The 136,950-nt window shown below is 48.5% G+C and overlaps 2 protein-coding genes across 2 annotated transcripts; both read right to left on the bottom strand.

Annotated features, from left to right (window-relative positions):
* Positions 1 to 35,621: 35,621 nt before the first annotated feature.
* On the bottom strand, positions 35,622 to 105,867 carry NUDCD3 (NudC domain containing 3). The gene is made up of 6 exons (XM_069588191.1): positions 105,305 to 105,867; positions 99,964 to 100,274; positions 59,668 to 59,800; positions 49,934 to 50,077; positions 40,277 to 40,465; positions 35,622 to 37,361 (listed from the first exon to the last, which is right to left on the bottom strand). Exons 1-6 carry the CDS (start codon positions 105,494 to 105,496, stop codon positions 37,251 to 37,253), a joined length of 1,080 nt encoding a protein of 359 aa, XP_069444292.1. The 5' UTR covers positions 105,497 to 105,867; the 3' UTR covers positions 35,622 to 37,250.
* Positions 105,868 to 107,315: 1,448 nt separating this feature from the next.
* NPC1L1 (NPC1 like intracellular cholesterol transporter 1) lies at positions 107,316 to 131,890 on the bottom strand. The gene is made up of 19 exons (XM_069588190.1): positions 131,733 to 131,890; positions 129,234 to 130,765; positions 126,634 to 126,734; positions 126,030 to 126,202; positions 125,659 to 125,787; positions 125,064 to 125,246; positions 123,859 to 123,973; positions 123,619 to 123,746; positions 123,020 to 123,157; positions 122,641 to 122,730; positions 116,442 to 116,632; positions 116,157 to 116,281; positions 115,440 to 115,566; positions 115,213 to 115,268; positions 114,138 to 114,288; positions 113,733 to 113,964; positions 113,476 to 113,589; positions 113,236 to 113,398; positions 107,316 to 111,032 (listed from the first exon to the last, which is right to left on the bottom strand). Exons 1-19 carry the CDS (start codon positions 131,784 to 131,786, stop codon positions 110,833 to 110,835), a joined length of 4,002 nt encoding a protein of 1,333 aa, XP_069444291.1. The 5' UTR covers positions 131,787 to 131,890; the 3' UTR covers positions 107,316 to 110,832.
* Positions 131,891 to 136,950: the final 5,060 nt, after the last annotated feature.

The following is a 136,950-nucleotide window of genomic DNA, read 5'->3' as shown; positions in this document are numbered from 1 at the left end:
GCCCGGCCCGCGTCTCTACCACTCTGCACACCACACGGTCCAGCCTCCCTGGCAGAGCCAGCCAGGAGCCTCCCAGACCAGGTGTACACACTGGGGACACAGGGAGTACTAGATGAAAGGGTAGAGGCTGCCTGCTCCACCGCAGCCTTAGCCCCTCCCTCTTCCTAGCACTTGGCATTGGGGGCTTGTGAGCAGAGGTCCCAGGAACAAACATTTCCTATTCAGAAAGAGGGCCCTGAATCGGGGAACAGTGCTTGGTCCATCAGCCTCTCGGGGTCCTGAGAGCTCACAGCCCCCTTGCCCAGGTAGAGGTACCGTCCTTCCTCTCCCAGGCATAGTCCACCTTCCTGCTCCCAGCTCTGGCCTGGAAGAAGACGGTCCATCTCGAGTGGCCCTGGAGAGGAGGACAATGAGCAGGAGGAGGCGCAGGAGAGGTTGGGCTGACCCCGTTTCCCACAGAAGAGCCTCTCCCAGGGCCACACCTAGGCGGCCTTCTAGAACCAGGACTCCAAATTCAGCAAAGACAATCTACTGGTCTCCACACCCCCACACTCCTCAGAGAGGAGAGGGCCAGAGTGAGTCTTGGGCAGGCCCAGAGGAAATGAAGCTTCCAGCCGCCAGCCCTGGATTTGGGTCGTTCTGCTGCCCTGCTAGGAGCCACTACTGCTCCCCAGGAGTAGGGTCTGGGCCTGTCCTGCTCATCTCTCTCAGCTTGGTGGCTAATCCAGGGCTGGCTCCAAAACCCACAATAAATGTCTCTTGGATAGAAGATCTAATGCAGGGATTAGAGGGCAGGGGTGGACCCCGGGCCTCCTTGACCAGGACGCCTTTGGCACACAGCTGTCAGGCAGGTGAGCACACCAGGTGGTGACTAGTCCCAGTCCCAGCTGGTTTTGCGGACCCAACTTGTACCCGAAAGAGGGCTGGAGGTTGAGGAACACTTAGGGGACAAGGTGAGATCCGGACTGGGGGCAGATAGGGCCCCATGGTGGGCGTGGCCTTGATCTCTGCAGGGCAGGGCAGAGGTGAGACCACCTCCAGGCCTCAGTGCTGGAACCAGAGTGCCCAGGTGCCTCCCGATGGGCAGCCGCCCACCTCTCCTGGGGCAGCCTGGGGAGGACTGGAGGCCCCTCATGGACTGACAGAGGCTTGCTCTTGGGGTTGTGTTCTGCCCACAGGGGCCTCTCCCCACGCATGCTGGGCCATCTGCACGGCTCTGAGCTCCGGAAGGAGAAGGAGGCAGTCCCACACAATAGAATACAATTAGCAAACAAACAAAACAAAATTGCACCCCTCAGTAAATCAGGCTCTCTCCAGGCTACAAGCAGACCTTGCACACTGCCAGGGTCACACACGCTCCTTCCAGTGCGAGTGCATGCCACGACACAGTGGCGTTGAAACATGATGGCAGCAGTGACTTACATACATGCACTCTACACGTATTATCTCATCGAATTCTCAACCAGTCCTAGGAAGCATATACTATTACGATTCCCATGCTGCTAGGTGGGACAGCAGAGCGACAGAGAGGTGAAGTAACTTGTCCAGTGTCATGCAGCCAAGAAGTGGCTGGGGCTCAAACCTTATTTCCCTATTAAGACGCTTTTCTCTTTTATTTTCACACACACACAATACATACCCAGCACACACTCACATACATGCACAATGTCCTGCCACACTGGGCAAGGACCCCACAACACTCTGGGTATCTGTTTTGAGGTCCTTTCCCCTGGGTGGGGAGGCTGCCCAGATCAAGTTTACATGAGAAGTCAGAGTCACTAAAAGGGTGTGATTTGAGGCCCCCATGTCACTCTTGTAAGCACTGGAGGTCAACAGGGCAGCCCCTCCTCTGGGCTGGGACATTAAAGGCATGACATCAAGTGACCCTGAGGGGGCAGGAATAGCAGGGTGATCAGAGCATCACAGCTGAGAAGGAGTGAGCTACCAAAGGGACCCAAATTGTCCCTGCCTATACAGCCCCACCCCTCAACCCCACTCTCCACCTCCAGACCCAGAAGGCTCCTCTCCAGCAGAGTGGAAAAGCTGGAAGGGAGAAGGCTGCCAACCAAGACACTTTCAGGAGTACCAGGCCCCAGAAGCCCTCTCATCTGGCTTCGGCCTCCCACCCCTCCTGCAGGAAGGGCCCTCTTCCACCCGTACCCCCACGTCATCTCTACCTCCCACCTTATCCTTTCTAGCTGGCTTTCGTCAGTAAGGAGGGCTCTCCCTCCCAGGTGGCAGCTGGGGCGGGTGTGGGGAAGATCAGTTCTGGGAGGTTATTGTTAGGACGGTCACCATGGCAACAAGCATCACATCTGCAGAGCCAAAAGTGCTGCACATGGGGCTCCTTCTCCCAGGAAAGCCACGGCCTTCCCTATCCCCCTTGCCTCGAGGGATTGCTGTCATGGGAGGGATGCCACTGCTGCCACTTCTCCCAGGCCCCGCCGTCTGCCTGGAAGAGCAGGAAGACCCTAGTTCATCAATCTCCAGTCAACTGGCCCTGACACAGCAGGCCGTGCAGGACATGGTGGCAGGCATGTGGGGAGAGGATGGTAGCGGTGGGGGATGGTGATGATGGTGATGGTGATGGTGATAATAATGATGACAAACAGTGGTAATGATGGTGATGGTAGTGATGATAGTGGTGATGACGACAATGATAGTGGTGAAGTTGGTGATGGTGATCATGGTTCTTGTTGTTAAATCGCTCAGTCATGTCCAACTCTGCCACCCTGTGAACTGCAGCACACCAGGCTTCCCTGTCCTTCACTATTTCCTGGAGTCTGCTCAAACTAATGTGCATTGAGTTGGTGATGCCATCTAACCATCTCATCCTCTGTTGCCCCCTTCTCCTCTTGCCCTCTATCTTTCCCAGCATCAGGGTCTTTTCCAATGAGTCGGCTCTGCACATCAGGTGGCCAAAGTATTGGAGCTTCAACTTTGGCATCAGTCTTTCCAATGAATATTCAGAGTTGATTTCCTTTAGGATTGACTGGTTTGATCTCTTTGCTGTCCAAGGGACTCTCAAGGGTCTTCTTCAGCACCAGAATGCAAAAGCATCAATTCTTCGACCCTCAGCCTTCTTTATGGTCCAGCTCTCACATCAGTACATGACTACTAGAAAAATCATAGCTTTGACTATATAGATCTTTGTTGGCAAAGTGATGTCTCTGCTTTTTAATATTCTGTCTAGGTTAGTCATATCTTTTCTTCCAAGGAGCAAGCATCTTTTAATTTTGTGGCTGCAGTCACTGTCTGCAGGGATTTTGGAGCCCAAGAAAATAAAATCTGTCACTGTTTCCACTTTTTCCCCATCTATTTGCTATGAAATGATGGGACCAGATGCCTTGACCTAATTTTTGAATGTTAAGTTTTAAAGATAGTGATAATGATGGTGGTGATAATGGTGATGATGGTGACCCTACCATCACATCCATGTTCCTAGTGTCCAGATAGCAAAAGGGAGGATGGTCTGAGGGCCCTCATCAGTTTTTGGTCACATGACCCTCTCCCTAACAGCCCATTGTCCAGAATCTATCCATGACTTCACTTAGCTGCAAAAGATCCTGGGGAAAAGGTCCTGACCCAGGTAAAATACGGAGAGCCATCACTGAAGTAGAGGGGAAAATGCATCCTGGGGACAAGCAGAATTCTCTGCCACCTGGCCTGTGACATGGCCCGCCAATTCTCTGGGTATCAGTCCTAAAGAGTCAATGTCTGCAGAGCCCACTGCTATCGAAAGAGACTGGGGCCTGAGTACACGCCAGCTCAGGGATCTAATTCTGATCCCAACGGAGAGTCTCTGCTTTGTGACAGGAGCTAATATCCAATAGCTGTTAGGATTTACTGTTTTTAACAGATGCAAAATACTCTAAAAGAAAATGTACAGAATTAGGGACAGCCACTTTCAATAGCTGTTTGGCAGTTTCTTATAAAGCTAACCAAATACCTTCCCTATGACCCTCTAATTCCTCTCTTAGGTATTTACCCAATAGAAAAAAAATGTATATCAAAAGAAAAAAAAAGACATTTGTACAGCAATATTTATAGCAGCTCTATTCATAGCAGCTGAAACTGGAAGCAATGTAAATGTCCATATACAGGAGAGCAGGTAAACAAATCGGTGTATGTAAATAAGAATCACTACTGATACACTTGACAACATGAGCAAATCTCTCAGAACTAAAGTTGAATAAAAGAAGCCAGACACCAGACACAAAGAACACATGCTGCAAGATACCATTTCCACAAAATTCTAGAACTAACCCATGGTTATAGAAATCATAAAAGCGGCTGCACAGCAGAGGCTCAGGGAATGCTGAGATCAGCTCCCGGCAGCCTGAGGGAAGATTCTGAGGTGGTAGAAATGGTCTCTATTTCTTTGTGATTACACAAGGGTAGGCTTCCCAGGTGGCGCTAGTGGTAAAGAATCCACCTGCCAATGCAGGAGACACAAGTTTGATTCCTGGGTCGGGTATATCTCCTGGAGAAGGAGATGGCAACGCACTCCTGTGTTCTTACTTGGGAAATCCCCTGGACAGAAGAGTCTGGCGAGTTACAGTCCATGGGGTCGCAAAAGAGTTGGACATGACTTAGTGACTAAACAACAACACAAGGGTATACATTTGTCAAAATCATATACTATACAAAAACCATACTCTTAAAATCAGTGCATTTTTATGTGAATGTAATTTACATGCCAGTGACATATCATTATGTATGTAAATTACCCCTAACTTTAAAATTACACAAAATGTTGGCATCAATTGTGGAGAATACATGTTCTTCTCAGTCACATGGAACAGTCTCAGTGCTTGGCCGAGGATCAGAAAACAGAGTGTGTCTCAAAAAATTTGACAAAAGCAGGCATCAGCGGCAACAGTGCAATAATATTAAAAAATAAATAACTAAAGGAAGCCAAATAAATCCACTCGGCAGTAAATGTAAATTATAAACTACAAAAACTACAAAAATGAAACATGAACGGACACAAGTGAAACCAGCGTGCCTCATAGGCTGTAGGGTGAGGCCAAGTGGTGTTCCTAGGAGATAAGCCAGTTTGATTTACCAGAAAACGAGTGAGATTGAGAATAAGCTGAGATTTACAGCTGAAGACGCTGACAAAGAAAAACAACCCCGAGAAAGGTAAAGGGAGGAGTGTGATAAAACCAAAGAGAAATTCGTGAAATAAAAAACAAGCTAAGTTCAACTAACCAGTAATACCAAAAATTTGAAAAAAATTTAATAGTAAAATAGACAAACTTTTGACAAGTTTGGCCAATAGCAAAAATATGTCCAAAAACAGTTGAAAAGGAAGACAAAAATGAAGCAAAGAGATAATGATCACAAAAGAACATTATGCACAGCATTTTACCAATAAATGGGAAAGCATAGTTGAAATGGAAAATTTTCTAGGAAAATATAAATGACTCATGGAGACTCAGAAAAAGAGTAAAATACCATAGAAGAAATGCAAAAACTATGGTGAACCTTGTACAAGAATATTTTCACATATTATATTTGTACTACAAAAAAGCCAATGAAAATATGACCAAAAAAAAGATAAGCAAACAGAAGTAACAGCCATGACTGGGGACTGACCAGGGCGCATCGCACCTGACCTCTATCCAGCTGCACAGAAGACTTCGTTGCAAATTTAAAGGAATAAAACATTAAGAAATACTGGGTGCTCCTCCTTTACTTTTTGTTTGGTTTGCTTATGCCCGTGAGCCTGGCAGAGGCTGCATTCCCGCCCCTTGTGCCCTTTTGTGCACTTGCCAGGCCAGCGCCCATAGCAAGGGTCTATGCAGCGCAGGTAGGATGCGCCAGAAAGCAAGGAGGGTTTGGAAGGATGTGCTCACTGGGCACCGGTGCCTCGTGGGGCTTAGTTATTCAGGGTTTCAGAGGAAAGAAGGATTTGTAATAAAGACATGCACAGCGGTGTTATTTATAAACCAGAAAACTGGAAACAGCCCAAATCGCCCCCCTCTGGGACTGGCCTGGCAGATCCGCGGAGGAAGGGATGGAGATACCAGGCCACGTGACACATGGGGAGGGAGAGCTCCGTGGAAACAAGAGCCTCGTGCGTGGGGGGAGCCAAATATAATGCAGTTTGCACACAGCCACCATAATTACGGGACACTGCAGACATGCGCACCCTTACAGGTGTCAGGCCACGGCCAGGCAGCAAACAGCCAGAGTAACTCAAGTGCTAGTCTAGCCGGAGCCTTCCATATGTGGGCACGTGGTCACCACTTTGCTAACGAGGACACACGGTTCTGAAGCATGGGGCTGATAGTGGTGGGGCCCAGTGGATTAGGGGTAGGAGAGTGGTGGGGGAAGCCCTCCCCAGGCCTGGGGGCAGGTGATCCAGTCGCTGTGCGATGCCACCTGAAAGCAGTCCAATGATGGAAACAGAGCTGTAAGATCACAGGTCTTGGCCCCAGGGATGCAACGCCTACCTCTGAGCTAGCCGGATCCTCCTTCGTAACTGCAGGAACAAAGCCTGGGTCTCAGGGAGCAGAGGGGAGGTAGCATTTTTAACTCTCCCTCTCGGACCACGTTCCCTTATCCTGCCAGGACTCCCCTGGGCCCTGCTCTGAGGTGCCTGGGTGCAGGGCCTCCCCCTCTTGCAGTCATCCCATGAGGGTCTCCCAGGTGTCTGGGCTCTCCTTCACCCAGAGGCCATGAGAGCAGTGGGTGGAAGCAAAGTTGTGGGTGGACCCTGAGGCCCACAGAATGGAGTAGCCTCACTCTTGCCCAGACCCCAGCCCAAGGTGCTTGGCCTCCGCCAGCTCCCGCCTGCATCTGGCCTTCCTAGTGGGTCAGGAGAAGCTTTACACCATGGATACAACCCTCCTGCCACTCTCCCCAGTCTCTGACCCCTCTGCACCACACCCGCAGGCTAGCAGGCCACAACAATTTGGGGGCTCTCATACAGGACATTCATGGGCTTCCCTTGTGGCTCAGATGGTAAAGAATTGGCCTGCAATGAGGCAGACAAGGTTCCATCCCTGGATCTTCCCGACCCCCTGGAGAAGGGAATGATTACTTACTCCAGTATTCTTGCCTGGAGAACCCCATGGACAGAGAAGCCTGAAGAGCTACAGTCCAGAGGGTTGCAAAGAGTCAGACATGACTGAGCGACTAACACAGACACATACAGGACAGTCACAGAAGGAGAAGATCCTTCTCCTTCAGGGAGGTGACTACAGAAGCCCTCTCCATACCCTTGGAGCTTCAGCAGACTGGCTGGCAGGCCTGCTGAACAGCAGCTTGGGTAGGCTCTAAGGCAGCCACCCAACAGCAGCCAGTCCCCAAGCAGGCTCCCTTCACACCTCAGCAGCTCCCTGCCACATGACTGGGTTTCTATCACAGTGACTGGTGTCCAGGTCTTCCTGCCTAGGGTTCTGCGAGGGGCCATGCAGATCCTTGTCCTCATCTAGGAACCAGGGTTTATTGAAACCTCCTCACCTTCCCCTCACCCCCCAAGAGAAACTGTGGAAGGCCACACCCTGGAAACTGCACATCTGACCTTCTTCATGATGTTAATATTAACAATACTAGTAATAGCTACTATCATTGGCAGGGAGCTAGAAGGTTCCCAGGTGACTCAGTGGGTAAAGAATCTGCCTGCCAATGCAGGAGATGCAGGTTCAGTCCCTGGGTCGGGAATATCCCTTGCAGGGAGCACAGCAATCCACTCCAGTGCTCTTGCCTGGAGAATCCCATGGACAGTGGAGCCTGGCAGGCTACAGTCCACTGGGTCGCAAAGAGTCAGACACGACTGAAGCAACCAAGCACAGAAGGTATCCGTTTGTAATTATGACTTGGTGACCCCTGCAATGGAGAAGTCGGGAGAGGGGAGAATGTTGCATGACCCTGCTGAGGGGGCAGCATGAGAGAGGAACGGGTTTGAAGTATAGGTAGTAAGTTCCACCTCTCGGTGTTGAGAAAGAGCCTCCTGGCACCACCACCTGCAGCGTCACGTGAAGATAGGCCCTCAGGCCAGAGCAAAGATGGGAACTAAAAATCCGGACCAGGGAATTATGTGATGGAGGCAGGCAGGAGCAATAGTGAATGCACCTGGAAAAGAGTAAAGGGCCATTTGTAGGTCTCCAGAGGAAGCCTGCAGGAAGGTGAGGAAGGGGTGCTCAAAGAGATCAGAGGGAGAAAGCCAGGAGTTCCCTGGTGGTCCAGTGGTTAGGACTCAGCTTGGTAAATGCTGAGACCTGGGTTCAATCTCTGGTCAGGAACCTAAGATCCCAGATCCCACAAGCCATATGTCGTAGCCAAAAAACTAAAAATAAGGAGCAAACTGAGGGTGAGAGAACCAGAGAGGAGACGTTCTGGAATCCAGGCCTGAGAAGTGTCCAGGCACAGAAGTATCACAGGTGGTGGGAGCAGGGGGTGGAGACAAGCGTCACCTTCTCCATCAAGAAGTATGCTTTCAGGATTTGCCTGGTGGGCCAGTGGTTAAGACTCCATGCTCCATGCAGGGGGCTTGTATTTGATCCTTGGTCAGGAAGCCAAGACCCCACAAACTGCAACTAAACACTCTCACCGCAACCACTGAGCCCATGAGCTCTAGAGCCCATGAGCAGTAACTTTAGAGAAGCCCGGATGTTGCAACAAAGACCCAGCAGAGACTAAATAAATAAATAAAAATTACAATTAAAATAATTTACAAAAAGAAGCTTACTTGTGACTTCCATGTCTAAATATTATGGACGAACTGGAACTAGAGTAACCTTTCCTCAGATAACCATAAAACTGGACAAAATGTATGAGATAACTGTTTTCAGGCTGTGGGTGACAGAACAGACTGGAATCTCAGAGAGGACAACTTATAATCTGCAAGGGTTTCCCACAGTGGTTTTTACCAAGTTACGTTCCTACCAACACTGTGAGTTTGGGCTGCTCCATAGTCTAGGGAGTATAAACTGGTAAAACTTTGGGCCATTCAGGTGGGTGTGTGTTACACTGTGATCCTAACTTTCATGTCCCTGACAACCTTTTCATATGTTTTAGGAACCTTTGGATATCTCTTTTTGTGAAGTGCAGTTCATATTTTCCCCCATTTTTATATTAGTTGTCTGTCTTTTTCTTATTGACTTGCAGAAATTCTTTGTATATTCTAGATCAAGATCCTTTGTCAGATTCATGCACTGGAAGTATCTTTTGTCACTCTGTGGCTTGCCTTTTCACCTTCTTGTACATTATTTTTTAATTAATTTATGTCTTTATTTATTTTTGGCCATGTTCAGTTTTCATTGCTGCACACAGGGTTTCTCTAGTTGCCATGCACGGGCTTCTCACTGTGGCAGCTTCTCTGGTGGACCGGCTGCTCTTGGGCACACAGGTGTCTGTAGTTACAGCTTGTGGGCTCCAGGGCGCAGGCTCAGTAGTTGTGGTGTACAAGTTAGTTGCCCCATGGCAAGTGGAACCTTCCCAGATGTGGGATCAAACTCATGTCCCCTGCATTGGCAGGCAGATTTTTATCCACTGGACAAGCAGGGAAGTCTGTGCACATCACTAATAGTGTGTTTTGACCAGTATAAGTTCTTAATTTCAATGTGATTAAATGTATCAATTTTTTCCTCAATGGCATTGTGCTTTTTACATCCTATTTAAGAGATTATTGCCTATTCCCAAGGTGATAAAGCTATTCTCCTATGTTGTTTTTCTTACAGCTTTATTGTTTATCCCTATGAATTAGTTCTACAATCCTTGTGAATTAGAGGTATGTGCATATCCACACATGTGTGTGTATAGTATAAAATAAGCATCAAAAGTACTTTTCCATATGTATATTCAATCCACCCAGCAGTAATTTTGGAAAAAACTCTCCTTCCCCTAATTTATAAGCAAGTAGTAATTTTGTCATACATGTGTGGGCCTGTTTCTGAACTCAGTTCAGTTCCATTGGCCTATTTGTCTATTCTTGATTGAGGCCACCCTGGATATTTACTGAAGCTTTGCAGTGAGTGATGCTGCTGCTGGTACAAGTCCTACAGCCTTGTGTCTGTTTTTTCTCTGTTCCTCCTCCTCCAGTGCATCTTACCTTTCTTAGTCCTTTGAAATTTCAGGTAGATTTTAGGGTCAGCTTGTCAATTTCACACACACACAAACACACAATTGCTGATATTTTGGGGGTGGGTAATGTGCATTAAATACATAGCTCAGATTGCAGAGAGTTGAAATTATTTCAGTATCATCTTCCAATCCACAAATGTGGCATAGGTCCTTCCATTTATTTAGGTGTACTTTAATAAAGCTCTTAATTTCCTATGGAAATGTCTTGCATGTCTTTTGTTAGTTTTATTACTAAGTATTTGGTGTTTTTTAATCCCATAAAAAGTGATAATTCTTAAAATATTTTAATTATTTTTGGTACATATAAATACAAATTTTAAAATATTGACATTATAGCCAGCAACCTTGCTAATTTCACATATTAATTCTAGTAAGTTGCCTGAAATTCTTTTGGACATTTTACTTGCACAATAATGTCATCTCTAAGTAATGATCATTTTATTTCTTCATTTTCAAACTTTGGGTCTTTATGAACTGGATAAACTCTTCAATACTTTGGCCACCGATGTGAAGAACTGGCTCATTGGAAAAGACCCTGATGCTGGGAAAGATTGAAGGCAGGAGGAGAAGGGGATAATAGATGAGATGGCTGGATGGCATCACCGACTCGATGGACATGAGTTTGAGTAAGCTCCAGGAGTTGCTGATGGACAGGGAAGCCTGGCGTCCTGCAGTCCATGGGACTGCAAAGAGTCGGACCCAACTGAGCAACTGAATTGACTGACTGAAGCTCTTCAATACAATGCTGAACAGTAGGGTGATTATAGATATCCTGTTTCATTCCCAATCTCAGGGGGACTGTTTTCAATATTTCATCACTAAGAATGTTTTTGCAGATAGTTTTTAACAGAATACAAGTTACCAGCCACTCCTAAGACGTGATCTGAATAACTTAAGTCTCTTAATATGTGTTGAAAATTATAGTTCAGCATATGATCAATTTTTGTAATGTTCCATATATATCAAAGATATCAAGTTTGTTAATCGTGTTATTCAGATCTTGTCCTTACTGAGATTTTTGTCCTCTTGTTCTCATAAATTGAGGGAGATGGGTTAAAGTCTTCACCCTGCCAATTTTGAAGTTTCTCCTTTTAGTATTGTCAATTTTTACTTTATATGTTTTGAGCTTACTAGATTTATACCAAATTTCTAATCTTCATGTATTTCTGGCAAATACAATTTTTAATTATTATGTCTATCTCCAGTTACCTTTATTTTCTAAGTGTTTTTTTTTAACCTAATGATAGTATAATTGCATTAGCTTTTTTTTGGTTAGTGACTGCATGGTATGGAATAAAGGGTTAACACATCAGACTTGGTTTGCCTGCACATTCCAAGAAAGGCCTGATCCTTGGCTGGCTTCTGTGAAATAACTTCTGAGCTCTTGGAATATCCTTGCTAAAAATTGTGTTTTGATATTCCTGAGATCTTGGGCCATGCTGTATCAGTTTGACCAGGGTTATGAATTTAATTGTGTCCGCTACAAATCCTGATGTTGAAACTCTGGTCCACAGTACTTCAGAATGTGTGTGTATTTGGAGAGAGGGTCTTTAAAGATAAATAAGCTAAAATGAGGTCATTTGGGTGGGCCCTAATACAATTTTGCTGATGTCATTATAAGGAGATGAGGACACACAGAGATACTACAGATGCAGAGAAAAAGTCATGGGCAGACACACGGAGAAGGTGGCCCTCTGCCAGCCATGGAGAGAGGTCTCAGAGAGGTCAACACTGACATCTCAATGTTCCAGTCTCCAGAGCTGTGAGAAAATAAATTTCTGTTGTTTAAGCTACCCAGTCTATGGAATTTTGTTATGGCAGCCCTAGCTGACCTATATAATCACACAGCTGTGTTAACGTGACTTGTGGTGAATATCTGTTTCGTAGCCTGAGGCCCTGGGCTACCCTGTATTGGCTTTATCTCTGGGCGCTGCAGACTGGGCAACTAAGCCTACTCATTAGACAGTGCAGCCAAGTCCCAGCATAAACCCTTGACATCAAGGCTTGGCTGAGCTCCTTAGTTGGCAATGCTTCATGTGTGTTACCAGGCTCCCCTGGTGGTTCAGATGGTAGAAAATCCTCCTGTAACGCAGGAGGCCTGGGTTCGATACTTGGGTTGGGAAGACCCCCTGGAGGAGGGCATGGCAACCCACTCCAGTTTTCTTGCCTGGAGAATCCCTGTGGACAGAGGAGCCTGGCAGGACTCTGCTCCATGGGGTTGCAGAGTCAGACATGACTAATCAACTAAGTACACACAGCACACGTGTGTATTATCACACTTTGTTATCAGGAAAATTAAGCAGCTTCATGGGGTGGTGGGAGGTGGTTTCCCAGGTTATGCCAGTAGTAAAGAATCCACCTGCCAATGCAGGAGACATAAGAGATGTGTGTTCAGTCTCTGGGTCAGAAAGATTTCCTGGAGGAGTGCATGGCAACCCATTCCAGTATTCTTGCCTGGAAAATTCTATGGACAGAGGAGCCTGGAGGGCTATGGTCCAGAGGGTTACAAAGAGTCAGACACAACTGAAGGAGCTTAGCGTGTGTGCGCGCGCGCGCGCGCACACACACACACACACACACACACACACACACACGTTGGGAGGGATACCCCTGGAAGCTTGTGCCTGGTTTCTCCTAGATTTCATTCATGCACCTTTCCCCTTTGCTGATTGTAATCTATTTCCTTCTGCTTAAAAAAAAAAAAAGTAATTGTGAATATAACAGCTCCTCTGAGTCCTGTCAGTCCTAGTGAACCACCAAGCCTGAGAGTAGTCTTAGGGACCTGCGACACACATGGTCTTTATTTTCCCATCCCTTTATTGTCAGACTTTCTACATCCTTATATTCAAGATATGCCTCTTGTAGCAACATATAGTTTGTTTTGATCCAGTCTATCTTAGTCTTTATCTTGGAATAATTCGTACCTTTACATCTAATGTGGGCTTCCCAGGTCGCACTAGTGGTAAAGAACTCACCTGCCAACGCAGGAGACATAAGAGACTCGGATTTGATCCCCGGATTGGGAAGATCCCCTGGAGCGGGGCATGGCAACCCACTCCAGTATTCTTGTTTGGAGAATCCCACGTACAGAGGAGCCTGGTGGGCTACAGTCTATGTGGTTGCACAGAGTGGAACATGACTGAAGCGACTTAGCATGCACACACAATGAAGATTTTCATTTTTAAATTTTTTCTATTTTTCCTGAGATGTCTTCATTTCACCCTCACTTCTGAAGAAGATTTTTGCTACCAACTTCTATGGTATTCTAGGTTGGTGTTTATTTTTGCCAGCACTTAAAAATGTTTTTTTATTGCCTTCTGATTATTCATTTGTGTTGAAAACTCTGCTATGTCTGATTGTCACTCCTTTGAAGTTATATCGTAGTTACTTATTTTTAGTCTGGCTCCTTTTAAGATCATCTTTGTATTTATCCTGCTTGTGGGTTCATTGAGTATCTTGAATCTGTGGGCTGATAGCATTCATTTATTTTTAAAATCATCTGCCATTATGTCCATTAATATTTCTTCACTCTTTCTCTTTCTAGGACTCCAGCGTTCACATTTTAGAACTTTTCAACATGTTCCATATTTTCCTTTTTTGCATCTTTGTGCATCAGCCTGGATATTTTCTACTGTCTTGGCTTCTACTAACCCTGTCAATCCACTTTCATTGGTTCTTTATTCTCTTGTGTTCCATCATAAACCCACTGGCTTATTCTAAATATCAATTATTATGTTTTCAGCTCTAGAATGTGTAATATATATTTCTCTAATGAAATGCTTTATCTCATCATCTATTTTCTTTAAAATATCAATAACAGTTATTATAAACCCTGTCCGATAACTCCAAAATCTGTGTCATCTAAGAGTTTCTTGGTGTGTCAATAATTTATCACTGAATGCTGGACACTGTCCATGACAATTGACTGAGGTTTCTAGATGCTTCTACATTTCTCCAGACAGGGTTCATCTTATCCTCTGGAGGCAGCTAGTGTTGGGGGCAGACTACTTTAGTTCAAAGTAACGGGAGGCAGGATTTCAGTCCTTCTGTCTCCTTCTGTCTTTGGTTCATGCCCCTTCCCAGGCCCCAACTCAGATCCTAAGTTCCGATTTTTGTCTTTTCATAACCATGAGATTATAGAAAATTCCACTCCTCGGTTCTTAGCCTTTCACCATGCATTTAATATAGAGGCAAATGCTTTAGGGGTCCCATCTGAGTTTGGAGCTTCCAGCCTCTTCAGTCCTGGCTAATCTGTTGGCACTGTAATTAAAAATGTCTCCTCTTCTCCATATACGCCTAGAAAATTATGCTGGCTTCTATGCCTTTTAGCAATAGTAGCCCTATGCTCAGATTCGTAGCCTTTCTAAGCCAAGAATTGGTTCACATCTGAAGATGTAAGTGGTGTGCAGAATGTCAGCTCACGTCTCTCCAGTTCTCTTTCCTTGGGAAACTTGGCTCCTCAATTCATGGTTGTCTGCAGCTCTCTGATGCCTTCAAACCAATTTTTTCGCCTGGATTTTCTAATTGTTCACAGTGGTCTAGCCAAGTCCTCCACCATAGCTGGAAGTAGAAACTCGAGGAAGGGATGATATCAAACTGGACAGGTCTCTCTCGCACACACTCAAACACACAGAGTAAATAATGATGGCTGCTCCTCTCCAAGGAGCCCTCACCGTGTGCCAGAACTGATGCTAAGTACTTACATGTATTACGCCATTTGATTTTTATAGCAGCCTCATAGAATAGATACTATGTCTGTCTTCATTTTACAAATGTGGAAGCTGAGACTTAGGAGGTAAATCAACTTGTCCAGGCAACCAGTCTCTCCCTTGGAACTGAATACACACACAAAATTTTAAGTTGTTTTTTATTATGGTAAAATATATATATTACAAAAGTTACCATCTCAACTATTTTAAGTGTACAGTTCAATGATATTTAAGTACATTGTTGTGCAATCATCACTACTATTGTGCCTTTCTAAATTTTTCATCACTCCAAACAGAAACTCTGTGGTCATTCAGTAATAACTCTCCATCCCACCATCCTCCAGAGACTGGTAACCTCTAATCTACTTTCCATCTCTATGCATTTGCCTTATCCTAGATATTTCAGATAAATGGGATCATACACAATTTGTCATTTTTTGCATCTGGCTTATTTCCCTTAGCATAATGTTTGCAAGGCTTGTCCACAATGTAGCCTGTACAGTAATCTCTCCTCATCCAAACATTCCAAGCTCCCCAGTTCAGTTTAGTTCAGTCACTCAGTCATGTCTGACTCTTTGCGACCCCATGAACTGCAGGACACCAGGCCTCTCTCTCCATCACCAACTCCCGGAGTCCACCCAAACCCCTGTCCATTGAGTCGGTGATGCCATCCAGCCATCTCATCCTCTGTCATCCCCTTCTCCTCCTGCCCTCAATCTTTCCCAGCATCAGGGTCTTTTCCAATGAGTCAGCTCTTTGCATCAGGTGGCCAAAGTATTGGAGTTTCAGCCTCAACATCAGTCCTTCCAATGAACACCCAAGACTGATCTCCTTTAGGATGGACTGGTTGGATCTCCTTGCAGTCCAAGGGACTCTCAAGAGTCTCCTCCAACACCACAGTTCAAAAGCATCAATTCTTGGGCGCTCAGCTTTCTTCACAGTCCAACTCTCACATCCATACATGACCACTAGAAAAACCATAGCCTTGACTAGATGGACCTTTGTTGGCAAAGTAATGTCTCTGCTTTTGAATATGCTGCCTAGGTTGGTCATAACTTTCCTTCCAAGGAGCAAGTATCTTTTAATTTCATGGCTGCAATTACCATCTGCAGTGATTTTGGAGCCCAGAAAAATAAAGTCAGGCACTGTGTCCACTGTTTCCCCATCTATTTGCCATGAAGTGATGGGACCAGATGCCATGATCTTAGTTTTCTGAATGTTGAGCTTTAAGCCAACTTTTTCACTCTCCTCTTTCACTTTCATCAAGAGGCTCTTTAGTTCTTCCTCACTTTCTGCCATAAGGGTGATGTCATCTGCATATCTGAGGTTATTGATATTTCTCCCGGCAATCTTGATTTCAGCTTGTGCTTCCTCCAGCCTAGAGTTTCTCATGATGTACTCTGCATACAAGTTAAATAAGCAGGGGGACAATATACAGCCTTGACGAAGCTCCCCAGTAGATGCCTCAAACTGCAGGTAGTACTAAGCACTATGTATATCGTGTTTTTTCTATACAGGCATAGCTGTGATTAAGTTTAATTTATAAATTAGGCATAATAAGAGATTAACTATCATAATAAAATAAATACAACCATGTATGCCACGTGTGCTCAGTTGTATCCAACTCTTTCTGACTCTGTGGACTGTAGCCCACCACACTCCTCTGTCAATAGGATCTTCCAGGCAAGAATACTGGAGTGGGTTGCCATTTCCTCCTCCAGGGGATCTGCCCTACTCAGGGATCAAACCCACATCTCCTGCATTGGCAGGCGAATTCTTTACCACTAAGCCACTGGGGGAGCCAATTATAACAATATACTGTATAAAAGAGTTATGTGAATGTGATCTCTTTCTCAAAATATATTATTGTACTATATTTACTTTTCTTGTGATGATGTGAAATGACAAAATGCGTACAAGATGAGATAAAGTACTGTGAATGAAGTAGGCATTGTGATGCAGCATCAGACTATCATTGGCCTTCTGCTGATGTGTCAGAAGGAGGATTACCTGCTTAGGGTGATCCTGGAACAGGGAGCCATGATGATGTCAGTGGCTGAATGTCATAAGCTAACAATGTCGATGACTAGGGCTCTTGGACAGAATGGCATTAGATTTCAACACGCTACTCAGAATGGTAGAAATTTAAGACTTAGAAATTGTCTATTTCTAAAATTTCCCATTTTGTATTTTTGAGTTACAGTTGACCAAGGTAACTGAAACCTTGGAAAGTGAAACTATGAATAGGGTGAACTACTATATCAGAAAGTCATTCATTTTTATGGATGAATTATATTTTTGCTACCTGGATATACTATTGACACATTTTACTTACCCATTCATCAGTGGATGGACACTTCAGTTGTTTCTGTGTGTGGTGTCACTTCAGTCGTGTCCGACTCTTGCCACTCTATGGGCTGCAGCCTGCCAGGCTCTTCTGTCCTTGGGATTCTCCAGGCAGGAACACTGGAGTGGGTTGCTGTGCCCTTCTCCAGCGGATCTTCAAGATCCAGGGACTGAACCCGAGTCTCTTGCGTCTCCTGCATTGGCAGGTGGTCAGTTGTTTCTACCTTTTGGCTATTGTGAATAATGAGGCAATCAACATGGATGCACAAGTATCTGTTTGAACCCGTTTGCAATTCATTTGGGCATTTATCTAGGAGTGGAATTGCTAGATCATATGGTACTTCTATGTTTATCTTTTTGAGGAACCACCAAACTGTTTGCTATAGCAACTTCACCATTTTTTATTCCCACCAGCAATATGCAAAAGTTCCAACTTCTCCACATCCTCACCAACACTAACTTGCCTTTCTAAAAAAAATTGTAACTGTCCTGCTGCTGGTGCTGCTAAGTCGCTTCAGTCGTGTCCAACTCTGTGTGACCCCATAGACGGCAGCCCACCAGGCTCCCTCGTCCCTGGGATTCTCCAGGCAAGACAACTGTCCTAGTACAGGTGAAATGTACCTCACTGTGGTTTTTGCATTTCTCTACTGACTAATGATATGGAGGATCTTTTCGTCTGCTTATTGGTTATTTGTCTATGCACTTTGAAGAAATGTCTATTGAGATCCTTTCCCCATATTTTAGTTGGTTTGTCTTTTTCTCGTTGAGTTGTAGTTCTTTCTACATTCTGGATATTAAACACTTATTTTCTTCTACTCTGTATGTTGTATTTTCACTTTCTTGATAATGTCTTTGATGCCCCCCAATTTTTAATTTTAATTAGGTCTACTTTATCTAGTTTTCTTTTGTTGCTTTTTGGTGTAATACTTAAGTAGCCAATATAAAATCTGAAGTTCAAAGATTTGTTTTCTTCTAAGAGTGCTATGCTTTTAGCTCTTATATTTGGGTGGTTTATCCATTTTGAGTTAATCTTTGTGTATGGTGTGAGGTAGGGCTCCAACATTATCTTATGATAATGGCAAGTTCATTGAGAACTTATGAGGCAGGCAAGTTCATACAGACAGATTAATGGGTGATGAGGCCTGGGGATGTGGGTGGGTGGGTGGAATAAGGAGTGACTGCTAATGGGTATGAGGTTTCTTTTGGGGGTGATTAAAATATTCTGCATTTAGATAGTGGTGATGGTTGCATAACTGTGAATACATTAACAACCACGAATTGTACACTTTAAAAGGGTGAATTTTATGCTATGTGAATTAGACCTCAATAAAGCTGTTATTAAAACAAACAAACAAAAAGAACAGCTGGTGGCCCGTAGGAGGGGGACAGGCCTGGCAGCCCCGCCTCCTGCTTCTAGGAGAGCAAGCATGCTGCCCTCCTGTGGCCTCTGATGGCCGCCAGCCAGGCTCCAGGACTGCCAGGGCTGTGTCCTATATCAAACTCGCAGCCCAGACCCAGGATTCATTCTCCTCTGCAGTGTCACAGTTTAGGAGGAAAGGGTCTTCTTTCATCAACTTTTCTTCACTTTGGTCCCAACCCCAAATGTGACTGCAGCGGGCTCTTAATCCTGGCAAATCACCAAGATGGAAAAAGCATGCAGACAGCAGCTCCTGTGCCGTCTGTCTCTTCCAGGGAGCGGAGGAAGCGCAGAGGAAAGGCAGGAGCACGGTGGTCCCAGTGGAGCCCATGGGCGAGGCCAAGATCGCGCTCTGCCCCGAGCCCCCTCTGTGCGGCGAGGAGCTGGGACTCAGCCTGTCCTCCGGCATGAACGAATCTGGCAAGGTGTCTGGGGGTCCTCCTGCTGCAGGGCCAGCCCGGGTTCCACCTGGGACTTGAGCGCTTGAATTCATGGACAGCCTCTCAGGAGGCCCGATTTGCACTGGCCCTTTGCACAAGGCTGCTTTGTGGGCCCTTTTGTGGATTGAGGGGATAGGAAGTTCTCTCGTGGCTCCTGGGCATGGGGGTCTCAGGAGACCCACTGCCTTCCTGCACTTGGAGGGGCAGGGGCTGGGGGCAGGGCTGTTAGCATTCTCCCAGGGACTTTGGAGGTGCAGCCTTGGCAGCCTTCCTAAGCAAAGGCTGTTGACAACCTGGGCTAGAAAGGAGAAGGTGGCAGGCAAGGGGTGAGGACTGTGGCTGAGCGACCGTGGATGGGTCCCTGGGCCGCTCCCAGCCCCCTCAGTATGACCAAGGCTCTAGGTTGGGAGCAGGGGGGCCGGAACCAGTCTGGTTGGTGCCATTGCTATGTGGCCCCCAGTGGGCCTCTGTCTGGGGAGCTTGGGGTCCCTCAAGCAGGGCTTGGGGACCCTGAGCCCTCTCTTGACTTTCCTGCCTCCCAACAAGGCCAGGGCCCAGGGGAAGCAGAGTGTAGGACTCTGGGTGCAAAAAACCAGGCTTGAGAAGGAGGTCCTCTGATTCTCCCTGTGAAGTCTGCAAGGCCGGGAAGGAGAAGGACCAGAGGGTACACTGCCAGGAGGGCACAGCCCTCCCCTCTCCTGGCCTGAAGGCCCGAGGGGCCTGGCTGGCCCGCTGCCCCTGGTGTCAGGCACTTGCGGCTCTTCAGCAGGATTCAGGAACCACCTGGCTGCTACAGAGCTGCCTTGGCATTTTAATTACAGTCATTAAGATGCCTCCTGCCACTGCGGCCCTGTCAGCAGTTCCAGGCCTTTCCGTGTGGAGCACCTCAGCCTCAACCCCTCCGCCTGGCTGCTAACGCTCTCCCCTGCCCTTCCAGGGCTCACAGTCCCCTGAGGCTTCTGGCCCCCCCCCCCCCAGGTCCCACCTCCTCAGCTGGACGGGCAGGGTTTTAGGCAGCATCTCCTGCCCCCCTACCACCCCCGCCCCATTCACACTGGCCATCAGGTCAGGCGCTGGGCAGAGGCCACGGTGACTGGGTGAGAGCGGAAGCACTTCCCACAGAAGGGTCCTCAACAGCGTCCAGACCGCTGTCTGCCTGTCCCTCTGGCGTTGGGAGCTCTGCCCAAAGGGGTTCACTCTGGTGTCCCTGCTCCCAGCCCAGCCAGCCAGCCCCTAGCCCTCCCTAGTGGGGCCCCTGGGCTCCAAGCGCTGCCTCTTCATGGAGTCTGTAGAGTGGGGACCTCTTCCACAAAGCCACCACACCACCACAGTTCGGGTGTGACAAGCACCTGGTTTGTCTGTCTGTCTGTCCCCTCAGAAGGCTACAAAAAGCACCTGTCTCCCTATGCCTCCTCTAAGACCTGGGCCTGAGTCTGAGAATCTTAATTCCCAGAAAAAGCTGTTCAGCCAAACTTAGCACAGAATGGCAATTCTGGGGTTGAACTCTACCTAGCAACAAGATTAGCAGCTGATTTTGCAAACTGGTATTTTTATCCCTGGGACTGGAACGGCTCAGAAAAGTGGCCTCCTCCTGCACCACCTGGGGACCCCGCCTCCCCAGACGCTCGTCCTGGCCCCATGCCTGGCTCTGCCTTCCCTTCTCGCTTGTAGGGGTCCCTGAGTTCTGGGAGGTGGGGGGAAGATCGTGACAGCCCCCAGAGAGGAATGTCAATCCCTCAGTCCGAGAGGAAATGCTGAATAGATGCTGAGGCTCCCAAAGTGACCTGTCCTCCCCTCCTCACTCACTATTTCCCTTTTTCTTTTCCCCATCCCTCTGTCTCCACATCCCAGATCACTGATACTTTCCATATTACGCTGCATTTTGTGCCCCACCAGCCGGGGGATCTGTGGGGCCAGCGTCACAGTGGGCTGGGCAGCTGTAGGATGCTTTGGACCATTTCCTTGCCTCCCGCTCCCAGCTCCTCTCTGCTTGCCTTCTCTCTGCCCCCCCACAATGATCGGAACCTTCCGGCAGCCTAAAGCCCTAGTGCTGTTTGTGTGGGCTGCCATCTGCCAAGCTGTCATCTAGGAGTCATCATGGCTCCGTGTTTTAGAGAAAAAATATTGTGATGGTAAAACCTCCCGGAACTGGACTTTCAGTTCCAGAACAGGATGGGTGGTGTGGACTCCCTTTTCCAGCTCCTCCTGCCTGGACATAATCCAACAGACAGCCATAAAAGGACCCTGAAAGCTGGAAAGGAGAAGGCAGGCAGCCTGGGGTCACAGGACTTGAGAACAACATGCTATGTGTCCCTGGGTTTCTTTTTATCCCTCATACATACCCAGGGTTGAGCACAGGGGCTTGCAATCTGGATTGACACCAGACATCAACAAAACAGACAAACAACAGGAAAAGCTACTCTCAGGCCAAAGGATGGGAGGGGAAGGCCCAACGGAGCTGGTGCTCTGTGCTCTTCCATCAGATGTCAAGGCAAGCAGCATCATGGATAGAGGCGTCTCCCCACCTTCATCCAGTGCCATGCAGAGCCCCAGCCCCAATAGAAGTGTGCCTGGCCTCACAGACTGTGCCACCATGCAAGAACTCTGAAAACTAAACACTGTTCAGTTCAGTTCAGTTCAGTTCAGTCACTCAGTCATGTCCGACTCTTTGTGACCCCATGGATTGCAGCACGCCAGGCTTCCCTGTCCATCACCAACTCCTGGAGTTTACTCAAACTCATGTCCATTGAGTCGGTGATGCCATCCAACCATCTCATCCTCTGTCGTCCCCTTCTCCTCCTGCCTTCAGTCTTTCCCAGCATCAGGGTCTTTCCCAGTGAGTCAGTTCTTCACATCAGGTGGCCAAAGTGTTGGAGTTTCACCTTTAGCATCAGTCCTTCCAATGAATATTCAGGGTGGATTTCCTTTAGGATTGACTGGTTTGATCTCCTTGCAGTTCAAGAGACTCTCAAGAGTTCTCTCCAATGACAGAGTTCAAAGGCAGCAGCGCTTTGGAGCTCAGCTTTCTTTATAGTCCAACTCTCACATCTGTACATGTGGTAAACACTGTTGCCACAATCTATAACAGTAAGCCTGAAAGTATACATTAAACCTGAGAAGGGTGACTACCTGCTAAATAGAGGAGTTACATAAGATCAAGACTCGACATAATAACCAAAATATCCAGGATATAAAAACAAACAAACAAAATCCTTCATCATACCAAGAACCAAGAAAACCACAATCTGAATGAGAAAAGACAATCAGCTAATGCCAATGCCAAGCTAACTTGGCAGTTAGAATTATCAGGCAAGAATTTTAGAGCAGCCATCATGAAAATGCTTCAATACGTGTAAGTTTTGTTAAGTTTTTTTATAAAATTTTTCTATAAAGAAAAGTATTTTCTACAAAGTAAAAATTATACCCACAATTGTTGAGTTTTTATCATAAACGGATGTTGAATCTTGTCAAATGTTTCTTTCTGAATCTATTGAGATGATCATAAGGTTTTTATCCTTCATTTTGTTCTTTCTCATGTGTTACAGTGACAGATTTGTAGATGTTGAACCATCCTTGCATCCCTGGAACAAACTCCACATGGCCATAGTGTAGGACTCTTCTAATGAATCGTTGAATTCAATTTGTTCATATTCTGTTCAGAATTTTTGCATCTATGTCCACCAGGGATATTGGCCTGTAATTTTCTTTTTTTGTGGCATCCCTGTCTGGTTCTGGTATCAGGATATTGCTAGCCCATGAGTTTGGGAGGGTTCTCTCTTATTCTGGTATTTGCAAGAGTTTTAGGAGGTTTGGTATCAATTCTTTGAATGTTTGGTAAAATTCACCAGTGAAGCCATCTGGTCTGGACTTTTGTTTGTTGGGAGATTTTTGATTTTGGATTCAATCTCCTTATTGGTAATCAGTCTGTTCAGATCTATTAATGTTTCATCATGACTAAGTCCTGGTATGGGCTTCCCTGGTGGTTCAGACAGTAAAGAATCTGCCTGCAATGTGGGATACCTGGGTTCGATCCCTGGGTTGGGAAAATCCCCTGGAGGAGGACATGGCAATCCACTCCAGTATTCTTGCCTGGAGAATCCCCATGGACAGAGGAGCCTGGCAGGCTACAGTCGGTGGGGTCACAAAAAGTTGGACATGACTGAGCGACTAAGCACAGCATAGCACAGGTCCTATGTTGTTAGGAATTTATCAATTTTTTCTAAGTTGTCCAATTTGTTGGTGTATAATTGTTCATAGCAGTCTCTTACGATCTTTTGTATTTCTGTGGTACCTCCTTTTTCATGAAATTCCGATCTTATTTATATATTCTCCCTGTTTTTCTTGGCAAGCCTAGCTAAATGTTGGTAAATTTTGTTTACCTTTCCAAAGATCCAGATCTTAGTTTCATTGATCTTTTCTATTGTCTTTTTAACCTCTATTTCACTTATTTCTACTTCTAAGCTTTGTTACTGCCTTCCATGAACTTTGGGCTTTCTTCTTCTTTTTGTTGTTCCTTGAGGTGTAAAGTTAGGTTGTTCAGGATGTTTTTTTCCCCTTGAGATAGACATTTATTGCTATAAACTTCCTTCCTAGTAATGCTCAGCTGGTCTCAGCACTACAAGTGTCAGCAGCCAGCACAGAGCAATTGAAGAGACCACAATGAGAATGACTGGCTCCGAACAAGCTCTGATGAGCTGGAACAGCAGTACAATGAGATAAACAGAGAGAAGGAGAAGAATGTCCAGCTGAAGAGAAGAGCTGAGGATCTGGAGTCCAAGAAAAAGAGATGAAGCTGAAAGGCCTCTGAAAACACAGTGAAATCATACCTCCACTCATGGCAGAGTGTGAACACATCTCTGAGAAGGTACAGGCAGCAGAGAGACAGTAGGAACCTGGAAGACTAGGTGTGTTCTCTGAAGACAGACATTGAGGAGAGCAAGTACCGACACCACCACCTGAAGGTGGAGCTGAAGAGCTTCTTGGAGGTGCTGGGTGGGAAGGTCTGTGCCCTGCAAGACTTCCACCAGGGCCTCTCCAAGCCACGTGCCAGCAACTAGGGCTGCCCCTGAGTCCCCAGTGTGTGTGAGAGAGGGGGTCTCTAGTAGTAGCAGTAGGGTGTCCTCTCATTTCTGTTGCTTCTGTAAATGCAGGTGCAGTGTGTCGTGATTCCAAACCAGAGGTGCTGTCCACTCTCCTCCTCAGAATAGAAATCTCCCTTAACTTCTCTGGCCTTACGAGGTTGTAGATAACTGAACGATTCTGACTCAGGAATCCAAAACTAGGTCTACCTTAAACATTTATGCTGTCAAGGCAGGGATGTTTATATCTTTCTTAAGGGCTGTTGCAACCACATGAACTGAAAAAAAAAAAGTCTCTTCTAATCCAAATATGAATACCTTCCTTTGCCACTTCCTTTTTCTGAGTAGTGTTCAGAATATTCGAATGTCCATCAGGCACCAGTGCGTGGGGATGTAGTGACAGCAACTTCCCTCTCAGTATACATGGAGATGTTTCAAAACAACCACTTAGTAGAGATTTGTCCCAGGAAAGAAAACAAGTTTCTGGTGGGTGTGTTTTTTTGGCACAGGAATCGCCTGCATTCACTCTGCCCACTTCCACCCGCCCCTAGTTGGTAGGGTTGTGACAATTTTCCTTATCTTGGTTTCATTTCTGAGCAGATTACAATGCTGCAGGGACACTGCACAGTGAGGGTGCCTAACACAGTGCCTGGCACACAGTAGGTGCTTAGTAAATATTTGTTCAATTAAACACATTAAAAGAAACACTTCTCTCTGAGAACTGCCTTTGCTCTGTCCCATTAATTTTGGTATGCTGATCAGACATTTTTATTTTTGTTTGTCTCAAGGTATTTTTAAAATTTCTTCTTCAATCCATCGGTTGTTCAGTAGCATGCTGTTTAATCTCCACATATTTATGAATTTTCCAGTTTTCTTCACGTAATTAATTTCTAGTTTCATACCATTGTGCTTAGAAAAGGTGCTTGATATGATTTCAATCCTCTTACATTGATTAGGTCTTATTTTATAGTCTAACATACAAGCTATCTTGGAAAATGTTCCATGTGCACTTAAGAAGAATGTGTATTCTGTTGCTTTTGGATGGATTGTTCTAAAAATATCTGTTAAGTCCATCTGCTGAACATGTTGCTTAAAACCAATGTTCCCTTCCTGATTTTCTGCGTGGAAGTAAGTGGGGTATTAAAATCCCCTAGTACTATTGTGTTGCTGTCTATCCCTCCTTTCAGGCCTGTTAATATTTACTTTACATATTCAGGTGCTCCCATGTTCAGTGCGTATACAATTGTTGTATCCTTTCGTCGGACTGACTCCTTGATCATTACATAACACCTCTGTCTGTCTCTCATGCAGCCTTTGCTTTAACGTCTCTCTTGTCTGACATAAGCACAGCTATTCCAGTTTTCTCTTGGTTTCCACTTGCATGGAAATATCCTTTTCACATCTCTTCACTTTCAGCCTGTGTGTCCTTACATTTAAAGGGAGTCTCTTGTAGGAAGCCGATAGACGGGTATCGGTTTTTGTTGTTGTTGCTCACTTGTGTTTTCAGTCACTCTGTGTCTTTGGAGAATTTAGCCCACTTATACTTTTTATTGAAAGACACGTGCTTATTGTCATTTTGTTGTTTTCTGGCTGTTTTTGTTGTTCCTCTGTTCTTCTCTTCGAGAGGACTCAAAAAAGTCCTCTTCTTTCGTGACTTTCTTTCTTAAGCAGCATGCTTATATTCCTTTCTCTTTATCTTGCGTATTTACTGTAAGCTTTTGCTCTCTGGTTACCATGTGGCTTACATATAACAACTTATATCCTTCACAGTCTGTTTCAAGTGGATTAACAGCTTATGCTTGAACCCATTCTAAAACTCAACATTTTTGCACTTTGTCACCCTTGGCTTAACGTTTCTGATGTCACATTTTACCTTGTGGCTCAGCTGGAAAAGAATCTGCCTGCAATGCGGGAGACCTGGGTTTGATCCCTGGATTGGGAAGATCCCCTGGAGAAGGAAAAGGTTACCCACTTCAGTATTCTGGCCTGGAGAATTCCATGAACTGTATAGTCCATGGGGTCGCAGAGTCAGACACAACTGCGTGACTGTCACTTTCGCTTTCCACGTATCCCTTAGCTAATTACCAAACTCAGTTTTACTACTTTTGTCTTTTTATCATCATACTAGCTTTACAAGTAATTAAACCACTACTATCTATTTATGCTTACCAATGAGATTTTTACTTTCATATGTGGCCTTTTACTACTTAGCAGCCTTTCTTTCAGCCTAAATAAGGTCCTCTAACATTTCTTGTTTAGTGGTAATGAACTCCTTTAGCTTTGTTTGTCCCTAAAACTCTTCGTTTCTCCTTCAATTCTGAATGATAACCTTGCTGGGTAAAGTATTCCTGGTTGGAGGTTTTCTTCATCACTTTGAATATATCATGCCGCTCCCTTCTGGCCTGCAAAGTATGTGCTGAAAAAATCTAATGATGGTCTTACAGGAGTTTCCTTGTCTATACTAAGCTGTTTTTCTCTTGTTGCTTTTAAATTTCTCTCTGTACCTTTAACTGTTGACACTTTAATTATCGTGTGCCTTGCTGTGGATCTCTTTCAAGTCCTCTTTTTTGGTAGTCTGTGGGCTTCTTGGACCTGGATGCTATTTCCTTCCCCAAGTTAGGGAAGTTTTCAGTCATCAGTTCTTCAAATAAGATTTCTGCCCTTTTCTCTCTCTCTCTCTTCACCTGCGGGACTCCTGTAATGTGAATGTTAGTCCATTTGATGTTGTCCCGTAATCCCCTTAAGTTACCTTCAGTCTTTCCATTCTTGTTTCTTTTTGCTACTCTGCATTATTCTCAAGTTTATTCTTTTTTTTTTTTCTGCTTCACATAGTCTGCTGTTGAACACTTCTGATGTACTTTTTCAGTTCAGTTATTGTACGCTTCAGCTCTGTTATTTCTATTTACTACTTTCTTATATTTTCCATCTCTTTGTTGAAGTTCTCACTGTGTCCATCTATTCTTCTCCCCAGCTCAGTGGTCATCTTTATGACAATTACTTTGAACTCTTTATCAGGTAAATAATTAAATACCATTTAATTATAGCTTTTTTTCTGAGGTTTTTGCTTTCTTCTTTCATTTGAAAACTATTTCTCTGTTGCTTCATTTTGCTTGACTCTATGTGTAAGCTTCTATCCAACAGATAAAACAACCACTTCTCCTAGTCTTGAAAAGAGCTACCTTGTACAGAAGAGAAATCTTGTTCAACCTTGCCCCAGCTTTTTGTTGTCTCTCAAATTTTGTGCTTGTCCAAACAGCCTATTACGTTTTTAATAGCTCCCAGTAGTTGAGAATGTGCCAAGACAAGTCAATGTCCCAAAGTACAGGATCTCTGTACTTAGGTTCATGCTGGCTGGAAGCCAGACCCTCAGGTAACAGCTTTTAAAATACACAAATATACACAGTCCTGTGGAACTGCAAGGGTAAGCTCCATTGGCCACCAGAGTTAGGTAATCTGGAGTTATCCACTGGGCCACAGCCACAAAAATCAGGGCTCCAGATGAGAGTAACTCTTTTCTGGGTGACTCCAGTGAGCTGAAGCAAGACAGATGGAGAGTGTCAAGCTGGCGGCAACAGCCTACATTCCTTGAGAGCAGCTCTATAAGCCACTAAATGTGCCAAACCTGAGGTCTGCCCCTCAAGCTGATGCTCTAAGAGAAGCAAAGACGCCTTTTTCACAGCAAGACTGGAGGATGCGCCTCAGTTCACAGTCTGTGCAGTGTCCTGGGAGCAGCAGCCGCACAAGAACCATCTCTCCAGCCGCCACAATCCTGTGGGACCCAGGAACGAAAGCCCTCCTGGTCGTCAGAACCGGGTGATCAAGAGGCACTTCCTGGGTGGGTCAGTCACAGAAAAACGGGCACCAAACAAGAAACAAGGGCACCAATGCAGGTAAAGACCCCCCACTCCCTGCCACCAGAAGACACAGCCGCTGTAGCAAGGGAGGGGGTAAGTAGAAGGGAAACATCCACCCTCCAACGTCTCTGGAAAAGATTACAGTTAGCCCCTAAACGCATATCTACTTGGAAACCTGCCCCTAGCCCCTAAACGCATATCTACTTGGAAACCTGCCCCTTAGGCCGCGGTCATGATGCTTATCTAACAGGTTTCCTTCTTGCTCTGCCTGAGGGTGGCTGTTTAAGAACTCTTTCTCCATTGCTTACAATCTTTGAAAAGATATATGTTCCCTCATGTTCACTGCATAATTATTTACAGTAGCCAGACATAAAAAGAACCTAAGTGTCTACTGATAGATGAATGGACAAAGAAATTGTGATATATACATCTGATGGAATATTATTCAGTTATAAAAAAGAATGAAATCCTGCCACTTGTTGACAACATGGATGGACCTCAAGAGCATTATACTAAGTGAAATAAGTCAGAGAGAGAAAGACAAATACCATATAATGTCTCTTATAAGTGGAACTTAAAAAAAAAGCTCAAGGATACAGAGAATAGATTGGTGGTTGACAGAGGTGGGGTTAGAGGTAGGAAAAAATTTTTTTATTTAAAAAAATTAATATTTTCTATAAAGTATAAATTATAGAACTGAAAAGTACACTAACCAAATTAAAAACTTTGCAGAATAAACTCTCCAGTATATTAGAGATGACAGAGGATAGTCAGTAAACTTAAAAGAAAGATCAATAGAATTTATTTATTCTGAACAACAGGCAGAAAATAGACTGAAAAATAAAATGAACAGATCTATGGAACAAGGACACAAAATCCAACATTCATATTGTATCATTCTTATTATCTTAGAAGGCAGGAAGAAAGAATAAGGGGCTGAAAAAGTAATTTAATATATGGTATCTTGTTAAAAATCCCGATTTTTACAAAAGAGATAAATATACAGATTTGTTAGGTAGGTAGAACAGGGAAAAGGAGTCCAAAATGGCGGTGGCTACAAGACAAGGAAGGGAAAAGCCCGTGAAAATGAAACAAAAGAAGGTCCGAGGACCGGAGTGAGGACCTCAGGTAAAACAACACTCCTGGCTGGCCCAGTTTGCATAGGACAGGCCCAGGGAGAGACAAACATAAACAGAGGAGCCAGAGCCAGCTCTCTCTCTCTCTCCCCCGCGCGTGCTGGGGCCTCTTCTTCTCGTGTCTTTAGATCGACGTGCCCTCACGCCTTGAAGATGGATTTTCCTGCTATCTTCTGAATAAAATAGAGCTGTAGCACTGAGCTGTAACACTGATTTGTCTAAGAGCTATAACACGGTCTATCCAAGACCTGAGAGCTGTGACACGCCGAGGGGGCTTTAACGTCCGTCACTGCAAATCTCTGTTGTGATGAGACAAAGAATCAAGGAACATACACTCGTGTGACAGATTCAAAAAGTTGAGCAAACCGCAAATAGGAAAAACCTAAAGAGATCCACACCAAGACATCACGACTAAACTGAAAACAAAGAAGAAGAAATCTTCAAAATCGTCAGAAACAATACATTTCTAATAGAGGAATATCATTCAAATGACAGCAGATGTCTCACCCGAAACCCTGGTGGCTCAGAAGTGAGTGGCACAATATCATATTATTTTTCATGTGCTGAAAAAAAGAGAACAGTCAATTGCAAAATCCAGTGAAATTACCCTTAGGGAATGCAGGGGAAATAAAAGTATTCCAAGATGAAGAAAAACTAAGAAAATATGTTGCTATCAGACCTAACGTTAAAGAATGGCTAAAGGAAGCTCTCCAGATGAAATGACAGAAGAAGGCAAGGACCTTTTTCAAGAAAAGAACAATGGAGAGGACAAATATAAAGAAAACAGGGAATCCCTGGTGACCCAGTGGTTGGGACTCTGCGTTTCCACTGCCGGGGGCTGGTTTTGATCCCTGGCTAGGGAGCTAAGATCCTACAAGCCATGTGAGGTGGCCAAAAAATAAATAAACACGACAGACTACTTCACTTCATGAATTTCTTTAATAACATGTCATGGCTTAAGTAAAAATCCTAATACCATCTGATGTGGTTTCTCAATGTAGAGGAAATCCTGAAGACAAATGTATTTTAAAACTTAGAAGAATAAAGACACATTAACAAAAGTAAAATGGCTAGACTCACTCAAAGTGAGAAAATGTCAACACCATTGGACCATGACCAGTTATATATGTGTATGAGATACTTAGGGCAATCACTAAATAAAATATACAAGGCAATATACCAAAAAATGTTACAAATAAATCAGAGTAGACTTATTAAAAAGGTTCATGAAAAGAAAGCCAATGAAAAAGAAACAGAGGAATGAAAAAAGGAAAAAAAACAGAAAAGAAATATTAAAATGACAAAAGTCTAATATACCAATAATTACTTTAAACATATATGGTCTAAATACACCAATTAAAAGACAGAGATTGGTAGAATGGATTTAAAAAAACATGACCCAACTATACACTGTCTACAAGGACCTTAGCTCAAAACAGAACGATACTGAAAGCATGAATTATAAAATAATTTTAATAAATTGGACCTTGCCAACATTAAAACCTTTAGCTCTGAGAAAGTCTGTGCTAAAAGATTAAAAAGATTTAATCACAGACAGGGAGAAAACATTTGCAAATCACATATCCAACAAAGGACTTTTGCCTAGAATATAGTTTAAAAATTTTAAACTTTTAAAAACAATTAGTCCAATTAAGAAATAAGCAAAACATCTGACAAACATTTCACCAAAAAAGATATATGGATGACAAAAGGCACATGAAAAGATGTTTACCACAGTCAGCCATTGGAAAAATACAAATTAAATCACAATGAGAAACTAGCACCCACCTATTAGACCAGTTAAAATATAAAATATTGACAGTGTCTATCACTCAGGCATCTTAATTTCCTACTGCTGCTTTTAACAAATTATCACAAATTTAGTAGGTTAAAAGAATACATTTGGGACTTCCCTGGTGGTCCAGTAGTTAAGAATTTGTTGCCAATGCAGGGTATATGGGTTCAATCCCTAGTCTAGGAACTAGGATCCCACACGTCACAGGGCAGCTGAGCCAGTGAGGCACGACTATTGAAGCCTGTGCACCCTAGATTCTGCGCTCCAAAATGAGAAGCCATCACAGGAAGCTTGCACACTGCAACTAGAGAAGCCCCTGCTCGCTGCAACTAGAGAAAGCCCACAGCAGCAACAAAGACAGTGCTGTCAAAAATAAATAACTTAAAAAAAAAAAGTTATTTTCTCAGAGTACTGGAAGTCAGAAGCCCCAGATGGGTCTCGTGGGGCAAGAAGCAATGTTGGCAGGGCTGTGTTCTTTTCGAGGCTCTGGGAGAGAATCCTTTTCCTGGCCTTTTCCAGCTTGGAGAGCCTGCCTGCATTTATTGGCCCGCAGGCCCCCACCACCTTCATGGGAAGCAATGGCTGGTCATGTCTTCCCATCATTGCAGCACTCTGACGTGAACTCTCCTGCCTCCACTTGCAATGCCTGAGGGAGCGTCAGTGGAGCGAAGGGGGTTGCAGAAGCTGGCTCCGCCCACCTGCTACGGCCACAGCTGCCTGGATGCCACCTGTCTGGGTCCCCAAGCTGTCAACAGAGCCCAGAAACGGGAACTTCTGTTAAATCTCACTTCCAATACCTGCCACGAATTTTTAAAAATTTTAACCGATATGGAATTTCGCTTTGGGAAGATAAGTTCTGGACGTGGACGGTGGTGATGACTGCAGACCCACGTGAACGCACTTAATGCCACTGAACTGCACGCTCCAACATGGATGAGATGCTAAATTCCGTCTCATGCATCTGGTACCACAATAAACATGTTAAAGGGTGTGGTCATCTTCCTGCCTTGGGGTCAGGAGAGGAAGGCCTGAGGAGGTGAGGAGGACAGCGGAGGGAGGAGGGAAAGGATGGGAACAGAGGGGAGATGAAAGCAGCGGGGAGAAGAGGGGAGAGAAAAGTGGAGGCGGGGAGTGGGAAGGGGAAGGGAGAGAAGTATGAAAGCAGAGGGGAGAGGGGACTGGAGCGGGGAGGCGAGCAGAGGCCAGGGACTGGTTGGGTGGACTCACAGGTGCACCCACCTCTCCAGGTGTGAAGGTGGTGGTGAGAGGGGGGCAAGCTTGGGGTCACGATGCCACTGGAGGGGTCAGTGGGTACCTTTTCAGGACCTGCCACCCTGCACACCTGGCACAGGCTTTCAAGACCTGGACTTGTTGAGCCCTCACTGCCGCATCCCTGGCCCCAGGCCCAGGGGCGTGTGGAGTGCCTGTCCACACCCTGGCCTGCCCCAGATCTCTGGGCTTCATGTGAGCCACTAACCCAGGGAGTTGGGGGTCCCAGAGACCTTGTCGCTTGTTACTGACCATAAACACGGGATGTGCTCTTGTGACTAGCACTGGGAGACGCTGATCTACAGAGTCCCAGGGGGTACCCAGGATGTCCCGATGGTGTCCAGTCCCGCGGAATGCGATACAATGTTCCAGAAACACCATCTGCTTCCCCCTAACCAAGGATTTGAACACAGGAGCCCTCTCCTGTCACTGGGTTGACGTACTCAGAGACAGAGCATGGCTGCACTGTAGCCCCCGGGGTAGTTGGGTTGGGCAGGAACCCCAGGGGAGGGGTCGCAGCAGGTGGAACAGGCCAGTGGAACCAGAGTTCCCACGGGGAGAGGTGAGCCCTGCTACCCTCTCCACTGGAGGAAGCCTCTGATGGTGTCCCGAGGAGCCCCGCATCCAACCTCTTGACAGGAACGTGGTCCAGAGATTAGGAGGGGGCACAAACTCCCCACCTGCCTGCTGCTTGCTCTCCTTTCTTCCTTCCTTCCTCGCTCTTGGACCCTGAGTGTCCTGAAATGAGGCAGAAGGAATCTGGAGCACAAGAACACATCCCCTCTCTCTAGCAAGCACTGCCAGCCCTCTGAAGGCGGGCGAGGGCCAACCTGTTGTCAGTGGGCCCCGAACGCACTGCTAACCCAATGGTTGGATTCAGGGTGCTCTGCCAGGGTGGGTGGACAGCACTGCTCAGACTCTGGGAAGCATCTGGATTCCCACCTAGTTTCTGGACCTGTAGGTCATATCTTAAGTCCTCCCAGGTGCTGGTACTGAGGCTGGTATGAAACACCGATGTGCGTGCTGACACCCCGGAAGGAGCTGGCGCAGACCCTGCACACTCAGGGTGGCTCCTGGGGATGCTTCGTGCTCAATGGATGGGGCTGTTTAAGAACACAGCTCGTGTGGGGCTTGGCAGGACCCTTCTCCTCCTTCCTGCCCCTGCCTCCACTTCCCTTTGCTGTCCTCTGCCCTCTGCTGGCACCTTGCACCTTGGACTGAGGTCTCCCACCCTGGGTCTTCTGCACCAGCCTGGCCCTGATGGGTGGTCATTGAGAGTGCTGGCACCTTCTCCACCAGAGGCCCCACTCTGCATCCCCTCCCTGGCCTCTGTTAACCCCAAACCCCCTGTGGGCACTCTGTAGGCCAGACACACCCTCTTTAGGGGCTGCTGACTCCCCAGGCCACACCTCTGCAGCCCTGGCCCATCAGGGGACACTCTAACCCTTACACGATGTTTCTGACCCTGGCCCCTGCAAGGTCATAACCTCAGTATCTTCCCAATGACCCTGTTCCTCAGACAGCAGGCTCACCATCCCTGCAGGAGGGACCTCTGCCAACCACCACCCCCCCCCCCCCGCCCCAATGCTCTGCTGTGGCCTCTGAAGTGCCCTCTGGGGCCTCTCTTGGAGTGTCTGGGCTGTCAAGAGTTTCAGTGGGTGAATGGTGCTGGGGGGTGCTTTGCACCCCTTCAGCATCTATATGCAGAGCCAGACCATCTCTGGGGCAATGCAAGAGCAGAGGCAGGGGGTTCCACTGGGAATGGGGGCACGAGTGAGGCCCAGCTCATGCCTCAGTGGTGACACTTCCCCTGTGGCCATTGTACACAGGGAGTTTGAGCCAAAGTCTCTAATGCCCCAGCCAGTGCTGGCCAAAAGCCTAGGATCCCTCCCAGGAGGAAACAGGACAGAGATGATGGAAGGTCTGGCCAGAGCTCCCTGGAGAAGCCCTGACTCACCCTCGGGTCCAGACACCTCTCTTGCAAAGGCCTCCTCCAGAAAGGACAGGCCTGGGCCTGCTCTGTGGGAGGATGGCCAGCTCAGGCCCACAGGTGCCCTATAAACAGGTGGTGTCACCCTGCTCCACCAGGTTGACCCCTCTCAGCACCACCAAGTCTGAGTCACAGTAGCCAGACTCTCCCAGCGGGGGCTGGAGGGTGTGATTCCAGACCTACCCTCCCCAAGCCAATGGCAGCAAATGTCAGATTCCGCAGAACAGGGCTGGGAGAGCAGGGAGTGGCATCCAGCTCAAGGTTCCAGGGGCAGGGAGATCTAAGGCCCCACCTGGCATCTGATGCTCTTTTTTTCCCTTTGAAAGCAGATCAGTGACCCAACCTTGAGTTATAAAGAATAAAACGAAGCAGGTAGATAAAACCAAGCTCGTGTGGACAAGCTAAAGGGTAAGCTGAGCCTGAAATCACAGATTATTACTTTTTCCTTGCCCCTGAAGTTGTGATAGGGACTGAAGGAGAGGCCTTGGGATCCCTCACCGTGTCCAGGGGGCATCAGCAAGCCGAGCGATAGCGTGCCAACCTCATGTCCAGGAGAGGTGTGCCTGGGACCAGCCAGGCTTGGACAACTTGATTCCCAGGCCACGGGGGACCAGTCCCATGTGTAAGCCACTGTTCAGGGCAGGAGCTCTGCTCTGGAGCCTGCCCTCTGTCCAAGAGGGAGAGAGAGTGCTTACCGAAGACTGCTTCCACGCCCACACTCCACTCTTTATTCACGGAAACAACTTGTCCGCCCTGGGTTGAGATTGCTGACAGCTGGCCGCCTGGGGAGCAGATTGGAGGTGGGTTTGGGTCTGTTCCCCAGACTGTGTTCTGAGTGGTCAGGTCTCTGTAAGGCAGCTGCCACCTCCTGGACACATTTGCACACAAAATACTCCTGACTTCTCCCTCCTGCACACTTTGGAGACAAACTGTTGAAGACAGCGCTGTCCTTCCTGGCAGATTATTTCTGCCCTGGGAGTTTGCTTGGTAATTTCACTGTTGGACTGTCTACATTCTTCATTCATTCAAGAAATACCCACCAGGTTCTGCCCATTAAGCTCGGCCCCTGGAATGGGGGTGATGGTAGGGGGGAGGCCACACTGGAGAGCCTGCAATGTGACTGAGGCACAGGACGTGCCAAAGCCTGTTATGCCTGGAGGGGTGCAGGCATGAGCACGAGGCCAGTACTCCGGGGCCACTGCAGGTAAATGGGCCACCAAGGACCCTCTGGCTGAAGTCTTCTGAATTCTGCTTGGAAATGGATGTGAGCTCTAGAGCTACAATCTTTTTTCCTGATCGAAAGCTTATTATGTTTCTGAAAGCTGTGTGAAGTCTTGCCAGGATGCAGGCTGGATAAGAAACAGCTTTGGGAGCTATTTAGGAATTCCCATTTTGGTGTTTGCTGTATACATGGGCCTGATGGCTAGAATTCGGGTAATGACCACATAGTGAAAACCGTCTTGGCAGAAAATATCACACACAGACCCAGAAGTGCTTAAATACAGATTTATTGCAAACCAACACCGGAGACAGGGTGATTTCGCAGGCGGGCACCCCATTTTCCTTGGACCTCAGCTGATGGAGCTCAGTGGCCAAACTGCTCCTGCCGTGTCTGAAGAGAGAAAACAGGCAGAGTGCACAGGTCCAGGGCCCAGGCCAGCAGCGAGGGGTGCAGGCAGCCCACAAGATGCCAAGCCCCCCAGCCTGCCACTCCCAGATGCCGGCAAGCTGCTAGTATCCCCAGTGGGGTGAGGAGAAATGCAAACATCTGAAAATAAAATTGGGCAAAAGGAAGACAACTGACCATGGAGTCCACAGCTCCCAACAGCCAAGGTGCAGGCCTCATACCCCACCCGTTGACGGCAGAGGACCCGCTGGGGGTGGCGGAGGGGAGGAGACAGGCACGGTGCCAGAATGGTTCTCACACAGACCAGTGAGACCTCTCACTACGTGGAACAGGTGAGATCCGGAGGACGCTGAAGGGGGGCCTCAGCAGCTCTGTGACCAGCCTTGGCGACGACAGCCAACAACAGTGCTCCATGCCCCCTTGGTGGTGCTCCCACCAGTCACCAGGTGTACACACCTCCCGTGATGGCATTGGAGCAAACAAGTGCTTCCCAGGAGTGTGTCTACAGGGCCCTGTGAGCCAGAAACCTGCCCCCACACACAGCAATCAACCAGCTCCCACCCACACAACTGAAGGTGGAAGTTTCTAGAAGGAACGTCCCCACCCCCATGGCTCCTCCTCCTGCAGTCCAGCACACAAAGCCCGAGGGCAGGTTCCAGGGTGCAGAGGCCTGCAAGGTAACAGACCAATAGGGCAGCCGCGCGGTCCTGGCGAAGGGCAAGGGCTCTGGGTCCTGGGAGAGCCGCGGGAGCAGGGCCCCAAGCTCTGGGTGGCACAGTCTGGCTTCAGCCAAGAAAGGACCTGGGGCTGCCGTGAGCAGTGACACACCATGAGGTCTCCTGAGGGCACCTGGCCCAGCTCCTCTGACAAGAACCAGGTCCCCCAGGGGAAAGTGCTAGGCCGGGTGGCAGCAGGACAGGCCAATCAGAAGACAGAGACCCTACTGTGCAAGGCCTGAGGCCACCAGAGACTCTTCCAGCACCCAGAACCAGAGACCAGCACGCTGGTTTCCATGGCTCTTCGACGAGGCTGAGGAAGGCGGTGGACGCGCACAAGCAGACAGGCAAGACGACACAAGAACACACCCAGCAAGAGGGCAAGGCGGCAGCTTCCCCAAACTGGCCCTGAGCCCAGCCCTCAGCCTGCACATCCCTGCCTGCGCTTCCACAGCCGAGGGGCACCCACGACCGCCCCGAGCACACGGAGGACAGCAAGCAGAGAGCACAGGAGCGGAGTCACGGGCGCAGGGAGGAGGGAGTGGCAAGCGGTGCCGGCAGGGCCCAGAGCTGTGCCCGCTGAGACAGCCCCTGCTCCCCGACACCCCCTCGCAAGGCGCACAGCCCCGCCCTGCTCTGAAACAGTCTGGAGACGCAGGGCAGGGTGGAGGCCGGGTTCACCCTTGAAACTAGACAGCGAGTCCCCGGCAGGAGGGAGCTGGGGGGCACGGCCGCGGCCCCGCTTCCCTGCCGGCGAGGGCGTCCTCTCCTCCGGTCATTAAAACTGCACAGCCCCTGGGGAGATGTTGAACATGGCCGGGTCGAATCGCTGGCCTCGGAAGGGAGAGCCTTCAGCATCCCACCCCTTCTTCAGCATCTCATGGACTTTCTACAAACAGAAAACAGAGAGGTTAACTGTAGTCACCAGGCCTGCACATCCCAGAGCAGAACTCTGCTCTGCTTCCTCCGGAAGAGGACCTGCCTGGGCTGACAGCAGACCCTCCGCAAGCCCCTGCTCCCCACATTCAGGTTCCAGCCCATCCTGTCCCCAGAGCAACACCGGCCATCTTCCTGGTTTGGATGCTGTCCCTGCTCACCAGGAGTATCTGTCCAAGCTCCAAAGGGCCTGAGGGCCACAGCCCACGGAGCTGTAAAGAGAGGGTCTCTACCCCCCTTTCATAGGGACAAGGCGGGTGGCCTCCAGGCCTGCACTCTCAGACAGTCTAGGAATGACCTAGGCTGTGACTCAAAGGGAGAGACCTCAGGATGTCTGACTGTGTACCCGCCAATCACCGATCCCACAGCCCCTGGGGGCAGGGGCCAAAGCTGTTATCCAAGGTGGGCTCAATCATCCCAGCCTGGACCACCAAGCTTCAGGGCTGGCAGCAGGCGGCTGCGCCGTGTGGGAGGCCCTCACGGCGCCACAGGCCCCGTCCCCCCAGGTCCCCACATCTACACGTCCTCCCTGCAAACACACTGGGCTGGAAACCCTCTCCCCTTCCTTCTGATCAGGAAAAACGAAGAGACTCACGGTCACGGGGCCAGAAAGCCCTACCCACCTCTTAACCTCTAGGCTGACAGAGTGAGCTGAGGGGAAAGCTCCTGGTGTCTGACAAGACCGCAGGGCTCCTGACGGGGCCTTCTCTGCCCCGTTATTCCACCTGAGTGGTGCAGCAGCAAACATGTCAGACACGCAGTGCATACTGCGCTCGGCTCGGCACACATGGCACACGCTAAGGACCTTAGAACAGCACCTGGCACGCCAGCACTAGCCCCGCCCACCCGCGTGCCTCTGGGCGCCGGCAGCCACAGGGTGGCCTGCATCCCATCCCTCCTCCTCCAGCTCGTGCCCACCGCCCCGAGCCTCCTCCTCCTCAGGCTCTCACTCCACACCCCTCAGCTGAGCATCGAGACAAAACCTCTCCAGTGAGCTCTGACTTGAGACACACCCTCTGAGCTCGACCCACCGCGATGTCCCCGCACCCCAGCCTCGTCACGGGCAGTCTGACGGGCCCTCTTGCTCCAGCCCCACAGGGTCCTCAGCCCGCTCCCCACGCTGGTCCTGCCCCAAGCCCCTCACTGCCACCTCCTACTTTCTTAAGCCGCCTCTCCTCCCACCACCCTCATCCAAAGCCACCTGCAGTGTGCTGACTCTCTTCTCGGGACACTTTCCTCCAGGGACCACAGTGACTGTGCAGGGCTTCAATGTCACAGAGGCCAGCTGCCTCACCACCAGGCCACACCAGCTCTGCCGGCTCCTCAAGCCTCCACGCTTTCCTCTCAGTGCCAAACCTGCTCCCCACACTGCGCGTGCCTCAAGGCTCCGTGCGCCTAAGACAGTCCAGGGGGATGCCTGGGAGGCCAGGCCCCGTATGCAGACGTTCGTTCCCAACCCCTGCTGAGCCCAGAGGCGTCCCAGACGGCAGTGCTGGTGCCCCTGCCTCTCCTAACACAGCCCTGAGGCACCGAGCTGTCCAGGAGCAGGTCAGCTGGATGCGGGGTCACCACTGAGACCCGCTGCCTGCACCACCACCCAAGGGCTCCCGTGTGTCCACTGAAGGCCTCCACAGGGCGCTGCACTCAGCCAGGCACTCATGCCGTCACGGTCAGCACTGCCGGGCCCATGGCAAGTCCTGCTAGAACCACCACTTCCGACTCACACCACGGAAGCCTTTCCATCAGACCAGTGTCTTCAGGTTTCTTTTCCAGATGCTTCTTGGATCGGTGGATCCCAGCCCTGAGCTCATCAGCAGGGACCTCTTGCTTCTTATTTAGACCTCACGGCCAAGTGCCTGCCCACTCTGGGGCCGGACATCCAAACTTTCAACAGCTGCCCAGGGCCCTCTCCCATCAGGTCAGTGTTCAGACTGCTCTTTCATCTGGTGGCTGCAGGCAAATGCAGCATTAACTGGATAAAACTACCACCTAAACATGCACAGAGGTGGTTGCACCCCATGTCCTGTGTTAGGCCAGCTCAGGGATTACAGCCTGAGGCCACTTTCCACAGATGAGACCACCAGGTGCCTGAGAGCCAATGGTCAACCTCAGTCCTGGCCTCCAGCCCCATAAGCCCAGGTAAGGTTGGTGAACGAGATCAAGAGATGATTCAGAGACTCGGGGAGGGATGACAGACAAGCCTGAAACTAGCTCAGGGTTCAAACCCCACCCTGCTGCCAGACCAGCTACAGGACCTTCAACACATGCTGTGACCTCTACACCTCAACCCTCCTCTCAAATCCCCGTGCGGTTCACTTGGGACACTGAGAGAGGAACTCTCTTCTCTAAACAGCCACTCTTGAGAGTATCAAACAGGAAAAAGACAGCACGTGTCTAATCCTCCTCTCTGCCACCACAGGCTCCAGACGAGCCTCCTCTCCAGTCACTGATGTCCTCCTGCCCTTCTGTGGCTGCTGGCCAGCCACACTTCTCAGGCCTCTGACTTTGAGAGTGCCTTGGAAAAATTTTCTTCCCCCTGGTCCTTTGTGGTCAAACCTGCACTGGACCCAAGGTAGGGCAGGGCCAGGCTGTTCCTCCTGTACTGAGGGTCTTGGAGGGGCTGAGGGGAGGTATGGCCCCAGTGTGTGAGGTAGGAACACGCGGCCTTACCAGGACCCTCTGGAGAGGCACCTCTCGGCCCTGCCACCTGGGCTCTTGGTCCAGGCACGGAACCAGAGCGCCATCCCAGGCAGTGACCAGGCCCGGGCTGCAGTGTCGGGACCCAGGAGGCAGCTGCACAGATAGCAGCATGCCCCATCCACCCCAGCTCAAGCCCCAGGAAGGCCCAGGAAGTGTGCGTGCCCATACCAGCTCGTGGCTCTGCGGCTTGCCCTGCAGCTTCTGGTGGTAGTCGAAGGTGAGCCGGTCCAGGACGGCGTGCTCCTCCTCGTCCACTGTGGCCATGGAGCGCTCCTTGTTGATCTTGTCAATGTCGATCTGCTCCTCGCCCTCCAGGATGGCACTCCACCAGTATTCGCCCACCTTGTTCAGGCTCACCTGGCACACGAGGGCCGAGACAGGGTCAGGGCTGGGGAGGTGGCACTGGGGACCCAGGGAATGTGGGGACACTGGGGACTCCACTCTCCAGAACTGGGACTGAGTGGTGCCTATGGTCCTTGTCCCCAGGTCCTCTCAGGAAAACAGTGACCCTCCACGGGCATCAGCAACCCCACCTGCTCAGCCACCAGAAGCCCAGCCTGCTCATCAGAGGGGACGTTTCCAGCTGCTCTGAGCTGCACCACCCATGGTAACTGGCCCCTTGTCACAGCCTCCGCAGCTGCCAAGGGAAGCTTGAGCCCAAACAGAAGCTTCTTTCAACATCCACCTGTTGAGCCCCCACTAGCTCACCACCCCAATGACCTTTCCTGCTTCCAAATGCAGCAGCCAGTCTCCTGCCTGCTGGGGTCCCCTGCCAAGGGACCAAGCATTCAGCCTGACAGACTCCCCCACAACCTGACGCCCAGGCTTCTTTGTCCCACCGTCCTCCCTGGCCTGGCCAGGGCGACCACTGCGTGTGACTCACTTCCTGCCCAGCCTCATGGTGTAGCCCAGGGAGGAGACAGAAGAGTCAGGGGGGCATGAGAACTGAGAGACAAGGATGGCGCAAAAGCAGGGCTTGGCCTGAAGGTGAAGTCAAGTACCCGCATCCCAGGGTCCACACAGGGACCTACACCCAGCAGCTGGGTTCTTGGGGAAACTCTCTATCAGCTGACCAAGAATTGACAGGTGAGCTGCAAACCTACCTCACGTTGTCCACTCTCGGACAGGATGAAACCCCCAGGCACGCCCAAAAGGGTGCGGAGGTGACAGAGATGATGACCCCACGACAAGAGCAGCTCTTACTCAGTGCCATGAGGACAGTGTGACTGGCTAGCGGGCAATCCTGACAAGTGACCTCTGTGCAGATACTGCATGCTCACAGGCCGTCAGTCAGCCCACCCCATGGCTCACGGGCTGCAGGGGCAGTGCTGCCAGCTCCGGCCCTCTGCCCCGGTGCACCAAGAGCCCCTACAGAGCCCAGGTCCAGCAGAGCTCAGCCCCAGGCGCTGAGAGTGGCTGAGGAATGGGCGCTGATAGGGCAGGTCACACAGTGGAGACAGCTCCAGAAAAGCGCGAGCAAAGCATCAACGTCAGTATCGCAGCCCAGCACACAACGAGGCTGCCCCACTTCTGAGCATCACGGGTGGACGTGGCTGTGCAGATGGCAAGGGTGAGGCGGCAGGGGCTCTGCCCTCCTCATCAGATGAATGGCCTCTACCCTGCCAACACCACGGTTTCCAGTCAGAGTGAAGTCTCTGTGTCCAGATGCTCTGCCCAGCTGCTCCGGCAGCTTTCTGCCCACTTACTCTCCTGCTTGCATGCGTGGACATGACCTGGCCCTCCAAGACCCCAGTGCTAAGCTCTGAGCCCCATCTTCATGGAACTGCAGATCTCTGGGCCAGTGCATTGAAAGGCTTGAGGGGGAAATCCACTCTCTTCATACTATTCCAGGAGAGCTTCTGAGGAACAGTCAACCCTCTATCCACTGACTCAACCATCTTCAGATCACAAATATTTGGGAAAGAAATTTCCAGAAAGTTTTCAAAAGCAAGACTTGAACTTGTCTCCTTCAGCAACAACTGTTTACATAGCATCTGCACTGTATTAGGTACACGCCATGAAGTGTAAGAGAGGACGTATGTAGGTTATGTGCAGACACAACCCCATCTGTATTAAGAGACGAGAGCATCCTTGGGTGTGGGTATCCTCTGGGCATCCTGCAACCAACCCCCTGAGGATACTGAGAGACAACTGTACTTACAGAATATAAATTTCCAAAGAGAACAAACCCTTGAGATCTATTTGTGTCTTTGTTAGTGATCACTGATCTCAGCAGTGATCTCATTATCACTGCTGAGATCTCTCTTAACGTGTATCATTAGCATTAATACAAGCCCTGTAAAATACATACTGTTACCTCTACCTGGAAGACAGCGCCTCACCTGGATCGCCCAATGCCACAGGCAGAGCAGAGCTGCGCTCCGGCCAACAGCCCTCAACTGCGCTGTGGGGGGGCAGCCTGAACCCCACCCCGGTGCTCTGCTGCTGGTCCTTCTCACACAAACCACATGTGGGGGGGTCCCAGTCAGGTCCACGCACACCCAGGCCTAACACAGCTCGGGGGCACCACGGGACTGATCCTGACGAGGAGCTTGGTGGGCCTCACTACCTGTGCCTCCTGCCTCCACAGAACACGTCTGCATGGGCACTCTGCACACCCAGCAGGCATTAAGATGAGCCTAGCACCACCTTTAAGGGGAAATTCACATAACATAGAATGAGCCATTTTAAGGTGAACAATTCAATGCATTCTGCACACAGAGGCTGTGTCTAGTTCCAGAACATTCTCATCATCACAAAAAGAGAACTCGTACCCACGAGCGGTCATTCCTCACTCTGCCCAGAGGCTTGCCCCCCGCCCCCCCAGCTCTGGCAACAAATCATTTATTTGCCTTTTCTGGACACTTCCCAGAAATGGACCCAAAGGCTATGTGTCCCATGCCTGGCTTCTTTCGCTCAATGAGATGTCCTCACATTCCTGTGCTAGTGGGTCAGAACTTTCTTTCTTTTCCAGGTTGAGCAATACGAAATGTAGCACCCAGAGGACACGTGGAAAATGTTCTTGAAATGGGGAAGAAGGATTCAGGTCTAAAAATAATATCTTTGATAAAGTAGTCTGATGGTTTAACATTTGGTTTTGATTTTTTAACAGCTATTTTTTTTTTTAATTGGGTTTGTGGAGGCGTAAGCTGACACATAGTAAAACTCACTTGTGAGAGTAGGTCCATCCTATGAGTTTTGACAAATGCAGCCACACAGCTACCACTATCAAGCCACACCCTAAAGGTCCTGGTCCCCTTGGTCGGTGACCCCCTCCGCCCGCCACTCGCTTTGCCATCTTGTTGGTCTGTGTCTTGGTCTGCTCTTCTCTTAGCACAGTGGTCTGGCGTTCAGCCACGCTGTGCACGCATGGAAGGGTAACCCCTTGAAACGGTGGGCTGACGCACCTGTGGGTGGCCAGGTGGGCCTTTCCAGGGTTTGGCAGTCACCTACCAGGCTGCCTGCAGGGCTGTGTGTGAACATGTGTCTCCCTTTCCCTTCGAAGACACCCAGCAGTGGTCCTATGGTAACTGTATGTGTAACTTTATGACCTTCCCATCATAGCTTAAGTGTACGTGTAACTTTATGGCCCTCCTCTCCACAGGGGAACTCCAGGGGCTCCACACTCTTGCCAGCACCTGCTACTGTTGATTCTTTTCAGGAGCCAATCAAAAAAATATGAAGTGACATGTCACCATGGTTTTAACTGGCATTTCCTTAACAACTAACAATGTTGAGCATCTTTCATGGACTTATGTGCCATCTCATTCCTTAAAACATTTTATCTGGAACAATTTCAATCTCACAAGTTACTAGAATTGTTCGAGTACAAAAAACAGCCACACACCCTTTTCCTAGATTTACCCACTGTTAACACACTATCCCTTTTATCACATGCGTGTGTCTGCACACACACACTCAATCTGTGTAAGTTCATATATAATACGTGGTAAATTACATGACACTTGTTCCAGAATCTTGGCCCTTTACCCCTAATACTTCAGTGAGTGCCTCTTCAAGATATGAAAGTTCTTCACTACTGGGTTGGCCAAAAAGTTCATTTGGATTTTTCTGTAACATCTTAAGGAAAAAATCTGAACTTTTTGGACAACCCAGTGGAGTTCAACTCCCCTTGCCTCCAGCAGAGGATCCAGCCCAGGGCCCCAACTACATCTTAGTGGGCCCGTCCCCTTTAACCTAGAACACTCCGCCACTGTGGTCCTTTGTTGTTAAAATCGTTTATCTGGGGTTTGTCTGGTGCTTCTTCCTGATGAAACTCAGGGACGCGCCCCAGTAGAACCCTGGCGATGCTGTGCCCCTCCTGCGATGCCCCACTGGCAGGCACAGAAGTCACGTGGCTGCAGCACCTGGGGGTTCCTCCCTGACTCCCTCTCCCCCGCAGTGGCGGGGAGACTACGCTTCCAGCCCCAGCAGAAGCTGTGGGAGGCAAGCAGGGGCCTTCTCTCAGCACCAGCTCCTGGATGTCCAGCCTCGCAACAGCTCTCACTCGCTCCAGTCCCTGACCACGCAGCACTCAGAGAGCCCCAGCCTGGCTGGTCAGGGGTGGCTGCTGTGACCTGATAACTCACCCTTATCCCTCGGCCTTCCTCCAGGTTCCCTGTAGCAACTGGTCCCGGATTGAGAATCAGTTTCTCAGGGGAACCCCCAGAGTGCTGGCTGAACAGTTTTCCCAAAATGCCCTCGCAGAAACTTCCAACTCCACGTGGATCAGCTTACCTCAGCACCCCAATCTGTGCTGATGACTCACCGACACTCATCTCCCTCCCCGCCCCTCCTCACAGAACCCTGTTTCTATTCAGGGAAGCAGTGTGCCCAGCAAGGAAGACAGCTCCTCACAGCTGCCCGTACGTGGGATCAAGTTTGGACCAAGGAGATGTGCGTGAAAGTTGCGGGTGATGTTTCAGGGGGTTGCCTTGAAACCAGGACAGAAGACAGGCAGAGACAGCAGGGGGCCTGCTCAGCTCCAGGCACTTTTGCGGGGAGGACGTGATCCCCAGCCAGACCACTGACCTCTCAGGGCTTTGCCAGGGGCGGTACTGTTGTGGGGAATCTCCTAGTCTTTGATGCTAACAAATTTTTAAGCTTTAACATTAAAGCGCTGAGGGCCAGACAGAGGCTGGCTATGATGGGGGTGTGGCTGGGAGAAAAGCGACCACGTGCTGCCGAGCTTCCTCTACTCTCTCCTCCCACGTGGGATGGAGGGGGTGCTTGCTCTGTCCACTGGGAGCATGGTCTTCTGGTTCGGCTTGGCACACCCCTCCTTTTCACTGGGCAACTTCTCCAGAAGGCTGCCGGAACACGATGCCTTAGGCCACCTACTTCTCAACACCAGGCCTCAGCTCTTCCTGGCTGGGACCTTGGGATTGGCAATGATGCCAAAAATGTGCCCAGCCTGAGAATCATGACAGGTAATAGGAGACATGGGTACTGAAAGCCAAGAACTTGCATTTCACTCCCTGGACTAAATTCCAGGCTTGGGCTCTTGCCAAAATACTACCGTGACTTAACCTGTATTTTAAGCTGAACAATGGTCCCTCAGGGCCAGGAAAGGGGCAGGTGGCCACCTATGACAAAACAAAGATGGTGAACCACTTCACAGAGAAACACATATCCTCCCTAGAAAAATGGAAAGGAACAAACGGGAGAAATGCAGATAAGTCAGCAAAGACAAGTTAAAATTAACAAGCCCAGCACTGGGGTGCAAAGGGGCCTGGTGATGTCACAGAAATCTGACATCCTTCCGGAGAGAGCCATGGCAACGGCCAAGGATGACAGCTTGTAACCCCACTTCTGAGAACTGTAATTTAAAGAAATCATCTAAATATGGGGGTCCAGCATGCATTAAAACACTCCCAGGCTCAGGCACCAGACACACAGCAGTGTGAGCTTTAAGGCAAGTGGACAAAGGTCTGCAAACGCTACAGCTCCTACACTGACTTTAAATGACTCGAGTGTGGGTCACGTCGGCATGTGAACGGGCTTTGCCTCACAAATGGCTACAAATCAGAGACACAGAGCATCACAGGCGTGAAGCCGTGGTCTGCAGGCGCCCAGAGCCCAGCCATTAGCCCTACCTGCGGGGAGAAACCAGGGCAGTGAGCCGACGCGGGTTCTGGGACAGAACAAGGCACAGGGGGAGGTCCTGGTTTCACGTCTCCGTAACCAAGAAAGGAGCTTGCTTGAGAATCAAGCAGCCTTGTTTAACATTCTCAAGTGTGGGAGGGAGGGAGGCAAGAACTGTCATCCGGTTTTAGCTGCCACCCCTGCCTGCTCTGAAAGGCTGCTCGGGTGTGTCTGATGCAGATCCCGGCTCAGGCGAGGAGAGAGTGGTGGCTGGGAATCAAGGGGCATGTCTGCATCAGCCTGCCTGGGAGGTGAGGACTCAGGCCATGGGCTCTGGTGAGGTGACAGGCATCCCTGGGGGGACCCCTCTTGTCCCAAGTGGCCCCCACAGAAACCGTGCCTTGTGATACAGCCTGTGCGAATGTCCCAGGGCAGCCGTAACAAAGCCCGCGTATGGTGGGCTTGCAGCAAGACGTCTATCCTCTGTCTGGAGGCTGGAAGGCCGCCATCGAGGTGCTGCATCCCTCTGCAGTTTCTAGGGAACCCTGCCTGGCCATCGCGTCGCCCTGTGTGTCTGTATCTTTTCTTCTTCTAAGGACACTTGTCACTGGGTTTAGGGCCCATCTGGATAATCCAGGACCATCTTGTCATCTGCAAAGACTCTCCCTCCAAACAGGCCCTCTCTGCAGGTTCTGGGGTCTGGCAAGGACCTCTGGGCACCCTTTCCAGTCCACTCAGACTTCAGGAGGTGGGCCCTTGATGACTTCCCTCAATCGCCCCAGTGCCTAGCACAGGGTCTGGCACTTAGTGATAAGCACACAAGGCTCTGAGCCTCATTCTAAGACCAAGGAACAGAGGTACCGTGGGGCTCAGGTGGCTAGTGGGACCGCGGCAGCCGCACTGGTTCCTCCAAAGGCTCGAGAGAGTGGCACTGGTTCTTCACAGCAGATGCACCGGGGTCTTCACACGTCCAAGCAGCGTGCTCACTGCACTACAGTATCATCTCAGACACATGGCACTCGGCGTCATCAATAAAATAAATAACTACACTGAAAACACACCAAACCTCCAGCTCCATGAGTAACAGTGTCTCCACAACACACAGGCATTGGCTGTACCAATGGTCAGGAGGAAGGCGGAGACAGGCAGAGCCCCGCATCTCAAGAGAAAGTGCATGCCAGGTGAGCAGGGGGCTGTGCTGTCAAGAAAGCTCCAGAGGAGGATATGATGCTCTAAACAAGTCCCCTTTCCCTTCTACAAGTGGTGAAGCAGCATTAGAAATGTAACACCATCCAAGGATGATGAAAGCCACTCAAAAGAACCAAGGAGAGAACCAGCGCAGCACCTGCAATCCCTGGAGGTTTCTCCATGGACCCCGTGCGGTGAGCAGGAGCAGAACTGAGCCTTGCTTACGGGCAGCGACAGGTGTCCCTCGGGCCACAGCCAGGGCTGCTCCTTTATAACTCCTTGAGCAGCAGGTGCCTGGCAAAAGCAAACTGGAAAACTGAAAGGTGGCCAGGGCACAAGCCTCCTCCTGGACCAGAAGAGGACCTGAGCTGACCATGGGGCCTGGGCACATGACCGGCCACCCGGGCCACCTCAGCAAGGTTGGCAGAGATGGCGACACCCCGGTCTCCCTGCTGGCCCAGTGCAGCCTCTCACAAACACCACCACACTGCTACCAGCTCTCCTGCCCTGCCTGCCCCTCCAGGGTACCTTTCAGTTGACAGTCAGAGGAGGGAACAGGAGGCCTCCAGGTCTGGGGTCTGGCTCCACCCTGAGCAAGCCCTTCACCCTCTCTGAGTGTCAGCATCCTAGTTTGTAAAACAGGCTTGCAGAGATGAAACAGCATTGCCAGGCACCTCAGAGGGCCAGGCCAGAGTGCCTGTATGCAACAGATGGGGGCTTGAATTACAAGGAGTTAATGCCCTGGCCACAAGCCACATCTGTGTTCAGATGTAATTTGTACAAAACACACAAGATGACATGGCTCTGGAACAGTGTGAAGAAGTCCGTGTCACCTCTTGTGACAAACACCCTAAAGAGTGAGCTACCTGGTAACAACCTCATTTTCACTGAAGTAATGTCAAGTAAAGGGAATCCTCAGTGTCCTGATTACAACCCTGACAGAACAAGCGGGCTGTAAACAGAGGCTGTGAACCTTCAGGGTCCAGCAACGAGGTCAGTCTTTCCGTCCCAGGCACGGGCTCGGGTTTACAGGGCTGAAGATAGCAGAAGTGCCCCTCAGAGGGAGACCAGCACAGCAGCTGCCTGCTGGGACTGCTCTGGACGGTCCATCAACCCCACATAGGTGATGTCAGGCCTGGTGCCCGTGGACAACAGGGCACCCAAGCTCACGAGTCCACATTTCCAGGACCACTTGAGCCATCACAGCAGCACCTGTAGAGAGGGTAGCCTGCCAGCCACTGGCTCCCACTGGCCACTGGCATGACCTCGGCAGGCAGGGGGATAATGAAACCCTGGCTTTCTACCTCCCGCAACCATGCAAAGTCCAGATGAGACCGAGACCATGACCATGAAGGCATTCTGCAAATGGAGGAACCGGTGATAAGAACATGGGCCATAGTTTGGGGAACGGCACTGCAAGTGGGGAGGCACAGGGGTAAAGAGAGAGACCGAGCCCCTGGGCAATGAGAGGGGAAATCATCACAACTGTCACATGCTCGTGGTGAGGACGGGGCCTGTGCAACAGAGCAAGGTCTAAACAAGACTCTGGCAGACCTGGCCAGCACTCTGCCACCAGTGTCCCTGCCACACAGAGGCCGCGGGTGCCCATGGGTCCCGAGCACGCCGAGACCTCCAGCTGACCCAGCACTGGGGGTTCCTCTCTGTCCCATCCGGCATGGGTGTCTGCGAGCTGAGAGAAGCCAAGCAGAACCCCATGGGCCTTGCCGGTTAGGACCAAACAGGCAGGCCCAGGGGGATCTATTCTCCGGATAGAGTAGATCTCGACGAAACTGTACATAAAGAACATTTGTATATAAAATTCTGAGGTTTTTCTTTGTCCAAAGACTTAATATTTTTCTTTCCATCTTTACCCCTTTCACCATGCCCCAGGTTAAGCACCGCAGGAGGAAGGAAAAGAATGAACCCAAATATACAGTTTCCCTTTGCTGGAGGAAGCTTCCCTGCACGCTGCCCACTGAAGAGGTGCAAGGCTCTTATGAAGGAAGAATGGAGTAACTGAACACATTCCCCTTAGTTTGGATCCCACACCCTTGGTTAGCTTAGCCAGTTGAGACCCCCTTTAGCAAATAAGGCTGTCTGAGTTTATTAACTCTGTATCCTCCAGGCTGGCATTCATGTAAATGATCTGCCTTTTAATTTTTAACTTATTTGCTTTGGCCTTTTAGATATAACTGAATCTCTGGAGAGAGAGGCCTCTGAGACTGAGAGACACATCCAGTGTGAGCACAGCCGCACTCTGGGGATGGTGCCCCGCCAGGACCTCCTCCGCGGTTGCTGTGTGTGGTCTGTGTGTGGGGAGGACAGACTGCACTTGAGGGCCCCTGAGTTTCTCACTGACAGGGGCTCCACCTCAAGGAGCCAAGCACTGGGACCTCAAGGAGCCAAGCACTGGGACCCCAGGGGCCAAGGCTGCAGCTGCAGCAGTGAGTCATCAGGGGCCCACAAAGGTGCCTTCTGAGCTACGTGGGAAACAATGGGGCAACTCCCCCGCTGCAGCAATCAACACGCTCACTGCCTCACACCCACACTCACCAAGACGCACTTCCCGGGTTCGAGGCTCCAGAGGGAGCTCTCAGTGTTGATCTTGTGGGTGAACTTCCCTTCCATGAGGACACGCTCCCCATTTTCCTCCAGCACAGCCACCCGGATGGAGCTGCTGCTGAGGGTCACCGAGACCTGGAACAGAGTGAAAGAGAATCACCTTGTGCTCCAGGACAGGATGGAACAGTGGTTTCCAAGGCGCCTGGCCACACACGGCAGGAGAACAGAACCAAGAAAATAATACCAACCAATTCACACATAAAGGAGACTTGTCGTCATGTCCATCAAGAGAATGCACTTACAGTTTTGATATGCCTAACAGTAACGGGGTGCTTTGTGGGAGCAGAATCTCTTCTCCAGTTAGGGGAGACCAATTCCCTGGATGGAAGGCAAGCAGGGCCAGTGTAGCAGGGGGTTACTCTCCCCACGCCCACCTTGCTGTCTGGGGTCCGCAGCAGTCCCACCCCAGAGGACATGCCGGAGACCAGAGCAGCCAGCTTCTCTTCCCTCCAGGAGCTGCTGTGCTGGCTATGGCCACAGCTCAGCTTTCACCTAGGAGGCTGAGGCCAGGTTCTCTGGTTTTACATTTTGTCTCTGTTCCCCTATATCCTGCTGGATCTCTGCTCCCACACATCTGTCTTCACACCTGCACTGGACTAGGGGCTTTGCTTCATGCGTGGATCCCAGCAAGCAGCATCCCAAGTACATTCAGATCAGTAAACAGTCCAGGAAAGAAAACAGAACTACAGGGATTCCCCGCCACCGCCCCACCACCACCCCCTTCTCTTTAAAATTCTAAATTCTGTGTTTTACAATGCAGAAATCTTTTTATAATAATATTTACACAATGTATTCATTACATGAACAGAGGCTGGCTAACTTAGACCTTTCTCACCAGAGTGTGGGGTCAGTCAAGGTGTCAAAACAGTTTGGAGGAAGCCCTGCCATCTCACTTGGTAAGTGCTTATTAAATGCTTATAAAGCACTTGAAAAATTCCCTCAGTGTCATAGGATTTTCAAACTGGAGTTTACACACACGTTGATGGAATCTGATACTATAACCTACCTGAATTTTAAATAGCCATAAATGAGTGATGGAAAGGAAAACGATATCCAAACACACCATGCCCACAGGCAGGCCCGAGTGGGGCCCTGTAAGCCCCAGCTGCACTTACACTCAACTTCTGGGAGAATTACCACTTTCTCGACTGATTCTGCTAAGACCCGGGCACAACACACTTCACTCCCAGCTGCCCAACAGCAGCCCAGCTCACTCCTAGACAGTTCCAGACAATCGCTGGCCAAGTCACATCCCTGACCATGAACTCAGATGTGCGAAGAACACTTGACAGAGCGGACCAAGGCTCCATCAGTTGGCCCCCTAGGAACAAGCTCACTTTAACAAATAAAATTCTCCAGCCAGCTTTACCTAACAGGATAATTTCCAAATCTGGATGAGCTTCCACAACACTTGTCTCTTGTACAAAGGGGATGCACCCAGGCACCAAGGGGAAACTAGGCGGGAGACGCTTCCAAGAGCTCCAGTCCAAGGCGTCACTCTGAGACCAGGCAGTCATCTTCTGACCCACAGAGATGACAGGAACAAAACACAAACAGAAAAGCCCCAGACAGCAGAAGGTAAGCAGGGAGAGGCCGGGACAGACAAGCTCTTGACAGCTCTATGGAGAGGAAGGAGAAGTGTGTGGGGCCAGACACCACATAACAGGGATAAGCACAGCTGCGTGGGGCCTCTAGCTAGCAGTCAGCAAGCACGGAGCGTGGAGGCAGAGCAGCCAAGTCAGTCCACAGGGCAGCTGGGTCAGCGAAGACCCATCAGGAGAGACTGGAACCCACTGTGTGCCACTGAGCAACAGGCAGCCCTGCTCCAGAAAACCTGGCCAGCAGCTGAGGGGACTGGGTGGAACTGGCCCAGTACGCCGTAAGGCAAAGCCAACCACCAGTCAACCCTCAGCTGTGAGCAGTGATGGGAGGAGCAGACCTCAGACACGTGAAGGAGAAAACCATCAACATCATTCCACACTCAAAAGAATGAGGAAGATATATTTTTTAAATAAAAAAACTAATAGGGAACTAAGGATTGTATCCTATGAGAAAAAGCAGCAGCCCCAAAAGACAGACTTAGGTTAATAACCACGAAAAAAGGTAAACATTACAGAGCTACCTAAGAAAAAAGGCAACTTTAAAATATGTCCAATTTATATTCTGAGAGACCTGGGAAGATACTGCATCTGCAGAACCAGAATAAAACATGAAAACAGAAATAGAACAAACAAAAGATACTTAGAAAAAAAATAGAGTGAAAATAAAATTTTCAATAGAAAGGTTGGAAGATAAAATCAAAAAACTCAAGGTAGAGTAAGAAACCAACCCAGGCAATCAGTTTGGCATCCCAGAAACTATGACAAGACAACAACCAGTGCTTAAGAAAAACATGTCTTCAGTTTGAAAGAACCCACTGAGGGCTGAACGGAAGGAATGAAAGACGACAATTCATATCACTGAGTATTTAGAATAAGTTCCAAAAAGTTCTACCTAACAGGGGAGAAGTTTACGCACAAAGAACCGGAATGGAAGAGATCACTAGAATCAGTAACAGTGGATGTAAGAAAACAAAAAAATGACACCTATAGTCACGCTGGGGGCGTCTGCTTGTTTGTTTTCGCCATACAACGGCAGCTTTCCGGCTCTCAGTTCCCCTCCCAGGGACGGAACCTGGGCCACAGCAGCAGAAGCCCAGAATCCTAGGTGACCAGGGAACTCCCGAGAGAGTATTTTTTAAAGTCAGAATTCCATATAAACTCAAATCACAAAATAAGTGAAAGGTTAAAATAACTGTACTTCTTCTGCTTTACTGACTACACCAAAGCCTTTGACTGTGTGGGAAATTCTTCAAGAGATGGGAATACCAGACCATCTGACCTGCTTCCTGAGAAGTCTGTATGCAGGTCAAGAAGCAACAGTTAGAAGTGGACATGGAACAACAGACTGGTTCCAAATAGGAAAAGGAGTACGTCAAGGCTGTATATTGTCACCCTGCTTATTTAACTTACATGCAGAGTACATCATGAGAAACACTGGGCTGGAAGAAGCACAAGCTGGAATCAAGATTGCTGGGAGAAATATCAATAACCTCAGATATGCAGATGTCACCACACTTATGGCAGAAAGCGAAGAACTAAAGAGCCTCTTGATTAAAGTAAAAGAAGAGAGTGAAAAAGTTGGCTTAAAACATTCAGAAATGTTTCAACATTCAGAAAACTAAGATCATGGCAACCAGTCCCATCACTTCATGGCAGATAGATGGGGAAACAATACAAACAGTGAGAGACTTTTGGGGGGGCTCCCAAATCACTGCAGATTGTGATTGCAGCCATGAAATTAAAACATGTTTGCTCCTTGGAAGAAAAGCTATGACCAATTTAGACAGCATAGTAAAAAGCAGAGACATTACTTTACCAACAAAGGTCCATCTAGTCAAAGCTATGGTTTTTCCAGTGGTCATGTATGGATGTGAGAATTGGACCATAAAGAAAGCTGAACACAGAATTGATGCTTTTGAACTGTGGTGTTGGAGAAGACTCTTGAGAGTCCCTTGGACTGCAGGGAGATCCAACCAGTCCATTCTGAAGGAGATCAGCCCTGGATATTCATCGGAAGGACTGATCCTGCAGCTGAAACTCCAAGACTTTGGCCACCTGATGTGAAGAACTGACTCACTGGAAAAGATCCTGATGCTGGGAAAGATTGAAGGCAGGAGGAGAAGGGGACGACAGACAATGAGATGGTTAGACGGCATCACCAACTTGATGGACATGAATTTGAGTAAGCTCCAGGAATTGGTGATGGACAGGGAAGCCTGGCACGCTGCAGTCCATGGGGTCGCAAAGAGTCAGACACGACTGAGCAACTGAACTGAACTGAACTGAACTGAACTGAAGACATTCAGGAGCACTGTATTTATGACCACACCATCATTCTGAGAAAGTTACTTGAGGCTGTAACATAACAAAATGAGGATGAAACTAAAACAGAAGAAGATCCTGGGTGAGGGAGGGTCAAAGAGTACAAACTTCTACTTATGAAATGAGTAAGTTCTGGGAATCTAAAGTATAGTGGTGACTATAATTCACGATACTTGTATATTTAAAAGTTGCTAAGACAGGAGAACTAAAAGTTCTCATCACAAGAAAAAAAACTGTGACTCTGTGAGGTGGCAATGCTAACTAAACTTATGGTGGAAATTGTTTTGCTACATATACGTATATGTGTACACATGCACATTTCAAATAATTATGTGCACACCTGAACCTACCACAATGATACATGCCAATTATATCTCAACAAAAATAAAAGGGCGGGGGGGGGGGGGGTAAAGGAGGAAGGCCCAGAAAGGATCTAAAACACAGTGAATTTAATCAAGAAGTGAGGTAAAAAAAGTTCTAGGATGTAAGCTATTTAATACTGAACTAGAAATAATCAGTCCAAATGGGAGTCATAGGTGAAATGGTCTGCAGGGAGTGATTTCTAGACAATACAGAGTACCAGTGAGAATCTGGGTAATTCTGAGTTTATGATGATAGTGTACTATTTTTGACAAGAAAAAAAAAAGCAAGACATCAAGAAACTCCAGAAAAACAAAAAACTACACAAGAAACTCCTGATCCAAAGGGATGTAGTGAAAGTGGAGTAAGGACCACCAAAACAGCCTGACCAGAGTAAAACCAGAGACTGGAGCCGTGAGTGGAAGGGGCAGTGGGCTCAGGCACATACACTCTCGGGGTCCTGACAGATGAAGCTGGACATGAGGGGAAATTCTAGGTCCTGAGACTTTCCTGGGCAGCCACCTGCTGGCTGGCAGGCACAGCTGAGCCGCGGGGAGCCGGGCAGCAAACTAAAGAGACCAGAGCCGCCCTGGTAGGGCCAATGTGCGGAACGGGAGTGTATCACGGTAGGGTCACGATGGTATCAAGCCATATCTGACAAGATACACGTAGAAAACATCTGGCAGGACTTCCCTGGTGGTTCAGTGGCTAAGGCTTCCCCTTCCAATGGAGGGGTGCAGGTTACATTCCTGGTCAGGGAACCAAGATCCCACACGTCTTGTGGCCAAAAAACCAAAACATAAAAACAGAAGCAACACTGTAACAAATACAATAAAAAAAATTAAATCACATCAAAAAACTTTAAAAAAGAAAAAAAGGAAAAGGAAAGATGCCAAAAGATCCCAGAAACCAGGAATGTGATTTCTGAGGTTGGGGTGTGGGCTGGAATAGGATAAAAAGACAGAAGCAGGAGAGAAACTTTTCATTGTACATTTTTATTGTTTTAAACAGGTAAATGTCCTATGCATCCAAGCAAAAAAATATTTTTTAACAGATAAATGCAACCTATTAGCCTTTTCTGCTATGGAAGTTTCCTATAATAAAAGTCTTCCTACATTTTTTTCTAAACGCCTTCTAAGAAGGGAACATTGTGTTGCAGAGCTTTTTAGCACAAATTCCAACAGCTGCATTGAGCTCTGGGGCACAGCATCACTGTACAAGGCATGCCCAGGGGTCTTGGTGCTCTTCTGGAAGGTTCCCACGGTGAGGCTAGAGATGGCATACAGCATGGCCATGAGCCCACCAGCCCGCAGGACCTCATTAGTCAGTAAAAACCATGCACCATCTCTGAGAGGAAAGAGAATATTGCAAAGGAAATTAATTCACTTGTCACTCACTGTCATCCAGTCAGGAATGTGCACAACAATATCATGATATTTTCCACTCAGAAGATGACTGATCAAACGGAGAAGGGGGTGGGAGCTGGGTCCTGCTCTCTGCTCCACCACCATCTCACCAGACAGTGTAGGGCCTTGGCAGTTCACATCTCCAGGGAAGTTTTCTCATGTGCCAAGTGAGAGGTTAGACTAAAAATCTCTGGAGTTCAATATTCCATCATTAAAATCCTATGATTCAATGAAAGGCCATGTTTAGAACCAGCCCCAGCTGCCTTTTGTGATCACACACAGATCTCCGTCCTGACTGCAAAGTTCCCTCTCCTGACTTCATGACTACGCTAAGCAAAGAATGGGGAACTTGGCTGCTTTTCCTGTGCAGAGCAAAGACCTAACTATATCTCATGAATGAATGAGACCAAAGCTTCATTTTGAGAAATTTTCCTTTAGATTCACCAGCAAAACAATAGAAATAACAAAAATTTAAAAATGGTTGCATGTAAAATAATAACACTTGAACATAAGGCATAACCCATGTGCATTTAGCTGTCCCCCACTATACCTGAGAGGGAAACCCATTTCCACCAGAAAAAAAATCAAAAAGTAAAGGAGAGGCAATGTTCTGAGGCCTCAAACACCAAGCTACAGTTGAAGAAGAGGGGGCCAGGACCACCCTCCATTAACACTCGGTGCCTCCCACATCTACCTGTCATGCCCAACATGCCTGCCCCCCTCACAGAGAGCTACTTACAAACCCAGAACAACTGCGACTTCATCAGCTGAGCTGCTACCATCATGATGGTATCTGAAAGGTGCCCCAGACAAAAACCAAAAATAAACACTGCCGACAGGTAGCTGTGACAGGTACCGCAGGGAACAACTGGAAAGGAGCCAGTCCAGAAAGAAACTGGCAACTCAGAAAAAACCCTAGGCCAGCAAAAGCCAAGAGGTACAAAATAAACTTACTCTCAAATTTTAAGTGAGGTATAACTAAATCTCTTAGATCACTAAAAACTAGAGAGATCAAAAATTCTGAAAGTTGCTGAGGAGAGTATCTTAAAAGTTCTCAGCACACACACACACACGGAGATGAAAAATTTTGAAAACACACACACACACACATGAAGTTCTATAATATGGTAAGGATGTTAACCAGACATTGTGGTGATCATTCCACAAAACACAGATATCAAACCATTATACTGTAGACCTGAAACTAACATTGTGTATCAATCATACATTTTTTTTAAATGTCATAGGGAAAAAATACTACTGAAAGAGAAAAGAAAATCTAACTACACAGGGGATTAGTGCAAATTAAATCAGCAGGTATCACAACGTGCCAACACTAGATAAATAACTGCCTTACAAAGAACGAGCCTCCTTCAGTCCCAGCATCAGAAACACTCAGGTTCATCCACACACCCCCAAGTGCAGCGAGAACTAGCTCCAGAAAAAGCCAGCCTGGAGACCCTGACCCTCTCTGTGTTTCCTCCTGTGAACCGCAAAGCCTCAAAGGGCTGCTGCAGGAAGGGCCTGCGGGGTGCCTGGCTGCACAGCGCAGGTTAAACAAACAGCCTGTTTACACTCCACACTGCCTGGAACTGTGCTGGCGCACCTGCCTTTTCACCTGAGCCCCACATGTCAGCTCCAGCGCAGTCATCTCGTACGAGTCTCAGGGACCATCATGTGCTCAGTAAATGTCTAATGCAGAAATGAGCAAAACCCAGGGCCACCCTCCGTGAAAGCAAGGCCATCTCAGCCCAGAGGTCAAGACAAGTGGATCTGAAAGGCAAGGATGTGACCGGGGCATGACGGTCCGTCCCTTAGCACGGTGGGATGAAGGGCAGGCCCCTCACAGCACACTGCTGGCGGCAGAGCTTGGAATCATGAGACTGACACCCCAGTGACGAGTGGGCACGTCTGAGACGCTGTTTTCAGTGAGTAGGCTTCCCATGCAGCCATGGGAAGCTCAGCAAGAGCTGTTGGGGGACCTAGGTCTCTTAAGTCAAAGAAAGGGAAAATAACTAGTTTGGGGTTTTGGGGGGGATGGGGTTTGCCTTTGGGGAGGAGGCCATGCTGTGCAGCTTGCAGAGTCTCAATTCCCCAATCAGGGATCAAACCTGAGTCGTCAGCAGTAAGAACATGAGAGTCCTAACCACTGGATCGCCAGGGAATTCCCCAAAATAACTAGTTTTAGGTTGGGCCCAACAAAAGTCCTTCCAGAGAAAGTTCCCAAAGTTCATGGAGAAGTTAGAAGACACGCTAGACCAGGAAGCGCTAACATTTTTAGCCAAGTAATTAAGTGTGTAACCAACACTTTTCATAATTTATTTGCCTACATACAAGGTAATCCTACCAAAAAAACAAAATGAAAATCACCTGACTGACACCTGACTGACTACCATTCTAAAGCATGCTGAGCAACTCACCCTGACAGGAAGGTCAGTCTGCACTGGCTCTGACCTATCGTGTCAGAGGGGACACAGTCATCAAAAGTAGGATTCTGTGGGGATGACCCCTAGGTACCTAGTATGACCTGGATCCTAAAGTCCATAGGGTCAGGAGGTCGCTGAGCCCTAGTGAGATCTCCTGGGCTTGGGGGGGTGGGGGGAGAAAGGGAGAGATGGGTAGACAGTGCTGTTGCAGCTGACACCATCCCCACCACGGCGCCCTGACACACACCCACAAGGAGCTGTGAAGACCCAGGGGCTCCAGTCCTGCTCCTGTGTCCCATGCTGCAGGATGAATTGCATTTATCTGACACTGGTAGGAAGTTGCAGTCTCCTAGAGGCTTCCCCAGACCCACCCAGACTGCTGCAGAGGGCAGGTTTACTTCAGGTAGAGCCTGAGTAATCACAAAGGGACCAGGAGGGACCTCAGGATGGAAGTGGGCTAAGGGGAAGGTCTGGGAGGGCTTGCTCACTGCCTAGAGCCTGGATCTGACATATATCCAGACCAGCAGGAGCCACTTTACACAGTGGTCATTTCTCTGAAACGTACATAAAACTCAACTTCTGTTTCACATGCTCTGGGACCATCCCTTTTAAAGAAGGCTGCAGTTATTTCTGTTTATAAAGTGAGGTGTGGGGCGCAGGGAAAACAGTATGAGCTTTAGAAGCAGACACACCTGAATCAAACCATGGCTGTACCAGGGCACCCATTCAGTCACTCACTCCTAGAACATTCAGACAGTGCTCACTGTTCCTGGCAAGGCAAGAGGGAGGGAGACACATGGTGACTTTTCCATGTCAACTTGGGTAACTGAGTAACTTCTCTCGGCCTCAATTTCTCATCTATAAAACATGAGAGATACCGCTTACTTCGCAGGTTGTAGTTTCTCATGATGAATGAAATTTAAGAAAACAGTTTCTAGCATACATAAGAATTTTTTACATTGTGGATTATAGTAACAATGTCCCATTTCACATGAGAGTTTTCTTCTTTAATGTGAAGCCTGCCTACTTACAACGAGCTATAATAATGTTATTCTCAGCAAGGTCCCCAAGTAAACATCTCTCTCTCACTAAAAGATTAAATCTCCACTCACTCAAGCTCATTAAGATGGAGAAATCCACTCAAGCTATAAATGTTACAGCTCCACAGAGCACAGGACTGTCCACTCACCACGACAGAACCGTGGTGCTCTGCCTCTCAGGACTCCACCTTCTCCAGTGTGAAATGGGTGTGACAACGGCCTTGCCTACTCTGTAGTGCATTTGCAGAGACTAAAGACAAAAATGATATGAGAATACTATAATTAAAAAGAAAAAAAAAAAGCTCAGGTGCTATTCACATAGGAGGCTAAGTTGGGGCTCATACTTGACATGGTTAAAGAGGGTGGAGACTGGCATGCTGGTGACTGAGGACAAGAAGCGGTCTTGTGCTGGTGGCTAAGCAGCTCCAGTGCAGCCCACAGCCTGAAGCCTTTGCTTCAGGAAAGCTGAGCAGATGGAGCTGGATGGAGCTGAAAGAACCTGGCAGTTACCTGCTTGCCCTTCACCACGTGCTTGGGTACCGGCACCTTGAGCTCTAGGTCGGTGTAGTCCTGGGACCAGGTGTAGTTCTCACGCACAGCACCGTTGTAGCTGTCGGGGTTTCTCTGGAACTGCTCCTGTCTCCTGAGAAAGAACAAGAAGTAAGACGACAGCCCAGGCCCACAAGCAGGGCAGGAATCCCACAGGGTCCCAGGAACATACTGTCTCCAGGTCCTGAGAACGTTCACCTAACCTTGCTTGGTTTTGCGTCTTTTAGACGCAAAACCTTCCCTTCCCTCTGGCTGATTTCCTTTCCGACCACCCAACTCAGGCCTCCTGGGAAGTCACAGGAACAAAGGGAAAAGCCAAGGAGAAGACCCTGTGTAGCACCCTCAAGGTTAGGAGAAATATCTGTCGACGCAATCCATGGCACAGCCTGGCCCTCCTGGTCTTCACTTAGAAACCAGACCAGTTCACAAGCCAAAGAGCCTCCTTAATCGCATCCTGGGGCTTGTGGGCGCCTGGTTTCCCATAAACCTCTTGGCAGGCCATATCTTTTTTTAAAAAAAGGGGGTGATACCAAAAAACAACTTTGGCCTGTAGCTACTCAACTTCAATTCTAATCCAACCCCAGCCTCCATCTTCCCCTGGTAAATAAATCAAAGCCAAGGCACTGCACTGAACTGCAGGCTTTCTTCAGATGTGAGCAGTGTGCTTATGAGACAGCCTAGGAAAGAAACTCCGTCAGCTTAATCTTCTTGTACGTGCATTACCAACCCAGCACAGATGCAAACAGGCATGGCCAGAGGCTGATGTCAAAAAACACAATAAAACAATGTCACAAAATTTAAGTGTTAATAATAGTAAAAACACCACATAAAAATAAGTTGAGAGTCCATCATAGTAACTTTTTGATCTAAATTAAAAGACAGAAACCTAGTCAAGGAGGAAACACCTATGAGCACGCCCATCCCAACAACAGGTACACGCAGCCCTCTTCTCCTGTGCGTGCGGAGCCCAGCTGATGCACTTGGAGGGACAGGCTGATGGGTGGGCTGCCACACTCACCGTGCACGCCCACATGTCTGCAAAGGAAAACACACAAGAGGGTCAAGGGCTGTACCCCATCAGCCTCTCACCTCTGTGAGGAGGGGCCGCAAGTGGTGGTTAATGAGATGCACTTTTCAGGTGAACGCTGTAAGCCAAGAACATGTTTCCCTCCTGTGGGTATGCCTTCCACACCTTAAATCTGAGGCTGGGCCTCTGCCACAGCCCAGGCTCTCTGGGCTGGTAAACTGGTGGCTGCTGCGGGCTGAACTGTGTCCCCCAAAATGAATGTGTTAAAGTCCTAACCCTCAGCACCTCATGCGGAGACATGGTCTATACAGATGTAATCCAGTTAGAATGAGGCCATTAGGGTAGGTCCTGACCCAACGCGACCGTGTCCTTAAAGGGAGGGGGCACTGGACACAAAGACACATGCACAGAGGGACAGCGTGAAGAAGCTCGGGGAGAAGACAGCCACGCGGCAGAGGCGAGCACTGTGGAGCTGGTGTCTGTGGAGGGCGCTGGCCAGAGAGCATCGCAGGGTGGGCAGCTCAGCAGGCACGCGCCCCTCCCCGGCCCCCGCAACCCCGTATGGACCTGCAGCTTCTCCCCGGCACAGATCAGCAAGCTGCTGGGTGTTTTTAACACTCTAAATCCACATTCTCTTTAAATAAAGTTGATTATTTCCCGCCGACAGTGCGCAAAAAGTAAGTCTCCTGTCACACGCAGGTGCTCTGGGCCCCCCGTCCTCCCAGACCAGCCTACAGCCACACCCCTGCAGCTGCTGGCCAGAACTGGGGTGGGAGGGGAAGCGGGCGGGGGGAGTGGGAAGGGCGGGAGGAGGAGCATGCGTCAGCAGCCAGGGTGCAGACAGGGAGCAGGCCTCAGCGCAGCACCCACGTCTGATGAGCTGGATCAGCCCAGATAACAGGGTTGTGACTGTGTCAAAGAAAGAGCCCTCTCCAAGAGAGAGGCTCTGCGGGGCAGTGCCCACAGCCAGCATCACCTGCACAGGTGGGAAAGGAACTCAGGCTGCCTCCCCCCTCCCTCCCTCCAAGCCCCTGCACTGCGGGGGTGGCGGCGTGGGAATTAGAACAGCCAGTGGGTGAGTGGGAGAAGTGGTGGGTAAAAGCGGTCACAGCTCCCAAATAAAGGCTCCTGTGCAGGAGGCTGGAGCCCATATAGGAACAGGTTATAATTCAGCAGGGGGCACTCTCAAGCCCTTTTCCAGGTTCCCAGGGTTGGGGTGTGGGGACAGATCCCCCACCACGTGGAGACAGGCGCTGGCCAGCACTCACCAGGTTCCCGGAGCCAGAAGAGAGCTGCTTCCACCCTGGAACATCCTGCCTCCACTCACTCACACCTGTCCCTCATGCTCTAAGGCAAAGGCTACCTCTCCTGGGTGTTCAGTGGTACACAGGGATGACAGCTCCCCACCCACCTGTAGATGCCACTGTCCATGTACCCGGGGGAGAGGCCAGGGCTTGTGCGTGAGGAATGTGGTGTGCGTGTATATATGTGACTGAGTATGTCCTGTGAGCATGTGTGTGGTGTGTACGTGTGTGTGGAGTACACAGTGTGTGAGCACTTCCATGTGCACGTCTTCCCTTGTGTGCGTACGTGATGTGAACAGGTGGTGTGAGCATGTTCATTCTGTGTGTCCGTGCAAGCCTGTGTAGGGGGTGTACATGGTGTAGACAGTACGTGTATATATACATTAGTAGACAGTAGTTCATCCTTCCCTTTGCAGAGCAGCTCCATCTCGCGTCGATTTCCTGCTCTCCTCACTGATCCTACGATATCCCACACCTGGAGCTCGTGCCTCGCAGGAGAGAAGCCACCACAATGAGAAGCCTGTGTAACTAGAGAGTAGTCTCCACTCGCTGCCACTCGAGAACAGCCCGTGCAGCCAAAAATAATAAACAACGGTGTAACAGAATGAGATAATCACCACTGGGTAACCTACAATGGAAACGTTGAGTCTGGGCAGCATTCCTTGACGGACACTGAGCTCTAGGTGAGAGGCGGATGGGAGTCTGCTCACAGAAGGACCGGAAAATCTCGCTGTGTCCACAACAGCAAGATACCAGGCACCTCCTGAGAGAACCTCACCTCTGTGGTAGTCCTGCCCTAATGCTGAGCCTTAAACCTGCTCCACACCACAGGTCTAACCACCAGACTACAGACAGCAGAAGTGGCAGAGAACGTATCCATCAAAACCACCAACATAAAACCTGCCAAGGCCAGCATCTGGGAAATTACAATACAGAAAATTCTAAGTTTCTTTACAAACAAATGGTTACAAAGGGCATCATAAAATGAAAAAAAAAGAGGAATTATTCTAAATTAAGAGACTTAGAAGATACAGCAACCAAATGCAATGTTTGGACTTGCTGGACAGATATTTGGAAAAAAACAACTGTAAAAAGACATTTTGAGACAATGAGGAAAAAGTGAACGCAGTCTGGACATTAGATGATTTTGGGAATCATAAATTTGTTAAGTTTTGATATTCATTTAGTCCACTTTTCTTTTTTACTGAAGTACGTATGGATGAAAGAAAGTTTGTGATTTCTGGGCTCTGCCACATCAAAAAAAAAGGGGGGGATTAGGGAGAAAAAGGAAACATGAATTCTGACATATTGTTAATAAGAAAGTGGTGGAACCTCATGGACATTCATTACGCTATCCTCTCCTTTTTGTATCACCAAACCTGAAGGATCTGTCTTGGCTATTCACCCAGGAGTGGATCTGCTGGGTCAAGGGTACAAAAAAAGCATCTCAACCATAAGAGACAGTGAGGAACTCATTTCCAAGGGCTGCCCCAACTCTCACTCAACAGCTGTGTGCACAGGGTCCTGCTCAACACTGGAACACTTTCTCAAGAAAATACATACAAAAAACAGTGTTTCCGATCGGTCTGGATTCACATTTCCCTGCATATGATGTTAACTGGCCATATGCGACTCATTTCTGCAAAATCCCTGCTGTGGCTTTTGTCTGTGCTTTCCCTGGTTTGAAGTTCTCCATAAATTTTTGATAAAATTCTTTGTTGGTTTCCAAGTATACAAACGCCTTCTCCTGGCTGATAAGTTGCCTTCCTACTTCCTTCCAGATGTTTGATTAACTCAAGCACCAGCACTATCATCAAACAATCTCACAGCTCCTTCCCTCCCTGAAGTCTGAAGGGCATCGCATCTATTTTCTAACAGGAATACTCTAACATTTTAATCTCTAGTTTTTGGAGTTATCAGGCCCTTTGCATTCAACCTGGCTTCCTTGTGTAGTCTGTTCTTCTCTTGACCACTTGGACCAGGAAGAGAAGAGAAGTCGCTCAGTTGTGTCCGACTCTTTGCAACCCTATGGACTGTAGCCCACCAGGCTCCTCGGTCCATGGGATTTTCCAGGCATGAATTCTGGAGTGGGTTGCCATTTCCTTCTCCAGGGGATCTTCCCGACCCAGGGATCGAACCCGGGTCTCCCGCATTGTAGGCAGACGCTTTACCATCCAAGCTGGAGCTTGTCTAACTAGAAAGCCCAGCTGAGGAACACAGGGCCAGCCGGGAGCAGGACTCGCCTGCAGTCGCTGCATGCAGCAGCCCAGCTCCTCTGGGATACCTTCTGGTTCTTAGCACCCACTCACCACCTTAAAGAAGGCTCAGCTTAATAAAAAGAATTCTTACAAGTATATTTTGAAAATGTGCTTTTAATGTTTTAAAATTAATTTTGCAGTACAGTTAAAAATATGAGCTGATTCTATATTTACCTAAAATAAATGAGGCAAGGTGCTTGGAGTCTCATGATATGCCCATGAATCACTTGACAGGTGTTAATGCAAATTTAGGGAACGTCTTTGACAATCTGTATCAGATGGTCAGCCAACAAAAACATAATCAATATTTACTACAAACTCTTCTAATTAACAAAAGATATAAGTTGGTTATAGTGAGACATTTTCTTAAATCATGTTAATTACTTTAACAAGGGAAAGAGACATCCCAATTTTTTTTACAAGTGTATAAATGTGAAATATACATTTTAAAACAAAAAGATAATTTACTCCATAAATATGCTGAATTCTTAGTCTTTTAAATCAATTTTCTATTCCTAGTCATCCAAAATCAGGACACTTATGACCAGCTTTACCATTTCAAGTTCCAACAGACTTCTCAACTGAGGGATATATGGTGGGTTCTGTCCCAGACCACCACACACCCCAATAAAGTGAGTCGCAAGAATTTTCCAGTTTCCTAGCGCATGGAGAAGTTACGTGTAGTCTACACTATACCATACAACTATTCCGTGTTAAGTGTACAACAGCGTGATGTCTAAAAAGACAATGTACATACTTTAATTAAAATTACTTTACTGCTAAATACTGTTGACCATCATCTGAGCTTTTAGTGAGTCAATCTTTTTGCTGGTGGAGGGTTTTGCCTTGATGTGGTAGATATGGACTGATCAAGGTGATAGCTGCTGAAGGATGGGGTGGCTGTGGCGATTTCCTGAAAGGAGGCAACAGTGAAGTCTGCCATAGGGATTGACTCCTCCTTTCATGAAGGATTTCTCTCCAGGTTCGATGCAGGATACAGGATACTTGGGGCTGGTACACTGGGATGACCCAAAGGGATGATACAGGGAGGGAGGTGGGAGGGGGGTTAAGGATGGGGAACATGTGTATACCCATGGCGGATTCATGTTGATGTACGGCAAAACCAATACAATATTACAAAGTAATTAGCCTCCAATTAAAATAAACATGTATACTATCATGTAAGAATTGAATCGCCAGTCTATGTCTGACGCAGGGTGCAGCATGCTTGGGGCTGGTGCATGGGGATGACCCAGAGAGATGTTGTGGGGAGGGAGGTGGGAGGGGGGTTCATGTTTGGGAACACATGTAAGAATTAAAGATTTTAAAATTTAAAAAATAAAAAACTATTGAAAAAAAAAAAAAGGATTTCTCGAGCAGACAATGCTGTTCAACAGCATTTTACCACAGGAGATCTTCTTTCAAAATTGGAGTCAATCCTCTCAAATCCTACTGCTAAGTTTATGTAATATTTCAATGCTCTTGCTGTCATTTCACCAATAATCTTCACAGCATCATCATCAGTAGATTCCATTTCAAGAAACCACTTTCTTTGCACATCCATAAGAAGCAACTCCTTATCCATTAAAGATTTATATTTATAACATACATAATAATAATGAAAAGCTTTGAAATATTAGGAGAATTACCAAATCGTGACACAGAAACAAGAAGTGAGCAAATGCTGCTGCGAAAATGGTGCTGAGAGACCTGCTTGACACAGGATTGCTACAGACTTTCAACTGGTACGCAACACAGTATCTGTGAAGCACAATAAAGCAAAGTGAGATAAAATGAGGTATGTATCCCTCAGAGGAAAACATCACCCAAACTTTCAGGAGCTGCATATCATCAGGTATGCAATCAGCAACACAGCCACGTGTCAGAAATGTCCCATCATTAGTACTGAGAAGGCTAACGTAAACTTTATCTTGTTCTATTCTCAAAGTGTTTTACTAAGATACTGTCTGAGATATGACAGGTCAGGGGTTGGTAACTGACAGCCCAGCACCTGTTTGGTAAATAAAGTTTCCCTGGAACAACCTACAGTAATCCATTTACAAAGCATCTCTGGCTGCTTTGGGCTCCAGAATGTGTGACCTGCAAAGCCTGAAACATTTACCAGCTGGCCCTTTAAATCAGTTTATGCAATTTTGGAATTTGGGGATTAGTTTTTAATGAGGTTTGCTTCATTTGGGCTTTTTGTTTTTGTTATTTTTGAAAAGCCGTGTTTCAAGAAAACTTTTAAAAGGCAACAATTTTAATCAATAAGAAAGCATCTGAAATGAAAGGACTCCAATCACTGGGACACGTGGCCAGATGGGGCTTCCCCCAACTCCCGGTGGCTCCAACCTAGGAAGGGTCAGCGTGGACAGCAGACGGGCCAGGGGTTCAGGATGATGAGCCTGATCACTCCCACCCACTCTGGGCTGCAGGCTCTTCATCCTGCCACCTCCCAGGATTCTCAGGGGACCATCACGTGGACGTGTGTGCACGCAGTGCACCTGGCGACACACGTGTTCTGTGGGATTTTATCTGGTGTTTCGCTCCCATAAGCCCTCCCAACACCCATCCCTGCCCCCGTCCCGGGCAAGAGAGCAAATAGTCTTCCATTCTGGAAGCCGTCTGCTGTCCTCTTCTCTCAACACCTTCCCGACTGTCCCCCTGACTAGACAATCTCACCCACCAAGTGAGGTGGGCACACTCAGGCTTCAGGCCTCCACCTCTCTAGTCCAGACCTTAGAGGGATGAGGATGAGGCTTGGAAAAAACAGAGGTAGGGGAATTAAAATAGAGACCAAAAGGGATGTCAAGAATCACCAAGATGATTCTGAAGAGGACAAACCGGGGTCGGGGCAGGGAGCGGGGACGGACACAGCCCCTGCCGACGGTGGCCCTGGCACTCAGGGAGCAAACAGCGAGCAGAAAGACCACCCAGCCCTGAACCAGTGCCTCCCTTGTGGACTTGGGTGGCACATGGGTGAGAAAGAATGGCTGTCTGACCAAGGGCGCCAACGCACAAAACTAAACCTAGATGTGAAAAGCACACTCACACTTCAAACATTTTGTAGGAAATATTTTTACCACATCCAAGTAGAAAAGTACTAACAAGAAAATACATTAGATGTAAAGAAAATTTACATCTAAATTAAATGTGATACTTCTGGATGAGAAGGCCCCCAAAACACACAAAGTTAAGGACGTCCCTGGTGGTCCAGCAGTTGAGAATCCGCTGGCCAATGCAGGGGACACAGGTTCAATCCCTAGTCCAGAAAGATGCCACATGCCTTGGGGCAACTAAGCCCGGGCACCACAAACTCTGAGCCCACACTCGAGAGCCTGTGCTCCGCAACGGGAGAAGCCGCCACGATGAGAAGCCCGAACCCGCAACACAGAGCAGCCCCCGCTCGCCACAAGCAGAGAAAGTCTTCTCGCAGCGACCACAAATAAATTTAATACAGACAATTAAAAGGTAGGCCAGAGTGAGGAGGAAGATCTATGACACATAACCAACAAAGAACTGAAATATATAAAGGATTTCTACAAATCAGTAACAAAAACAGGAAAGTCGGCAAGGGCTATCAAGAAGACATTCCGAGAGGAGGAACCTCAACTGCCACTGAACACCGAACGACATGGCCTGCGAGTAACCGCGTCCGTGAGCAAAACGATGGACTCACCCATCGACTGACCAAAATAAACAAATAAACCACTGAGATAACGAGAGAGCAGGGTGAGAGGAATACACCTTCCATGCCGCCCTGGAGAGTGCACTTCTCAGCGCGAGGGTCGTAAAATCTACGTGTGGAACAGAACACAACAAGGAACAGAAGATGGGGAGCTGTACCGCACAGAAAGAGCCCGCACAGCTTCGCGGAGCTGCCCCCACGTCTGCACTGGGCATCTGAGGGTGCAGCCAACAGAGTCTGCATGCTGCTGCCCAAGAGAGCCCGTCACACATGCAGGAAAGGGGCTGCACCGTGGCCAGGAGAGGCCATGGAGTCAAGAGAGGGTCACGGGGCCAGAGGAGGGCCCTGGGTAGAAAGCGGGTCACAGAGCAGGCAGGACATCGCAGCAGAGATCCATCTGACATCCAGTGGGGGTAAGCATGACAGCAGGGTCAACCAGTGTCCAGTGTATGAGGCTGAACAACTGCAAGCAGTTTAAGGACGAAGGCTGGTGACTGAGTGGTGCTTGTGTTGGGGGTGGATATATCCATCAACACAAGACAGACAGAGAAGCACCTGGGGGCTCACAGTCAACCAGTCAATCACAAAAGCAGGAACACCTCCTCCAGAACGCATCCAAGCTGGGACCCAGAATTCACCTACTAGAAGGATTGCCTTATTCCGTCGCAGGTTATAGGTGATAGGAGCCCTGTTCTTACTCTCAGAGAAAGGTACAAATATTTCAATGTATTTCCAGAAAAAGAGATAATAAGCACATACACTGACAGGGCAGTGGTGCAGGGCCCAGCGGCAGGGGTTCCCAGAAGCAGTGAGCTCATTCACTGCCATGTATGGTTTCTAAATATTGCCTGTAAGGAAAGCAATCAGGCTCCTTGGAGAACGGGTGGAAGAGAAAATACGATGAGATGAGCCTGGAACCAGGCAATGCCAGAAAGTAAGGAAGTGCTCAGAAAACCACAGGATGCAGAACGTCAAGAGGACAAAGAAGCCAACCAGAGAGCTCCCGATGGGGCAGAGCTGGAGCTGATGTGAGTGGCTAAATATGTTAACACAGTGTTGGACCATAACGCAGAGAATAAAGTGATACGCGTGAGTCACTGCGATACAAATGAATGACTGAATAAACAAACAACAAATTAATAAACAGAAGGAGTGAGGGAAATATAAAATCAGTGTTAATACCACAGTGATAATTGCTGTAAGCAAGATTCACTGATGATGCTAAAAATAGTGTGTGAGATTTTTAAGGGGAAATGGGATATTTGCATAACCTCACAGTATCTCCCCCCAAACATTCATCAATTAATAATGTGGTTTTAATCTATGTTGAGAATTTAACAAATTCTCAGCAACTCCTCTACCCTCCTAGGAGGTGGAGATGGAGTCAGTGACCAGAGAACAGGAAGGGGACAGCAGTGACATTGGGTGAGGACGCCTGCAGACTTATCCTCAACCAGGCGACCAAGCCAGCATCACAGCCTTAAGTCACGTTCGTATGACGGACACTCACAGGATGTGAGGGGATGGACACATCACCTCTGCGGTCTTCATCCCAAAATCCATATCCCATTTAGACTGTGAGAGAAGACTGCTACTGCTGCTAAGTCACTTCAGTTGTGTCTGACTCTGTGCGACCCCACAGACGGCAGCCCACCAGGCTTGGCAGTCACTACACCAACCCAAACTGACTGTCTACAACACACCTGATGTCTTCAAAAGTTTGACAGTCACAAAAAAAAAGACGGAGAAACTGTCCCGGGCTGAAAGTGACTGAGGAAACATGATGACAACACACAAGGCGGCATCTTATTCCTTTCTGGACAGAAGGGGAACGCTAGCTAGCGGAGGGGTGGTGGTGGTGGGACCAGAATCAGAAAGCCCCCCAAAAGACAAGTGCACCAGCTCGCTCTAGGGGCAGAAGGGCGACTCCACTCTTAGGCTCACTCTACAGCCACAAACTCAGGCCCTTGGGATTCAAGCCACCCCAAAGTTTGAATCCTGACTTTCACTGGGGCAAGGGTGTTATCTGATCACATGTCTCAACCCTTTAAAGCCTGGATTTCCCCACCTGCTTACTCACACGGCTGCTGAAAGACTTACATCAAACAATATTCACAAGACCCCACCCAGTACTCCATGTGCAGCAGCTCTCTACGATGCAGGGTTGTTAATAATAGACATTCGCTAACATTTCCTGCCCGTGATGCTGAACCAAAGCCCAGGCAATGAGGCTTGGCATCATCTCCAATACAAGATTACTGTATTTACTCTTTCCCCCCTCCTTTTCCTCCCTATCTCCCAAACTTCTCCAGTCCCACCGATTTTGAAAAGGAAATAAAAGGGCTTTTTCCCTCTGCATAATTTCCCTGCCGACTGCCATTGTTCATGGCACTTGATAGAGCAAATTCTGGCAGTGTTTTCCCGTTTGCTTTATCTGGAGAGTGGTTATTTACTGCTCCTGCTGTTTTGGGGGGCGACAATGCCAGGGATCCACAAATAGCGAGGTGTGTCTGCACAACAGTTAGTCCGTGGAGGGCACTGATGAGCTGGCTTCCTAACTTGAACCACAGCTTGGCGACAGTAGACCTAAGGGATTTTAGCCTGAATTACTCCAATCTAGACTCAGAAAGATGGTCCTTTGTTTTCCTGCATGCACCAACTCCTGGGAAGAATTCCAGCAGAAAAGCTAAGCAAGCAATCTGCTGGGAAACAAGCCCCACAGCATCAGCATCAACCTGCCCAGTCCCGACTAAAAGGGTCACCCACATCAAACAGCCCAAGTTCTCGGCACACCCTGCCTGACCCCTAGCCCCGCTGCCTGGTGTCTGCCCGGCACTGGCGTCCCTGTGCCACCCTCTCCTCAGGCCCCCACACTCAGCTCCGTCCAGGCCTGGCCACCAGCAGTGTCAAAGCCAAGCCCCTGTGACTGCAGCATCCACACACCTGCTGCTCAGGAAGTGCCAGCTGAGCAGCACTATGCCTACACCATTCTGGGCGCCGGAGCCTGAGAGCGGGCATCAAGGGCGAGGCCCACTTGAGTGGGGCTCAGACCACGAGGGCCAGTGGTGCACCCAGTTAATAAACGTGACTGGCTGGCCCCTGCAAAGCCTCCAGGGCCTCCCACTGAGATCTGCTAAACGACAGGACAGGCTGCTCAGAAGGGTCACAAGGCCACATCTCTGGTCAAGGGAGTCACCCAGAGGCTTGACAGGCAGAAGGGTGCCTATGACTCCAGCAAGCAGGGGAGGCAGGTGCCCAGCCCCAAGCCAGTTCTGCCAGTGACTTGCCATGTGACCCTGGGTCACATGTGACCCAAGCTTCTCACCAGTAAAATGGGGACCTGTCAGTACCAATCTCAGAAATGTGAGGGTTAAATGAGTCAAGACATACAAAGCGCTGAGAGCAGAGCCTGGCCCAGAGTAAGTGTCACCGTCATCAACATCATTACTCACCTGGATCATCAATTCTATAAGCACTGTCACTGTTTTGTCAAAGACAAGAAGCAGTCATGCCAGGTAAGACCTGGGCTTTTAAAACCAGGGTATGGGATTTAATCAAAAAGTGATGAGTGGTCACCACAGGGTTGGAACCAGGAGTGATATCATTTGACTGCTTTAAAAGGTCCCTGCAAGGCTGCCGTGTGGAGCTGATCAGATGGCAGGACGCTCCCAGTGTGGGAAAGGAAGCTGGTAGGGGGTCAGCAGGGACAAGAAAAGGTTGGAAGAGAGGGTGCTGGGGGCACCAGTCAGCAGGTGGCATGGGAGCCTAAGGGGCGGGGGGAGTAGCAGGAGGGTGAGCACCTGGAGGTCTGGCAGAGCCCAGATACTCAGAACCTCGGGGCTGAGAGTTGGGGACTGGGTGACCCAACCACACGGGAAGCACGCCTCACCTCACCCACCCATTTTCCTCAGCCTGCTCATCCATCCTTTCCTTTCCCCACCAAGCCCATACCAGGACCAAGCTTCATCCCTGATGATAAGAGGGATGAATCCCCCCTTCACACTCAACACCAGGATACAGAAGACACGGCACACACACACAGAGCAGGCGTGGTGCTATCTGCTCATCTCATGCTTACACTTGGGCAGCAAAATGCACAGCTGTCATGGGGCCCCAGATGAAATCACAATCTTCCAGAAGAAAAACCATACCTGACACAGGGTCTGCTATACAGCTGGACAAGCTTCGAACACATTAAATATAAACCACAGAACTTATATATTCATCATAATCTTAAAGAAGACATTCTCACACTGTTTCTTTTAAATCCATCCAAAAAGCTTCAAGTTACCAATGTCTGAGTGCCACCTTCCATCTGAGAAGAATGCCCTGGAACTCTAAGCAGAGAGGCAGACCATCTCCTCAGCTGTGAAGGCCCGGAGCCAGCGGGTGGCGGGGAGGGCTGTCCACTGAAGCAGCCTCAGGCCTGACCTGAAGTTGTCCTGTTGCAGGCCAGCCTCACGTCAGCCTTCTGCGTGTGTGCCAGCCTCCTCTCAGTGAACTCTAGAATGCCTTGTCAGCAGGCAAAAACTTGCACCTGGAATTCAAGAGTCCCATGGACTGCAAGGAGATCCAACCAGTCCATCCTAAAGGAAATCAGTCCTGAACATTCACTGGAAGGACTGATGCTGAAGCTGAAACTCCAATACTTTGGCCACCTGATGTGAAGAACTGATGCATTGGAAAAGACCCTGATGCTGGGAAAGACTGAAGGCAGGAGGAGAAGGGGACGACAGAGGATGAGATGGTTGGACGGCACCACTGACTCAATGGACATGAGTTTGAGCAAGCTCCGAGAGTTGGTGATGGTCAGGGAAGCCTGGTGTGCTGCAGTCCATGGGGTCACAAAGAGTCAGACATGACTGAGCGACTGAACTGAACTGAATCCACTAAATTCCACTAAGTGAAAATCGATCACCAACTGCAGGCTGATGACCTGAGACAGGGCCTGGCATAAGACTGGTTGACCAGCACAGGGGCAGCCGCAGACCCAGGCCCCATCCAGCCACTTCTGTCCTCTCTGCTCTCCAAGTTTCTGAGATGGAACCAGCCTGTCTCCTCCATTCTCACCTCAGGTTCCTACTGTCTGGCTCTCATCCACCGCTTCGACTATAATTTCAAACAGAGAAAGTCAAGGCAGGGGAATTAGCCCTTTTCTCGCCCAATCACCATCTTAACTCCCTCCACACCCTCTCCACCCTCTGCCAGGCCAGGAGAGGTACACCAACCCTGGAGACCTTCACGCTGGCGTGGCACGAATATATGTTACGAAGAGAACAACTCCACTGAACTAAAGTACTAGTTAATGGGCTTCCCTGGTGGCTCAGGTGGTAGAGAATCTGCCCACAAAGTCGGAGACCTGGGTTCGATCCCTGGCTCGGGAAGACTCCCTGGAGAAGGGAATGGAACCCACTCCACTATTCTTGCCTGGAGAATCCCCATGGACAGAGGAGCCTTGCGTGCTACAGTCCATGGGGTCACAAAGAGTTGGACATGACTGAGTGACTCACACACACACAAAGTGAAGCATTCATTTGACAAAGCAAAGTTCTACTCCTAACAATGCTATGGAACACAGAATTTCGATGTTAACTGGAAATGCTGAGCCTTAGGGACCTGGGATGTTGCTCTTGCTTCCTATTGCCAAGGTCAACGTTGCCAGGCCCCCTGGTTGCTTCTTGCTTGACCCTTCCCATGGATATATTGTCTCTCACAGCCTCCAGCTCTTCTCATCTACTGCTACCCACCTCACCCCTCAGCAGACCTTAACAACAAACAAGGACTTAAAAGACCCCTGTTCCCAACCAGCATTCCCTTCATGAAGTCACTTCCTCTCCACCTAACACTCCAGAGCACCCCACTGTGAAACTCTCTGGCAAGCCCAGCAACTTCCAAGTGTCACAGCCAAGCAGGGCTTTTGCAGTTTCAGAGCCTGCATTCCTGCTACAGTATCTGACATCAACTTTCTGCCCCTGGGCCCCCCTTCTCTCTCCTCCACCATCACACCCATCACCACCTGGTCTCCAATGGCCAACCTTTCCTCTGCCCCGTTCTCCCCATAAGCTCCAAGGGTCACAATACTAACCCTGCATCTTTCACACACAGTGTTTCTCTGGAAACACTGCCAGTGAGGTATCCTGTTTGCACCCCCGGCTGTGTCTGCTCCCTGTTAACTTGCAAACAAGCCATAGTACCAAACTCTTGAGTTAGAAACCACTTCAGGTACAGACAAGCCCTCTCTCCTCGGACCTCCCACAGGACCACAAGAACACCAGCACACCAGTACTGGAATTCCCCGACAGGGCTGCCTATCCTTTTCAACCTGCTGACCTCCCACGCCACCTCCCTGGGAGTCTGGCAGAGTCTCCCCACTAACTGTGCCTGGTGTTTCTGTCTGTCTTGTTTTGGAAGGGAGGAGGGTTGTTGGGGTGTGTGTGTGCATTCCAGACTCTGACACAGCATCGATGGTACTCACAGTGTGAGGACCAGAATGGGCAGCTCTGAGCTTATGTAACACTGAGAAGCAATGAGCACCTGACCCTAGAGAGAAAGCGGAAGGCCAGGCAAAGGGGTTCACATGTCCGATTCAGTCAGAGCAAGGAACATCTTCGAAGGAATTCAGATTTTTTTTTTTTTTAAAGCAGAATAGTTTAGTGCTCAAAGACACAGACTCTGGAGTCAAGGTCCCTGCTGGTCCACCAACCAGCGATGGAAGCATGGACAAGCTGGCCCAGTTCTCCAAGTCTCAGTGTGCTCACTGGTGCGATGGGGAGCGTAACCCCTCACTGAGGAGACAGCACAGGCTTGTGAGCTAACAGACTGGCAGCAGCTGACCCCCAGAATCCACCCACAAGTTGTGTTGGTCCTTAGCCCCAATTTACACACATGAGATTGCACAATTCAGGTCCAAATACACACTGTGACCTCTGGGTGCTAGCCACTTGCCCACGCACATGACCCTAAGCTCTCAGAGTGTGTGGTCAGGCTCTCACACTGACAAAACACACTTCTCCACACACATCCAGGGTCTTGGTCAGAGTAGAGCTGTTTTCACAGCCTGACAACAGCTCAACATGGAAGAGATGGCGGCCCAAGAGTTCAGCCAAAGCAACAATGTGCCATGGGAACACTAACGCCTGCTGGATTTCAGTCTCTGCAAATAGTACTTTCCGTTCTCATTAGTTACAGGCTGCCAGGGAATTTTAGCTGCGAACAGAATGAAGACAGGCTGGAGAAACACTCCTACTATTTATAAAGTTCTGTGTCAGAGACTCAGTCCTCCCTAACAGCCCCCTCCTCTTGCATATATGTGAGCTGAGACCCTCCAGCCAGTGCTGCTTTGAAGGGGGCTGAATGGATGGCTGGACAAGACCCAGGCCACGGGCTGGCCAGGTGCTCCCGTGGCCCCAGGGTTGTGAGCAGTAGCACGATGCCACTCAGCCTCGCCGAGCTATTTTGCTGTTTGGCTCCCACTGCCTGTCCCCACACAGCACTGTTAATTTTATTGCCTCCTGAAAAAAGTGCTTTGGAGGAGCCTCTTAGACTACTGTATATATTTGCAACTCCCATACTTTTACCCTTTAAAGTAGCGGAACTAGATACTCTATGGAATGTAATTACCTCACTGGACTAACAATGCCTGAGGAACACAGCCTGGTTTCTGGCAATGCAGATTGGAGAGTTCTATGTAGAGGTTTACAAAGATCTTGCTTTACTATTGGAAGTCACAAACAAAACCAGCATCAGAAAGGCACCTCTGACAGGCAGTCTTTCAAATACGGCATGTCTGCTCAGGCTACTGATGGAAAACCACTCCTCCTTTCACGGAGGACACACTCTGCCTTCCTCAGGGACAGGACCCGGCAGGGGACCTGAGGGTGCACAGGTCAAGGCCCTGACAAGGGAGCCGACACTGACTGTGGTCACACCCTCACCTCCCAAGGGATGGAGGAGCCGGAGAACCTGTCCTCGGGCACCAGAACAGGGTTCCCAAACGGCATCCTGCCATCCCAGAGACCAGACTCACACACGGCCCACCGAGAGAGGCCGTCCCTGTCCGTGGTCGGGCCCAAGAAAGAAGGGGCTGGGACTCAGTTTCACCACGTGTCTGCTCACACCCACACACAGAGGCCCCATCACCTCCCAGGCATGCCTAGAGTTAACACTGGGATGTCAGGGTTAATGTTCCACATCAAGATGCTGGGCTTCAAAATCTGTCTTTAAATGTAAAGAGTAAGGTTCTTTCAAGACAAGAAATGCAAATAAAAACCAACAATACCACCTCACACCTGTCAGGGGCTTCCCTGGTAGCTCAGCTGTAAAGAATCCACCTGCAATGCAGGAGACCTGGGTTTGATTCCTGGGTCAGGAAATCCCCTAGAGAAGCAACAGGCTACCCACTCCAGTATTCCTGGGTTCCTGGTGGCTCAGACAGTAAAGAATCTCCCTGCAACACAGGAGACCTGGGTTCAATCCCTGGATCAGGAAATCCCCTAGAGAAGAGACAGGCTACCCACTCCAGTATTCCTGGGTTCCTGGTGGCTCAGAAAGTAAAGAATCTCCCTGCAACACAGGAGACCTGGGTTCGATCCTTGGGTCAGGAATTCCCCTAGAGAAGAGACAGGCTACCCACTCCAGTATTCTTGGGTACCTGGTGGCTCAGACAGTGAAGAGTCTCCCTGCAACGCGGGAGATCTGGGTTCGATCCCTGGGTTGGGAAGATCCTCTGGAGGAGGGCATGGCAACCCGCTCCAGATTCTTGCCTGGAGAACTCCATGGACAGAGAAGCCTGCCAGGCTATAATCCATAAAAATACTGAATCACCATGTTGTACACTGGCAACTAACACAACATTGTAGGTCAAACACACTGTCACATAAACCAATCATCTTCCATGTCAAAAAAGTAAGCAAAGAGCACATGAACAAAGGATCTGCTGATCCACCAAGTTCTGCCATCCCAAATGTGGCCACATGGTTCAATGGGTGAGCTCAACTCCCTGAACTCACTTTCAGTCCACTGAGACCCACCTCACCCTTCCCCCGACAGCTCTGCCCACTGTCCCAGCTCAAGTCCTTCCTAAACCCTCTTTCTCTCAGATCCCGCTCTGGCCATCCTACCCCTCTTCACTGATTCTTCTTCAACCATCTCCAGAGCTTCAGAACGTTTTCCCCAATCTCTCACTGGCCACAGCCCTTCTCACTCCTTTCAGAGATAAAACTTGGTTCCCACGATTACAACCATCACGTCTAAGATGATGAGTGGCTCCAACTTTTGCTCCCCTCCCTAAACTTCAGACTGACACGCTCCTGTCGGCTAACCACTTCCACTCACAGGTCCCCAGTCACCTCATACCTGAAACCAAACACACCCTCCTGGGAAACACAGAACCCACAAAGGCTCTTGAGGTGGGGACGCAGTTACTTTACGAAGTAGAGAAGTGGGGCTAATTACTAAGGACAGGATAAGGAATGTGTCTAGGAAAAATCAGCCCCCTCCCCTGTTCCACGAAGCAAGCAACCACCCCTACCTACTCTCCAAAATCTCAAGGTTTACTCCACAGGGAACTGAAGATAGCTAGACACATACACACACCCCCCCCTCCATCTTCACATATGTGTCCATCCTCTCACAAGAGTGAGGGGATACTGCAGCCTTGAAGAACAGAATATTATGTTAAAGGATAGCAACAACCTCTTTCAGAAAACAAAGAAAGAGCTTGTGGAAATGAATAATGATAGCAAAGTAAAAATTAACTCAATACAAAAGGACTGGAGGATGCAGGTGAGGATACCGCGCATGAGTTTCCCAGAAAAAAAGTCAGGGACAAAACACACAGGCATTATCACATTTTTACTGCATTTTGCAGATGCTGCTTTCTTTTTTAAAAAAACAAACTGAAGCTTTATGACAGCCTTGCATTCACTATCAGGTAAGGGTTAGCATCTTTTAGCAAAAAAAAAAAATTATTTGATTAAGGTATGTATTTTTGAATTATAATGCTATTGCACACTTAATAGGCTTATAGTGTAAACAACTTTTATATATACTTGGAAACAAAAATATTCATATCACTTTGACATTTGCATTATTGGAACCAAACCTGCAATATCTGCAGGGTGTGCCTATCACCAAAAAAAAAGAGTGCTGGAACAAGAGACCCAGTTTCCTAATAATAGAAAAAATAGATGAAGAATAAAGAAAATAAAGGGGAGAAGATAACTGGAAAGAATTTAGAGACATTTTGTAGAGATGAAGAATATCAATCTACAGTCTGACAGGCCCACCAGGCGCAAAGCACACTGAAGTGAATGAGAGCCAAACCCAGAGAAGCAGAACACACTTTTGGAACAGCAGGAACACAGGGAAGAGTAAGCTCAGTAAGAGCGAGAATCAGGATGCCCTCTGACTCTCAGGAGTGCACTGTGAGCCAGAAGGAAACAAGGGAATGCAGGGCACGCTGCCAGCCTAGCACTCAGCAGAGAGCCGGACCACCAATCCAGTACAAAGGCAATACAGACCAGTTCAGGCACTTGGGAGAGTGACCAGCTTGCCCCGGTTTGCCCAGGACTTTCTTGGCTTCAGCACTGGATTCTCACATTCTGGGAACCCACTCAGTCATGGGCAATCGTCTGCCCACAAAACAAAAGGCCCTTATTCCAAGAACCCCTTAATCCCAGGAAAATTAGGAAGCCTGGTGACATCTCAAAAACATTCTCTCATGGACACTTTCTCAGGAAGTTACTAGCAGGTGTTCTTAACCAAAACGTTAGAGTAAAGGAAGACTGATGTGCACAGCTCACATCACACTTAATGGCGAAAGTCCGACTGCTTTTCCCCACGTCTAGGAGCAAGAAAGGACGTCCACTCTTACCACTCTAGTCAATGTAATGCTCAAGGTGCTAGCCAGGGCAGTTGGCAAGAAAATAAATAAAAGGCACCTGGAAGGGAAGGAAGAAGTGAAAATATCTCTATCTGCTGAGGACATGATCTTGTAGACAGACAGATAATAGATAGATCCTTAAGAATTCACTAAAAATCATGAGTGAAGCAAAGCTGGGGGATAAAAAAAATCAATATAAAAAATCAATTGCATTTCATAACAGTAGCAGTGAACAACATGAAAAAGAAATTAAGATAATTCCACTCACAACAGCACTGAAAAGAATAAAATGCTTAGGAATAAATTTAACAAAAAAATGACAAAACTTACACTTCAGGAACTTTCCTGGCAGTCCAGCAGTTAAGACTCTGAACTTCCATTGCAGAGGAACTGCTTTCCTAACCGCCACAAGCTGTAACACAGAGTGGCAAAGAAAGTGCCCTTCCTAAATACAGCATAAACATTAAATATCTGGATATTAACTGTGCTCAGAATACATGAAACCTGCACATAATTCTCTAGGACAACTTTCTGTAACTGAATTTAATGAGAGACGGAACGGAAGCCATGAACTAATGCAATGATATATCTGTTTTTAACAAGATTTTTTTTTTTTTTAATTTAATGGGAGTTTACTTGATAACATAGTGAGTTGCCCAAAATGTTTGTTTGGGTTTTTCCATCACAAATACCACAAGACACTCCACATGAAGAAGTGACTGTTATGCTTTTCACAAAATTTGCAGTAAGAGATTTTGGCTTTCTTGAAAACATCTGAAGTCTCTGCTAAAGCCTATCTGAACTGCATGATGACTCATTTCCACACCCACCAATTCAAGGTGGCCCTAGACAGCAGACCCAAGGACTAGCCTGGCCACAACCCTGCCCTTCTTACGAGTTCCTGAGCACACGCAGGGCCTTCACCTGCCTGCCTCCTGCCACGACATGGGCTGGAATACCAGGAAGCCCCCACTCCTAGCTCCTGGGGCCCTGTCCAGCACGCCTTCTCCAGGAAGCATTTCAGATGTCTAAGTGGGTTGTCGGACCTCTTCCTGATACTCATCACACTGGACTACAGCTGTCTGTTGCCATCCCCACACCATGAGCCTGCAAGCACCTCCTGTCCCTCCGGCTCCAACGGCAGGGCCTGGCACAGGACACAGGAGACACAACACACAGGTGGGATGAGAGGGTAGAAGGTCAGGACCATAAAGAGACACTTCCTCTAACATCAGGGTGGCCTGCAGAGAGAAGAAACTTCAAATCGTCAGTTTCCTACCACTGGACTGATGGATCCCCACATTTGAGAGAGTGGAAGGGCAGAGGACAGCCCAGCCCCATTGCAGAGGGTCAGGACCCCACACCCACAGCTGTTGAGCGCAGGCTGGGCCATCCTATGAACGAATGCTGCCATGCCTTCAGCCCCAGTGGCCAAAACTGAGGAAACTGAGGAAAGGGGAAACCTGGGAGCCAAGCCCAGACAGGTGAGACACGGCAGTGCCTGGGGACACTGCCACCCTCCTCAGCAGCTGGCCCAAACTTGTGACCACATGGAGGCTGTCCACACTTGCGATGAACAGGTGATGACAGGACAACTTCTACAGCAAACAACATCAGTGCTCAGACCAGTCAGCTGTGCAAGCAGATGTCCAAGAACAGGTGGCCTCCCTAGGAGACTATCTGTAGCACTGTAAAAATAAAGCCAGACACACACTCCCTGGGAGAGAAGGAAAGACAAAGAGAAATGCGTGTTACCTCTAGATCCTTGAGAATATTTCAAGTAACAGTAAAAGAACTGGATACATTTTGCTTACAAATAACATTTCACAAATTGCCCTGAGATTTCAACAAAAACTAATTTCCAGGGTTTTAGTCATAGCTACTGAACAAATGCAGCCCTTCAGTGTGTGGTTAACATGTTCACTATATAATAACCTATAAACAAATCAACACACATGCAACTCATATGCCAAAATCCTCTAACAATCATGTCTCTAGGATGAGAATCAGAATAAAAAATTGATCAGTATATAAATTTGGGACTTCCTTGGTGGTCCAGTGGTTAAGAATCCACCTTGCAATGCAGAGAACTCAGGTTTGATCCCAGGCTCGGTCCGTCTAGTCAAAGCGATGGTTTTTTCTAATAGTCATGTATGGATGTTGAGAGTTGGACTACAAACAAAATTGAAAGCCAAAGAATTGATGCTTTTGAACTGTGGTGTTGGAAAAGACTCTTGACAATCCCTTGGACTGTAAGGAGATCTAACCACTCCATCTTAAAGGAAATCAGTCCTGAATATTCATTGGAAGAACTGCTGCTGAATCTGAAACTCTAATACTTTGGCCACCTAATGCAAAGAACTGACTCATTGGAAAAGACCCTGATGCTGGGAAAGATTGAAGGTGGGAGGAGAAGGGGACAATGGTTGGATGGCATCATCGACTCAATGGACTTGAGTATGAGTAGGCTCCAGGAGTTCGTGATGGAGAGGGAGGCCGGGCGTGCTGCAGTCCATGGGGTCGCAAGGAGTCGGACATGACTGAGTGACTGAACTGAACTGGGGAATTAATATCCCTCACACCACAGAGCAACTAAGCTCACACTGCAACTACTGTGAGCTTTGCAGCCCACGCACAAGACTCCCGCATGACACATGAAGACACTGAGTGCCGCAACTAAGACCCAAAGCCACCGAATAAGTAAACATTTAAACCATATAAGTGTGTGCGTGTGTGTGTAAGCTTAACTTCTCATGGAATGAAGAAACCTGAAGCCAGCTCATTCCACCTGTGTAAATGTGCATGAGAACAGCAAAGTCCTACCTGGCTGATAGCTACCAAAGGGAGAGATGCCATGAAGTGCCGGGGGCCTGGTGGAAGCAGGTGACTCTGCCTACACACTGTCCTCTGCACCCAAGCCCCCACACTCCCCTCTAGACTTCAGGCAGCCTATTTACAGCTAATCTGAGCCTAATTTTAGAAAAAAAGCCCTAACAATCTTTTGCCTGTCTCATCACACTGTGAATTTTCCAGGCGGACAACCATGTATGAAGCTGTTTGATTCTGGGCTCTCCTGAAAGGTAGTCACCTCTTTGAAAATGCTTGACTAGCACAGCACTTAAGTGACTTGCACTGGTAGACTTAAGTACCTGCACTGGTAAACTTCACCTAGGATAGTAAAGTGCAATGACACAAAATATTTCTTATGAAAAGGGAGCACGGTCTGACAAGGTTAAGAAGCTTAGGAGGAAACCGAGTTTTCACTTTTTAAATAAATGAACACTCAGTAACTCTTTGGAGAATCACCTCTTGATATAAACTTATAGAAAAGCAAAACAGGATCTAAAGTAGGGATCCCCAACCTCCTGGCCCCGACCAGTACCTCCAATCGATCAGCATCGGCATTAGATTAGAAACAGTGCACAATAAATGTAATGTGCTTGAATCATCCCAAACACCATCCTCACCAAGCCACATCGCTTATCCTCACAGACAAAGCCACCTGCCAGCCTCTGCGCCCACAAAGAACAGTGTGCACAGGGATCAGGCCACACTCAGGGGACGCTGTGGCCCCACGCAAGACAACTGCTCTGTGCGCGTGCAGGACAGAGGGCTGAAGGGACCTCAGAGATGATCCAGCACATTCCCCTCTTTTACCCAGGACGGAACTGTGACTTGTCCTCAGGCACTGTCCACAGCTCTGCTGCCACCTCGTCCTGACCCAGGCTCAGAGGTCGAGTCCACTCAGACGCTTCTGGGGAGTAAGCACTAAGCAGTGCCTCAGAGACTCTCTAGAACAGAGAGGTGAGGGAGCTTTTCCCCAGCAGGAGTGCTGCTCATCAGGTGTCTTTCAGACCACAGGACACTCCTGGACGATGTGTGGCCCCTCAGTGTCACCACTGCCTCAGAGAGGGCCAAGGCCGAGCCAAAGGCTCCCACCCAGGGGCCCAGACCTGTCAGAGTCCTCTTGTAAAACACAGTCCCTGCAGTGTATCACAGATGTCATAAGGACACCTGAAGAGACATTTCGGAAACGGCAACACTGGATCCACATCTCACACATACAGAGAGAGCAAATGGATCTTTTATAAATATAAAAAAATGAGACCACACAAGGGTTATTTTCACAGGACTATAGAAAAAACGCATGCATGTACTTGAGGAAAATGGCTGAAATCCTTCCTGAACTGAGCACAGGAAAAGCTTTCTAATTCAAACTCCAGAACTCTCCCTCCAGAATTGATAAATTTGATAACACAAACATTATTAATATTAAAAAATGCTTTTGCCTGGAGCAAAACCTAACATAAACAAAGTCAAGAGACAAACTGGAGGAAAATATTTATAATATATTACAGATAAAAGCCTAATTTCTCCAAAATAGAGAGCAAGCTCTCAAAAGTCAAAGTAAAAAAATAACAAACCCTAACAGATAAATGAGCAAAAGACAGAGTATTCTCAGAAAAAAGATATACAATTAGTCTTAGCTGAGTGACACTATGCACAACTTTACACATGATAAAGGAAATAAACATTAAAAATATGAACGTATCTCATCTTTCAAAGAGTAAAAAATTCAAAAGCTCAGCACACCCTCCGCGGGCTGAGTTGTGGGGACAGGCTCGTAGACACTTGCGGTAGGAATGCAGACAGCTCAGCCTTCCACAGGGGAGTGTCCATGGCTGATCTAACAAAACCACGGACACACAAGCAACTGTAAGGGAGGGGGTGGAGGGAGCACATGGGCAAGTTTCCGGTTATTTCTCATTTGGGAATATCTTGTTCTGGGTGGTGATTCATGGCAATGCTCGCTTGTAAAAATACATCAGACTATACTTGAGAACTGCACCCATAACAGATGTGTGTGGTGTGTCACTCTGCCTAAGGGCCCCATCTTCGCAAACTCCCTTCCCTGGGAGATTCTGAATTCAAGTCAGCCAGAAGTTGCCTGTGGATCGAAGTGAAAGTTTCACGGGGGCAGCAGCCTCAACTGTGAGATGCACAAGACACAGGCCTGGGGTGTCTCGTGGGCTCCAGCTCAACCTCATCATTTACAGCTAACCAGGTTTCCAGCTGGTGGCTGAACAGACCACCGTCAGGCCTGCAAGAACCACGACTAAGCAGGATGTGGCTAAATTTACCAAGTATTCCAGGGGCCTTCCAAGTCTGGAGCCAGGTGATCCAGTGTCTAGGGACAGCGGGAAGATGACGGGGCCAGGGGGCCCTCAGCAGGGGTGGCCTTGTCCCTTCAGCAGAGCCAGGGGCAAGCCCTGTACTGAGAGGGCACCTTGCTGAGCCAGCTGGTGCTGATGCCCAAGAGCACGTGACTCCCCAGAACCCAGGAGGGCATCCTGGGAACGTGGAGGGGGCAGTTCAGGCAGATGACCTTTCCAGTTTCTCACTTACAACCTGCTTCAGATAATTAGCTGCGGGGTGTACCCCTCAAGCCTAAGTTGTACTTATGCACACAGACCAAGTCTGAGATGCAGAAAAGGATACATGACCTCAGGCAGTCTGAACCCAGAACCAGTGGCACGGTCAGAGAGGGAGGAGGTCAGAAAAGGAGCCAGGGCATACAGGGAAGAGTCCTCCCAAGAAGGGGTACGTGCTGGTAGGATCAGGAGATGAGCAGGGAATGAGCCGGGGATGGAGGCAGGCGGGAAGAGGGGGAAACGGATCCCTGGGGAGAAGTCTGAAGTGAAATGGTGCAGTGTGAGGTTTGCAGGACAAGAGGAATGGAGAGAAAGTGAGTGTCAGCGAGCTGGGCTGAGTGACCAGAAGCCTTAGGTGGGGAGAGAGAGACGAGGCCACCGGTTTCGGGGAAGTATCTTACACACCTGCCTGAGTGTGCATGAGACTAAAGGGAATGGAGAAAGGCAACGAACGGAGTAGGAGGCTTCAAGCCCCAGTCTGCGTGGAGGGGTCAAAGATGCTGAGACAGACCCAGCTCTGGTCTCGCCCAAATAAGAAGGGCCAGTGTGCTGAGGGCAGGACAACAGAAGGACTACAGGTTCACCTCCTGCCCTCCTTTTCCACACGCAAAATATGAACCAAGTGGCACCAAACCCAGAGAGTGTGGGGACACGTCTGGGGACACGTAGGAAGTGGTGCTCCATTCCTGCAGAACAGCGATGGGCACAGTACAGCCGAGGCCACCCGTGCCCTGCTGAACACTGCTAGAGACCGGCTGTGAATCAGTGACAGACTTCAAAGGCAGGGCAACTGCAGTCTGGAGCACAAAAAGGAACACAAAATCAGGAATCACCAAGCCCTGAGACAAGCCAGCTTCCCAGGATGGGGGCCACCAAACTCTACAGGGAAAGAAGTGTTGCTGCGAGCCCCAGAGGGAACAGAGCACCAGGACCCCACAACAGACACGATCACCCTTCCAAGCGATGGGAGGGATACTGTACTCTAGAAAATCCATCGGCCAGCTGAGAAACGAAAACTGGTGATCACTGAAATTATAAACAAAGGAAACACAAAAGGTGAACTCCAGGAAAGTAGCTGTCTCTGGGACCACACTGCAATCAGTGGTCAAATGGGGCCTGAGATTTATCTATGTTTCTGAGTGTACTCTTCAGTTCTCTGTGTAAATAAAAATTAATGAAAAATTTCAAAGGAACATATTTTCTGGATGAAATAAATCAGAACTCAGTGCTTCTATAACAGTCCCTCAAGGGGCAGGGCATCTAGAAGGGAAAAGGCCCCATGGACTAAACGCTGGGTTAAATCACGTTTCTCTATTCCAGACCGACCTCCAGGTGACAGTGGCATGGCACAGACCAACGACACATGGATGTCTCAAGAACACACCGGTCACAGAAACATATGCCTCTGCTGACACCCAAATCTGTCTTTTTTTATTCTGTGGACCAAAAACCTTATGAAAACGGACAACCCCTAGTCCTAGGCTTCTGAGCCGTCTCATTTTCCTCAATGAATATGCATTACTTCTGAAGACACTCAGGATTTCAGAACCTCAGTCTGTTTGGTCACCATTCTCTTACTCCACGAGAAGCAAGGCCAACAGAGCAGACAGTCACTGAGCACAGTTTACTCAGCGGAACACGCCAGGTGGCCGCTCCAAAGAACACACAGCACCGATGAGGTGGCGAGGACACATTTGTAAGAGTCACTGTGTGAGAGAAGCAAAGGAGGAGCAGTGTACACAGCATGCTACCATCCCTGCAGAGATTCAATCTGAAAGGCAGGGTGGTGGCGCAGGGGAGGCTGTGCCTGTGGGAGCAGGCGTGCGTGGGAACTCTGTACTCTGCTCACTTTGCTGTGAACCTGAAACTCCTCTAAAAAATAGTCTGTTTTCTAAAAAGTAGGGGCAAGGCATAAACAAACATCTATAGACCCTCACAGACTTCCTCCGTGGTGACTGGCTCATGCCTGGAGTTGGGGGTCAGGGGAGAGACACGTCTCTGTGGAAAGAACAGGAGGCAGGGTCATGATGAGAGGGGAACTGATGTTCCATGGCTCCCCTTCTGCTGCTACACACCCTTTAAATATCTGCGTATAGCATTTCTCAAAACATCAGTAAAAAAATACTTTTAAGGAAAAAGGAAGTTCTAGTGCTAGAGGGGGACTTCCCTGGTGGCTCAGACAGTAAAGAATCTGCCTACAATGCTGGAGACTAGGGTTCAATCCCTGGATTGGGAAGATCCCCTGGAGGAGAGCATGGCAACCCACTCCAGTATTCTTACCGAGAGAATCCCATGGACAGAGGAGCCTGGCCAGCTACAGTCCATGAGATCACAAAGAGTCAGACACGACTGGGCAACTAAGCATGAGCATCAGGACTAGAGAGATAACGGGAGGCAGATCTAAGCAGACACGGCAGCAGCAAAATCAAAGGTCCTCGGCCACAAAACCACTAAGTGGGAAAGAGAGGAGCACAAGGAGGCAGTCTGTAAAGAAATGACCACTGGACCCAGGGGCACAGCCTCTACCCTGCAGCCAGCCAGGTGAAGTGAGACTCCAGCCCCTGGGCCACCCTCGGCAGGGCTCTCTCCGGTATCCTTGGCAGAAACCTGAACGCTGCTGTTAAAGTGAGATCTACTCTGGTCATGAAGAGGGCACTGCCAACCTGCCGGAGGACAGGGACCACACCCAACTCCACCGACCCTTGCTGCGTGGCAACCATCCCCTTCCTTCCCGACCCTGAGCTCTCGGAGGTACTCCCTTTGTATTTTGCTCTTCGGAGAGTTGGGGACTTATTTTTCTTGGGATGGAGAACAGACTTCTTTCTGTTCTCTAATTCAGGACCCAACAGAGTAGGTGGGGGTGGGCGGTCCCACAAAGCAAGTTAAGAGACCAGTCGTCATGACATTGCGTTGTGCAGCACCCATTCTGCCAAGCATGTGGGAACAAGCGTCAGGAGTCCACTTGCAGGTCCTGGGGTCATGGGGTCACCCCGTAGGTACCAAGGTCACAGGGCCAGCCTGTGGGCACCAGGGTCGCAGAGTCAGCAGCACTGCCTTCTGAAACCAGAGGCCAGAAAAGACCTGGCAGTTTGTTCTCCTGGGAGAACATGAGCATTTGAAATGACATTCCTCCTACTTTATTCAGCTTTCCCCAGGGACGCCCAGAAAATGCTCGTGTTTTTAGGTCACAGCTAGTCCTACCTACCCACTTACTGTGACACTCTGGCAGCAGCAGAACAGAAAGCTCCCAGGGAGCGAGCCTGCCTGCCCGGGGACGCTGGCGGGGGTGGAGTGGCTGCCCGAGGCACAGGGCTTTGCAGGGCCCAGGGGAACCGGCACTTCCTGCTGATGTGCCCCACAGAAAAGATTCTGTCTAAGCACCTGGGGGATCATGGAAACCTGAGGGGCACTGACTCCGTCCCCCTCACTGGCCCCCATGCCGCACTGAGTGCAAGTTACGCTCGACCCACTCCACCCGACCCCACGGAAGAACCGGCCAAGGCAGGCATAAAGGTTATGCCGGAGGAGGGGAGCAGCTCCTTCCAACTCCACACACGACAGTGCCACCCACGGCCCAGCGTGGGGCTTGCTGCCGGAAGCAGAACGCACTGACAGAACCGGGACTGCTCGTTTAGCTGGGGACAGCCAAGCGCCCACTCCTCCCCGCCGCCTCCCTCCAGCTCAGAGCAGCTCGGGAAGGAGGAGGCGTCGAAGGCGCTGCCCCTGCACCAGCCGGCCAGAGGCCCCACCGGGCCTGGCACTGCTGAACGCCACGTGCCCCAGATCCTGAGACAAACCTATACATGTTTCATTCCATAAACACTTGCTGGATGAAAGAATCCAACTGAGCCCTCCGCTTGAACTAACATTCTCATTTTACTGTCTCTCTTCACCTTCACAACAACCGTTTAAGCTGAGAATCATCACCCCTACCTGACATATGGGAAAATTAAGGCCCAAAGGCCAGGCAGCTTAACAAGGTCTGAGCTGGCATCTGAATGCAGGGTTTCTGACTCCCAAGATGCATACTCAATCCATACCATGAGCTTTTTTTTTAAGGGGGGGCAGAGAAGAACACTGGAAGTGAAAAGTTGGGCAGGATAGTTTCAGAGGTAAAGAAACCAGCAAATGGGCAACCTAGGCCTAGGAGCCAGGACACCAGCAGTGACAATGCACCTGGTGTCCAGATCCTCAATTTCAGGCCATTCTCCAATCAAAACCCAGGCCCAGGACTTCCCTGGTGATCCAGTGTTCTAAAGTAGGGAGAGCGGGTTCAATTCCTGGTTGGGGAACTAAGTTCCCACATGTAGCATGGCAAAAAAAAGAAAAATGCAAAAAACAAACCCCCAAGGCCTCTTGGAGAAAAAGCTGACTTTACAATAGGGTGACATGGAACATCTTGCGGCACAAGCATGTAGAGAAGTGCTCAGAAAATGCTGTGAAGATGTCACAAGGATAAGTCCATCTGACAGGCTTCCTCAGCAACACCACAAGACATGGGGGTCATAACTACACAGTCAACATCTGTAAGGCACTCCAACACACCGAGACAAGTGCATGAATGAGAGTGAATGGAGGAGGAAGAAAAGCCATTCCTAGCAATATAATCCCAGCTAATAAATGTGGAAAGGAGGATATAAACAGGAAATCGCAATTTGGCAGACACCACAGCGGTAACTGTTTCAGGAGAGAATACTCAATGGTTGCTAAGATTAGTGGGCAATGTATGAGAAGAAACAAAGATATTTACAGAGTCTCAAAGTATCTCTTGCACAAGACACTTATTAATTACAAAGGGGAAAATAGTAACTCTTTAGCACAGAAAAAATGGAGTCACTGACACCACCTTAGCTGGTCAAAACAAAACATCAGACAAAAACCACACTGAGAGACATTCTACCAAGCAGACAGTGTCAAGGTCACGATAGACAAGACTAAGAAACTGTGCCAGAGAGCGGAGACTGAGGAGACGCGCCCCTAACGCAGTGGCGGCAACAAATGCAACGCTGGCCAGGGAGAAAGGACCCCAGTGGAATAATGGGCAAAACTGGAACAAGGTCTTCAGATGTGCTCACAGCAGCCCCCGCTTACAGGAGGCACAGACATCTGGCAGAAGCATCTATGGGATCCTTTGCATGGTTTTTTCAACTTTTCTTTTTCTGGCAGGTCTTAATCATCTAAAACAAAGTTTTTTTTTAAAGACCACAAAATAAACAGACCTTGAGAATTATGTGCAAAAGCACATGCTGGCTCTTGTTTAGCTAAGAAACAACTGACCGCATTTCACCACATCATTGAGACCCGGACGGGGACTTGACCCTCAAGAGAAACTCAGAATCCAAGCTCACAACCAACCAGACACACAGGATTCAAAGCTGAGTCATCCAAGATGACCTATTCCAGGGCTTCTCCAAGCGAACCTGGAGGTAGAGCCCTATGTCAGCCAACTGCTGAGCCCCACCTGCCGTACATGGTGGCCTTCCCAGAAGGATTTCTCTTACCCACAGGACGACAGATTCCCTGGCTTAAGAGAAAGAGACTAAAAACTCGGGCCTGCTTCAGCCTCCTTGCAGTATAGCCTACACAGCTCTAGACTCCCAGTCCCAGGCCTGTCCCTCAAGAGTTCTTCACCAGCAGGAAAGCTAAGTGCCTGGCCTCTCCATACAGAGACAGGGACTCAGGGCTCTGTGGTCACACAGGACTCAACCAGGGAGTTTACAGAACGCTGAGCTGCCGTAAAAGAAGACAGGGATAAACAGAACATAGACAGATGTGAAAGCTCTATGAAAATTTCATAAATCTATGAAAATTCAAGAAAACCTGAATGTTACTCGATAATGGAATTTATTTAGATAGGTTAAAATTCAAAAGTTTGTCACTTTTGAATATGACTTTTAATATGAATCACTCATTCACTAGGCTGGTTACTAAGTGCCAGCTATGTGCCAGGGACATCGCAGGCACCTGACACACGGTGGACAGGATAAACAGAGCCAAGGGGCACGCAGTAACAGAAAAGCTGGGCTCTGTCCCTCCATCACTTTCTGCCAACTGCTCTTCTCCTGGTTTCCCTGGTGAGAAAACTAACACAGGGGGCTAAAGATATAAAAAAGGCAGTTTACATGGGGACACACATGGGAGCTGCCACCAGGGGCCAGAGACAGGGGTCTGAGCCAGAGACCATAGAAGCACTCGCCACAGGGAGAGCCAACCACGGAAACAGAGGCCAGGGGAGAGGTCAGGAGTGTGTCCTGAAGGTCAGGAGTGACGACTGACAACAGCAGGCCGAGGACGCGCAGGACGCGGCGGCGAGCGGGCAAAGCGGGGCGCGGCGGCGAGTGCAGCCCACGTGTCACCACTGGCCTCCCACCCTCGCGGCAGGGGCCCCGTGGTCGCCCTGCTCTGCCGCCGATCACTCATCCCAGTCTCCTGACCCCGAGGCAGATGCCCCCTCACCTCATGTACAGTGCCCCAGCTCTCATCTACACTCACTGCCTCATCCAGTCTGTGATTTCATCCAGTCAGTGGCTTCAGACCCATTCATATATTGATGCTTTTCAAACTCCCAACTCCAGTCCCAACTACGTCCCATCCTCTGAGTTCCAGACCCAAGATCACCAGCGTCCTCAGACTTTACCGACATCACTCATGGACATCATGCACAGGACTGCAGCCAAAGCCTAACCTGTCACCCTCAGAACTAGCCATCCCCTACCCTGTCCCTTTAAGCAAATGTCAGCTCCGCCCTTCCAGGTGCTCAGAGCAACAAATTTTCAGGGAGAGAAAAAAAATGATTTACAAAAATATTAAATATGTACATAATCTATTACTAAACACAGTTGTCACTAAAACACTATAATAAAACTAAAGAGTTTATAGTCCTAGAAAATCCAAGAAAGTCAACTGAGACAACCATTAAAAAACAGTGAGAGAATTCAGTATCGGTGCACAGGACTTAATGAATAAAAACATTAACATTCTACAGAAGAACATAAAACAAGACATGAATAAACAAAATATACCCAGCTCTTAAACAGAAAGACTCAATAAGGTAAAGCCATCATTTCTCTCTAATTACATATTTAATGTATTACCAATAAAAATTTCAACAGAATTTTTCACATGGAAAAACTTTCCAGAAAAGTCTGTTGGCAAGGGATTAAACCAAGTATTAAAATGTGTCACAATAAAGCCACTGTAAATAAAACAGCTCAGTACTAACAAACAAATAGAACAAATGGTTTAGTGTTTATGAATAAATGGAACAGAAAAGGAAAAAACACATTTTAAGTAAAACCAACGGAGCAAAGGTAAGAAGAGTCAAGAAACGTGTTAGGGCTGCTGGCTGGCACCTGGGGTTGGGTCAGTTACCCACCATCAGACATTCTGGGAGAGATAGAACAAACCGTTACAACCTCTCTGAGACCACTCTAGCAATATCCATCAAAATTACACACTTCATACCCTCTGACCCGGTAATTCCTGTTCTGGGAAGTCATCCAGCAGATACTCACACACACGTTCCAAGAGACGTGTGCAGGCACAGGACACTCACTGCAGCGTCATTTGCGGCGGCGGCAGCCTGGAGACAGCCTGATTACACTCCCTGCGGAGCAAGGACACCACACCAGGGGCAGAAGACTGCGACAGCTGAAAGGCTGTAGTCAAGCCTGACCCTCAGCTACAGGCAGACTCGCCCAGAATTCTTCCGAAAACTCTGACACCTGGCAGCACCCAGGCCGGTTAAATTGGACCTGGAGGGGTGGGTCCAGCAACCAGCCTCTTAAAAGTCCCGTAGCTGTGAAGAGAGTGACAATGCATCTCAGGAAAAAGGGCACCTGGCAATAGGAAGACTCGGTCCTTGTCAGCTGCCTGTCAGCTGCTCAGGGATATAACTAAAAGTCCACACCATACATCATATATAAATCAATATGAAAAATAAAAAGTTTGTAAGACAGAAAAATTTTACATCTAGTGAGATGGATGAACCTAGAGTCTGTAATACAAAAGGAAGTAAGTCAGAGAGAGAAAAACAAATATTGTATATAAATGTATACATATGGAATCTAGAAAGATGGTACTGATGAACCTATTTGTACAGCAACAGAGACACAGACATAGAGAAGAGACTTGTGGACACAGCGGGGGAAGGAGAGGACTGGACACACTGAGACAGTAGCACTGAGACATAAAGATTTCCGCATGTGAAGTAGGTAGCCAGCGGGCATTTGCTGTATGATGCAGGGACCCCAACCCGATGCTCTCTGACAACCTAGAGGGGTGGGATGGGGTGGGAGGCAGGAGGGAGGGGTATACCTATGGCTGATTCATGTTGACATATGGCAGAAACCAACAACATTGGTTATTTATTTAATTATCCTCCAATTAAAAATAAACAAATTCAAAAAGTTTTTACAAAAGTATGGACAATGGCTGCCTTTAGGGAGAACTCATTTTCAGTACACACTCAGATAACTTTCCAAAGTGTTGACCCTAAATCCAACTGCTAATTTACTCCACTACATAATAATCAGGGAGTGGGAAACTCAGCATATCACCAACCTGATTTTTCACACAAATAAATTTTGAGAATATAAAAGCAGAGGGTCATCTATAAGCAATATGTGGTTGAAGCCTTTAATTTATAGATTTAAACTTTTTAAAAAATTATGACACTATGAAAAACTGGAAGTTTAAACACTGGTTGAAAACATTTACGGATGAAATGATAAGGTAAAACTTACTTCTAAATAACACAGGAGGGGGAGAAACGGCTGGGTGCCAGGGTTGGCAGTGAGTACACCCAGATCCATGACATTCTTCTGTCTTCTCCCCTTTGTACTTAAAGTCAACTTAATACATTTTTCACAAGGTGCATATACTTTTTTTAAAAATAGAAAAAAAACCACCCGTGGTGGATTCATGTCAATGTATGGCAAAACCAATACAGTATTATAAAGTAAAATAAAGTAAAAATAAATAAATAAATAAACAAAAAGCATAAAAGGCTATACTTCTTTCAGTCAGTTCAGTTCAGTCACTTAGTCGTGTCCAACTCTTTCTGACCCCATGAACTGCAGCACGCCAGGCCTCCCTGTCCATCACCAACTCCCAGAGTTTACCCAAATTCATGTCCATCAAGTCGGTGATGCCATCCAGCCATCTCATCCTGTTGTCCCCTTCTCCTCCTGCCCCCAATCCCTCCCAATATCAGGGTCTTTTCCCATGAGTCAACTCTTCGCATTAGGTGGCCAAAGTATTGGAGTTTCAGCTTTAGCATCACTCCTTCCAATGAACACCTTTAGGATGGACTGGTTGGATCTCCTTGCAGTCCAAGGGACTCTCAAGAGTCTTCTCCAACACCACAGTTCAAAAGCATCAATTCTTCGGCACTCGGCTTTCTTCACAGTCCAACTCTCACATCCATACATGACCACCGGAAAAACCATAGCCGACTAGACGGACCTCTGTTGGCAAAGTAATGTCTCTGCTTTTGAATATGGTGTCTAGGTTGGTTATAACTTTTCTTCCAAGGAGTAAGTGTCTTTTGATTTCATGGCTTCAATCACCATCTGTAGTGATTCTGGAGGCCAAAAAAATAAAGTCTGACACTGTTTCCCCATCTATTTGCCATGAAGTGATGGGACCGGATGCCATGATCTTCATTTTCTGAATGTTGAGCTTTAAGCCAACTTTTTCACTCTCCTCTTTCACTTTCATCAGAGGCTTTTTCATTCCTCTTCACTTTCTGCCATAAGGGTGGTGTCATCTACATATCTGAGGTGATTGACATTTCTCCCAGTAATCTTGATTCCAGCTTGTGCTTTTCTTCCAGCCCAGCGTTTCTCATGCTGTACTCTGCATAGAAGTTAAATAAGCAGGGTGACAATATATAGCCTTGACGTGCTCCTTTTCCTATTTGGAACCAGTCTGTTGATCTATGTCCAGTTCTAACTGTTGCTTCCTGACCTGCATACAGGTTCCTCTATACTTCTTTAATGCTACCAAAAAATACTCAAATAGAAACCGACTGTGTTACTTTTGAAAAGTATCTCTCAGACAGTTCTGGTAATAGCTGTTTTCCTTTTTTCTTAACACAACAAAGAGAACATCTGGGCTCCAAAGCACACTGAGTACTGCTTCAATTCCCCTTGACTCTGGCCTCCCTTCTAACTATGGTTTCAAGCAAAGTACTTCACACTGATCTCTCCCTTGCCTGTCAGTGGAAAGGAAGGACGTCAGGCTCTGGCATCTTGAAGTACACATTCCCGGCGTGGGGGGGGGGGGGGGGCGGCTCCCTGGGGGAGTCTCACCGGCCCCCCCCTTCCCCACACACTCATGTTCACTCTCACAGGCTAGGACACCAGGTCATTTTTATGATGCGGCTTCAGTATCCAATAAACTTAAGTCACTGCTGTAAGATATACAGGCTAACCTCTTCTAAATGAAGCCTAGAAGCTAGAAATGAATCCCAAAATGAAAACAGGAACATAATGTTTCTAGAGGAAAAAAAATACTTCCAGCAAACAACCTACATCATGTTTCTTGACTTGTAATTTAAATCAAATCCTTGAGGCCTCTTACACCTGAGGTTCCTTAGAGAAGGGGCAGTTTCAGGGTGAATCGCTGGGTGGGAGAGCAGCTTCTCTACTGGATGAGACTGAAAACAGACGGGCCCAGCACAGCCCCAGTGAGGTCTGGGAGCTGCGTCTATGGGGAAAGCAGGCAGACATCCCTGGACCTCTGGCTTTCTACTTCCTATTCTCAAAATGCATGTTTACAGCCAACACCCTCATGTGAGCAAAAGAACCTCTTGGACACATGACACTCAACAGCACACACAACATGAAATCAAAATCAGCAAAAGGGATGCAGGAAATGCTCAGCATACAATGTTCAGCAAAACAGAAGCCAAGTGTAAGACAACTGCACTATAAGCATACTGCATGTGTGTGTGCGTGTGTGTGCGTTCAAACACAGGCATGCACATGTTCATATGTAGAGATAAAAACTGTAGAAATATCCCATAAAATTAAGGGGAAATGGTAGGATGTTTTCTTGTCTTTATACCCTTATCTTTGTTATCCAAATAGCCTACACTGATTATAATGAAGAAGAAAAACAGTCTGTTCTTGTTTAAGTAAAGAAAAGCAGTACTGAGAACAGTACCTACTTGAGGGCTCACTATGTGCAGGACTCCTGCTCATCAGGTCTTACACACTGACCTCAGTCAATCTTCACCATAAGCCGACAGGGTGGGTACTCGGGGTGGCATTCCGGTATGTTCATGTGACTCTATCAAAGGGCCTCCTGCAATGGGCACCTGAAAAAGCAGGGACCAACAAAGGAAGGACCCTGTTTAGAGACAAACCCAGGAAGCCAGCTCTCAGGCAGCGTGACTGCACGCAGGGAGGATGCCCCGGCAGAAAACTTCACCTTTCTGCTCTTGTGACAGCCCACGCAGAGATGCCCTCTGCATGTCTAAGGCAGAGATGTCACAGGATGTGGGCGAGCAGAACGAAACGAGAGGCACTAAGGAATGAACTCAGCATGCATCAGACACTCACCTACCATGGAGCAGGCTGAGTAAGTCTCTGCCCAACGCTGAAAGATGTGAGAACTGTCATAAACAAATGGTAAGATGAAACACACGCTCAAAGGAGACGCGGTTACCTGTGGCAGGCAGCAGGACAGAAGGCTGGAAGACCTTGCTGAGGGGACAGAAGCACCGAAGAGCGTGCTGTGCGTGGGGCAAATGCACTAGCGTGATGGAGATGAAACTCTGCTGAGGATACTATTGGAAATCTGAAACTTCTCTTCCAAATTACACCGTCCCCTTCCCAAGAAGCATCTGGATCCCTGGAATAACTGAACACAAAGGCCATGCCACCCAAAATAAGAGAAGCACTGGGCAGCTTTCTAACACACCCTTTTTCTACCAGGACTTTACCAGACAGGTCAACGCATCAAGTAGTTCCATGACACCCCCCTTCTCATGAGGCTCTTCTGTCTGCTTCCCTGTGTAGGAAGATGGGTAGCTTGGGAGAGACTCAGGAATTCTGTAGTACTGTAGTATTTGCTACTGAAAAAAATCCGTGTATAGGTGAACCTGCGCAGTTCAAGGTTGTACTGTGGAAGGGCCAATAATGTTTTCACTCCTTTTTCTTCTTTTTAAAAAATTCTGTTCATGATTTTATAAAGGCAAAAGCCAGAGGTAGCACAGCCTTTCCGGCATCTTTGTCAGCACTCCAGCACCAGCAAGTGCAGTTATCACTGTTTTGCCTACAGCGACACCTGCAGATCCAGAGCAAAACTGCAGGACCTATAGCCGCCAAAGTGGGACCAGACAGATGGGATCCAGCTGCTCTGAGAGGTGTCCGATGTAGTGATTAGGATGTTGATGCTACTGGTTTTGCATCCCTCTCCTTCCACAGCAACAGTAATGTCATCAGCATTTCTGAAAATTTCCCAGCAGTATCCCTAGAAGTCCTTTGAGCACAGTTCGCTGGGTCAAGTACAATAGAAACACTGGGACTCTAAGCAGTACTTTTTACAGTATCTTCACTTCAGACACTGTGAAGCTGTGAAGCTTCATATACTGTGAAGCTCCTCTGCAGAAAGTAAAGCATATTCTCAAAGCTATCTTGTATGGACAAGGAAATCTGTGTGCCCAAATGCTCTCTTCTCTAAGGAATAAAACTGGGCACCTTAAGCACTGAGGTGGCATGCGGATTTACGTGTTAAAAATCTGTACATTATTTTATGTATAAGCAAAAATGTACACTGCAAAAACTTTAACCCATGGTTGACAGGGCCGAGGTTGGGGACAAGGAGTTGACTCCAAAGAATGATTTGCCTGTAGACTGAGAGAAGTTGCCATCACCACTACCCAATACCAGGCAGAACCACCAGCAAACAGGTAGCAAGCAGGAGGAATCAGAAATAAGCCATCTCAAACTGGAAATCAGACTCTAGGTGACTGGTTTCTGGACAGGGTGCCCAGGAAAGGCAGTGCTCCTGTGTGGCTACCTAAAGAGTAACTGTCTTAGGTTATTTAATTAACAGAATCCCCAGATCTACAGGGGCTTCCTTGATGGCTCAGATGGTAAAGAACCTGCCCGCAATGCAGGAGACATGGGTTCAATCCCTGGGTTGAGATCCCCTGGAGAAGGGAACAGCTACCCACTCAGTATTCTGGCCTGGAGAATTCCATGGACAGAGGAGCCTGGCAGGCTCATGGGGTCACAAAGAGTCAGACACCACTGAGAGACTTTCACTTTCTTTCTTTCACTTCCCAGATCTACAGTTCACAGGATGTGATTCTGGGCACTGACTGGAGGGACTTGGGGGACAAGGATGGCTTTCATGTTCCATTTCAGAGCTGCCCCAGCAGTGCCTTTCAGATCAAGCTAGAGATCTGGACCACAATGTCTTATTTTGTTCATGGAAAATCAGCAAGTACCTGAAGGCCAAGAAGGTTCAGTCCCTGGAACCACTGAGCCTGTAGCATCAGTCTAAGGTTTTCTGGAACACACTCAAGTCTTCAGTCTATACTTATACCAGGGTAGGATTCACAAAACTAATGCTGATACTAACCCAGAACACAACTCATTGGTCTAAGAATAGGGTCTCTGCAAAACAACAAGGCAGCTATTCTAATCTATTACTCATGAATCAAAAACAAACCCCCTCTTTTAATAAAGTTTTTAGACTTTATAAAAAGAATGCAAAAAATCAGTAAAACGAAGTATACAACTCATTGAAAAATTAGAAAATAAAAAAAGAAAAAGAAAAATTAGAAAGTATAGTAAGGAAGAACAAAGGCAATGAAAACCACTCACAATTCCACTCATAATGTATTTCCTTCCAGGCTTTTCTCACACATACAGTTAACCCCCTCTTGAACACATGGTGGTTACAGGCACTGATCCTCCATGCAGTCGATCAGCCTTTCAGACTCTGCTGTCTTGCCCCAACCTGTCTCCAAAAAAATTCAACCAGAACAGGTCACAGGCAGAGTGCGAGGAGAGGGAAGAACAGAAGGGAAGTTAAGTTAGAAGGGATGAGACAGGAGAGGCAGCCCAGGAGAGGGCAGGGAGCGGTCCTATTAAAGAGGGAAGAAAGCAGATTTGCCTAAAAACAGCAACAGGCCGGGAGCAGCATGCTCTTTCAGACACTGCCTCAGCTCATACACAAGGAGGTATCAGCTCTTCTCATTCAAACAGGGGCAGGGAAGCACCAGGAAGCGGAACCTCTGAAAAGTGAAGACAAGTACCAACACAGGCCTGACTGAAGCCCCACCACTCAGTAGCTGTATGATCCTTGGTTCATTCAGCAGCCACGACAGCCAGTGAGGCAGGTGCTGTAACTACCACCTTTGCATTGCAAAGGCGAAAACTGAGGCACAGAAAAGTGACCCTGCTTGCCCAAGATAATACATTTACTAAATGGCAGACTCTGGGGGGAACTCTGGGTCCACAGTCCCCCATATCAGACAACCTCTTCACGTGTCCATTAGACCAAGAGGATCATAGGCCTGCATCCCAGCAGTTACTTCTGCAGGGGAAGAACAGGATCAAGACTCTGAGGAGAAACTTCCACACTGATAAGCAGGTATTGTGAGAAAGCATAACTCTCTGAACCCAGTGCTCTAACTCTGGTTCAAGCTCTTAACTGGCTGTATGACTGTGGGCAGACTACTACCTTACCTTACAGACAGAAAAAGGAAGAAGACTGAACTAGTTGACCTATAGCTTTCAAAATATACAAATAATATACAACTCAATAACAAGAAAACAAAGAACCCGAACAAAAAATGGACAGGAGACCCAAACAGACCATTTCTCCAAAGAAGACATACAGATGGCCAACAGGCACATGAAAAGATGATCAAATCACTATTAGACACATGCAAATCAAAACTACAATGACGTATCACCTCACACTGGTCAGAATGGCCATCACTAAAAAACCTACAAATAATAAATGCTGGAGAGGATGTAGTGAAAAGGCCAGCCTCCTACACTGTTGGTGAAAATGTAAATTGGTACAACCACCATGGAGGTTCCTTAAAAAACTAAAAATAGAGTTACCACAAAATCCAGCAATACCACTTCTATATCCAGAGCATATATCCAGAGAAAATTCTAATCTGAAAAGACATATCCACCCCAGTTTACAATAGCCAAGACATGATAGCAATGCAAGTGTCCATCAACAGATGAGTGGACAAAGATGTGATACACACACACACACACACACACACACAATGGAATGCTATTGGGCTATTAAAAAAAAAGAAGGAAACAATGCCATCTGCAGCAACATGGATAGACCTAGAGATTACCATACCAAGTGAAGTAAGCCAGACAGAAAAAAACACAAATAGCATATGATATCACTCATACGTGAAATCTAAAAAAGATACAAATGAACTTATACACAGAGCAGAAGCAGACCCACAGACAAAGAAAACAAACTTACAGTTAACAAAGAGAAAAGGGTAGATAAGTTGTAAGTTTAAATCATCAGACACATACTACTACGTATAAAACAGATAAACAACAAGATCCTAACATACGGCACAAGGAACTATATTCAGTATCTCGTAATAAACCATGATGGGGAAAAAGAAAAAGAAAGAAGCAGCCAAGCAGAAATTCTTACTTGGGAAGAGCTGGTGACTCCCTAGGGACTTCAGCAGCGCCAGCATCTGCTCCTGGTGCCTCTGCCTCCCCAGAGCTGACAGCCACTTCCTGCAGGGCACCCTGTGGGCCTGGGGGCTCCTGAGGCCCACCTGAGTCTGTGGTGGAGTCTACCTCCACCTCCTGAACCGGGGCTGGGACTGGCTCCTGCTCCACTGTGGCAGCTGCCACCGCCGTGGCCTCCTCTTCTTCCTTCCTCCTGATTTTCTCCTCCAGCTCTTTTCTCCTCTTTTCATCATCCTGACGGGCCATGTGGTCAAAGGTTTTGAATACCTAAAATCAAACAGCAATTCAGTGTTGAGTTCATCTGCAAGTACTGTATCACACATTCTGTAGAAATACAGCAAAATCTGTTTTAAAAAAAAAAGAATGAAAAAGCAATAGATAAGAAAATGGTCCCACTGGCAAAACAGAAATGCACTTCAGCTTCACCAAAAGCCACTTTGAAAACAATCTTTAACAGGGGAGTTCCAAAATCAACGAAAAAGTGAAATTTATAAGCCAAGGCTCACAATATTTACATGCCTATGAGCCCAACATTTAAGTCAAAAGGATGTGTAACTAAATGGTCTCACCTGTCATTACTTCTATAGCCCCAGAGAGTCTTATTCAAAATGCAAAGAACCCACTGCCCTGGTGCTGAGAGCTATAAAGGCCCCAACAACTCAGATGCTAAAAGGGAAGATGGGGAATTAGTTGAATTTCAATCCACAATATAGGCCGGCTCGCTGGATTGCTGCTATCATCCTACACTGCATGGGAGGAGGGACAGTGCGAGTCTTACCCTGGGAATTCAAAAGACATTCACAATGTGCCTAAAGCTTGCCAGGAGCACCAAAAACCCAACGACAGCTCCCACCCTTGAAGAACTCAATTTCCTGGCATGTGGATCAGTCATTAATCTTTCCTGGGACACAGTCACACCCAAAAAAGTGCTGCAACTCTCCATCCAAAAAGTGCACAGGAAAACGGCATTTTGCATGCACTATTCTAGGCTGCACATAACCCTGAAGTGTGGCCAGGACAGACCCAGAAGTGACAAGTCTGACAGGAAAGGCTGTGATAGATACATGTGATGCCATCGGAATGTGGGTGCAAACGAGCATTCTGGCGAGCGCGAGCTAAGGACATTTCTTAGAAGAAGGGGGTCTGAATCAGACCTTGAATGAGAGGTACATCTTCCAGAGGAAATGTCACAGCGCCAAGAGGTGGGCTCATCAAGAAGTATCTCTTATGGCAGCTGGAGACAGGAAAGCCAGAAGATCCACCTTGAAAAGTGGGTGGGAGGAGACCCTTACATTCAATCCAGCAACTATGCTCCTTGGTATTTACCCAAAGAAGTTGAAAACATGTACCAACAAAAACCTGTCCATGGATGTTTATAGCAACTTTATTCATAATAGCCAAAACTTGGAAGCAACCAAGATATCCTTCAATAAATGATGGGATAAACAAACTGGTACATCCAGACAATGGAATATTATTCTGCCATAAAAAGAAATGAGCTATCAGCCATGAAGAGGCATGGAGGTTATTTAAATGCATATCAGTAAAAGAAGCCAATTTGAAAATGCTACACAATGTGTGATTCCAACTATATGACACTGTGGAAAAGGCAAAACTTTGGAGACAATAAAAAGACCAGTGGTTGCCAGAGGTTGAGGGCAGAAAGGAATGAACAGGTAAGACTACACAGGATTTTTTTAGGGGAGTGAAAATACTGTGTGATGTCATAATGAGGGATGCATGTCATCATACATTTGTCCAAACCTCATAAAGTGAACAACACTAAGAATACCTCCAAAGTGAAGTCTGGGTTTGGGTGACTATGATATGTCAATGCAGGTCCATCCATTGTAAGAAATGTACCACTCTGGCGGGGGATATTGACAATAGAGGAAGCTGTAGGGGTGGGGGTGGCAGGGGGTAAATGGGAATCTCTGTACTTTCCCCTCAATTTTGTTCTGAACCTAAAACAACTCTAAAAAGTAGTCTTAACAAAATAAAAATGTTTTAAAGTGTGTATGAGTCAGTTTCCAAAGGGTTAGAATGCAGACAGGGGCTAAATAACTGCTGTGTGCACTGGGCAAGAAGACAGAACAAGAGAAGTTACAATGTCAGTGTTTTTATAAACATTCTCTCACAACCCTCAGGAAAATGCTGTTAGGAAGATAGCACTGATATTCCAAAGATGAGGGAAGACTAAGCTCAGAGAGTACCTTGCCCAAGATTCTGCCAATGAAAGAAGAAAGTAAACAATTATACAGGAAACACATTAAACACTGAAAGGAAATGGAGGCAAAGGAAGGCAAGGGAAATCCTAAGGTTAAAAACTAGAAACAGTACCTATCTCTGCTTCTCCAGAGAACCTGAGCCCCTGACTCTCTCCTCTCACACCCATGTCAATGACACCAGACACCAGACCCACTGCCCTCAGAGCCATTCATCTTCCTGACACACCACATCTTCATCTTAACTCCAGAAAAGAAGTAACAGCAAGGGCTCGTTCCAAACACTGGGAACCTCCCTTGGACCCCAGGCCTCATACTCCTGATGACACTGTGGTCCCCACTACCCTTGCTTACTGAGCATTCCTGCCTCCTCAGCACTCATTTCAGAATGCTGGAATGCGGAGCTGGAAGACGTGTCCCTGACCTCCAATCAACCTTCTCAACTGACAGAGAGAAGAGTGATTCTCCCAAGACTTCCCAAGAAGCTCCGGGAGGAGCAAAAAGAGCTAGCTTTCCTGACTCTCACGGGGAGGTGGGCGGGGGGCGGGGGGGGGGGGGGGGGGGTACCTTTTAAGCAGGCTTCCCAAACTGAACTCCAGAATAAACACATGTTCAACTGAAATGAACAAAATGTCAGCCTCAATTACTGTTTTCTTAAAATATACTAATAAATAAGGGAGTGGAATACAATTTCCACATGCATCTTTCCTGCTGAAGGTCCTTCAAACTGTACAGCCTGCAACCCCTTAGAACTGGGAGGAAAAGTTGAAGAAGGTTTAAACCACACAAACATCCCATACCCCCAAATATCAGGGGAAAACAGGAGTTCCAGAATGGAGCACTACAATACTGCCATCCAAACTCTCTTTGCCTGAGTTCTGAAGAGACCCCCAAGCACCCCACTCCCCAATGCCTCTGTGAATAAAAGAACAGCTCCCCAGGATTTACCCTGATCTACTCAACCAAAATAACCAGAGGATATCTTTTAAAGTTCCTTGGGCAATGCTGACGATTGAGAACCACTCTGAAAAAACACTACACTCCTCTTAACTACCTGCTAGAAATTGTCCCTCCTGGTTTCCATGGAACTTACTGCGCTGCCCACTTCCTTCCATCCCCCTCCCACTCCCACAGCCTCTTGCTTCTCCAGTTCCTTCTCTGGGGTCCTTCTGTCCAAAGGCACCTCCTCTCTGCCGTGCTCCTTCACCTTCAGCTCCTCTCCTTCAAACCACTCAGATTCTTCTACCTCCCATGAGATTCAGTCCCACAATTCAACAACCTATGGACAGAGACTTCTGTCTGAAATCTCCAATTCAACTTGTCTAAAACTAAGCTTCTTCCCCTAAACTCAGGTGACAGTTCAGTGAATGCATTACCAATATTACAGTGCCCTGGTCTGAAACCTTGGGTCACCGCTGGCCCATCCCACCTCTCTCTCTGCCTTGTTCCCCACCTCCACTTTATTAAACTGTTCACCAAGTCTTAACCTTTGAGAGTGTCTAAAACATAGTAGGTGTCTTACATACTGTTACCAGATTCATGAATTACCTCTGTCAGTTTACCTGTAAAACAAGGAAAAAGATCAACCTATTCAGGTTGTTAGGAACAAATGACAACCTAGAACAAAAATTACATAACAACTACTAGGTGCTCAGTAAATGGTCCTTTCTTTTTTCTGCAAAAGATCACCCTAGACAAAAGTGTTGCCACTCTACAATGGATTGGTTAAATAATAGAACAGAAAGATATGGAATCAGAAAAATGAAGTTTTGAGCTCTAGCTCTATGATGAGTTTGGTCAAACCACTTGATCTGCTGAACTAGCACGCTCATTTGCCACATAAAATTCAACCTTATCTACTTCACAGGCTTCCGGGAAATTATTAATTTGCCAAAGGATTTGCTAAAAACCATCTCTGACACACAGTTCTCTGATCACTTGGATGGTACTTAACCACTACAAGGATGAGGAACAGCCTTAAGTTTTCAAACTGAACACCAACCTCACTCCTCATTTGACCATATTATCTCTGGTAGTTATTCAAACATTCTAAGCTTTTGTTTCTTCATGCAGGCACTTAGGAAAGTAATATCGGGCCAACCTGAAGCGAGTAAAAAGACTTCACGAGATAAACCTTTGAAATCACTTCATAAACTGTAAAGTGCTAGACGACAGTGAGAGGTATCGCCAGCATTTCCACCTTCTCAGGTTCCTGGCTCAATGCTTGACTGAGTATCCTCTGTCGATCCCATCAAAATTCCACCTCCTCTACAAAACTCGTCTTCATTTCCAAAAGATCATTTCTATTCCTTTCCTTCCAATGGCTTTGTCAGGTAACAGGCAAAGATCCCTGCTACTGTATTTCATCTCTTTAAATACAGCGTAAGTGTCCCAAGCAGAGAAACCATTATTTAACCATCCGCATAACCAGTGTATCTCTAATGCCTGCAGCGGCTGAGAGTGTGAACTCTTGCTTATTACATTTCAAATACCCCGTCAACTACAGTGAATGACAGCCTCCAACAATAAGCTTAACCTGGGATGCACACATATATGCTCATATGTAAACTTATTAAGTACTATTATACTATGTCTTCGATATAAAAAGTCACATTTCAAATAAGAGACCCACACCCATCATACAGCCTCCCTCTCGTCCAGTAGTCGTAATTCTGGGGTGTGCAGGTGTCCGTGCTGCCGCCGCCCCTTCCCCAGTCTAGCCTGCAGTTTTCATTCTCTGTCACTCGAAGGGTTACGCGCTGCTGGAGCTGACCGGAGCCCTAAGCTTTTGATATCCAAATGCACCCTATCGGACCAAGCTGCTATAGAGCCGGCACCTCTCGCACAGGAGTAAACTGATAACAGACCAGCATCTCGGCAGAAGCCGCGGCCGCAGAAGGCGGGTCGGGGGAAGCGCCAGAGGATGAACTGAGGTCGGCAGCTGAGGAAGCGGCGGGCTCGCAGGAGCCTGAGCTCCCAGAGGGTGGGAGACTACGGGAGCGGGTTCGCGGGGGTCGGGGCTCCCACGATCTTCCCCACCTCACCCCAAGCTTCCCGCCTACCGCGCGTTACCTGCAGCACCAGCGCCTGCGCGGCCCCCGGGGGAAAGCCCATGCGGTCCGACGGGTGGCGCAGCAGGCGGTAGAAGTCCGTTTTGCGGTAGAGGAAGCCGAAAAGCACACGCAGAAAGTCCTGAACGTTGCCCACGTGCTGCAAGATGCCCAGCAGGGCCTGATCGTACAGCTCGGCCGCCCCAGGCTCCATGGCGTCGCCGGCCGGAGGAAAGCTCACTCACTGCGGGCGCGGCCCGGACGCCGGCCTATGGCCACTTCCGGTGCTCTGCAGTAATGGCCTCGGCCGCTAGCGCGCCCGGGAAACTTCCGGTCCGCTCTTGTTCGCCCCCGCGGTGGAGCTGGGCTGGACTGCGCTGGAGCCGACTGGACCCGGGCACCGCCCCTACGGCCCCCGGGCTTCTCGGGCGGTCTCGCTGAGGAGCAGAAGGCCCCGAAGCGCAAGAGGGCCCGGGGCTGCGGCATTGAGGGCGCCTAGTGGCCATGTTGGAAACTGGCGGAAAAGTTGTAACGCGGGCAACAACTGTTACGTGAGCCACGCTGTTGTCACGTGGTTTGTGGGCTGTGTTCCAGACTGGATGTCCAGAAACAAGGCGGGACAGCGAGAACATTTTGCTTGCGAGTCCAAAGAGGAAAATGCGACCTTTCTGTTGGTGTGTTTCCCGTTACTAACGTAGTCGTGAGTGAAATGCAAGGTGATGTGCATAAATAAAAGAAGACAAGATTGTCAAGTGAGTGCATGTACCAGTATTAAATGGAAAGAGCTAGATGCAGAATAGAGAATCTGGTGTGCCATCCTGTGAAATATACATATACGTATGTATATATGTGTGTGTGTAGTATATATGTGTACGCACAGTATATATATACTCACACAGCATGTATACGTGTTCTAAGGGTCTTTCAAAGCATAATCTGAAAATCAAAGCATAACACTCAAATATGTAATGAACACATCAGAGATTTATCCATTTTAATTGACAGCTTTTCGAGAAACTGGGTATTTATAACTTTCAGAAAACAGTAAGATGGCTAGATTGTATACAAAGCTGGCTGGTGTCCTATACAATGGTGTAGATTATCTTTCCTAGTGGATAGAAATGATTTGCATCTCTACTGGCCTGAAATCTACAAGTTAACATGTATCTTCATAGTATATGGACTCTAATGAATTGTAAATAAAGTCAAACTCAGATAAATTGCTCTAGAGCAGTGATTCTGAAACTTTTTGGACTTAGGACCTATTTACAGGGGATTCCCTGAGGGTCCAGTGGTTAGGACTCTGCATCAGAGTGCCCAGGTTCAATCCCTGGTCCAGGAACAAAGATCCCACAAGTGTGGCCATGGCCAAAAGGAGAAAAAAAAGACCCATTTTCATTCTTAAAATATATCAAAGATTCTTTGGAGTCTTCATAAATTTTATGTGTGTTATGTTTATTGATAGTTACCATATTGGACATAAAAACAAAATGTTTAAATATTTATTTATGCATTTTAATATAATAAAAATATGTTAACATTTTTGTAAAGAAGTAAGGTTCTTCGCAAAGAGTCGGACACGACTGAGCGACTGACTGAACTGAACTGAACTGAAGGTTCTTCAGAGCAGTAAAAGTTTATGAGAAACAAAGCATCGTTTAAAATTTTTGCAAATCTCTTTACTATCTAGCTTAATTGAATCGAAGACAGCCAGATTCTCACATCTGCTGCATTCACTGCATTGCAGTATGGTATTTTGACTGAAGTATGAGAAACCCAGTCTTATACAAATAGCAGTTTAATTGGCCTTTTCAAATAAATGTATTATTCTTGGAAACTACACCAACATTCAACAAATTGTAGTTTCTTAAAGATTAGTTGCACTGTGAAATCTGAAATTGTATCAATAAACGTCTCCTACTTTGTCACATTAATATCCATTGGTCTGTCCTAATAATTTGAGTGGATCTTTGTTCACAATCTAGTCTCTATATACACAGAGCAAGGAGAGATGGAAGAAAGAGGCAGACCACTTCAGACTGGTAGGTAGGTTTAATAAGCAAGGAAAGTTACTTGTCCTAGGCAGCCACAAGACCAGTATATTTTCACGTCCACTCTGCCAGAATCACAAACGTTTATACAGACACCTTAACTGGGTTCAATCACATACACTATCCAGATGGTCTCAAAAACACCTTCCTTTCTCCAGGTGTTGAGAGGAAGATGTTGTTGAAAACAACTCTCGCTGTGGGAATGGTAGGCAGAGCATACATTACAAGGACAGAGGAAGAGGTGAGGAGTCTCCCATTGCCTGGGTCTAGCTAGAGGGTCAGCCAGGGATCGTGTTCCCCTGAATACCCCCAACAAACTTTTACACACGTGATTTTGTAAAATCAGAATGGAATAAGGAATGTGATGCAAGAATCTAACTATATTAAAAATGTATAAGGGCTTCCCTGGTGGTCCAGGGGTTAAGAATCCAACCAATGCAAGAGAAATGAGTTCAGTCCCTGGCCCGGGAATATTCCACATGCTGCAGAACAACGAAACCCGTGCCCCACAACTACTGAACCCACACACCTAGAGCCCGTGCTCTACAACCACAAGGCACTGCAATGAGAAGCCCATGCGCCACAACTAAAGAGTAGCCCCCGATCTCCGCAACTAGAGAAAGCCTGAAGACAGAAACAAAGACCTAGCTCAGCCAAAAATAAACAAATAGATATTTTTTTAATGTATGAAGCAGCTTCTCTGAAAGGGATACTGACCCCATCTGAAAGATGCTAACCCAAGTAACTTTGGAAAGCAATGGTGTCTATAAGACTAAAGGCAAAAGGAATTGCATGTAAACACTAAATTCTAAAGTTGTTTTCCACAGGAGTGTAGGTTATCATTTCTCAGACTCCTACATATGTATAAAGGTAATCAACAACTAAGTAAATGGTGAGGGTTATGGAGCCCGGCTTCTCATTAGTGGCATGAGAGGCTACAGAGAAGCAAGAAAGAAATCTAGAATGATTCATGTGGTTATGGGTTAGAACTGGAGGTATCAGCATAAACTCCTGTTTAGCTTAGTGTAGATACAGATGGCTTTTCATAGAAATATTTCTAGAAATGTGTACATATACAGGTCAGTATTCACATATGTATGCCCTTGCTCTCTCAGCTGAGAGGATCAGAAGCAACAAAGCCCCAGCAGCAACACACACTGAATACCCAGATCCTGATTTCTAAGCTTATCTCCAGATGAAGGACTGGAACTCCTGGGAGAAATGGCTGACTCTAGGACTGGGATAGAAATATACAAGTTGAGCTTATACCATCTTATAATGCCAGGAGATACGGAAGTGCTCAAAAAGGGAGGGAAAACCCACAGTGAAGGGAATATGTCAGAGGGACCTAGGAGCCAACTGGAAGAGTTCCCAATGGCGAAATGTGGAGCAAATAGTCACTTATATTAAGACCCAAAGTTAAAAATGAGCATCCTTGGTTCCATACTGATAAAGATAGCATACTGAATAAATAATAAATGGAGGAGAACAATTTTCCTGTTCAGAAGAGTTCCAAATCATTTATGTAAACACTCCACCCTCCAGGAAGTAGAGCATAACCACTCACCCTTAAGTGTGGGCTGTGCATAGCAATTTCCCTGCAAAGAGTGCAGCATGCAAACAGGTGCAAGATGAGTGTACAGAGGAGATGCCTGGCCGCCACAACCTCAGCCAGGTAGTTAGGGTCAGTATGACAGCAACAGGTTATGGTGACTGCAGGCACCCTTGACACGATGGGCTGAGACCAACTCTCTGCCTCGTGGTCTCCCTCTGAAAAACCCATCACCTTTGTCTAATCTGGAGAAACACTAGACAAATCCCATTTGAAGGACATTCTTTAAAATACCTGACCAGTCTTCAACTGTCCAGGTCGCCAAAAACAGAAAAGGAGAGCCTGAAACACTGCCACAAATGAAAGGAGCCTAAGTAGACATAACAACTGAGTGTTGTGGAGTGTCCTGAACAGGATCGTGGCTCAGAAAAAGGACCCTGGGTAAAATTATGGAAGTCTAAACAAAATATGGATTTTTGGTTAGTAGTAATTATCAGTACTGGTTCATTCACGGTACACTGACAAGTGTATCACGCTAATGTGTTACTCGAGTTAATTTTGGAGGGTGGGCGGGGAGCATACAGGAACTCTGTAATAAAAAAGTTTTCTTTTAGAAAAGTGTTTTTTAAAAAGGGATAACAATCTATAACCCCACTCCCCTCCCTCCCAGAAACAAGTGGAGCGTTGTGTTGGTATTGGTGCAGGGAAAGAGGCACCCTGATCCCCTGCTGGTGGAGGTATGAATAGGGCAGATGCCCTGGAAGGCACTAGTCTGTATCCATTCAGTGCTACAGCGATGGTAGCTCCCCACACATAGACAGGAGACGTGTAAACACCTACTCATCACACAGGTCCATGGTTCCATACCTGAAATCCCTTAAGGGAGCTGAATTTCAGAATTTAGGACATTTTTTTAGAAAGGTAATTTGATGCTTACAGTACATTAGATATTAGACCTCATCAGGATCTGGAGTAGCAACATGAAATCAAACTTGTTAATGTGCTAAAATATATGACTATTCACATCAAGTTGGTTGAAGAGTGTAGGTATCCTATTTATGAAAAAAAAAAAAAGAAGAATTGTGTCTGACTTTGCAACCCCATGGACTATAGCCCTCCAGGCTCCTCTGTCCATGGAATTCTCCAGGCAGGAATACTGGAATGGGTTGCCATTTCCCTCTCCAGGGGATCTTCCCATCCCAAGGATAGAACCTGAATCTCCTGCATTGCAGGCAAATTCTTTACCATCTGAGCCACCAGGGAAGCCTGTTTATAAAGAGTATAAATAGATACATGGTGTCTGATCAGTCTTTGCTACGAAATGAGTTTGTCCAAAACTTACAAAAGAAAAAGACAAACGCACTAGGTTTTCAGAATTCTGGGGGTTCTGAAATTCCACATAAGTGACTGTGGACTTATAGCAGAAAAATAATTGAGGGCAATCTGATTGCCCATTAGCAAGGGAATGGATAAAAAACATCCTGTCCATTCACACAATGGAAAGCTGTCTCAGTTAAAATGATTGGACTACATCTCCATGTATCGACATGAATAAATTGAAAAAATGTATGCTGCATAAAAAAAAAAAAGCCTCATTCCAAAAGGATAAGTCACGTATGGTATCAATTAGGAAAATTATAAATGTGAACGAGTAAGTTGTTCACATATATGGAACTAAAGTTTTAAAACTTGCATGAGGAGGACACATGTTAAATTCAAGAGATGGATTTGGACCAGGTCACACCCAAGCCATCACGTGCCACCTGCATCACAATCAGTGTCCTTATGGATGAGATCTGGTGGCCAGAGGGTGACCGATGGTGGGCAGTCTTGTGGAGACAGCCTCTCTCAAGACCTGGGGGAAGGATAGGTCAAAGAACCCCCAGGAGGAGCCTTCGTGGCCCCTCAGGTCATGGCTGATGAGCTTGGACAGGGGCTCTGGCCCCATCAGAACTTCTGCCTGTTCTCTGATGGAGAGCTATCGAGGCCTCCTGCACTCTTGGCAGGATGTTCAAAGCTGTAGTTGATGTAGACACCGTCATGAGTGCTCATCGGGGCAGGGTGCTTTGAGCAAGAGGTCTCCTTGGTCGCAGCTGCCTCCTCCTCCTGCTTCTGCTGCTGCACCAGAGCTGGGTTGACATCAGGCCCTGCAGAGCAACAGACACAGAGCAACACAGTCAGGGAGGCGACATGCTGGGTGCAGGATGCAGGCGTGTGTTGGAGCCTCAAATGGAAGTTCCAGAGAGGGAGAGCTAAGTCCTGAGCCCCAACCTCCCATCACTGCCTTTCACCCCAGCCCTCACTTCACCATACCCCCTAAAAGCTGGTAACCGTCAATTGCCACCCATGCCCACCCTCTGGTCCCCCCTGCCTTCCAGTGCAGGTCCCTGCCATCCAGGGGTCTAGCAGGGGAAGCCCCAAGCCACCCATGGCCAGTGACTCCCTCCCCCTCCTCTCTTCCTTGGACACGCTGTGCAAGCATTCCTTGCTGAGAGAAGCCATTCCTCACTGTCATCAGGCTCAGGTCAGAGAGGGGACCCGGATCCCTGCGCCTGCCACTCGCCTCTCTGTCAGGATCCCAGCCACTCTGCAGGGGGCGGGCCACTCAGAATCTCCAAGGGGTGGCCATGACCTGTGGGACCTGTGGCTCTCCAGCCAGGTAGCCTCTGGGGAGGTCCCCACCAACCACACTCTCCTCTTCCAAAGGGGGTCAGGAAGTTTCTACAAGACTGGGGTGCCATGCGTAGGGGTGCCGGTGCTGTGTGGCCTCCAAATACACTGCATGTGACCAGCTCTATTACTGGGGTGGAGGGGTCTCGGGTTCCTCATCTGTGAAGTGGGGATGAAAACATCACCTACCTCCAGGGATGATAAGAGGATTAATATATATTTATTAGCACACAAACACACTCTTCTATTAATATAAATGTTCCATCTAAAATTACCATTATTATTATTCCTGGTGTCAGGGAACAGTGCAAAACTGAACTCTCAGCTTGCCTGCCCTATGGGGGAATGCTTCATCCAGGGGTCCCATTTAAATCTCTGTGGAGGGATGGGGTGTGTAAACAACTGTGCTCAGAAGGGACTTTTCTAGTGGTCCACTGGTTGGGAGTCAGCCTGCTCATGCTGGGGACACAGGTTTGACCCTGGTCTAGGAACTAAGATCCCACATGTCTCGGGGTAACTAAGCTCATGCAGCACAACCACTGAAGCCCATGTGCTCTAGAGCCTGTGCTCCGCAACAAGAGAAGACCACGCACCACAACTAGAGAGTAACCCCTGCTCGCTGCACCCAGAGAAAGCCCACAGCGACAAAGACCCAGAGCAGCCAATAAATAGACAATTCTTTAAAAAAGAATAACTGCGCTCTACAGTAAGCTCCGGGAGTTGGTGATGGACAGGGAAGCCTGGCATGCTGCAGACCATGGGGTCGCAAAGCATCAGACATGACTGAGCAACTAAACTGATCTGAACTGAATGCTCTACAGTGAGGAAACAGAAATGTACATGTTGCTAGTAGGAGTTTAAATGGTAAAACTTCTTGGAGGGTGTTATCAGTTGGAATGAACAATCAGTAATTCATGGACTGAACTTCCTCTAGGATATATTGGAGAATGAGGTCAAAGATTCAGCCACAAAGGATAGTCATCGCAGCACTGGCAATAACATGCAAAATCAGAAATAGTCTAGCTGTAGTTCAGTCGCCCAGGAGTGTCCAACTCTTTGCGACCCCATGGACTGCAGCACGCCAGGCTTCCCTGTCCGTCACCAACTCCCAGAGCTCGCTCAAAGTCATGTCCATCAAGTCGGTGATGCCAAAAAACAGTCTAATGTCCAGCAACAGGGAGCTGACTAAATGAACTATGGCCAATCCATACAAAAGGATATGTTTTTCAACTGAAAGTTGTCACCCATGAATGAGTCATGAAATCAATTTCTCAGATAACATCGGAATTTTTTAAAAAATCAATGATAGAATAGAACAGAAAATACCTGAAGCTTCTTAGGCAGTTTTACTTTGAGAAAGGCCTATTCTACTCTGCATGTCCATGTCCATACCTGTACATATCACCTCTCAATGTGAAAATCTATTTTTTGCTCAAGGTCATGATCAAAAGTTCAAAGGCATGCAGCAGAGAACCATATGGCCACTGAATGTGTTTGAAATGCATATCCGACCCAAAAAAGATGTTTTCATATGCTAAAGGAAAAACTGTAGCTTCCAAACCAGGAGGAACTGTGTGCCCACAATTTGAGGCGGGACCTGTCCCAGGTGAGCGGGCGCTGTGAGTGTTCCTGGCATTTTGCCTGTGGCTTGGAGTCTTGTGGGAGGGCCCTGGCACTCACCCAGGTAGCTGAGGATGACGGGCAGGAAGACCAGGCCGTGCAGCAGGCCCAGCAGGGTGATGAGGAGGTTGAGACGGAAGAAGAAGATCTGGATGAGCTGCGCCTTGGCCAGGCCCAGGACAAGGATGCCAGGCAGGTTGGTCATGGCCACTCCTGCAAACACCTGGGGGTCACAAGCAGGTGTCAGACTGGGCACGGGGCGGCTGGCCAAGGACCACGCAAGGCAGCCCATCTACTCACCGCACTGCCCATGGAGATGGTGGCCTCCTTAGCCCTCTCCAGCCGGGTAGGTTTGGTGCTGATGGCAAAGGAGCGGGTGATGTGGGACACAAACTCCACAGAGATGCCCACCGCCTGAGGGAAGAAAGGGGGCTTCAGCCACCCAAGGGCAGGGGCAGGGGTCTCCACCCAGGCCAGCAGGCAGCACCTAGACTCTAGAAAGAACTGGGAGCCTCGTTTCCCACACTAGAGCCCTGACACTCTGGCCGGCAGGTTACCGTGACCAGGTTGATGAGGGACACGGCATTGTAGCTGATGTCCCAGAGCGTCATGAAGCCCACAGTGTCCACCAGGATCATGATGATGGAGAAGAGGTTGAGGAGGCCGGAGCGGACGTCCATGCCCAGCAGGAAGCAGCAGACGACAAAGGTGGGCACCAGGCAGACGGTGAGCATAAACAGCCCCTCGGGGACTATGGTCAGGTACTGCTCATAGAACACGTTGGTGACCCTGTGGGGTGCAGAGCATGGTCACTGCTCCGCAGCTTCCCGTGCCCACTTCGGGATAAACACTGGGCCCAGGTGCAGCTGAAGCCTCCATGCTGGAGCCCACCCCCATCTCGTGGCCACCCTCACCAACCCAGCACCCTCACCCGCACCCGCCTCTGGAGCACATGCACTCACGAGTAAGGGAAGACCTCAAAATCTGGATCGGTGCCTGGCACCTTCCGCAGGTCGGCGGTGATGTTGGCTGCCAGTGCCCGAGTTGCCCGCAGAGCCTCTGTGAAATCCTGCGAGTTCTTCAGCAGCTTGTTGTAAGCCATGAACCGCGAGGCTGTGAAAGCCAGAGCCTCAGAACCCCCAAGAGGCAGTGCCCAGCTGAGTTCAGGGCTCTGCTGCCACCATTTGGGAACTCTTAATGCATGCTGAGCAAAGGGCCCTGCATTTCGGTTTCCCCCCAGCCCTGCAAGCTCTGTAGCTGGTCCTACCACTGTGCCAGACTCAAGTTCTGGCCCTGCCTCTGATGGATGGAACTTAAAGAGTTCTCCTGAGGGACTTCACTGGTGGTCCAGTGGCTAAGACTCCAGGCTCCCAATGCAGGGGGCCTGGGTTCGATTCCTAATTGGGGAACTAGATCCCACATGCCACAACTAAGAGCTCGCATGCCATAACTAAGACCCAATGCAGCCAAATAAATAAATACATTTTTTAAAGAAAGAGAGAGATCTCCTGGATGAACCCAAACACTGCTCTGTATGGTTTCAAAACGTGCACTGGATTCTTAACATTAATTTCATTATTTTTCCAATGCATGTTTTCCAGTAAGAAAGGACCAGAAAGGGAGACAAAAAATACAACAGTTGACTTGACAGAGCTGTGGGTTGGGGGACCCCCCCTGGGTGAATAGAATAGTCATTCATTGAACCAGCTGCCCCCTGCCCACATCTGGGTGTGACTTGCGCCGGAGAAAAGAGGAAGTAGGTGGCTCCCAAGTGCAGCGTCAGCCACTGAGAATTCCATAAATTTCACTCTGACTATGAATTTAGGGAATGGGGAGATGGAAACAGGCAGACACGGGGTGCGGTCCAAGGATGTGGAACTGGGTGACGTGACTTCTGAGGACAGGACCAGGGCAGTTAGAAGCCCCCAGGAAGGAAGAAGGAGGGAAGGTTCAAGATGGAGACTCTGTCTCCTGGGACTCGTGGGGCCCCCGGGGCAGCTGACTCTGGTCTTCCCCTCCAGTCGAGGGCAGGCTTACCTAAGATCTGGCCATCTGAGCTCATATTCACTGAGGTGGCGTATGCTGCCAGGCCACTGCAGGAGGAGGACCAGGACAGGTTAGCCAAGGATCTGTCCCCTCTGTGCGCTTGGCCTATGGCCACCCGCAGAGGCCCCGCACTGCCTCCTCCCCCTGTGACCCTGCCGTGGGCACCCACACAGCTGTCCTCCTCAGTGCCTCGCCCCCAACCACCACCCACCGCCTACCCTTTGGGACATTTGATGTTGGGCTCATCACTCAGAAACCAGGGAAGGTATTTGTGGAACTGCTCCACTGATGGCCGGGCAGAGCCCGCTGTGGGGCTCACACAGGTCTTCAAGCAGGCCAGGGAGTCTACAAAGAGAGTGGGGGGTTCTAGGCAGCAGCACCCCCCAAGGCCAGGGAGACGATGCCCTGCCCCACCTTGTGCTCCTTTCCCATCAGGATCCCCATGCATGCCCGCTGTTGTAACAAGCGCGGTTACTCTGGAGGGATATGTGTTTGCCTCTACATATGGGAGGAGTGCCCCTCTCATATATGGAAACTGCTGATACCTTCAAGCAGGGGAGGGAGCAAAGTTCGAGGCAGAGAGACAGCCTCCACGGGGACTCCCCACGCCACCTACAAGTGCAGCTGCTGAGGCAGGGTCATGCAGCACCCTCAGCTCTCTCTCCACTCCCATGGCACTTGAGCAGCAGCCTGCTCAGTGGGTATGGGCACAACTCAGCAGGGCCAGGAGGGTGTGATTGCCTGGCAATCCAGCTGGACGTCTACATACATAGGTGTAGCACCCCAACCTGTGCTCCTAGGCAGGGCCCCGCCCCAAACTGACCCTGGAGGAGGGCAGGAAAGGTTAAGAGATCTTCCACTGGTCCTGTCCTCTCTCTAATCTCAATTTCCCCAAGCTATGGTGGGCCCTGAACTCCCGGAGGCCCCATACTCACTGACAGTCGAGGGGCAGAACTCATCTTTATTGGGACCATAGATATAAAGGCGGCAGCAGGAAGACGAAGTCAGCCAGTCAATGAAGTCGTCCACCCAGGAGGAGGCAGGGATGGCCAGGTAAGACCTGAATGTCAGGAAATGTCAGGGGACAGGACCGGATAGGCAGGCTGTGATGGGTCCTTCCTACAGTCCAGCCTCCATGTTGCTCCCCTCAGGCGCATGGCAGCAAGTGGGCAGCAGGGCAGGAGGGAGAGAGACACGCAGAGGTGGGCTGGGACACTCACACATCAGGGAAGTCGGTGGCGTACTGGATCTTCTGGGTTAAGGAGAAGTTGTTGCAGCCTGCACTGGAGCAGATAGCATTCATTCCTTCCTCACTGGAGAAGTTGTAGCCCCCAGTGGTGACAAAATAGACCGGGGCCCCCACCTCAAAGTAGCGGTTCATAAAGAGGAAATAGTCGATCAGGTATGAGTCCTGCAATGGAAGACAGTCAGTGAGCCCATGGCCAAACGCACCTCCAGCATACGCTCAAGAGATACACACACAGTGATATACACAGAGGTACAGGCTCACAGAGTCATGTGTACAGTTCCACTACAGAGGTACATGGTCATAAGTATACCCACAGAGGCACACACACTCCAAGGTACACCTATCTAGGTATAATTACAGGAACCTACACAGAACACACTCAACGGAGGTACAAGCACAGGGCATCACATACCCACCCCACTGCGTGAACATGCTCTCTGACACACATGTACTAACACATACAAACACATACACGTAATTTTACCCCTTCCTATATCATGCCCTGTTTGGCACAGCCACAGTCTAGCAAGTTAGCCTATGACCACAGCCCACATGGACGCACACATATAAACACCCTCGTGCACACCCTCAAGGCTGTATGCCAGGCATCTTCATGGCTCATTCCCTTCTCCTGCAACATAAAACTTCAAAGTGACATCAGGAATGATGGTGGAGTAGGAAGTACCAGGATTCTGCCTCCCCATCTAGACAACAACTGCACTGGCAGAATCTGCCTGATGTAACTATTTTGGTGCTCTGGGGTCTATTGAGGGCTTCAAGTTTCCAGAGAAAGGCCTGGATGGTAGATTGTGGTTAATCTGATCTACTTCAGCTCTTAGTATGGTACTAGCTAGGCATCGTTTATCCTCCCAGACCTGTGGCAGGCAGCCATGAATGCATTCCAGGAACAGTCTGCACACAGCTTGCATACCCACCTCTTAAATATCAAGGATCTGTGTTCTCATCACTCATTGCTGCTTCTAATCTCAGTAGAGTAGAAACCAAGTCAGGTGCCATTAGAACCTTCACCTCAAACTGAAGTGACTGCCAAGATACTTAAAGATTATCTTTACTTGTCCAAGATATTAAAGGGCAAGTGCTAAATTTGTCTTCCCCCTTCATAGTTCCCTTTTTCTTCTTTTGAGAACCAGACTTTTAAGAAACATGCTACTCAAAAGCAACCACAAATACAAGGAAAAGTAGATAGTCACTGCACATGCCCAGGGAAAAGCGGAGACTCAGAAAAGATCTGTAAAGACTTTACATCTCAAGCTGATCTCCAGGACAGAGACATCCGCAACAATTAACTTTTTAAAATAAATGAATAAATTAACAAATTCTGGGGAAGGGAGAGAATCTGATTTCTGGAGTTATTTCAGACTCAAATGTCCATTTTTCAAAAATAACAACAAAATCATAAAGCATGCAATGACTCAGAAAGATATGGCCCATACCTGGGGACAAAAATTAATCAACACTATCCTTGAGAAAGACCAGACAATGGATATATTAGATAGAGACTTTGAAACGACTATTTTAGAGATGCTCAAAGAGCCAAAATAACATTGTTTTCTGGACACAGTCAAGAAAACAATGTACGAACAAAACAGAGGAACTTCCCTGGTGATCTTGTGGTTAAGAATCTGCCTTCCAATGCAGGGGACACAGGTTCAGTCCCTGGTCAGGGAACTAAGATTCCACATGCCTTGGGGCAACTAAGCCTATGCACCACAATGAAGACCTAGCACAGCCAAAGCACACTCAACACACACACACAATGGAATGATCAATAAAGAGAAAATATAAACCAGAACCAAAAAGAAGTTCTGGAGCTGAAATGTACAATAAATAAAGAAATAACTAGAGGGGTTCAAAGACATATTTGAGCAGTCAGAAGAAGAATGGCCACACATGAAGACAGGACAATTGAAATTATCAAATGAAGAACAGAAAGAAAAAAGAATAAGGAAAATGAACAGAGACTAAGGGATTATGCAGCATCATCAAGCAGAACACACACACATCATAAGAATCCCAGAAAGAAAAGAGAAAGAGGAAAAGAGATTATCTGAAGAAACAATGGCCAACATTTCATAAACTTGATAACAGATATGAGTATAAAAATCCATAGAACTTTAGCAAACTCTTAGTAGGAAAACTCAAAGAGACCCAGAACCAAGGCACATTACAATTCAAGTGTTGAACGATAAAGACAAAAAGAGAATTCTGAAAGCAACGAGAAAGAAGAGGCTTATTATAGATAAAGATTATAAGCATAGTTCCTATCAGAAAACTTGGAGGCCAGAAGGCAGTGGATTTGTATATTTAAAGAACTTAAGTGCAAAAAAACTCTCAACCAGGAGTCCTATTTTTGGCAAAACTGTCCTTCAAAAATGAGGGAAAAAAATTAAAGCATTCCCATATGAATAACTACAGAAGAAGTCTGTTGCCACAAGACCTGTCCTGCAAGAGGCTTCAAGTTGAAGTGAAATGATGCTAAAGTATACCTCAAAGTCATGTAATTAAATAAAGATCACCAGTAAAAGTAAATACATGGGAAATTATAAAAGCTAGTTTTATCACAACTTTGGTTTGTAATTCCATTTTTTATTTCTACATATCTTAAGAGATTAACACATAAAAAAGTATTATTCTATGTTTTTGAATACACAATGTATAAAGATGCGATTTTATGATAGCAATAACTGAAAGGAAATGGAAAGGAGCAATATAGGAATAGATTTTTTGTATGCAATCCATGTTAACCTAGGATAAATTCAACACATTGTAAGATATTTAATGTAATTTCCCTGGTAACCACAAAGGAAATAGCTATATAACATACCCAAAAGGAAATGAAAAAGAATTTAAACATTTCACTATCAACTAAACACAAAAGAAGATGGCAATGCAGGAAATGAGAAACAAAAAAGCTATAAAGTACACAGAAAACAAATAGCACAATAACAATTCTCTCCTCATCAGTAATTGCTTTACATGTAAATAGACTACTCTCTCTAATAAGAAGTCAGAAGTTGACAGCATGGGTTAGAGAAATAGGATCCAACAATATGGTGTCTATAAGAGTCAGCTGAGATCCAGAGACACCCACAGGTTGAAAGTGAAAGTATAGAAAAAGGTATTCCATGCAAATAGTGCACAGTTTGCAAAGATTGCAAAGATATTCCATGCAATAGTAGGCTATCCCACTGCCAGGTAAAATAGGCTTTAAATCAAAAAATGTTTACAAAGGACAAAGAAGAACATTATATATTATTAAAAGATTCAGTACAGCAAAGGTAAGTGTATATAAACAGTTCCACATCTAATGAATGACCATCAAAATCTATGAAGCGAAACTTGACAGAACTGAAGGGAGAAATAGGAAGTTCTACAATGAGCTCAATACTCCACTGTCGGTAACGGGTAGGACACCCAGACAGAAGACAAGTAAGGAAATGGAGGACTTGAACCACACTAAACCAACTAAATCTAGCAAGCTTATACAGAAACTCTGCCCAACAACAACAAAATGCGTATTCCTCTCAAATACACATGGAACATTCGGCAAGATAAACTAGGTATTTAGCCACATATTAAATCTCAATATTTAAAAAGATAGATGTCATATTATGTATATACCCTGACCATGACTGCATGGTTAGAAATCATTAACAGAAGGAGAATTGAAAAATTCACAGTCATAGAAATTATACATCCTAGCAATGATTTATCTTGACTGACACCAAAAGCACAGTTAACAATAACAAAAATAGACAAATTAGACTTCATGAAGATTAAAAACTTAAGTACATCAAAAGATACTACCAATAGAGTAAAAAAAGCAACCAACAGAAATGAAGAAAATATTTACAAATCACATATTTGATATCTTATATTAATTAATCAGATATTCATCCCACATATCTGATAAGGGATTAATTATCCAAGATATCTAAAGAACTCTTTAAACTTAGCAACAATAAAATCCAGCCCAATTCAAAAATAGACATTTCTCCAAACGAAATATACAAATGGCCAATAAGTAAATGCTTAACATCACTAATTATTAGGGAAACATAAATCAAAACCACAATGAGATACCATCTCATATCTATTATGATGGCTGTTGTCAAAAAACAAACAAACAAAACCCAGAAAATAAGGGTTGGTGAAGACATGGAGAAATTGGAACCCTGTGCACTGTTGGTAGGAATGTAAAATGATACAGCTATATAGAAATCAGTATGAAGGTGCCTCAAAAAATTAAAAATAGAATTGCCATATGATTTAACAATTCCGCTTCTGGGTATATACCCAAAATAATTGAAAGCAGGGTTTCAAAGAGATATTTGTAAACCCATGTGCATAGCTGCATTATTTCACAATAGCCAAAACATGGAAGCAACCCATATCAACAGAAAAATGGTTAAGCAAAATGTGATATATATGCATTCATACATACAGGAATATCATTCAGCCTTAAAAGGGAAGGAATTCTGATACATGTTACAACATGATCAAACCTTGAGGACATCATGCTAAATGAAATAAGCCCATCACAAAAGGACAAATGTATGATTCCACATGTGTAAGGGACCTGGAATAGACAAATGCAGAGACACAAAGGAGAATGGGGCGGGGGGTGCACCAGGGACTGGGGGAGGAGGAATGGGGAGTTAGCATTTAATAGGGACAGAGTCCCAGCTTTGCAGGATGAAAGAGCTATGGAGATAGGTGGTGGTGAGGATTGTACAACGTCCTTAATGCCACTTAAAAAATGGTTAAAATGGCAAATTTTATGTTATATTTTACCAGAAAAAAATTGAAAGAAATACATTTTATATAGTCATAAGAAACAAAGCTCCCCCAAAGAAAAATAAACAAAGAGCATAAACAAAACCTCAGCTGGGAGACTTCCCTAGTGGTCCAGTGGCTGACTCCCCACTCCCAGTACATGAGGCCTGGGTTTGATCACTGGTCAGGGAACTAGATCCCACATGCCACAACTAAAGATTTCACATGCCATGACTAAAGGTTCCAAGCGCCCCAACTAAGAGCCAACACAACCAAAAAAAAAAAAAAAAAAAAAAATCCCTCAGCTGGTCTTACAGCCCAGTACCACCTTTCTTCTCACTGGTCTGGCCTACCAGGCCACTGATACCCATTCTGGGGTCACTGGGGACCCTCTTCTCTTCAGCTGTGTGAGCAGTCCCCAGGGCCACCATGAGTGGCAGAGTCATTCTGGACCATTGCTGGCTTTGCAGCCTCTCCTTGCTCCCTATGGTGGCTCGAAGGTGCCATCCTGCCTGTCTGCTCTGCTCCCACCTCATCTTGCTTCCAAGACCAGCACTACCAGCAGATGACTATCAGGCCACTGGATCCAAGATTCCTGCCCATGCCCAGACCCCCGTCGCCACCTCTACAGTGGCCCTGGATGTCCAAGCCATCATGATGCTCTCTCTCCCCTAGAGCCCAGGTATGCAGACTTGCTTCCCCCAGCCACCAGCCCACCTCTGGTTGCATGTCCAGACAAACCTCAGGTCCCTGGCCTCTTCGATGTATGATTCCTGTCAACCTCATATGCTTGCTGGTCCTGGTCAGCACATTTCCCCACCCCCTCACCTGCAGCACCTCCAGCTCTCGGCCTTACTGCCTCCCCCCCCGACACCTACAGTCATCCCTGCACACAGTAAATGAGCCTTGGTGCTCCCCAACCTCCCATGGGTCAGTGCTGTGACCCTTGCCTCCTTCCTCTGCAAATCCCACTCATGCTCAGACACCCCTCAAGCCTCTCCTCCATCCAGAACCCTCAAGACCATCGAGGTCTTTTCTTCCCCAGGGCCCCCAACCCTCGTCTCTCCGAGGACAGTCCAGGGACATTTGCTGCTGCAGAACCCAGGCCTGAGGACACAGAGTGCCTGGCACTAGGCAGGCATTCACTGAGGTGTCGGTCATTCTGCCTGGACGGTCGGCTCCCATGGCCAGTCCTCGGCTGCCTGGTCGTCTCCCTCTGGTGGCCTGGGGTTGGAGCCAAACTCAGGCACTTTCCATGCAGAATGTGGCTTCTCTTCCTACCACACCCCTGGTTCAGGCCAACCCATCCACTCTGCGCTGCTGATTGCCCTCACAGCCTTGGGGACTGAGGAGAGGGGAGGGAGGGCACCTACCTTGGGCAGAGCCAGCTGCTGGTCCAGCCCCACATTAACGTAGCACATGAAATACAGACTTGCTCCGAACAGGGCCAGGAACAGCAGCACCTGGGAAGGGAAGCGTCGCGTGAAGGCCTCCCGCCCAGTGACGGGTCAGCAGCTTCCCAGTCTGGGTCTGGACGGGGTCTTGTAGGAAACATTCTGGAGTTGGGCCAACTTGAATCTCAGCAACCCCTCCCCGCCCCGGCTTCAGTCCCTGGACCTGGGCAAGCTCCAGACCCCTCCAATGACCACGGGCAAGGATCAAGGCTAAGCAGACCCTCCCGCCCCAGACACTGCCAGGGCCCCCCAACCCTGGGTGGCATGAGGTCCCCCTGCTGCCCTCTCGTCCGCTCACCACGACCACACGGGTGAGCCAGTGCAGCAGGAATGGGACGTAGAACTTGCGGAAGAATCGGAGCAGGAGCCCCTCATCCTGGCTAGGCGGGGGCAGCTTCCGGGCTGTCTTGCAACAGCAGATGTCCATCCGGGAGGCCTAGAAGGAGGAAGGCACTCAATACGACCCCAAAACAGACCCTGGGGACCACTTCCGTCCCGTGGAGTGGGAGAGTCACCTTCCACGGGTGGACTGTGCCAGCACCGCATGGCGGGGACATGCCAGTGTGCTCTTTTCTTTATCTTCTTTTTCTGCCTTGATAAAATACCTTTGAACTTTGCACCATCACTGAAACAAGAGCTCCCTCCCTGTCAGTCTCTCACTTATATTTTATTTCACGACCTCAGGTACTTTTAGCAGGTTTGATCATATTCCCTCAAATGACCAAAACAAAGTTAATTTTCCATGGGACATCAGGGACTTGGTGGCCTAAACATTCCAGCACACTGTTCCCACTCTCAGTCCCCATGCTCTGAGCCTTCTGTGCAAAGTGAAGCCACTCCATCCCCGGCCAAGATGGGGACCAAGGGTGAGTCCCTGGGCCTTGCCTCCACCCTTACCTCTTGCCTCCTGCTGTCAAGGGAGAGCAAGGCCACGAAGGCTGACATCTGTAGCAGGAAGTCAAGAAGCACTGCAAAGCCGGAGGTCAGGGCAAAGGTTCGTACAGCTGGCATGGGGGTCAGGGCTCCTGGGGGATGGGGAGAGGGGTCAAGAGTGAATCTCAGGGCCTGGCACCTGCTCAGATGGGAAAGCCTTCACGAACTCCCAGTGCCTGGTGGGGAGGGGTTGCTCAGGCTCACCTAAGAAGAAGCAGATGGCCTCAGAGAGGCTGCAGAGAAGCATGCTGGGGGCCACTCTGCCCAGGGCTCGGCCGATGTGGGCCTCCCGTTCTTCCCCAGGCCTCCGAGGCAGCCTCTGCGTGAGGACGGCAGGGACAGGGTCAAGATCTGACCAAGGGCTCTGTCCCTCAGAGGCCAGCTGGGGGCTGCCACATGCCCTCACTCCCCAAGGCATGGGCATTGCCTGGAGATGCAGCCAGGCCCAAGGAACTGCCCCCACCTTCCCCAGTGGGGACAGTGGGGCGGTGACACTCCATCCTGCCACATCTTCCGCTTCTCAGGGTCTGGCCCAGAGAAACGCATGGTGTATTTTGGGATGTCCATAGCATCCTTCCTCTGACTCATCACTGGAATCCTAAATGTTCACTAACAAGAGAGGCTAAAGACTACATGTCTTTCCGTGGAATGCTACCTAGCACTGAAAAGACAGAGGCGGCTCTGTGTAGAACAGAGAGGAACAAACATGACTCCATATTGGACCTCTAACCTTTGTGCTCTGTTGCCTGTGCTTGGTCTTATTGTCTCTGGATCTTTTGTAAAAGGACGTTGCCCAGAGCCTGGAATATACATGACAGCCCGTTGCCAAGGCTCTGACCTTTAAAGGTATAACACTTTTCCATTCATATAGAGATTAAAAGGTTGCAGAACAGAATCTAACATTTGCCATGTTGGAGGGGTTTGGGACCTACTTTGACAGCTGCAAGAACAAAAGATTCTGGCACCAAAAGGTTTGCAACACCCAGCCACACCACTTCCCCCTTTAGTATAAATTCTAACTCAGGTGAGGTGGTTCTTTGGGACACTAGTCCACCATCTTCTCAGTCTGCTGACTTCAAATAAAGTCACTTTTCACTATTCCTTTCCCCAGCATCTCATCTCTCGATTTATTGGGCTGCCATGCAGTAAGCAGTATGAGCTTGGGCTCAGTAACATATGTGCTGTGTGACACTCTTGCCAGACAATGTGGGGCTGAGAGCAAGTTCAGGAGACATGTGAGGTATGAATGCATTTATGTGAAAGATAAACACAGAGCCCTGTTTTCTACAGGAATTGTACACATGGACATCGGTGCTTACGAAGAGGCTGAAATGAACCCAGCAAACCCATGGGGGCATGCCTGGGTGAGTAGGGGCAGCTGAGGGTGTGCAGAACTCCTGTCTCCTTACCTGGTACTCAAGAACGAAGATGAAGATGTTGTCGGCCCCCACGGCAAGCACCAGGAAGGGCACCACTTGAAGTATCACCAGTGAGGAAGGGACACCCAGGTAGGAGAAGAAGCCCATGGAGGCCAAGACTGCTCCCAGCACCACGGCCACCCCGCCCAGGCCCAGAGTGGCCTTGGAGTCCACCTGCAATGGGACCAGGCTCAGCCTCCTGGCTGCGGGGCTGCCCAATGTGCCCCCAGCCCCAGTTAGAGGAGGGCTGCATGCTCTGAGCTTCTGCACTTTGTCCACTCTGCAGTGCCGTCCTCCCAAGAGCGGGCCCTGTGAGCCTGACCACTTCTTCCTCGAGCATGCGTTGTAAGACGATGTAAATACCAACTTTGCATTTGCACAACTCGAGGGAGGGTTGTCATGAGCAGAGTGAAAACTCGCATGGCCTTTCGAAATAGAACACTTCAAGAAGCATCACCCCTTGGAGGAGCCACCCTGGGTATGTCCACTTTGCTGTTTTGAAGTGCTCTAGAAAGTAGGTTGGGAAGGTTCTAGGCACCCTGATGGTGGGCCAGCTCACCCTCACAGCTCCCCTCTCACTTCTCACCGGTACCCGACGCCAGCTGGAGTAGCTGCCCAGGGCCAGGGAGATGTACAGGAAGATGACAAGGTAGCTAACAGCAAAGATGGGCAGGTCCTCGGCCGTGGTGCTGTTGATCTCATCCTCCAGGGAACGCTGTGGACACACACCCGACCAGACCCACTGACCCAAGAGCTCGGCCAGAGGGCACCGTGTATGTGAGTCCGTGTGAGCTCTGACATGGCTGCAAGAACAGCTGTAGCATCACCCCATCCTCCTGGGCAGGCACCCGGCAGCTCAGGGTCACTCGGGAGGGGTGAGGGCAGGATGGGGATACAGGACCCCACCAAAACCACCTGAACTGTCTGCCCCAGAGCCAGGGACCCTGCAGCCCCTACCTCCGCCATGAATGTGACCTGGAACACACCAGCCGTCCGACGCTGAAAGGCTCGCATCTCCTCCAAGAAGGCTCCCTCCCAGAGCTTAGCCTGGGCTAGCTTGGGGTCCCCAGGAGGGTAATTGTTGAGGGAGAAGGTCATGATCAGGGCCTCTGCCTCAGAATAGTCCTTTCCTGGAAGGAGAAATGCTCAGCTACCTCCACCCACACCTCTGCTTTCCTCCCCCTACTCCAGCCTCACCCCTGCTTCCCCTCCCCCAACTGCAGCCACCCTCCTGCCTCTCCTCCCCCACCCTCCTGCCTCTCCTCCCCCATCCTCCTCACCCGAGTCATTGTGTAATTCTACATCCTACTTCCCTCTCTCAGTCAAAGGCAAAAGCTGTGGTTCCAGGCACAGAACCAGAGAACCTGAGCAGGGCTGGCGGAAGATGCAGTAAGTGACAGAGAAAGGGTGCAGGATGGGCAGGTCTGCCGTCCCCATGAGCCCTCCACCGACCCGGCCACTCCCAGGCAGCGGGACATCCCCATGGCCACCCCCATCCTTCTGTCCATGACTCCTGTCCCATGTGTCCACTCACTGGCCTCCTGGGGAGGTCGGAGCTTACCTTTGTAGCCCCCCACGGCGAGGAAGGGGAAGACGGGCGCCCCATAGTCAGCCATGCAGCTCAGGGCCAGGGCTGTGCCATCTTTGTAGGTGAGGGGGGCACTGTTGGGAGAGGAAAGGACCTTTCCTGACCCCACTCCAACCACCGTGGTCCCTGTGCCTCATCCCAGACGCCCAGCACCATCCCCTGACCCCCGATCAGAACATTTCTTGGTCCAATCCAGACTGAACTGGAGCTCCCTGAGCAGGACCTCTAGTTCTCTCTCCCTTCACACCAGCCTCATGCTCCTGGCTCCACCATCATCTCCTTCCAGATCGGCAGGGGGCTGAGCATCACACACACTCCCCTGGAGTGACGGCTGGATTCTGGTACAAGCTCCTCCCTGAGTCCTAAGCACCAACAGAGACACACAGGCCTCACACTGCCCTCAGCGGTCTCCTCCCACCAGCCCAGAACCCTCCAGGCCCTGAGGTGGGAACTCCTTCTTTCCTCATTCAATGTTCCAGCCCTGTAACTGTGGTCAGGTCTCCAAGCCCTCCACTGAATCCTTTCTGTAAATAGGTCACAGGTGCCTGGACAAAGCACTCATTTTGAGTGCGTCTGTGAGTCACCAGCTGGCGGGGAGTGCCGGTTGCTGTGTGACCTTGAGCAGTTGACTATACCCCTTTGAGCCTCAGTTTCCCTGTCTCTGAAATGGGGATAATCAGGCCACCCGAGAGTTGTGAGCATCCAAAATCAAAATAAAGGCAACTCAAGGACTGGAATGGATGAGATGGTTGGACAGCATCATCAACTCAATGGACATGAGTTTGAGCAACTCTGGGAGATATTGAAGGACAGGAAAGCCTGGCGTGCTGCAGTCCATCAGGTCTCAAAGAGTCAGACACGACTGAGCGACTGAACAGCAACAAAGGACTGGAAACCCGGAGCCAGAGCTTCTTCTCCTGACCTGCCAGTTTCGAGGGCCAGCCCTGGGGCTGAGGCACAGACTCTGGGAAGCAGCCCACACTTGGTTCGCCTGACGGGTGGGAGCCCTGACTCTAATCCAGAGGTATTCAGGGTGACCCAGGGCCTCAGGAGCCCTAGAGACCCTTTCAAGGTCTACAAAGTCAAAACTATTTCCATAATAACACTAAGATGCCATTCTGTTTTCACCCTTCTTTGATCTCAGGTCTGTGGCCTACAGACAGTTCACTGACATGACTTTAGTTTCATATTGCAGCTAACATTTAGGAAAGCATCACTTGCTGAGTTTGATGAAGTAGTAAAGAAAACCCACAATTCTCTGGAAAGGCTTTGACAACACACTTCCCTCCTCTGGCTACATGGATGGGTGTGCAGCCAAGCATTCTCGCTGTGCTTCAACCAACAGGCCAAATGCAGAACCAGATGCCAGAATCCAGCATCTTCTGCTAAGCCAGACCCCAAAGAGATTTGCAAAGATGTAAAACAATGTTACTGTGATCACTCCTGATATTTTCAGTACAGAAAATACGATTATTTTCATAAAAATATGTTATGGGACTTCCTGGTGGTCCAGTGGTTGAGAGTATGCCTATTGGTGTGAGGCACGCGGGTTCGATCCCTGGTCCATGAGGATCCAACATGCTGTAGAATGGCTGGGCCCATGCGTGCACCACAACTAATGAGCCCATGAACCACAACTACTGAAGCCTGTGTGCCTTTGACCCTGTGCTCCACAAGACAAACCACTGCAATGAGAAGCTTCAGCACCACATCAAAGAGCCTGTGTGCCGCAACAAGGACCCAGCACAGAAAAAAAAAATTAATAATTTCCTTTAAAAATATAAATAAATAAAAAATGTTATTTGTGTCAGCATATAATGGGCCTATTATAGCTATTGTTGGAGAATTAATTAACTATATTGTCATTTCTCAGTTTTACTTTCTCATGTGGTAAATGTCAGTGAATATAACCTCTACCCACACCCAAGCTCTCTGGGGTGCTTGGTCTTTTGTCAAGAGTGAAGGGACCCTGAGACCAAGCATTTGGAGACCTCTGCCCACTCCAACCCCAGGGGGCCTCAGGGCTGCTAGCCAGCCTGCTCCTTTCCAGGCTTGGTAGCTCTCAAACCTCCACTCTTGGTCCCAAGACCCATAAGCTTCACTGGCTTCCTGCTTGCACCACGGCCAAGTGGACGCAGCTGGGGACCAAGCCCCAAACAGCTTGAAGGGGTGTGACTGCTACCTGCACAGGGCACCTGGCCTAGGCCCAGGCCCCTGCCCAGGCCTGGGGCACCTCATGGGCTGCCCATGGCCCTGCTGGCCTGCACCCAGGCCGAGCACGGCCTTCAGATCGCTCTGTGACCCTTAAACCAAGAACGTGCAAGGACGAGTCCAGCTATGTCAGGAGCGCTACAGAAAGACCACGTGGAGGCCAGGACGGTCAAGTGTGAATCAGCTATGGCGAGCGTGCACTCCACTGAGGATGGGGAGCCCAAGAAGGAAGTTGGAGAGACACGGCACATCACACCCCATGTGACCGAGACGCAGAGCACCTCAACCATACAAGATGTGTACCCAGCCTGGGCCCCAGGAGGCCAACGCTGACCCCAGAACCTGGTCCCAAGAGGACTCACTTGGCGCAGTAGAGGAAGTGGTCCCTCCAGTCCACCTGGGCGGTCTGCCCTGACAGCGTCTGGTTGGCTGTGAGCAGCAGCTGAGTGCGGTTGTTCTGGAAGTACTGCAGGAGGCTGTTGACGCAGCAGTCAGACAGACTGGCGTTATGTGGGTTGAGGGGGGCGTAGCAGGTGTCCCGCAGGGAGACGTTCCGCTGCTCCTCTGGCGACCACACCTGCAGATGCCGCAGCCTCTCCTGCAATTCCAGCACCTCCAACAGCAGATCCGAGGACAGGATCCCGCTGAAGTTCTTGGGCCCCAGCAACAGGGAGTCATACCTATAGCTGGGCCGGTGAGGTGCCGTCATGAACACCTGGCTAGTTCGGAAGAAGGGGCCGAAATACTTGTCGTGGAATGCCTTCTCGCGTCGGGCTAGGCTGTTGGGGGCTGACCACAGCTCCACGGGGTCCGTGGTCAGTTCTATAAACGCCAGGCCCCCTGCCATGGCCATGACCACAACCACAGATACCGCCAGGATGGTCAGTGGCCACGAGGCCACCCAAGTGCCCCAGCACTGGAAGCAGCGGCTGAGGAGGGTGTGGGTGGAGAGGCTAAGCCTGTGGGCCAGGCTGATGCTTTCCTTGGGTTTGGGCGTCTTGCGCTTGCCCCTGCACCACTCGGCCAGGCGGGATCGCAGGAGGAAGGCCGTGAGCAAAACAAAGAGAGAGCAGAGGATGATAATGAGGACCAGGCTCCCTTCCATCCGGCCCAGGCGGAAGGTGGGGTCCAGGGCCCGGGGCTGGGGAATCACGGGGCAGGAGGCGGCACAGTCCTGGCAGGAACAGGCCGCTGCACCATCCCCCTGGGACTGGTTGCAGGGCACGACCTCATCATTTAGAGGCTGTATCACGCTCCCCTCGGCCTGGCTAGGCTCCCACAGGTGGAAGGTGATGTCCAGGGGTGCCAGGCCATTGCTCGTGTCCCCCTGGAAATTGAGCCAGCGCTGGGCGTTGCAGAGGGCAGAGCCATAGACGCCACACATGGAGCCCACGGCCAGTGTGGCAGCTGCGGGGATGCGCACACGGCTGCAGGAGTCGTAAGTCTGCTCAGCGAAGCTGCGCTGGTAAAAGGCCTCGTAGGCCACCACGGCCTGGGCCTGGCTGTCCCCCTGTGTGACCACTCGGGTCACATTTATGAAGAGGCTCTGGTTGGGGCTGCAGGTGTTGTGGCAATGCAGGCTCACGAAGTTGTCAGAGCAGGCAGGACAGCGGGTGAGGAGGGCCTTGGTGACCCGCAGGCTCATGTCCAGGGCCACCAGCTGCTTGGAGGAGCAGCAGGCGTAGGTGGTGTTGGCACCAGTGTAGAGACGGGGACAGATGCTTTGTAGGAGAGCCAGGTGGTCACCTGTGATGTGGCGAGCAGGCGAGTTATCCAGGCAGGACACATTGGACAGCGAAGCCAGGCTTCCAGACAGCTCCGGGTTCTTCCCGCACTCATCGTAGAAGGCGCAGTAGCCAGGCTGGTGTATGGGTGTGTACACCTCACTCTGGGCCTGTGGAACAAGGCGGTGTCACCATGGGCCCCAGTGCTGGCCAGCTCCTCTGGGTAGCTGATGGGGCAGTGGGCAGCCAGGGAGGGTGTGGGGAATGATGCCAAACAGGGCAGATGAGGGGTGGACATCGGGCAATTCCAGGATGCCAGGGGATCCAGGGGAGCACTGGGGGAGATGGGGTGCCCAAGTAGCACATGGGACTCTCGGCGGTGTCTAAGGATGGTGAGCAGATGGGTGAAGGCCTGGTTGATCCTGAGTGACAGGGTCACTGAAGAGAGAGGTGACCTGACATATCTGGGAGAGAACAGGGTCACCCAGGAGACCCCTGGACCCCTGTGTGGTCCTCCTGAGAAACAGTGGCCCCTGGACAAGGTGAGGGGCTGACTCCCAGGGGCCATGTGAATGCAGGCCCTGTGTGCCTCGGGCATCTTTGCCATAGCAGTCAGCCACCACCATGCCCAAACTGCGGACCACACCCAGAGGCCGGGGCCCCTCTTGGAGATTCTGAGTAGAGCTTCCCCTGCCTTCACCTGCCAGGGGCTGAAAACCTTCACCCACCTCCTCAGACGTGGAAATGAGCAGGAAACTTGAGAGGTAAGAACCTCGGACCTCCTCCCTGGATGCCAAATCGTCTGTGGGTGATTCTCCCCTTGAATCCACCTCATCAGCACCCCAGGACTGGATCTTCCTTTAACCTACCACCAGCCACCTTAAGCCAGGACACCCACAGTGGACCAGGGATGGGAAGAACTTGGTCACACCCAAACCAGCGATCCCATTCCCCATGCTTGTGTCCATCTGAGCCCATGATCTGGAGACTTAAGCAGCCCAAGACCCCCGACCTGCACCCCTTCTCTGGGGAGCCTGGAATCCCTCATCTATGTAGAAATTGCCCCCAACTGCAGATCCCTGGCCCTCTCTCACAGTTGCCAAGCAGCCCTTGCCCGGAGTGGACACAAGGACTCACCGAGTGCAGGAGCAGGGCCCAGAGCAACCAGCCCTTCAGGCTAGTCTCCACCATCCTGGCACTGGGCAGGGGTCAGAGGGTAAGTGAGGCCAGGGCTTGGGGACAGCCAAGGGCCAGCTCCTGACAATGCCAGAGCCCACTTCAGCCGTACATATACTGAAACTGGGGACGGACTACAGGGCAGCTTCCTTACCAGGGACAGTATCACCTGACTGGGTTGGGGACCAATGGGGCTGAGCCCTGTGCCTCCCAGGGCTGTCCGCTAGTTAATGATCGATGGGTCACTTGTCCCTCCCACCTTTAGTCCAACCCTCGCAGATGAGCCTCTCAGGGTCTCCCCTTTACCCACTTCCCAAAGTGACCAAAGCCGGAGGGCTGGGCCAGCCAGCAACCTGCCGAGAGTTTCCCACACAGCCTCGGCGGCAGGAGCTACCAGGCCCAGGAGAAGAGGGAGACTCAGGTGGGTCTGGACACCCGCCCTCCGAAACTCTACCGCCCCTACCTGCCACCCCCAGATCCCAAGCCTCCTACCCCTACTCTCCCCAGTGCCCTCTTGGGTCCAGGCCAGCTCTGGCTCACACCCTTGCACTGTCATCCTTAGCAACTGTTGTTAATTAATATTAACAATCCGATAACAGAGGGGGCAGTGGGGAGTGGAGTGACGCAGGGACAATAGTCTCCTCCTGCGGGTAGAGGGGACGGCCCAGCTCGCTGGCGTCTGATGGCACACAGAGACCCCTGGGCTGAGAGCCACAGCCTCGCTCTTCAGCCCTGGCCTCCTCCCTTATGTCCCTTGCCTGGGTCTGTCCCCACCCACCGTGGAGGGGGCTGAGTGTTGCTGGGAGACCCAGGCGAGCAGCCCCACCCACAATGGGCCCAGGTACTCTGCACTCACCCCTGCTCCGTCCAGATAGGGATCTCTGAAGCCTTCCTTGGGCTCACTATCACCGGAATGGGCCAGACCTTGGCCCCCATGCCAAGGCTGAGCTGATAAGGGCAGCCTATGGAGACTATCTCCCCTGTGGCCACCTGCCAGAGGCAGTTGCAGGAAGACCTGCTATCTCCCTGGCCTTGTGTTTGTTTCATGGACGCTGGCCTGACTCAGAGGGAGCTACCCAACACATACAGGGGAAGACAGAAGCCAAGAGGAAGGGAACCAGACGCCAAGGGGGGATGCCGGGGCAGGAGCAGACAGATCCCTAAACCTGGAATCAGCCACAGTGGAGAGGCGAGTCAATGGCCCAGGGCTTGCCTGTGCGCAGTGACTTCCCTCCAGCATCTCCCTGGCCCTGCCCCCACACACCGTGACCGGTAGATGCTGAGGACTCCAGCCCACAGCTATGGGCTCTGTTCTCTTTCCTAGATGTCTTCCCTGAGAAGCAGATGCTGAGACAGGGATTCCAGTGTGAACAGCTGATTTGGAAGGTGATCCCAGAGGGCAGTACCAGATACCAGGGATGAGCCAGGACATGGAAAGGATCGACCAGGGTGCATTGAAGAGTGGGCTCTTGAGACTTCCCTGGTGGTCCAGTGGTTAAGACTCTGCAAGTCCATTGCAGGGGGCATTGGTTCAATCCCTAGTCAGGGAATTAAGATCCTACAGCCGAAAAAAAAGAGTAGGCTCCCATGTGGGCATCTGTATGCCCACAGAGATCCACCCGGAAATGGTGGGGAGCCTGCCCCAGAGGGTGTGGGCTTGTCCATCATTTCCTTTGGTTGCTGGTCGAGGATGCTCCCTGCAGATTCAGTCTCAGGCCCCCCTGCCATGTGTGGAGCCCCCAGGCACACCCCCTTGGTCTAGTTTGTGCCCAGGGCAGGCCCATAGCGATGGAGCCCAGATGCATGGTATCTGCGGTCTTCTCTGAGACACACACAGGGTGAGAGCAGAACCACCCAGTTCTGAGTTACCGAGGAAAACGCTCAGCCACAGATGCACCACCTGGCTGCCTGTGCACGTGGGGTCTCTGAGGTCACGCCCGGGGGCACAGACGTCAGCTGTGATACTGTGCAGGAGTGTACAGACACTGTACACCCCTGTATCCCACTTTATCTCCTGACTTTGAACACAGACTCAACACTCCCTTTACTCTCTGACTAGCACATGTGTCACTGGGTTGTGTCCCACAAAGTGATGGATCGTCCGCTTTCCTCGTGCCAAAGGTCAGGCTGCTTCCAATAAATAAGTTTTTGGTGACTATCTATCTTCTTGCCTAACTCTGTTTCCTCTATTTCATGTTTACCTTCCTCAATCCAGGATTCTAGAGATGAAATTGGAGTGTTAAAGAGTACCAGGTTTACAACCCTAAGTACACACAGTTCATCAGCTCTCTCCTTCGGCTAATCTAATCTAGGATATATTGAGTAATTATCTTGATAATTACTGATCAGTGCTGATTGGTTCTGGTTGGTGTCTGGTGATGGTAGACACCCATGAATATCCCAAGGTCTGTGATTCTTCTCACTGACACCAGCAAAAATCAAAAATGCCAAATCACTAGCCTCATCTTCACGGTGTGTTCGATCTGTTATCAAGATTTACAGATTTAAGAACTGTAAAACGATGCCTCATTTTCAATTTTCCTTTATTACTAATGGGACTGAATATGTCCGAGCAGTAGCAGACAGAGAACTGGAACTGAACACCCTCCCTAAGCTCAGGAGGTGGCAAGGAGGGCCCTCCTGCGGTCAGGGATGCCTGGCAGACTCAGCTCCCGGCCTAGCCGCTACGCACCCCAGGAGCCTGCAGAGGGTCTGCAGTCTGGGCTGAGAGGTCAGGGTGTGACTGCAGTGCTCTGCTGGTCACTGGTCCAGGCCGTGGCGCCTGGCTAGGTACGTGTGCTGTGCTCTGACTAGCAGGGATGTGAACAGCCTCTGGTAATTTCTGGCTCCTGGAGGGTAACCAGCCTGCAAGTTAAGATCTCAAGCCTGGTCATCTAGTGGAGCTTTCGTCTTTGCCATCAGATCCTGGTTCTATGTGGTGAAGGGCTGTGTTTACAGCCAAGGTGAAAGATGCTCTTCCCTGCTCTCCCAGCCTCCTTTGCAACCAGCAGTGGTCCCGTGATCCTGTTCCCCAATGTGAAGACTTCTTAAAAAAATAATAATAATTTTTGAGTAGTCTTATGTTTATAGAAAAACTGAGCAAACACAGCTTTGTAAATCTTTTAATTTAAAAAAATGTATTTAACTGAGCAGAAGGTATCAGTTCCCAGATGCCCCTTTATCCCTTCGAAAGTTTCATCTATTATCAACATCCGGCATTAATGTATGGCACATTTGTTGCAATCAATGAGCTAATATTGACATATTATTATTCACTGAAGTCCATAGTTCACATTCTATGTGAATGTGAACATCCCTCTTGGTGTTGCACATTCTATGGGATTTGACAAGTGTATAATGACATGTATCCACCATCATAATATTATACAGAATAGTGTCTTGGCCTAAAAATCCCCTTGGTGTGCTCCACCTATTCATCCTTCCCCCTCCCCAAATCCAAACTGCTGAAAACCACAGCTCTTTGTGCATACACTTGTCTTACTGAAGTATAGTTGCTTTACAATGTTGTGACAATCTCTGCTGTATAGCAAAGTGACTCAGTTATACACACACATATGTATATGTATTCTTTTCCATTATGGCTCATCATAGGAGGTTAGATATAGTTCCCTGCGCTATACATTAGAGCCTTGTTCACCCATTCTAAATGTCATAGTTTGCATCTGCTAACCCCGAACTCCCAGTCCATCCCTCCACCTCTCCCCCTTGGCAACCACAAGTCTGTTCTCTGTTCTCTGTGAATCTGTTTCTATTTGGTACATGGGTTCATGTGTGCCATCATTTCCGATTCCACATTTAAGTGATATCATATGATATTTGTCTTTCTGACTTCACTTAGCGTGATAATCTCTAGTTGCATCCATGTTGCTGCAAAAGGCATGATTTCCTTCTTTTTCATGGCCAAGTAGTGTGTACACCTTTTTTATGTTCATAAAACACACATAACAAAATTTACCATCTATTCATTTTTAAGTGTACCGTTCAGAGGTATTAGATACATTAAATATAAATACGTGCTACCATCAACATCATTGATCCTCTTAACTCATTTCACCCTGTAAAACTGAACTTCGGTATCAAGAAACATTAACACCCAATCTTCCCCTCCTCCCAAGCCTATGACAACCACCATTCTTTCTGCCTCTATAAATCTGACTACTCTAACTGCCTTATATAAGTAGAATCATACAGTGTTTGTCTTTTTGTTACTGGTCTATTTTACTTAACATAATGTCCTCAAGATTTATCTATCTTATAACATATAGCAAAATTTCCTTCTTTATTAAGACTGAATAACAGTCCTTGTATGTATACACCCATATTTTGCTTATCCATCCATCCAAGGACAGTTGCTTCCACTTTCAGACTATTGTGAATAACGCTACTGTGAACGTGAATGTACAAAATCTCTTCCAGACTCTGCTTCAATTCTTTGGAGAATATACCTAGACATGGAATTATGGGACCATATGGCAGTTCTATTTTTAATTTTTTGAGGAACTACCATACCTTTTTCCACAGCAGCTATACCATTTTATGTTACTACCAACAGTGCACAAGTGTTCTAATTTCTCCATTTCTTTGCCAACACCTGCGATTTTCTGGTTTTTTGATGGCACCCATCCTAATGGGTGTGAGGTGGTATCCCATTGTAGTTTTGATTTTCAGTTCCCTAATGAGCATCTTTTCATATGCTAATTAGTCATTCATATATTTTCTTTGGAGAAACGTCTATTCAAGTCCTTCACCAATTTTTTAAATAGGTTGTTTTTTTGTTTCATTTTTTGGTGTTGAGTTTTAAGAGCTCTTTCTATATTCTGCATATTAATCTTTTGTCAGATATACCATTTGCAAATGTTTTCTCCCATCCTGTGGGTTGTATTTTTACTATGTTGACAGTGACTTTTGATGAAAAAGTTAATTTTCATGAAGTCAACTTTGTTTCCTTTTCCTTTTGCTAAGTGGGCCGCTACTGTCACACCCAAGGAATCACTGCCAAATCCAACGTTATAAAAACTTTGTCCTATATTTTATTCTAAGAGTTTTGTAGTTTTTCAGCTCTTAAGTTTAGGTCTTTGGTCTCTTGCGTATATGGTATTAGTATGGGTCTGACGTCTTTGTTTTGTAAGGGGATACCTAATTTTCCCAGCATGTGTTG

This window comes from Ovis canadensis, chromosome 4, assembly GCF_042477335.2.
Source record: "Ovis canadensis isolate MfBH-ARS-UI-01 breed Bighorn chromosome 4, ARS-UI_OviCan_v2, whole genome shotgun sequence".
In the NCBI taxonomy this organism is placed as follows: Eukaryota; Metazoa; Chordata; class Mammalia; order Artiodactyla; family Bovidae; genus Ovis; species Ovis canadensis.
Note: the sequence above shows the minus strand (reverse complement) of the source record. Positions and strands in the feature narration are given on the sequence as shown.

What these genes read in the sequence shown, in the direction of transcription:
- NUDCD3 (XM_069588191.1), bottom strand. Translation starts at nt 105,496, where the DNA reads ATGGAGCCTGGGGCGGCCGAGCTGTACGATCAGGCCCTGCTGGGCATC. An exon ending in ACGTGGTGAAGGGCAAGCAG is followed by an intron (nt 50,078 to 59,667) that starts GTAACTGCCAGG and finishes ACTCTGTTCCAG; the next exon opens with GTCTCGGTGACCCTCAGCAG. An exon ending in AACCCGGGAAGTGCGTCTTG is followed by an intron (nt 40,466 to 49,933) that starts GTGAGTGTGGGT and finishes CTCGTGTGCCAG; the next exon opens with GTGAGCCTGAACAAGGTGGG.
- NPC1L1 (XM_069588190.1), bottom strand. Translation starts at nt 131,786, where the DNA reads ATGGTGGAGACTAGCCTGAAGGGCTGGTTGCTCTGGGCCCTGCTCCTG. An exon ending in AACATCAAATGTCCCAAAGG is followed by an intron (nt 115,269 to 115,439) that starts GTAGGCGGTGGG and finishes CTCCTCCTGCAG; the next exon opens with TGGCCTGGCAGCATACGCCA. An exon ending in TTTGAGGTCTTCCCTTACTC is followed by an intron (nt 113,965 to 114,137) that starts GTGAGTGCATGT and finishes TGCACCCCACAG; the next exon opens with GGTCACCAACGTGTTCTATG.